At 33.5% G+C, this 105,713-nt stretch overlaps 6 protein-coding genes and 1 pseudogene across 13 annotated transcripts; 4 read left to right on the forward strand and 3 right to left on the reverse strand.

Moving 5' to 3' along the window:
* The first annotated feature begins 5,485 nt into the window (after nt 1-5,485).
* LOC125053329 (NAD-dependent protein deacylase-like) lies at nt 5,486-7,623 on the forward strand. Its single transcript, XM_047654648.1, has 4 exons — nt 5,486-5,886; nt 6,198-6,392; nt 6,830-6,989; nt 7,298-7,623. Exons 1-4 carry the CDS (start codon nt 5,575-5,577, stop codon nt 7,501-7,503), a joined length of 873 nt encoding a protein of 290 aa, XP_047510604.1. The 5' UTR covers nt 5,486-5,574; the 3' UTR covers nt 7,504-7,623.
* A 4,017-nt stretch (nt 7,624-11,640) lies between these two features.
* LOC125052902 (V-type proton ATPase 116 kDa subunit a 1-like) lies at nt 11,641-56,499 on the forward strand. Its single transcript, XM_047653973.1, has 14 exons — nt 11,641-11,765; nt 19,185-19,306; nt 33,681-33,848; nt 34,205-34,531; nt 38,728-38,904; nt 41,736-41,948; nt 42,724-42,874; nt 44,111-44,484; nt 45,056-45,165; nt 45,981-46,108; nt 53,192-53,403; nt 53,981-54,146; nt 54,615-54,786; nt 55,592-56,499. Exons 2-14 carry the CDS (start codon nt 19,199-19,201, stop codon nt 55,710-55,712), a joined length of 2,427 nt encoding a protein of 808 aa, XP_047509929.1. The 5' UTR covers nt 11,641-11,765; nt 19,185-19,198; the 3' UTR covers nt 55,713-56,499.
* LOC125052900 lies at nt 46,210-51,799 on the reverse strand. The gene is made up of 2 exons (XM_047653972.1): nt 46,889-51,799; nt 46,210-46,443 (listed from the first exon to the last, which is right to left on the reverse strand). Exons 1-2 carry the CDS (start codon nt 51,524-51,526, stop codon nt 46,435-46,437), a joined length of 4,647 nt encoding a protein of 1,548 aa, XP_047509928.1. The 5' UTR covers nt 51,527-51,799; the 3' UTR covers nt 46,210-46,434.
* A 1,645-nt stretch (nt 56,500-58,144) lies between the features above and the next one.
* LOC125052903 (katanin p60 ATPase-containing subunit A1) lies at nt 58,145-72,395 on the reverse strand. Of its 3 annotated transcripts, none has more exons than XM_047653975.1 (9): nt 72,308-72,395; nt 71,892-72,089; nt 65,867-66,090; nt 64,908-65,377; nt 63,197-63,376; nt 62,308-62,450; nt 60,892-61,001; nt 59,877-60,003; nt 58,145-59,229 (listed from the first exon to the last, which is right to left on the reverse strand). In XM_047653975.1, the coding sequence occupies exons 2-9, from the start codon at nt 72,044-72,046 to the stop codon at nt 59,031-59,033; spliced, it is 1,608 nt and encodes a 535-aa protein (XP_047509931.1). In that variant the 5' UTR covers nt 72,047-72,089; nt 72,308-72,395; the 3' UTR covers nt 58,145-59,030. The 3 variants fall into 3 exon arrangements, with proteins under 3 accessions (XP_047509931.1, XP_047509930.1, XP_047509932.1); XM_047653974.1 differs by having other exon boundaries at nt 72,303-72,395; XM_047653976.1 differs by lacking the exons at nt 71,892-72,089; nt 72,308-72,395 and adding an exon at nt 66,532-66,819.
* A 350-nt stretch (nt 72,396-72,745) lies between these two features.
* On the reverse strand, nt 72,746-97,327 carry LOC125052958 (sphingosine-1-phosphate lyase). 5 transcript variants are annotated; one of them, XM_047654070.1, is made up of 20 exons: nt 96,846-97,327; nt 96,670-96,729; nt 96,465-96,602; nt 93,380-93,590; nt 91,190-91,403; nt 89,797-90,030; nt 88,299-88,508; nt 87,032-87,152; nt 85,488-85,605; nt 84,549-84,695; nt 83,169-83,289; nt 75,763-75,859; nt 75,260-75,389; nt 74,877-74,967; nt 74,554-74,716; nt 74,048-74,437; nt 73,874-73,981; nt 73,629-73,799; nt 73,368-73,447; nt 72,746-73,117 (listed from the first exon to the last, which is right to left on the reverse strand). In XM_047654070.1, the coding sequence occupies exons 3-20, from the start codon at nt 96,598-96,600 to the stop codon at nt 72,863-72,865; spliced, it is 2,997 nt and encodes a 998-aa protein (XP_047510026.1). In that variant the 5' UTR covers nt 96,601-96,602; nt 96,670-96,729; nt 96,846-97,327; the 3' UTR covers nt 72,746-72,862. The 5 variants fall into 5 exon arrangements, with proteins under 5 accessions (XP_047510026.1, XP_047510025.1, XP_047510024.1 ...); XM_047654069.1 differs by lacking the exon at nt 96,670-96,729 and having other exon boundaries at nt 91,190-91,398; nt 93,375-93,590; XM_047654068.1 differs by lacking the exon at nt 96,670-96,729 and having other exon boundaries at nt 96,846-97,326.
* Nucleotides 87,632-87,750, forward strand: LOC125053441 (annotated as a pseudogene).
* A 255-nt stretch (nt 97,328-97,582) lies between the features above and the next one.
* LOC125052962 (ras suppressor protein 1-like) lies at nt 97,583-103,504 on the forward strand. 2 transcript variants are annotated; one of them, XM_047654076.1, is made up of 6 exons: nt 97,583-98,070; nt 98,346-98,636; nt 99,737-99,819; nt 101,375-101,489; nt 101,857-101,989; nt 102,375-103,504. In XM_047654076.1, the coding sequence occupies exons 1-6, from the start codon at nt 97,941-97,943 to the stop codon at nt 102,475-102,477; spliced, it is 855 nt and encodes a 284-aa protein (XP_047510032.1). In that variant the 5' UTR covers nt 97,583-97,940; the 3' UTR covers nt 102,478-103,504. The 2 variants fall into 2 exon arrangements, with proteins under 2 accessions (XP_047510032.1, XP_047510034.1); XM_047654078.1 differs by having other exon boundaries at nt 97,970-98,070; nt 98,549-98,636.
* Nucleotides 103,505-105,713: the final 2,209 nt, after the last annotated feature.

Here is a 105,713-nt window from a genome sequence, read left to right on the forward strand (position 1 = left end):
TATTAAAATGAATGAACCGGAGGATCCAGGTGGAACCCCGAAACGATCCAAAATGGTTCGTAAAAGAGGTGCGAAGGAATGTGGACCTGAAGTAGGCGGTGGTGAGGATGACTTTATTCCGTTTTTTAAGCCAGGTTATCTGAGACTTTATCCTGAACATTGTACAAATACGGACTTCAAAGTTTTTGTTGAAAGCCAGGACCAACAAGTTAAACTTGGAAATAAAAGCCCAGTTTACTTAAATCATATTTTTACTTCGGAGGTGAAAGGTGTGGTAGCTCTACATAGAGTTAATGCCAATAAAATTGCGGTTGTATTTAAACAATTCAACACTGCAAATAATTTCATTACTAATACCGAATTTTTAATAAAGCACAACTTGAAGGCACATATTCCTGCAGCGCAGATAGAAAAAACTGGAATCATCCGATATGTGCCTACCAACATTTCAAACAAGGAATTATATACCAAACTGTCTTCAATATATGAAATTATTTCAGTGAGAAGGTTCATGAAGAAAGTCGGTCAAAGTACTGTAGGTCTTGAGACTGTCAGTATAACTTTTTTGTCAAATGTTCTGCCTGACAACATACAATATGACCTATTTTCGTTCAGGGTATTTGAATATGTCCCCCCGTTGCAGCAATGCTTCCGGTGCTTCAAGTTCAACCACCCTGCAAAAATTTGTAACAGTAAACAACGTTGTTCGATATGTGCTGGTGAACATAATTACAGAGACTGTGACAAAAAAGAGATATTGTGTTGTGTAAATTGCAATGGCCCTCACCTGGCCATTTCCAAATCTTGCCCTATAAAATTAAAAAAAATTCTTGAAAAAAAGGGTAACATTACTTATGCCTCTGTGGCCAATACAATTAAAACATCTGATTTTCCGTCTTTACCTGCACAGTCGAGCAGCTTTGTTAAGACCCAACCAATAAGCCAAAATGTAAATAAATTAAATAAACATGTAAATAATGTAAATAAAACTGTGCCTGAACCCAATTTGAGCCAAACTCAGATTAAGGCTCAAATTGCAAACAATAAGAATATTCTGATGGCAATGGTCCAAACTTTAGTTGAATTAGGTAATAAAACAGATAATGAACCTGTGACTACACTGTTCATTAAAGACTTACTATTAAAAAATCTGTCACAATAATGGATAGTACCGTACAGAACATACAGCAATTATGTATAGCTCAGTACAATATTCAAAGTATACATAGGAAAAAACCCTTATTGTCTAAATTTTTAGCTGAGCAAAATGTTGATATCTGTCTACTCAATGAAACTTGGCTGAAAGATACTCAGCAATTCAAAATTTCGGGATATAACTTCCACTATCATAATGCCCAAAACGAGCATGGTGGTGTAGCAATTTTGATCAAACCCTATTTTAAATACAATATTATTCAAACCAGATTTTACCAAGACATCCAGACTGTGGCATTATTGTTATATGTAAGAGGTAACAACTTAACGATTTTATGTGTATACTGCCCTCCCTCGAATAGTAACTTCAGAATAAGTAAACTGCGTGATATAATTAGAGATTTGCCTAAGCCAATATATGTAGCTGGAGATTTCAACGCTCATCATGTGGCATTTGGGTGTATGACCACGAAAAGTCGGGGTCATCAGTTATACGATTTAATTTATGAATTTGATCTATGTGTCCTTAATAATGGTAACTTCACCACTATTAATTATCCTAACCGAAATCCATCGGCTATTGATGTCAGCTTTTGTAGTGCTCCAATCACTCCACTATGCGAATGGTGGGTGCATGATGATTGTATGGGGAGCTATCATTTTCCTACACTTACTCGTGTTTTATTGTCCGTTGATAGATACCAAATTAATCCTCCCATTGAAAAATTCTTATACAACAAGACAGACTGGACGAAATACAATGAGCTATCTATATCTGCTTTTTCAAATTTTGAAGTTAATAATGAGAATCCATTACAGTCATATGACGAATTTATCGAAAGGCTTGTTACACTTAAGAGGGATACTGTGCCAAAGTTTGTCAAATCAAATAACTATCGTTGCAAACCTCCAGCACCTTGGTGGAATGACACTTGTGAACAGAGTGTTATTAAAACTTATAAAGCTTTAAAACTGTACAGAAGGGATCCAACCATTGATAATTACATTAATTACAAAAGACTTGATGCTGTTAAGAAAAAGACTATTTCAGAACATAAACGCAATGGTTGGGCTAACATCTGTAATACTTTTAACAGAACTACACCTGTTAGTATTATTTGGAAATACATCAAGTTATTTAAACGAATAAAATGTAATAATAGAACATATAAAGACGAATTTATTGTCCCTCTCTTAGAAAAATTATCTCAAAATGAATGTAGGGTTATTGATAATCTAGAAAGTTATTTTCAAATTAATAATAGTATTCAGAAGTCCAGTTTCCTCATAGAACCCTTTACTTGGAGTGAGTTTTGTACGAGTTTACAATCCAGACGGAACACAACCCCTGGTTTAGATGATTGTCCATACATTTTGATCAAAAACCTAAATCAGTCCGTTCAAAAGAAACTATTAGCTAATCTTAATGCTCTTTGGCACTTAAAAAAAATTCCTGAATCTTGGAAAACACAGTGTGTAATCCCTATACTTAAGCTTGACAAGCCACCTGAAGATCCTAACTCATATCGTCCGATATCATTGTCATCTTGTGTTGGAAAGCTGAATGAAAACATGATAAAGATGCGTCTTGAGTGTTACGTAGAGGCGAACAACATCATTCCACATGTTCAATATGGCTTCCGGAGAGGGCGAAGTTGTGCTGACAGCTTCATCTCTCTCTTGTCAGATCTGAAATATGCCAATAATAATAATAAGTCCAGTGTTTGTGTTTTTCTGGATGTTCAAGGTGCATTTGATAATGTAGACCCTGGCATATTGGTTCAAGTTCTTTCTGACACTGGTATACCAGGTATACTTTGCCATTGGTTATTTAATTTTTTAACAGATAGAACTTTGTATATTAGGCATAATAATATTCTCCATGGTCCCAGAAGGGTCTCCAAGGGTACAATGCAGGGGGCTACATTATCTCCATTGTTGTATAATGTATATACTAGTCAAATTCTTAATTTTGTAAATATAGAAGGTGTACATATTTTACAATTTGCGGATGATCTTGTAATATATTGTACAGACCATATAGTAGATAGAGCTGTTAATAGTATAAATAAGGCTTTAGATCAATTGTACATATATTATAATGACAGGCTGGCTCTACAGATTAACCCCAACAAAAGCAAGGCCATGATTTTTAGTAAAGATTTTCCCTCTAATGGCATACTCTACAATAATCATCCAATATCAGTTGTACCTAACCATAAATTCCTGGGAGTTGTCATTGATAACAAACTTTGTTTTGATTTACATATTAATCACATTATAACTAACTCTCTTAAGGGCTTAAATATAATAAGATGTTTAGCTGGTGTGACTTGGGGTGCAGATCCCAAAGTTTTAAGTATGTTATATAGATCTATAGTCAGAAGCCACTTTGACTACAGTTGTTTAGCCTATTCAAATAGTAGATGTGTAAAAAAACTAGACATAATTCAAAACAAAGCCCTACGAATTATTTCTGGGGCTATGTGTTCAACTCCCATACGAGCTATGGAAGTTGAAACCAAAATAATGCCACTGTGTATTAGAAGACTTCTGCTAATAGAGAGATATTTACTAAAGCTGTTATCTGGTAATGATAATGTTCTCAAAAAAATAGTACATTTTCCTATACAATGTTCGGCCCAGCAGACTTTGGGAGGTGAGCTTTTACGAGGTTATTTCCCAGTTCTGCCTCTCATTGTAATGCAAATAAATGAAGATTTTAAAAATGTAATTAAACAATCAAAGTGGACATGCTACTCATACCCATATTCCTGTATTATATTTGAGACCACTATTGTTACTAAAACAATTTTTAATAATTGTGAATTATTAAGTTTTCTTTCTGACAATAACTACTATACTTTGTATACAGATGGTAGCAAAAGTGAGCTCTTTGTGCGCAGTGCTGTTTATGATCCCCAATCCAAGTTTGGTCAAAGTTTTCTTCTGGACCCTAAATGCAGTATTTTCACTGCAGAGGTATATGCGGCCCTTGAGGCCTTGAAAATAATCGCACATATAAATAGTTGTAATAATTTTTTAATTTTAACAGACAGTTTAAGTATGGTCCAAAGTTTAACCAATCTCAGATTTGACTATAAAAAAAACTATATTTTGTATGATATTAAAAAAAATTTATTTAGTTATGCACAAAAGGGTATACAGGTCTCTTTCATGTGGATTCCATCACATAGGGGCATAACAGGAAATGAGATAGTAGATAAAATTGCACGTGATGGAATCAACATGTTGGATGTTAGCTCCATAGTAAAAGTACCTTTGACCGACTGTTATCAATCTATTGACAACCAGGTCAATAGTTTATGGGTCGAATTTTGGAAACAAGACCAAGAACAAAAGGGTAAATGGTATGGAAATGTTCAAGCAAACCTACCTGTAACACCATGGTATAACAATCTGAAAATGGCCAGTCGGGACTTTATTACGACTATAAACAGACTGCGTTTTGGACACTCCACCGTCCCGTCCCACTTGGCTCGGTTGGGCATAGTGGAGAGCAGCTACTGCACCTTCTGCAATAATTCTGTTGGTGATATCGAACATTTCATATTTATATGCAAGTGTTTTTCATTTGACAGATTGATTCTTGTTAGTGAAATTAGTGACACAGTGCAAAATCAAGTGACAGTGCAAGATCCCTCCCGCCGCCTGAGTGATATGTTAAAAAATAGATCCTATTACGTGCCTCTATATAAATTCATCAAAAATACAGTCGGGAAATTATAATAAACCGAATAAAAATACTTAAGACTTGGCCTAAAGGTCTAGATACCAGGCCATAAACTCCAAAAAAAAAAAAAAAAAAAAGTTGGAGGTAAATCTTGACAATTGATATTTTTTATTATGAGTATTGTCATTTCCAATTTCAGGGCTCATTTAGGGTGAGATCTATAGAGCGCACTTAGACTTTGCTCAGACTTAACTATAACCATTCTTTACTTTTTTAAAGGATAATAAAGAAGGTATTGCATGAAATGAAACATCAATTTCTGTCTTAGCTTGAGCTTAGCTTAATCTCACCGTTAAAATGTCTATAAATATACTAAATCATAGTTTAACCTTAGTGTTTTTCGTAAGTAAAGTCTGAGCAAAGTCCAAGTGCGCACTATAGATCTCACTTAGAGTGAACTATGATTTAGTATATTTATAGACATTTTAACGGTGAGATTAAGCTAAGCTCAAGCTAAGACAGAAATTGATGTTTCATTTCATGCAATACCTTCTTTATTATCCTTTAAAAAAGTAAGGAATGGTTATAGTTAAGTCTGAGCAAAGTCTAAGTGCGCTCTATAGATCTCACGGCTCACCCTTAGACGTCAGTAAAATAAAAATATTACTTCGTAATGTTTTCAAACTCTTTAGAATTTAAGTTATGTTAAAATATTTATTGTAATTATGCAAATTAGTATAATAAGATTAACAAATAGTTTATTAGTTTCCAAACCAAAAGTCATGGCTGTGCGACAGTCAAGTGATTTGGTAAAATTCAAAGAATGTTTAAAGCAAGCAAAAGATGTTGTGATACTTTCTGGTGCCGGTATAAGTGCCGAATCTGGTATACCAACATTTCGTGGAGCTGGTGGTTTCTGGAGAAAATACCAGGCATCCTCATTGGCGACTCCAGAAGCCTTTCAAACTAGTCCAAGTTTGGTTTGGGAATTTTACCACTACAGGCGAGAAGTCGCTGCGAAAGCTCAACCTAACAATGTGTGTGTTGTACTCGTTGGTAATTTAATATTAAATTAATAATTGATGATTGTATAGTCTTGAATTACCTGAAATCAAAGTTTTACGTTTTTAAGGTGATCTAAACAAATCGGTAGCATTGTTTGAATTTTCTAGATTTACACCTTGTTATTGCAGACATTACTATATATCTATACTATCCAGAGACGTTTACACCACTTTGAATATTTTATATTCATGGAGAAAACATGTGTAAACTTAATATATATACACATGTTTTTCCCAAATAGAATATTGTCTACTGCATTAGTATAATGGAAAATTCTTTGCAGGGTCATATGGCAATTGCTAAGTATGAATCAAACCATAGTTCAGATAAAAATGTTACCATTATTACACAAAATGTTGATGGTTTGCATGCAAGAGCTGGCACAAAAAATCTTATAGAGTTACATGGTAACCTATATAAAACACGCTGTACAAAATGTAAAGAAGTTCTTGTGAACTTTGATAGCCCTATATGTGAGGTAAGTTCTAAACAACCGTTACTTTTAATATCACTAAGAATCAATATAAAAATAAAACTATGATAATAAAATAATATGTTTCTTCTATGTTATAGGAGGGAAATGGGCAGGAGGCTCACCTAATGCTAAGTGATACCGCTGCCCATGTACACTCATATTCCCAGAAAGCTTGCAAGTGTGTTTGCCGGCCTCTTAAGTATTGGCACCCTAAGTTGATTTGGTTCCAAAATACTTCAGTGGGCAGCTCAAAACTCAAACTCAAACCCCAGGACCCTCCTACCTCTTGTTGTTCTCAATAGGTTAATATTATTTCTTGAAAGTCAAAATCATTCATCACAAATTTTCTCAATACAACCACCCATTGTAATAAAAAAAATGCATTTTTGTGAATCTTATAGAGTATTAATTAAAAACATATAATTTTATATTTTTGACAGGTATTAGCTGGTCGTGGAGCTCCAGATTCAAATGTAGTGGGTTCTGATATACCTGTTAAATCATTACCGCATTGCAAGAAAAGTAACTGTGGAGGTCTACTTAGACCTCACATTGTGTGGTTTGGTGAAGGCCTGGAATCTGCTGTGCTAAAGAAAGCTGGTAATTTTACTTTCTAAGACTTTCTGATCTTAATTCTACATACACTAAAATTTATTGAATTTGCTTTAGGTGCTCTATGCCTTAGAAATTATTTACATGTGTAAATAATTATAGCTCATGCCCATTTATAAGAGTTGATTTTAAAAGTTGCCATATTTCTAAAATTATCAAATAATTCAATAAAAATATAAAACCTTTTTGGGGTTGATTCCAGTTCAATCAATACTATAAACAGGTTAAGCGGAACGCTTGTGTAATTACTTAAAATAATAAATGTGTTTTTTAAGTATTGCTTATATGCTTTTCAGAACAAGCTATGGAAAGATGTGATGTCTGTCTTGTTGTTGGCACATCATCGGTTGTATACCCAGCGGCTATGTTTGCCCCTCAAGCAGCAGCTAGAGGTGCCGTAATAGCTGAATTTAATATAGAAACAACTCCAGCCACACCCGATTTTCATTATTATTTTGAGGGACCCTGTGGAACAACTCTGCCTAAAGCTTTAGAGGATTGATTGTTGCTATGTTTTTATTTATTTCTAACAGAAAAAAATTGGTGATTGTTAATTAAGTCTGTTTATATTGTATATATGTATAGATAAGTATAAGTAATTTAATAAATGTTTTGTTGAATATGTTTTTATTGAAGTAACAAATTACTAGGTATCTAAGCAAAGGAGAATTTGAATATAGGGTTGAGCATAGAACATAATAAATTGGTAAGAAACGATAATTTCGTTAAAATCTTTATTAAAAGGCAGATAATATTTTAAACGCCATTTTTGATCATCTAAGTTTGTAAGCTGTTTGTAATCCTAGTGGCGATGTATGTAGGTAAAAACTAAATAGTAACTATCTACTATAATAATAATATATGTTGATCGTAAAGGGGTGAAAATTAGGGGTTGTATTATTTATTGCTGTATCATAAAAAAAAATGTGTGGTGGACGGACACCCCTTATCACTGAGGGGTTTGAAAGATAGTAGCCGATTCTCAGACTTCTGAATATGCATAAAAAAATTCATAAGAATCAGTCGAGCTGTTTCGGAGGAGTGTGGGAACGAACATTGTGACACGAGAATTTTATATATACATACCTATATATCGCCTCGTTTGATCCTGAGGAAATTATATTTCTGATATAAAAATTATAGCTATTGTGCCTCCTTCCTTAAATCTTTATAGATACCTACCGTATATAAAATAAAGTCGTGTTAGTTACACTGTTATAACTCAAAAACGGCTGAACCGATTTGTTAAAAATTGGTGGGGAGGTAGCTTAGAACCCAGAGACGGACATAGGATACTTTTATCCTGTGGGGCATGATATAAAACGAAAAATGGTTAAGTGTGATTGCAAATTTGACAATTTGTAGTTGATCGGTTGATGTGTTTATTTTCGTTTGTAACAATGTCGCTACCAAGACGATCGAATGTTCCACGGCAAAGCCGTAATGAAACTAGGTTTCGAAACATTGCGAACGAATAGACTAAAGAAAAACAAGGAATTTCACGTGAAGGGCGCCGCGTTAGTATGGCTCTACTTCGTGTTTCTCAATCACAAGAGCAAAGAGAGACAGCTCGCAAAACGGCTTGGTTGGCCATGCGAAATCGTCGAGTAATGCTCAGAGATTGTTTTGGACGCACAAGAAGAAATTTTACACGTACTGATTTGAATCGAGTAGAGTTTCGAAACGATTGCAGGACTGGTTACTGCTTACTAGAGTTCGCATTGGGCCAATAGACGTTTGCGAATATTGTGGCGCATTGAAGTTTCCCGGATTTTATCGTGCTGTATGTGAATAACTCAATTTACTAGAAAACGATACCCATTGTTCTACGACTATCGTCAATTATTTCTGCATCTCCAAGTCAGATACGCGCATTATTTGCTATTATCATTTCGACATGCTTTCCATCGAGCCAATCTAACCTGTGGCACAAATACAAGGATAATATCTCAGAAGATGTTTCACATCAAATTCATGTCAGTTCAAGAAATCCCGATCTTGAGATGAATGAGACATTATCGGGCTTTTGCTCTTGATCGTAGACATGTGTTAGCAATGTGTTGTTGTTTTATTTAATAGGAGGCAAACGGGCAGGTAGCTCACCTTATGTTACGTGATACCGCCGCCCATGAACACTCACATTGGCTCGCAAGTGCGTTGCCGGCCTTTTAAGAATTGGCACGCTCTTTGCGGTAGTTTATTAGTCAGGTTAGGAATGCCTGCGCCAAATTGTATAATGAATGACGCATTTCGCGAGCGTTGGAACGGGAACGTGAATAGGTACGATCACCAGGAATTAGTAGATCAAAGTAAACCCCTGTCAAATCCCCATTCAACGGAAGTTTTTGATACATTAATAAAGGCAATTGATCATGGAAATGGTCGATTATATTTCCTAGATGACTCTGGTAGAACTGGTAAGACATTCCTGATATCAGTAGTTTAAGCCACTGTTCGAGTGAGATCCAACAGTGTGTTGTAGTCGCTTCTTCTGGAATAGCAGCAGTTAGAAGGATGCTGTGCGGCTCATTCAGCATTAAAGTTGCCATTCAATCTTCAAACAATTAAACCAATATGTAATATTGTAAAACACTCCGCAATGGCCAAGTTTTTATCAGCGTCGATTATCATCATCTGTGACGAACGCACAATGGCGCATAAACGTGCATTGAAAGCACTTAACAGGACATTGAAAGATCTACACAATGGCTCAAGATGTTTTGGAGGCGCATTGACTCTACTGTCTGGTGATTTCCGCCAAACACTGCCAGTAATTCCAAGATCAACTGCTGCCGACGAAATAAACACTTGCCTCAAATCATCGAATTTATGGCGCTATGTAAAGAAACTTCAGCTGACAATCAATAAACATGAGAGTTTCAATGCTGAACAATTGCTAATTTCTCTGAGCAATTGCTGACTATCGGTAAAGGTCGGCGAATCGAACGGATTGCTTTCATTTCAAGGAATCAAAAATACTCTTACATCTGATTTTTGAATTGAAAAGAAACTTGAAACATCCCATAGGATCAGAGCAGAACCTGAACAACGATTGCAAGAGAAATATCACTTTAAACCTATAAATAGATACTACTTATACGACTTAATGAAAATATACTTAACGTAATAAAAAGTTATTATCAACAAAAACTGGTATTGTATACGAAACGTTTATACAATTTATACAATTTATTCATCTTAGAAACCTACACAGTATTGGAGGAAGGATTAACACGACACAACACATAAGTATTAGAAGCAAAAGTGGAACATCTACTTTTACTCTCACGTCTGAATAAGTGCCTGAAATGTGTGCGGAAGTAATAATGTTTATAAAAAGTGTTTAATGTGACTGCTTAATTTTATTGGTACATTCCAAGCAGTAAACGCGTCTGTTGTGTTTCAGACGCACATCGTAAACACTTCATTAGAAGTTACAATCATTTACAAGATAAATCAATGACACATAATATGTTTGTCTATTATTATTTGAATCAAGTAATTTTTAATATAATATGGAAAGGGTAAAACACGCTGAAAATTCTGAGCCATAACCAATATTGTGACATCTTGATGCGGCTTACATACAGCCTACACCGAGCGGCCCTTTCCTACCGTTCGAGCAAATATTATATTAATTTATTTAATACACTCATGAAAATATATAAATCTATTGCACTTGTGCTGCCTTACTTACCTTCCTATCTTTGTGCTCTTAATTACCAAATGTCAGATATATCCTGCCTTTACCAACATCGGGATCAATTTACGGTTAACGCAAATTATAACTTGGGACAACACAGTTGGTAATTGCCCTTCAGCCTGTGTAAGGTAGCAAGACTCTTCGTTTACAAAGGACATGACAACTATTTTGTGTTATACTTATACTCTATTTAGATAGTTTACTGTACTTACGATAGTACAATGGATGATTTTCTCAACGAGTGGAAATTTTCGATAGGCTCGTCTTGGCCCTCATATACGAGTATTTGTTACATTGATAGTTTAGTGTCATAAAAAAGTATGTTTTGGCAGGAACATTTTCCTGCCAAAAGTCGCAGATTTTTGGGTATTTATTGTTTTATTTTTGATATGACCTTTCCATTTTTACCTTTTATGATGACAGCGAACAAAGTTGTGGCTGAAATGGAGATTGAGAAAGATTTTATATTCAGATTTTTCGTAAAAAAAAATCTCCTAATTAGGCCAATAATAACAACATCAGTCAGATTAAAATTGACTCTCTTTATATAAGATTGAACATTTTTTTTTTTAATTCATATTAACACAACTAATACTAATATTAAGGAATGCAAACTAACCAGTTATTGTATGGATTAATAAAGCTTTAATAATAATATAAGATTACAGCAACAGTACAGGCAATATCGCAGTTGTAGTAGTAGGCCTTTACAAGATCCTCTAAAGACCCTGAAAGGAGCTGTAGAATATCGTCATTAAACATTTAAATGCAAGGCATATACCAATATCCAGCAAGTCAAAAAATACGAAGCGCTCTCTTTAACTTTCTTGATACATTGCGCTTTATATGTTGTTCAAATGGATTAAATAGGTAAAAGGAGCATTGTATAATACATCATTTTATCATCTCGTTGTGACGAAAGCAAAACATTTTACTGTTTAATGCAGAAGTCAGTCGTATTTTGTCGCAGACAGTCGTTAGTTCGCGTTTGGTTTATTTTAAAATGTATTCCCTTCGCGTAATAAACTAAAATAGTGTTTGTGATTTGTATGCTATATTCTGTGAGTATTTTTTGTTACTAATATTGGGTGTTTGTTACTTATTGTTAAAAGTTGACATTTGAACTTTGATGACCTGATAACAAAAATTTTAAACATTCTGGAAGTGAAAACAGTAGATAAGCATTTATAATGAGAGACAGTTAAATTGGTAGTTTTTGAGGAATTCATAAAGTTTATTATAGATTATGTCATAATTGAAAATAAATATATGCCAAAATTCTTATTATATTTTTATCCATATGCTAGCTGCCTTAATATGATGTTTGTACCTTACTATGTTGTTTTGACCTTTTAGGTAGGAACATTTTGCTAAGAGACTTTTGCTTTTCCGGAATAAAAACCTAAGTACTAAATAAAACTAAATTTTTCATTTTTTTAATATTTTTCTTTCGAGAAAATTCTTCCTTATCGTTTAAGGAATAATAAAACAAATAGTCGAATCGCCCGTCTTACAAACACAATTTTGTGTCTGTTTCTCTAATTCTTCATTAAATACAGGTGATTGACCTTTCAACACCAATACAGTGTGATCCATGATAACATAATAAATGAATAAAGAGGCCATGACGATAAACCCCTATTCACGCGAGTTTCGGGATCATTATTCTACGAAATTAACGCGTTTTTTTTAACTCTTTTTAAAGCAAAAAACAGAGAAAAATAAACTAGTAGGTACTATTTTGATATGTAACTTGTTAAATATAATATATTGATTTAGACAAAAATATTTATTTTAAATTTAAAAAAAAACAAAATACGTTTTTAATGGTACCAGATCCTTACATATTATAAATGGCAGTCTCTCTGCCGTGTTTGTCTTTATGTATGAACGCGATAAACTCATAAACTACTAAACATTTTTGTACATATTTGAGTGATTCTAAATATTTTCAAATTTTGTTGAAGAGATCGAAATTTTTATTGCCGAAATACATTAATTCAACACGAGCGTTGCTGCGGATTGTTGTTGTTGAATTGAGTATCTAATAGAATATTCCTGCCTTGATTACAAAGAAGAAAAAATAAAAAACCTTGAACCTTCAGGTACAGACTTGACGTAAACAGAAACAAGGACATAAGACACTTAAAACGCATTTACAAAAACAGCATGTCACCGCTTGTTCGCATCATAATAGATTAAAAGTTAGCAGTTTGTTACAAAAATAGACATAATTTAGTTTGTAATAGTCGTTTCCTATACAGTCCGTATAGGAACTGACTATGACTGAGGGAGCGTTCAAGTATTACGTCACGCAATTTTTGGAGATTATTGACCCCCCCCCCGTGTAACGCGCCGTAACGTTTTTCTGTACCCAAGTACAGTACTACCACCTAGTGACTCTTTATACCTATAAGTTACCATTATGTGGTGTAACGTACTGGATAGTCAATATTAACAATAACGCGTACTTCAAACCCCGCCCCGCATCGTAACGTTTTACAAAAGGACCCCCCCTCCAAAATTCGTTACGTAACACTTGAACGCTCCCTGACTACACACTGCAGAATAATATCAAAAAAGTCAAAATCATTTATTAATTTAGGTAACACAATGTACACTTGTAAACGTCAATAAAGAAATACATAATAAATGCTAAATGCTTCTAATTTTACAAATTGTAGTCATCGAAAAGTATGGAGTTCGCAAAAATTTCGCCATATTTTGTTCTCATTTATTATATTAAAAAAAAGAAATCCAAATTAATATGCCTCCGTGCTAGGACACCGAATAATCCAACAGTCTAAAGGAACCTTCTCAGCCCGTGATACTTCAGTCTATCTACATCCATCACCAAACCAGGCTACACATTTGAGTTGCAGTGCCGGAGTATCAAAGGATAATTCCTTCGATGGATTTCGTCGATTGTGTATTAAATGCGCTTTAAGTACTGTATTATGTTATATTATATTTGTTCTTATCGTCAACGCGTAGGTTTACGCTATTGCGGTATACCAACTTACCTAGTATCTAAGAGTAACGGGAAAATTGGAAGCCTGACTCTAAACGCGCGAAGTCGCAATCCATGTTTTACAATGTATTCGTTGTTATGTATAGTATAAACACTGTTATTTATTCAGAAATACATCAGCGATGTAGGTAATATCATCTCATTGAAGTACTTTACTAATATGTATTTGAATTTAATTTTACTTAGGGTCCTTCAAGAAAAGAGCGTACCAATTCTTAAAAGGCCGGAAACGCACTTACGAGCCTTCTGGCAATGTGAGTGTCTATGGGCAGCGGTATCACTTAACATCAGATGAGCCTCCTGCCTCTATGCCTCCTGTTACATAAAAAAAACCTTGTATGCTTCAGAAAAAGTAGAAATCGATAAATATGGGATTTATTATGTGAACAAGAACTAACACTTAAATTATTTTAATTCTCTAGTGTGAGCCTCAGTCAAATAACGCCGAAATCTGTAAGTCCCATGCTATGTACCTAGCTTTATTCATGACGTACACTTCTCACAATAAATAAATTGATTCCTATAATGGCGTTTTTTAAGTTTAAAGTGGTAAATTGTATTTTTAGCTATTTTTACTAGTGTACCTACTGTTATAGATATATTTCTTAATATTCTTATAGATGGCAAAAGAAAAATATGTCACTATATGCAAATATAGTCGACTCCCTATAATTTGAAACTCAAGGGACCACATATAAATTTCAAATAACTAAAAGTTAAAAATAACATGGGTTTAAATAATCAAATATATGAGGTGTATTTAATCAAAATTCGTGACTTATTATTCCTATATTATTATGTATTCACAAATTTTTATATCGAAAAGAAATTTATTTATAAAAGCTTGCCAACGCTCGGCACACAGATAAATTGAAAAATTTAAATTTTTAATGTGACAAACACTTATAGGCAAACATAACATATAAGAAATAATAAAAAGAAATTAAGCAAAACAATATCTAATATAATTTATATAAAAATTAAACAAAAATCGATCTTAAAGTGTGAGGGGAGCAACTATTGATATCCAAACCCAGCTCGTTTAACAGAAAGCTCATTCTGGACATCGGTGAATTTAAAAAGAAATCCGTAATCTTTTTTTGACTTAGCGCCTTTAGTCTATCATTGTCCAAAGAATAAAAAAAAACACAATTTAAAGGTCGGTGCATGATAAACACTTATTATAGAGAGTAGGGAAGCCCCGATTACAAATTATCACATTTTTGCGAGCAAGATACTATTCCGTCACCTTAAAATTACGGAGAAGACCAATTTACATTGATTTAATTCAATTTATCGTGTATTTTGTAGTGACCGGAAAAAAATATAAATTATTGAGAGATTCAAATTGACGAGTGTCAAATTATCGAGAGTCGACTGTATATACATAATCGTATCGACCGCATTCTCAAATGTAAAAGTTTGTTTTGTTGTCTGACGCCTAATGACCTTACTTGTTCAGGTTTCCACTCAAATTACAATATCATATTAAATTGTCGATTATTATCTATAATATAAAAATGAATCCCAAAATGTGTTGGTAAGCGCATAACTCAACAACGCCTGGCCCAATGTGGCCAATTCTTTTTTTATAATATTCCTTGAAGTACGAGGATGGTTCTTACGGAGAGAAAAATTAAAAAAAAATAGTCTAAAAACAACACTTTTCTATATTTCCATACAAAATATTCGTAATAATATGAAATCAAAGTCAATTTGAACTTTAAAACTATATCATAAAGTTCAAGTGTTAGTGGAGGGGTTCCGGGAAGGTAAATTTTATATTTTTTGACATAATGTATTTGTTATCTTATCAACTTTCTTTTTTTTATCTTACTAGCTAGACCGGTGTCCCGAATAGCAGAATCAGTATTTAAAAAAAATAAAGAATCGACTGGTAGGCGGTACGATGTTCGCCAGGCCAGCTAGTTGTAAATAAAAACAGATCAAGTCTTGTTATTTATATATCGCTACTAGTTATACCCAGAGAAATATAAATCAAAACCATTCATATGAGTGCAGCTAGTAAATGCAAAGCATATACTTTATCCATATTATTACAAGCTTCTTGTTCTTTAAGTAGACTTATATAATATTTATTTATTTACACTTCGTTACATTTATAGAAAAACAAATAACATAATACATAAAAATTATAAGGGATGCAACGGCCTTATCGCTAACAAGCGATCTCTTCCAGGCAACCCTATTAAGGAATAAAACTATAACAAGAAATATGATAGGTAAAGTGCAAGAACCAAAGAAAAAGAATAACCGAATCTTATAAAAACCAACCTTAATCTAAGCAGCTAATCTCACGGATTCATGAAATGCGATATTTCTTATATATATTTTAGATATAATATATTAGTTATTAGGTTGCGGGTTGTAGTACCGTTCTTCTTGAACTAAGCATATTCTTCAAATTCATGCGATTGCAATACTTATCAGGAAGAACTGCTTTTGTTTTAACCGGTTTGAACCGGTTTTTGTTTTACTTGATGTAATAAAAATAAATTTAATATTTTTCCGCCAGTTCATCAAAAAATCATACCACATTTCGTTTTGAGTTTTATCTACTAAAATATATTAATTTTTATTAAAAAGATTTATAGTAAGTAACCATGAAAGCCGGAACAAGCTGGCTCGCACTCACTTCATAAGAGTTATAGGTTTTCCTACTACACTTGTGGCCCCGAAACCTTCTAAACTTTTATTTAACTTGATCTTAAGTTTATGAACAAATTGCCCGCTACTTCACATTTAATAACGTACAAGTACAAACATTAGTAATTATCTTCCATATGAGTGTCTAATCGTTACATATGTCCTAAACGATAACGTATTTAATTAACAGATACATACTAAATATATATAATTATAGCAGCCTGACAGCCTGAAGCTTTGTTCTAAATTTTAAAATCGGCCCAGTAGTTTTTAATTTTATAATATTAGTATAAATGATTATGTTTATTAGTAAGCTTTGTTCTAAATTTTAAAATCGGCCCAGTAGTTTTTAATTTTATAATATTAGTATAAATGATTATATTTATTAGTAAGCTTAGTTCTAAATTTTAAAATCGGCCCAGTAGTTTTTAATTTTATAATATTAGTATAAATGATTATGTTTATTAGTAATCATAACAATCAAATATACAGAATTTACAATTTTCTTAACCTACATAGTAGAAATAAAATAATTTTTTTTTTTTTTTAAATTAAAACAAATTTAAAAAGTTTGGTCCCTGTGGCAGTGTACAGATACTTATTCGTTGAGCGAGGAATGCACCAGCTCTGGAGTCACCAGCACTTTCTACCAGGCGCGAACTTAAGTCTTAAATTAGCGCCTGTAGACTTGATCCCCACGGCCCAAGAGTCTCTACTCCAAAGGGAACAAAGTTGGAGGAAAGACTTATATTTGAGCCGTTTATTTATTTCCGCCTGCTCTGCGGCCGCCCCAGCCTTTCCGCTTGTCTGGGGCAAACGTGTCCACACAAGTAGCATCCCATACCAAAGCCCGTCCCATCTTGCAAGGGATCAACGGCATCCCATCGGGCCGCTTGCCATCGTCTTTTGCGATGTCTGTTGCCTCCAAAATGTCTGGATCGTTGACAGAGGCAAGAGAGCGGCGTGAAAAACGACCTGCACTCTTTTGGCAATGGAGGTCATGGTGTCCAAGGCTACTTACTTATTTGTTAGTATAGATTATATTTGAAGATTAGATTAACTGATATAAAAATCTTTGCCTTACTCTAAAATCTCTTTTAAACGCAATGCAAACTCTAGAACGAAAAATAATTCAGTAAAACACGGTAATAAATGGTTGAGTTTATATGTAAATGGGGTAAGATCTATACTTGAAATAAATACCATAATACTGAACTAACCATCCACTAATAAGAAGTACGGGGTTATTTCTAACCAAAATTGGTATCAAAATTAACCAGTTTCAGTTTAGTTCAGAATTATATTTATCATTGAAATAGCCAAGCATTGCTCGCACATTAAGAGCTATTGTGATTCAATTGCAATTGATAAAACTGAACCACGATAAGACGTGATAAAGTTCGTACTATTTGGCGAATGGCCAGGTACAAAAATACAAAAGCTGTCTCGTCCCGCCGGGACATTGCGAATGCTACTATTGATATTAGGTCACGCATTTAGCTAAATGCCATACGTAAGGTGAACAGTCTGGAATTTGATTTAGCTGCAACCTTGACAAGTTTTGTTGTATTTTGTATTGTATGGTTTGTTCTGAGCTATCTGCTTAGTGTATGTGGAATATAGCTACACCGTTCGTGTGACCGAAGTCCCATTTTATAACTTTGCAGTCAATTCTATTTTTTTAAAGCATGTATTAATAAAAACTAGTTTAAAACAATAGTACCATAGCGCTACAACCCACAAAGGTTTTGCAGATTGGATCCATTTATTTGATCATTTTTATAGAAAAGTAGGTGATCAGCCTTCTATGTCTGATATCGTATTTTTTTGGATTTGAGACACCCCGGATTCCTCGCAATGTTTGCCTTTACAGAAGCAAATGTTTATTGCGCAGATATAAATAAAATCCAAGTGATTCGAATGCAGGACCTTAGGATTGTATCGCACACTTAAGCTAGTACTAACACTACTCGCTGTTAGAAACAACAGTAAAACATTTTCTTATTTTTTTTTGTATTTTTTTTTTAATGAAGATAATAAGATAATAAATCAAAAGATATTTTAAGACAACTTATAAACATGAAGTATAAGGGCCTTAAGTATGTTGGTGTGTTAAGAATTAAATCAAAGAGTATTGTGCATTTTCATTAGTGCAAACTGGTATATGAAAGGAAGGTTGTAGCTATGTTTGAGTACAAAAGCACAATGACCTTAACCTTTAGTTTTGCGATCGATAATCAGGGCCTAATACAATTAATTCAGTAAAGGTGAGGGATTCCATATATTTTGATTTTTATGAAAGCCTATATCGAAACTGAGCCTATATTGAGTAGTTGGCCAAGTGAATTGAGCGTGCGACTCTGAGGTAGTAGATTCGATCCCCGGCTGTGCACTAATGGACTTTCTCTCTATCTGCGCATTTAACATTCGTTCGAACGAAAAAGTTGACGGCATGTGTCAGGCACAAAAGGCTGATCACTTGTTTATTAGATTGACAAATTATCATGGAACAGATACAGAAATCTGAGGCCCAGACCTAAAAATTTTGTAGCGCCACTGATTTATTTTCATTTTATATCGAAACATTTTATGCAAATAAGCAATACAATTTTTGTTTTGTTTGGTTTAAGCCATCGTTGTTACTATAAATACGTATACATTTTTTCCAACATTGTCTTACATGAATGAAGGCATTTCATACCATTAATACTAGAAAGTCTTGAACGACTGTCCCATGCCCTAAGCAAGGCTACAAAAACTGTATGTATATCTTTATTTTCAGGTACAGCATTAACAATGTTTCGAAGTGAGGAGATGGTGCTGTGTCAGCTCTTCGTGCAGCCGGAAGCTGCTTACGTGTCTATGTATGAGCTGGGGGAAGCTGGCATCGCTCAGTTCAGAGATGTAAGTTTATAATTGCGTTGAAATATAAATTTATTATATGTTTTACGTAAAAAAAATACCATAGTAGTTTTGAAGCTTGTTAACAATTTATCAAATTTATAACAATTTAATAGTAAAAATTAAAATCTGCACGGCATAAAACCAGTGTATCACGAGTTCCTCGTTTTGAATTCAAGAAAATTTGAAGAAAAACTCATCTCTTACCTACTCACATTTTATTAATATTAAAACTTTCTAAAAATTATATTTATTTATTTTATTTTGTTTATTAACACTTCGTTGCATAAAAATGTAACACAATTAAGTGAAAAGGAGGGTAACTGGCGACCTTATCGCTTTCGAGCGATCTCTTCCACGCAACCACTGTAAGAAAAGAAAAATGTAAGGTAGCCTAGAAAGGTGCAAAAATACATATTACATTTGTTATTAATAAAAACACTACTATACTATATATGTATGTTATATATAATATTTATGTATTCCTTTGTGTTGAAAATTATATTAGCACCTGTCACTAAGAATTGCATATTGTTCTTGGAAAGAAAATATTATGAAATACATCTTTACGTAAGCAGTTAAGCTAAAAAAAACTAGTGTACCTAGATATCATTATCAATGACCTAAAATACCTACTCAAGATTTCCGTTTTTATATTTTATATTAATACTACGCAATTCTTAAACTATTTTAATTTTTAAATTGCTTATCGAAATGGTCCCAAAGAGTAGTTATAATCACTTCGTTTCGCCTAATAATGCATGACTGTCATTATATTATGAGCGATGTTTTTTAAGGTTTTATACATGTCAAACTCAAGGGAGACATTGACATTGACGTTGACATTAACTTAAGCTTTGTCACGTGACATAAAATAATTTTCAACAGTTATTAGTTAGGGGCCTCATAGCCTAGCGGTCTTATTAAGTGGCAGCTAGGTGAGGGGTACCGGGTTCGATTCCCGGTTCGAGGGCAAGTTTTAATTTAATTTAAATTTGTTCACGGCCTTTGGGACGGTTGTACGGTACCGGGCGAGTGCCTAAACCGTACATGGATGACACGGTCGAATTTCTAAAGACAAGCACGAATTATAAAAAAAATCCTATACTTGACTCTGGCTAATGCACAAATCGTGCCAGAGCTGCCATAAAAAACAACAAAAAAAACAGTTATTAGGTTACAGCCGTCGCTAAACTCTTTGCTTGTGACACCTGGACATGAAAAACATAAAAAAAATGCAGGCGATTCTTATTATTAGGCGTTTGATATGTTAACTAAGAGAATACATCAAATCCGAAATCGTACATCAAAAGTATTCAGGGAACATTATCATGCTAGTTATTTTTAAACTCAACTGCTCACCTAAAAGATGTATCTTGATAATATTGTAACAGCGCTGTTTTTTTATTATAAATTACTTAATATCCCCGATTCTTGTGGTGTGGTTTCCTAATATATATACATTTCTATTCGTATTACTCTATATTTATATGCGAGTGGGCGCCATCTTGAATTTTTAACGCAAAATTATAAATTAATATACTTCTATTAGCTTACAGAAGTATTTTCATTTTAAATTCCCTAGAATAAATTTTAATACATAAAACAATAAACATTTATTTAAGTGTTAAAAAAGTTAAACGAGGTGTTTTTCCAAAGATAATATTTATTGTCTTCCTAGGTACTCGCTACGCCATTAATCAAAGTGCCTATATATTGACACTGCAATCGACAATCGATAATACTTACATATTATGATGTACTACATACTCTAGCCATAGGCTTAGTGGTCAACAATTATGGTATAATCTGTATCTGAGTTCGAAAGTTTAAAATCAAAATCAAAGTCAAAATAATTTATTCATATAGGTAACAAGTACACTTATGAACGTCAAAAAACAAATACATATTAAATGCTTCTAATTTGACATTTACTAGTTCTCAAATCAAGGGCGTAGAACGGAAGAGAAGTACTGGCAATAAACTGTCCGCCACTCTTCTTAATCGCCAAGTTTTTTGCTTTACACAATGTTTGTAAGGAGCTGCAACCATTACACAATGTTCCACATGACTTCTTGAGTAATTAATAATAATATAGTTAATAATAATAATAAATGAAAATAAAGATTTGTCCTCTATCAGCAATAGGCATGGTGAAATAGGAGCACGCACTTACATTCTCGTGGGAAAAGAAATTGAATTAAATTGGCAGGCGGTATGGCTTACCCTAAAATATATATGAAATAAAGTAGTCGGTCTGTAGTCGGTCTTATATCAAGGTTCCGGGACTTTACACAGATTACAATTATTTTCATTTATAACCTATAACAAAAGTCAAATGAGGTATTTGCATTTGTTTTTCATTTTAAGATATTAATTTATTGAACCTATTTAGCATACAGTTTAAATTACGTTGATGCCTTTGAAATGAATATTTTATTTATATCGACTAAATAAACCTATTCATCATTAAGACCAGGATTTGTATTAGTCGAACCCGTCACACAGTCTTTACGAAACTGCTTGGCTACAATTAGTCGTATGCTGTCCGACTTTTTTAGATTTTGATGTCTTCTATAAAACTGTAGTACATCACTTTTCTCTATTCTCTATAGTTTCTGCAGTGTATTTATTGGTATTTTTTCACATCTTGGGTTGCATTATCTAAGTTTTTGCGAATCTCTTTTGAAAATATTCTCTAGATGTTCAAATGATGTATATGTAGGATGGTTTAGAAGTTATCCGTCTGTCCAGTAATTAATTAAACTTGGCGATAAAAAAGAGTGGCGGAGAGTTTATTGACAGTTCTTCTCTTCCGTTCTATGCCGTTCTAAGAACTGGCAGTAAATGTAAAATTAGAAGCATTTAATGTATTTTGTTTGACATTCATAAGTGGACATTGTGTTACCTATATGAATAAATGGTTTTGATTTTTTTTATATTCAAATGTTACCTATTCATAATATGATATAGATAAAACATTTAGTAGATTAACGACGAATACACAATTATATATTCTAATTCTTCAAAAACATTATGATCTCGTGAAATTGACCAATAAATTGTTGATCGGGCGCATCAGTTGATTGATGCTAATACTCTTGGAAAATAGCCAAATTACTTCAAAGGGTTTGTGTTCCGGTATTTCAATTATTTTGATTTCCATACTTCAACTTCCTTATATAAGCTTCATAGATGTAACAAACAATCCCGCCCTTTATTTTAAATGTATCACATATTACAGGCCATCCTAATGTGGTCGTTGGCTTGTAAGATGTGTATGGAATAGTAAGAGTCGAGAAAAATTGGTCCCAATTTCTTGATCTTTCTGTCATAATCATCGCGCATTACAAACGTGTAGTTTTTAATTTAGATGTAGCAGCCAACGCCCCCGCGAATTTCTTTTTGCCTTATTATGAATGATTTCCTTAGCCTTCCTTTATAGTACATACCAACAACAAGTCAGATAATATTTTTTTCTAATTTTTCCCTTTTTTATAATTCAAGGAAAAATAATAAAAACTTACTAAATTTGGTCCAGCCGTCTTCGAGTTTTGAGCTTAGCAACATATTTTGCAAATACCTTTTATTTATATAGATAGATCTAGGTTATTCTAGATTTTTATACATGAAGAAGATTCTAAATTTTATTTTAGATATACATTTTCTCTCAATAAAAAAACAGGTGCGCTACAACTCTTAGTTTTGATAACAGATTTTATTATAACTTTTGCCATGGACACTTTTCTTTATAGACCAGGAAGTGATTTATTTTTTTTGTTCTTGACTCACGCCGTCTATGTAAGCTCTCAGATATATAGGATTCCTCTCGTCACTTCACCGTATGATTTATGGCCCAGGACAAATATGCCCTAGGATTAGGTCATATTAATTTAAAGAGATTATAACAAATAGAGATAGATAGATAGCGCCTGGTAGATCGTACCGGTGAGCCCAGAGCTGGTGCTTTCCCCGCTCAACGAATAAGTATCGCAATACAGCGAGGAAATGCTGCCAGCGTTTACACAGTACGCAGTGTACCTACCTTTAACACCAAACTTTTATAATTTGTTTTAATTTTCTATTCATTAATTTTTAATTATTATTATGATTACTATGTAGGTTAAGAAAATTGTAAATACTGGTATACAAAGGAACATAAAAGTATTTTTTTTTAAATCCAGCGGAATGTTGCAAATATCAACTTCCAGGCAATTTAATTATTACGGCAATATTTCAATTAAAATCGTAAAATCAATCAGTCATTCGTTGACTATGGCGGTAAATAATGTAATAACGTTATATCCATGAAAAAGTTTTTACTAAAATAGTTTAATCTGATTTTGATAATAACACTCACGTACACACAGCCACACCAATATTTATAATATATTTCGCTGCGATAGGCCGTTAGTGGTATATCTTCCTTATTTTTAGATTAATAATATTGATATATAAGTCAAATTAAAATTTATTTAAGTAACACAATTTGAACGTCAACAAAGAAATACATATTAAATGCTAAATGCTTCTAATTTTACATTTACTGCCAGTTCTGGCAATAAACTCTCTGTCGCTCTTTTAAGCTAAGTTGTTGTCTACCTACATAAATAAAAAAGTCTCCTTTCAACCTCCTAGTTCTCCTAGTATCTCTCAGTTAAACGAATCTAGATTTAGTCCTTATGACGAAACATAATAAATCGTTTTCGTGTGACTTTCGTATCCGCTTACAAATATGATAAGCTGACCTCAGTATATATAATATTACTTAACCTAAATAACCTGTCAGATGGGTCGTTGCGAACCCGATTTTGCGTGCCATTCTAGGAGTGGCGTTCGTGACCACACTATCGATTTAACATCTTGGCTTTTCGTTAAAATATGTCAAAAACGTAATAAAATACCGTTGCCGTACCATTAAACGGTAATAAATAAGGTAATAAAAGTTACAATAACTAATTATTTTGCAGTCTAATGGAATGAAAGTTGCCTATTTTCTAGTGGAAAGGAATAATTACGCTTATTACCGATATTGGTTTATAATGTATGTTTTCAATTAACGTATATTCTATTCTGGAAGAAAAAAAGGCTAATTAAATAAAAGTTCAGTACTATTAAGAAGTGTACAGCTCAAATTGATAATATCCATTTTTGTAGTCGATTTAAAAGATTTCGGAAGAGCATTATTGGTGTTATATAGCGCATTTCAAAAATGTGACACACAAATTCACAAAAACACATAAATCTTTTAATAGGAATAAAAGCGTAGCGACTAAACTCTCCTTCATATATGCTTCATATTGCCGTCAGATAAGGTAGAATTTTAATATTGTCAGAGACCCTAATAGCACGAAATAACACGACATTGTTAATAGGTTATTGTTAATAACACAGGTGACTGAACAGACGATAAATTGGAATAAAAGCGAGCATGCAACAGATAACTAATGCAAAACTGACTATGTGGGATTAGCGCGCAAGAAGCAAATAAAACAATTGAAAATCTGTGACCTTCTTAATAAAGACTTTGGACAAATGCATGAGCTAGGTCGTAAATAAAATTTACTGCTACCTGGCCTAACTGACAACATAATGGCATGATTGCGAGACTATAATATACCACAGATAAAAGGTATGGAGAGGACTGTCTGAGTTTCAAAAGGTAGATAAAACAATTGAAAATCTGTGATTTTTATGGGTTTCTAAATAATTTGAAGCGGGTAGTATTGGCCCCAGCGTGCGACTCTCATCCCTGACGTAGTAGGTTTGATCCCTGGCTGTGCACCAATGGACTATCTTTCTATGTGCGCATTTAACATTCGCTCGAACGGTGAAGGAAAACATCGTGAGGAAACCAGCTTGCCTTGCAAAAGTCGACGGCGTGTGCCGACAGGAGGCTGATCACCTATTTTCCTATTCAAAAATGATCATGATACAGAAATCTGAGGCCCAGACCTAAAAAGGTTGTAGCGCCACTGATTTTAAATAATTTGAATACTGCACTAAGTTTCATTATTTTAGTAGATATTTTTTTGATTTTCATAAAAGTCTTATAATAAAGACAATACCATAATTTAGATTAAAACTCAGTACGTTTTATAAATAATCCCTTTGCATAGTATTACACGCTTAATCTGTTGTATACGTCATTGTTAGAAACAAGTTACAACTTCCTCGATATTGAGACGCCATAATAAGAACAGGCTATAATTCTCAAAGGTGTTTATTTTATCGTTATCACATTATTAATGATCTTGTAAGAACAGTAATCCATTAGCGGTACCTCGGTTTTGACCTGACTACATCTCGTTAAAATAAATAAAAATAAAATATGATTATTATGGATAATACAGGTATCACTTATTCCACGTCATTAAATTTGATCCGGTTGACATCCCTACTCATTAGTTCATTATTCTTTTAGGCAAGTATCTGTCTGGCACATGTAATCGATGTCCTACGATATCTTCCTTCTGGTAGGGGAGCCCACGATGCTAAATGGGGATTTACTCGAGCGTCGTAGAGACTTATTGGGATGCAAAGCTTAGATAATAAGAAGAAAAAAATGTTATATGATAAATACCTTTTCATCGGTGGGGGAAGCGGCTATAGATTGTTAAATATGTAAAAAAAAAACTGTTACATGGACATCCTCGAGCACGTCAGATATTGATAGCATCAATGCCCTACGTATTTTTAATAATTTACGTATGTTAATCTGATCGTTTGCATGATGCAATGATGTATTTAAGGGTTGAAAATGAAAAAAAAATAAAAATTATCGAGCGCGTCAGATTTTCTAAGGGAGTGTTTAGTGCACCAAAAAAAAGCTCTCATTCACTAATCTGACGATTTCGATGGGACGCAAACCCACGGCCATTTTCCTAATTTGCAAAAAAAAAATCGCAATTTTGAAATACTCAAGCGCGTCAGATTAAGATATATGTGGTTCATCTTTATGTTCTAAACGTACTGTCTCATAATCTGACGATTATCTAAAAATGGTTCACCTAAAGGGCCATCCCTGCAACTTCCCGCTAATTCCATTCCTGGGCGCTTAAATTTGATATTTTGAGCTCGCTGAGTTCAAAGAAATAACATTTCTATGCATTTGAGCTCTCCCAGCTCGAAAGTATGATAGAAGTTTCATAGAACACTATTTTTGGAATTTTCAAACCGCAATAACTTTTGAATGGATCAAGCAATTTTCACGCGGTTGGCGGCTGTCGACGCAGTTTTATCATCCTCATATTTTTGCAATTTTAATTGATCGAACCACAAATTTCGGAGTAATGCCGAAAAAACACTTTTTCGGGTTTCTTTCGTTCACGATATCTCTCGAACGAATCAACCGCTTTTGACCAGCTTAGTGGCGATCGACGTGGTTTTTTAAGCTCAAAGGCGGATTAGTTTTTGAAGTTGATCGATAAAGAAACCACTTTAAAAAAAAATATTTCTTATTTTTTTAAGATTTTTCAAAATTTCTCAAAATCTATCGGTCCGAATCGGTTCAAATTCACAGGAAATGTAATTTTGAGGGAAATATTTAGAACGCCGTTTAGTAGATTCCGATCGGTTTAAGGAAATGTAGGCATCACGCAGCTGCACGCATTTAACTTTATAGACGAATTTTTGTTATTTCGGCTTGGGGAAATCGTCAGATTATATATTTTTCATTATTCTTGAATTATTTCCTTCAAAATAAAAAAAAAATTAGCTACGGTCGAGAATGTCGAGATGACGTTTTTTTTACAACTTTGTTGCCCTCCCCTTTTTTTCCGTCACTCTCAAATTGTCAGATTACTACTATACTATACTTAATATACACTTTTTAGGATGTAATTAACTCACCCTACCTTAATCTGACGCGCTCGGGAATGTCTGATGGTCAATTTTTTTTTACTAATCTGATCCTTTCTCCTTCACGGGCGGCCTTATTTATGGGCCTCATATTTTGTGGAGGTACTTAACCGGGTACAAGGTATCCCCCTATATATTAATCTGCCGCGCTTTAGTAAATCCCGAAATCCCCTCTTGGGCTCCCATACCATTCACCGTAGATAAATGTTATTTACAAATGAACATGACAAATATCCACAGTGCACAGTCGAGGTGCAGATACAACCTCATCACTGTTCTTAATAGAAAAGTAATACTTCTATGATTGTCAGTTTGTATTCAACAAAGAGCGATTCGAATCGTCAACGATCAGTTACTTACCGTGCGGCTTGATCTTCGCGTTGCGTAGAGATGTGGGGTCTCGCTGCATCTTCTACTGCATTTACCATTTACCAGCAGCAGTTTTATCACTGGACGTCAAGGCAGATTACAAAATACCATCCGTATCACCTCGACGTCCGTCGTTCCACAACTGAGAGTTTCTTAAGTTTCTGCCGCACACCACCACTATGAACCAGCTGCCCACTGAATTATTTCCGAACCAATTCGACTTAGGGTCCTTCAAGAAAAGAGCGCCAAGTCTTAAAAGGCCGGTAATCCATAGCCTTCTGGAAATCTGAGTGTCAAAGGGCGGCGGGTATCACTTAACATCAGATGACACTAAAAAAATATAATACATAAGTGTTTAACCATTTAAATATCGTAGTGCTATAGTGTATCTATATGCTCATGTGTTCCCATGCTACACCTACTCAATAATAGCCCGCGACAAGTAGACTAATTGAGTTTAATTGAAACGGCAATGAATATAAGTAGATATTGTATCACGTAATACGAGAAAAAATTGTAATCGTCCCTCGGTTTAGGTTTTTCCATGACTATTATTTCGATAAGTCCTCATAAACATGTACAATAGATCGTAGACTAACATAGAACAATAGTTTTTTGATAGAATTTGATTTGATTATTTTAAGCGATACAACATAAACATAGTTCGATACCATTTGTATAGTACGAATTGTCTTTAACCTCAAAATAGGCTTCAGTTCGGCGATTAAGCCTGTTCATCAGCGCAAAATCTGTCCAGCGAGCATTTTCTTGAGGTCTGAGATCAAGCCAAGTCGCTGGGGCTCAAATCTAGAAAGTACGGTGGATGCGGAAGCAATTTGAAGCGCAATTCATGGAATTTTTCTATTGTTTTCATTGATTTGTGACAAGGTTATAGTTGTAGTACTACGCGTTTTGTTACTGTAGCAGAGTTCATAAACACTTTATTACCATTACCAGTTTGCGGTTCCAAGTTGTAGAAGTTTTACTTTACTCCACTGTTATGACACGTTCTCAGCATTTGAAAATACATTGTTATATTTTCTGTTTAATATTCGCCTATTTCAGTTGCCTTTGTTATGCAAGTTGAATTAGTGATAGTAAATATGATTCTCAGGATACAAAATAATTTTTTTTGTTAAATCTTCATCATTAATATTGAATTTTTAACACCATTTACTTACAGACTTATTGCCGTTTTTACTATTCCAGATCCCTTCTTCATACAATACAGGGCACACCCAACTTTTTCAAATTCCTCGGTCTAATACAAACTATTTACGTAACTCAGTCATGTATCGTCCTTCATATTTTAACAGAAATTACCAGCAAATATATCTATTTATTATAACTAAAAACAGCTTAAAAAATATAAAAAACTCTGGTATTCTTTATTAGACATCATTGTTTTTGTTATTCCTCTTTTATATTTAATAAATTATAATGATAATATTACAATTTGTTATATATATTTTGTATAAGTAGGTAACAATTTTTTAACTGTATTTTATGTTTACGTTTGAATGTGTATGTGAATGTTTTTGGATATATTTGTTTAGATATTGTATAATAAGCAGCTGTAGTGATTCTGATAAACAAATAAATAAATAAATTACCTTTAATTAAACAATTAACAGCTGATAGTACGTGGTAAATTTCAATTAGTACATTTTTTATTAACAAAAGCTGACAACGTTCGGCACTATGGTACATTGGTACAAAAAGGAAAAATGAAATAAAAGATTTAATGTGACAAGAAAATTTATTTCAAGCTGTGAATGTAATAAAGCTCATTTTATTTTATACCTAGCTGTAATTAAAACAATAAATGAGAATGTTAACCTGAGCTGTACAATAAAAATTGAAATTAAACAAAGAAATTTAAATAGTTTGGTCCCTGCGTGTAACCTGCACCGTGTAATGCTGCATTTCCTTGCTGTATGGCGATATTTATTTAAGCGACGAACCATAAGAGTAATATTAAATACAATACAAAGTTATTGGAATTTATATACATATAGTAGTTTACGGTGCGTTATAACAGTAGTAATGTGTGACAATCATAAAATAGGTTAGCCACAGAAGCGTAAATTAAGCAATAAAATCTTCGGATGAGCTCGGATGTTGCGAATGACCAATTGGGGAGCTATTTCTGGCGTAAGGTGCGGTCTCGTGACGCTAGGATTGTCACTAGCCATTTAAAATAAGATTTAGCTACTAGCTAATCCGGCAAATATTAATTTTACGAAATGTCAAGTACAGATGGCTGTCACGCGCTTATAAATTATGAAAACTAATGCAGAAGACAGTAGATCCACTCAGCTCACTCACTTAAAGAACATATACAATACGAAGCCTTTAAATGCTGTTTAAATTATATTTTAGACATATATTAGACATTTAACTAAATTTTGGAATAATATTCCATTAAGGGCATATTATACAAATTTTGGAATATTATACAAATCGCTTAATCAATCTTAATTTTATACTTGGAAAATTGGAATGATAATGGGAAATAATAAAAGTACACTAAGTATCCAACTAATATTTTTATTGAACTCTGTGTCTTAGAGAGTACGACATACATAATACTTAACAATGATTTAGATTATATACACATATTAAATAATAGTCTACACACTACACGGTCAGCTGTAATATATATGAATATAAAGTGAATATGCCTTATATAAAGTAATATAATATTTAGTCCCTATGTATACTTGTCTATTTACAGCTTGTCCTTCGATAAAGGCTCCTTTGAATTTTTCCAATCTTAACGTTCTCTAGCGGTTCGAATCCAAATTGGACTCCGCTACCTTTTGATATCGTTTGATACCATATTTCAATGTTGTCAAAACAGCATTAGGCTTCTAGCCTTAGTATTACTAGGGCTCAGCTGGCACCTTTAACGAAATATCGAAATTTTATATACAAGGATACTACAAAGTCAGGCGCAGCGATTTCTGTACCAGAAATAGCGGTTGATTTAGTGATTAATATTATTTTTAAAGAAATTTTGTTGCCTATTTGCTTTTGCATACTCGCATGACATGTGAGATATAGCTTTCTTATGTATCACTTTCGGGAAAGACTATAACTTTTATAACATATTAAAACATGCTTGTTGACTGATTAAAACAATCAGTTGCAATATATCTTAATATGTATACGGTTGTGACAACCCTAACAAATAGTGAATATTCCATTCAATATGTTGTTCAGTAACTTCTCGTAATATTTATTAGGGAATATTGGTACTACTCTCTATGATAGTATTTATGTTTTTTTTTTAAATTTACGGATGATGCAAGCGATATATTATGTTTTACCCATGTGTATATATTTTTTTATGTTTTTATATAGAACAAACGGACAGGAGGCTCACCTAATGCGTAGTTATACCGCCGCCCATGGCCACTCAATGTCTCCAGAGGGCTCGCGAGTGCGTTGCCAGCCTTTTAATAGTACGCTCGTGAATGACCCTAATTGGTTGGGAAATGATTCAGTGGGCAGCCGGTTCCACATAGTGGTGGTGCGCGGCTAAAACTGACTTAAAAAACGCTCAGTTGTGGAACGACGGACGTCGAGGTGATATGGATGGTATTGTGTATTCTGCCTCGACGTCCGATGATGAATATATTTAATATTATTTCTTATGCCGTTAAGCCTATAACTTCCATACATAGGTACAGTAATAATTGAAAGATTGAACTCATGTTTTTCCATTAATTTGTATAGTTTATACTAAACGAATTCTATTCGAACTATACACGTTCGTGACGTTTAGTTCATAATACGACCACGGAGCGCGTTTCATACATAATTCATTTGTTATTTCTATGTAATATTGCATGTTATTTATGTTAAATGAACTACGCTTTGAAAAGGCGTATCCAGGAAATACATTTACTGGTATACCCACGCTTAAACTAGATTATGTCCGCACTTAGAAGGATTGGGTTGTTAGAATTCCTGTGACCTGTCCTATATTTTATATTAACACTAGTGGAACAAGGTATTAAATAACGACGGCTTTCTGTAAAAAAAATATAACAGGCTAAATGCTGGTGGTCCTTGCTCTATGCATATATAGTACCACCAGGCGCTTGCTAATTCCTCAATAGCATCTTAACATTCCTGTACGATGAGACAACTCCAGACAATATCCAATAATCTATACTACATATATTGTCATGGACTAATGTGTCTAAATGATATATTACTAATAATAACTGTAATATGCCGTATTACCCAGATCTGTTAGTTTGAACTAATAATTGTTTTGGGTTAAGTACAGAATAGAGCAGAGTAGGCTAGCCTACTGGCTCCGTGCGACTCACATCCCTGAGGTGGTAGGTTCGATTCCCGGCTGTGCACCAACGGAATTGTTTTCTATGCGCATTTAACATTTGATCGAACGGTGAAGGAAAACATTGTGTGGAAACCGGCATGTCTTAGACCCAAAAAGTCGACGGCGTGTGCCAGGCACAGGAGGCTGATCACCTATCTGAGGCCCAGACCTAAAAAGGTTGTAGTGCCACTGATTAAATTTTTATAAAGTACAGAATACCTGATTAGAGGTTATTATTATTATTAAAGCTTTATTTAATCCATACATACAACAATTGTTAGTTTATATTCCTTAATATTTTATTAGTATTAGTTAAGTTAGTAAGTTTTAACAAAATTTAAGTTAGATTTTTTTTTTTTTTTTTTTTATCTGGTTTTTGTATGGCCCCTTTTAGGGTAAAAGCCTCCTCCATAATTTTCTATTTTTCTTTGTTTTGCGCAACATCCATCCAGTTTTCCCCCGCTAGTTCTACAATGTCATCTGTCCATCTTTCCCTTGGTCGTCCTATACGTCTCTTTCCAGTAGGTCCAGTCCATTTTGTTATTTCTAGTGTCCATCTTTTATCCCGCGCTCTAGCAATATGACCTGCCCATTTCCATTTTAGCCTTAGAGCTTGTTCAAGTGCATCTGTAAGTTTGGTTTTTTTACGGATTTCAACATTTTTTATTTTGTTTATTCTCCTTAACTTTAGGATGCTTCTTTCCATTGCATGCTGGCAAGACAGGATTTTTCTAGTTGTTTTCTTGCTGAAAACCCACGTTTGACTTGCGTATGTAAGACAAGGTAAAATATTTGAATCCATCATTATCTTCTTGTGTTGTAGACTGTAGTTTCCTTTCAGAATTTCCTTGTGGGTCCAGTATTTCTTCCAAGTCACGTTTATTCTTCTATCTACTTCGTTTTCACTGCTGTTCTTATCGAAAGATACTTGTTTTCCTAAATATACATAGTTGTTAACATATTCTATAGGTTTACTGTCGACTCTGATTGGCTGGCACACACTGTTGGATAAGATTCTTGTTTTTGTGGTACTCATGTAAAGCCCGACTTTTTGACTTTCCCTGTCTAATGTTTGGAGCATTTTTTCTAATTTTGTAGCGGTGTCACTGAAGACGGCTATGTCGTCTGCGAATCTAAGGTGAGTAAGATGTTTGTTTCGTATCCAGAGGCCGTTATTATTCCATTCTATACCTTTGAATACATCTTCGAGGACTGCTATAAATAATTTTGGGGAAAGTGGGTCACCCTGTCTTACACCTCTTTCAATTCGAATTTCTCGGCCTTTGTTTTCTAGCTTTATTCTACCAACACTATTGCTGTATATGTTCTGTAATATATTTATATATTTTTCATTTACTTTATTATTTTTAAGCGCTTTCCATATGGATGTATGCGTTATACTGTCGAACGCTTTCGAATAGTCTACAAATGCTATGTAGAGTGGTTTGTTAAATTCATTGTATTTTTCGATGATTTGTTCGATAGTGTGAATGTGGTCGATAGTAGAATATCCTGGGCGGAAGCCTGCTTGCTCTACTGGTTGGTTATTGTCAATTTTTGTTGATATTCTGCTTAGTATTATTGATGAAAACAATTTATATATTACGGATACCAAACTGATTGGCCTGTAGTTCACAATGTCTAATGGGTTGCCTTTTTTGTACAGCAATACTATATTTGATTGGCGCCATTGTTTTGGAACTTCCTCTCGTTCTATTACCATGTTAAAAAGTATTGTCAGATATGTAACGTTGATTAGAGGTTACAATTTATTAATATCGAAATGTTTCACAGCTAAACCCCCACATGAATGATTTCCATCGTCGCTATGTAACGGAAGTGCGTCGTTGTAGCGAGATGGAACGGAAACTGCGATGGGTCAGCGGCGAGTTAGCAGAGCCGCCGCCCCCGCCCAAACCCGCGCCCAGGATTATGAGCCCTCGAGAGATTAACATATTGGAGGTAATATTAGGGTAAATAACGTCCAATAGACATAGCCCAAATTACAATTATTTGTATCGTTCGAAATTCAAAAATCGAACGCCAAAGCGGAACGAAAGAATGACGACCTTTGTATTAATGCCCATTAATATTATTATTAGAATTACATATTTTAATTACTTGTATTTACATAGTGGTAAAGGATTATATAACTCGTAAGCTATCGTATCATCTTCGTTTTTTTCTTTTTCGTAATAGACCTCCTGAATAGAAGTTTAAAATTGTTTGACTCATTCTAGTCTATCTTAACAAACATTTTGTCTAACGTGTCATATAGGTTAGATATTGTATTTATTCTATAAAATCTTTTTCTCCAGGAAAGAATTGACTTCATAGAATCAGAGATACAAGAAATAACAAGAAACGCACAGAACCTAAAAACTGACTATCTATCCTTGATCGAACTGAAAATCCTTATCGAGAAAACTCAAACATTTTTCCAAGACCACAGTGCTCATAGAAAAATTTCTGCCTCAGTACAAGTTTACAATAACGAGGGAGTGGGGGGACATTTGGGGTTCATAGCTGGTGTCGTGGCGACACCGAGAGTTGCATCCTTTGAGAGAATGCTCTGGAGGATTTCACATGGCAACATTTTCTTTAAGCAAGCGCAAATTGACGAGCCGTTAAAGGACCCTGTGACGGTGAGTTCTATAGTATACTAAGTAGCAACAGAATTCTCAGCAGGTAGGACCGACTGTGTCGTATGAGGAAACTCGTAGATAATATTTATAAGTTTTTTATAATAGGAGGCAAACAGGCAGGCGGCTCATCTGATTTTAAGTGATACCGCCCGCCACCCATGGACACTCACACTGCCAGAAGGCTCGCAAGTGCGTTGCTGGCCTTTTAAGAATTGCTTCGCTCTTATCTTGAATGATCCTAAGTCGAATTGGTTCGGAAATACTTTAGTGGGTCATTCAAAACTGCCATAAGAAACTTCCAAATGACCGCGAAATTGAGAAAAATTGTTGTTACATTTACCGCCGTATTCATATAATATAAACTAAAAGATTGCATTTTTGAAGTTATACTTATTTTGGCGCGTTAGGGAAAAGTGATGAGAGTAAATTTTTACGATGCGCGCACATCGTCACAAAAAACCGACACCCTAAATAATTTTAAAAATATATAGTCAACATTTTAAAATAAAAAATGCCCATTTCTTTAATTATATAGAAATAATATTTTGTGATATTTAAATAAACTTTATTTAACTAGATAATGCGTCATAATAAAACTTTCAATGTATTAAATACCTTTTTCATATTGTTAGTGTCGTTTTTTCTACAAACGTAGAAAAAGAAGAGACCAAGGAACCAAAGAAGTATAACTTCTAACGCGTGTACTTAAGTACACACATGTTTTTTGAACTAAAGTACTCTTAATGTCAAATTGTGTCTATGTTGTAGTGAAAAGAGACTGTAAAAACGGCGTATTTACATATTTATTTTTTATGGTTGAGGGAATTAATTTCTATCATAGCGTTCAAGTCATTTACCTAGGACCTGCGATTATTTACAATTTGAATAAAAACTTAATACAGTACTGAGATCATAATAATAAATCGTAACGATCACCCCTTCTGCATAATATCTGCGCAGGTTGCAGCGTCGAATAGTACATCAAACTGAAGATTAATGTACTAATTAACCAACTAGTAAGCACATAAGCTTAGTCATGTGAAAATTAATTGGAGAGTCATTAAATTATTCCATTGCAGTGCAGTCAGAGACGTTTTAAATCGAATGATTCTTTTCTTCCTGCTATCTTTTTATTGTTGTTATTAAAGGAAAAGTTTTTGAAATGAAACTTCTTTAGGCGCATGAGAGTAAAATTTTTACGGATGAATAATAATAATATAAGCGTCACGAAGATGTGCAGCGTTTTTATCGAAGAAAAGGGAGAGACCGATTGAGAGAGAATGAGAAGGGTGAATAACCTTATAGAAATTTCTAAAATTAAAATTTCGTAAAGAGTATTTATGAATATTAGTATTTTATATTTTACGCAAAATAATTATGAATTCTCAAATGACGAATTGTAAATTAAAATGTCACGTGTTTTTATTATCGAAGAAATAAATTTAAAAAATATAAAATTTGTATTAATTTTCGACACTTTTAATATTTTAATGACAATTAAATTAAATAAATCTCTTTTCATAACAGCGTAAAAAAAATTGATAGAAAAAAGAGGTAAGAGAGTTAGTAAACTAAACTGTTTAGCGCAAATGGACTGGTTTTTTAAAAGGTTTAATCGTTATATGTTGTGTCTTGACACCACGGGCCTAGTGAGAAGAAGACTGAGAAGGTCAAAACCATTTGAACTAGTGAATTAGTGTTAGTGCACGTTAGTCTTAAGTGCTAAACTTTCATTGGTCTAGTGGTTAGTACCCCTGACTGCGAATCCATGGGTCCCGGGTTCGATCCCCGGCTGAGACGAACATGGATGTGATGAGCATTTGGTGTTGTGCTTAGGTCTTGGGTGTTTAAATATGTATTTATATGTCTATCTATCTATAATATGTATGTATATCCATTGCCTAGTACCCATAACACAAGCTTCACCAGCTTAGCAATTGTCTTTAAAAAAAAAAACAGTACCTAAGTAAAAAAATAGAACACAAGAACAGAGTGTGTTCCGTTTAACAGAGACTGTAAGTAGTGTTTAGTACACTTTCTTATGTTAAATATCCTTTTCAGCAAATTGGAAAAATTCATTACTTATTACCCTTAAGTTAGGCTAGATAGTAATGTTTCACGATGTCTTCGTAGAGAAACATGTATTTACAAAAAATTTTGAATGCATATTGAAAATGTTTGTTCGATGTAAGATAATTCGTTAAGACAACATGACATGCATAAAACTATGTTGATAGGTAATATGTTTTGACACCAATTTTGCATGAGCATTTTGATTAGGGCTTCTATCGCGTATATATATATTTTGCTTATTTTGTGAGCGCATATGTCTATCGTACCAGTTCGAAAAGTATAATTTAATTTTGAATTTAAAGGTCAGTTGTAACTATTAATTTCCCTTACTTTGTGGTAATAATAAAACAATATTTAATTATGTAGCAGTGTCTAGTACCAAGGTCTACCTACCCTAAGGTCTTTAGGTCCCATATGGATACTTTGACCGATGGGGCAGCGACCGTTATAAAGAAATGCATTAAAATGTTGAAGTATAATATACAGTTACACCGTAAAGTAATATATGTAGAATGATGTTAGAATTGTAAAACTATACAGCTGTTTAAATATAAAAATATCTGCAATACAGTACACGCGTGCTTCGGTGAGGTCATTGTCCTTTATTGATTTTCCAGTTAACATAAGAGCTTTTATAAAAACTATTAGGGTGAAAAATTTGAGTCACGTCACTTGTCATGTGAACAAAGACTAATTAAAATATGATTTTCCTGTTAACATTTGAATACAAAATGCTGTATATATTGTTTATTATTAATTCGATGATTCAGAAATTTAATAAAGGTGACTATAATAAACTTAGATTATTATTATTTTTTTTTTATTAGATCAGATGAGCTTAGATTAGATAGATTTGATTACCTACGCATAACAGAGTCGTTTAGTGGTTGCCGTTGGGACTAGGGCGGCTTCTGCTAAAGCTTGAGGTTTAAAAATATGGACCTCAACAGACGCAAATAAAGTAATTCAGTCTTCTGAAAGTTTTCCAATATTATGTTCCTTCGTTTTAGTTTTCTCTTTATTAACCATCGCATAAATATAATATAAGCGAAATAATTAAATGTTAATTGCTTTGTAACAAATGAATGCAATCTAACAGTTGAAGAGAGTGTCTACGGCTATACTCTCGGGTCGTAACTCCCATGAATTAGTTAATTGCTGTGAAGCGAATGAATGCAATGTTGGAGAGAGTGCCTGCGTTTGGCTATACACTCGGGTGGTAACTCCGATGATTTAGGAAACCAAGCAAACCTGAGTGAGCAAAATGTACATTGTACAGCCTTGGCTCGTACAATGGAATACAAATTATTAGTTAGAAGTTACAGGACTCATGTTATTTTAGTAAAAGTTATTTATTATTTATTTAGTTATTAAGCTTACGACATCACACACAGTACTAAATCTACTTATTATTTTGCAAAATCTTACATCTAAAATGTGTGACAATTAAAGTAAAAATAAGTTTCACAAAAGTTTAAAATTAAAACATGTACAAGATAATACAAGCACACAATAAAATAAAATAAAACTATAGAAATTTGTTGGCACTTAAGGCAGAAAAAAATGAAAAATTATCAGCAGAACAGCGAATTAGGTTCGAGAAAGGCACCCCACAATGCTTTCTCTAAAACCGATCAGCCCACTACCGAATATATCCAGCTCCGGATAAGTTGTGTTCAATGTGTTATAAACTTTGTTATATGTCTAAATAATAACTACGCTAGCCGTGGGTTAGCAGATGACACATGATTATTTATTGCTTGGTTCCTTGTTCAATCAGTGTTGGTCTAGTGGCTCCAGCGTGCGACTCTCATCCCTGAGAGTCGTAGGTTCGATCCCGGCTGTGCACCAACGGACTTTCTATCTATGTGCACATTTAACATTCACTCTTGCTTTGACCCAAAAAGTCGACAGCAACAGGCATAGGAGGCTGATCACCTACTTGCCTATTAGATTGACAAATTATCATTAAACAGGTATAACAATCTGAGGCCCAGATCTAAGAAGGTTGTAGCGCCACTGATTTTTTTTTCGGTCGTTGTTGCTCATGAGCAAGTGCTTCTTGCGTAACAATAATTATTAATCTAACACGTAAAAATTATTTAATAGCTAGTTTCTTCCAGGGTCACGAACTACAAAAGACAGTTTTTGTAGTATTTTTCCATGGAGAGCAAATAAAGTTCCGAGTTAAGAAAGTGTGCACTGGGTTTCAAGCTACTCTCTACCCGTGTCCGGCTACTTATAAGGACCAACAGGACATGTTAGGTGGAGTCGAAAGCAGAATTAAGGATTTGGAAATGGTATGGAATTTAAATAGTAAAATAGACGCTTAAAAATTTAACACGTATTTATGTACGTAATACATTTTTATAACATTTGACATTTCCGATTTGGAAACTTTTTGAATTGTTTATTAATTTAACAAAGAAGAGAAGAAAAAGAGCAGTGTTAGTCGTAGGTTCTATCCCTGGCTGTGCACCAATGGACTTTCTTTCTATGTGGGCATTTAACATTCGCTCGACCGGTGAAGGAAAACATCGTGACAGGAGGCTGATCACCTACTTGCCTATTAGATTTACAAATGATCTTGAAATAGATTCAGAAATTTGAGGCCTAGACCCAATTAGGGTTGTAGCGCCACTGATTTATTTTTCATTTACTTTATTAATTTAACAAAACATCTCAAATTTATTGTGTTTTATAAATAATATATATAATGAGGTTCTATCGAGGTATTAATTTGACGTGTTTATCTTTAACGCCAAATCACCAATACAATTTCAGTACCTAGACTAACTTGCGTGTTTTTATTTGTCTGAGCTGTTAATCAGTAGAAATATCGTTAAATCATATTGCAGTCAAGAAATGGGTGATGTGATAATTTAGTTAATTGACGAAAGATACAAATGAAAGCGTACTGCAGGTACCGCATAAAGCATACGAAATTAATGTTGCATAAGTGCGAAATTATTATTTTTTTTATTTTTAAATATGTATTTATTTATTAGTAATCTTATAGCTAACATAATATTATAAAACAAAACACTTAGACAACGTAAAAAGCCAAAAAAGATTACATAGATAAACAATATACGTATATATGAAACAGAAAACAAGTAAGTACATTAATAGACAAAAATATATAACAAAAAACTAAAGAAAACTGAAATTTAACATTTAAAACATCAAATAGTACTAAATAATTCAAAGAAAAAACCAGAGCGTTAAAATCAAAGTCTTCCCGCCTCTTCAAATATTTCCTCACATACTCTTTGGTAAGGTGGAAAATATCAATATACCTACTCATAATTAGTGTTATAGTTAGATAAAACCCCTGAACATTGGTGAATTATGCAGGTAATTATTAGAATATACAATAAATATAATTATTACCGAGACAATCCCTACTTTGAGTATATTGAGTCCATATATTGAGTGTACCACCCGACCTCGAGGCTTCAGTGCCTGTGATATTGATATTACAAATCGGCACTACGTATTACCATACATAAAAAGGTAAAGATTTATTGGAAAATCCAGCTTAGCTAATACATAATCGTATTAAATACTGCTTCGTATTGATAGCAACAGGGCTGTGTTATTCAATTATACGTGTAATTGTACATTGTATTAGATTATGTAAGTGATAATCTTACAGTTCACGGTACTGGCCGCAATATCAAGAAATTGTGTCAAGATGCCAAGAAATACACGTTAAAATTAAATTAACTCAGAGATTGTTTTCTCATAGGATAAATTATACTGTATCAACATGTTTAATTTAAAATTCAATCTTAATATTAATTAAGGTGGTGTAAAAAGTTTTATTACATTTTATGGTTTATATCTGACCTGTCAGAAAAAGGTTGTTACTTTGACAAATGTCAATTCTTGGTTTGGTAGCATCGTTCAGCATTCACATCTATATATATAAAAATGAAACCCGTTTTCCGTTGTCACGACATAACATGAAAACTTATTATAGATTTGGCCAATTCTTTTTTTATTATATTCTTTGAAGTACGAGGATGGTTCTTACGGAGAGAAAAATTAAAAAAAAATGAGTGAAAAAGTCTAAAAACAACACTTTTCTATATTCTCATACATAATATTCGTAATAATACTTAAAAGTCAATTTGAACTTTAATACCATATCATAAAGTTCAAGTGTTAGTGGAAGGGTTCCGGGAAGGTAAATTTTTATTTTTTGACATAATGTATTTGTTGTCTTATCAACTTTCTTTTTTTTAGCTTAGCTAGACCGGTGTCCCGATTAGCAAAGGTGTCGCGAGGAAAGCACCAGCTCTGGGGTCACCGGTACTATCTACCAGGCGCCAACTTAAATCTTTAATCAGCGCCCATTTGAACCCCACGGCCCAAGAGTCTTGACTCCAAAGGGAAATAATTCATATTATTCTATGTTTTTCAAGCGAAATTTTCCTTAAAATATTAGAAAGTGACAGACAATAGCGATATACATACATATATGATTGCCTATGTGGCGTGCTTGTACCAGAGTTCTTTGCCATAGGCAAACATTTTCCATAGGCATTTCCGTCATGACAATTCAAAATTTAGTTTTGTCTGCTAAGTGGTGTTAAAAATAACAATGGTTTTAACAACTGTTATTAATTCGAGTTAAATGCGTTTTATTGTCGTTAAATGACAAGAGTCTGAAAACCTGATGATAAACGAGCGGCCCTAACAAATATTGCGTTTAGTTAACGTTTTATAAGACTGTTGATATATATCCTTGATTAATAGTAAGATGTTTAGTTATTTCTTATAAATATCCGTCTTAAAAATGCGAGCAAAGCAAAGAAATTTTTTTTTTATTAAATTAGATAAGATTTCATATTTAGTTACTACAGTCTGCTTACGTATTTTTAGTACTGACGTAAAAAGTGATTGTAAGACGAAATAACTGGCCTATTGTTTTTTTATTACTGTCGCACAAATTTACCAACCAGCAATAAAAAAAACTGTCGATAATTTTTTCAACTGATCATAATAATTTCTCGTATATTTAAATAATAGTTCCCGATTATTAGCGATCAACAAATCAAACAAAAAATATTTAATTTTGTAAGGTGTTTTCATCGCGTTCTAAAAAGGCTTAAAATAATTTCAGATCCTCGAACAGACTGAACAGCATAGAAAACTGGTGCTAGCCAACATAGCCAGAGACCTCAGTACCTGGATGGTAGCGGTGAGGAAAGAGAAGGCAATATACCACACCTTAAATATGTTTAGTATGGATATTATCAAGAAGTGCCTAATAGCTGAATGCTGGGTCCCGAAGCAGGATCTACCACTCTTGCAGAAGGCTTTGGATGATGGCGCGGTGAGCAGATTGTTTTTTTTTTAAAGCACAGGGGGCAAACGGGCAGGAGGCTCACCTGATGTTAAGTGATATTAATAAAAATAAATATATATTATATATATATATAATAATAATAGATAATAATAATAATAATAATTATATATATTATAATTATTATAATATATTTTATATTATATTATTTTGCCCATGGATATTCTCAATGCCAGAGGGCTCGCCAGTGCCTTGCCGGCCTTTTAAGAATTGGTACGCTTGTGTGTGCTGTGTTTACCTATGTATGTAAACTCTCTCGTACTGTGAAGGAAAACATCGTGAGGAAACCGGCATGTATCAAATACAAAAATCGACGACATGACTGACCTGATGTAGGCTGATGACCTACGCTATGAAATAAATGTTATCAAACATAAATGCATTCTGAGAATTTATGAATATATATACATATATTTATAGAATTTGGCATTCTAGCCAAATATATAGGTGGTGGATTGACACCAATGGATTAATAGATTATTAAATTTAAATTGATCAATTTTAGGACAACATGTTTATTGGTGTTAATAAATTGTACTTCTTGCAATTCTAATTAATTATTAGATTAATAAGAATAAGAATCGAATCCAGGATCAAAAGTAAAATTGATAGTGAATCTTGATAGTTTAATTCATTGAAACGATTTTTTTGCCTACTTTAGAGCATTAATAACAATGGGAGCCTGAAATAAATAAAAAAAACAAAAAAAACAATCTGTAAACTAAGACTTTGACTTGGATTTCAGAAAGTAAGCGGTAGTCCAATTCCGTCGATTTTGAACCGGGTACGCAGTCTCGAAACCCCGCCCACTTTTAACAGGACCAACAAATTCACGCGCGGATTTCAGAACCTCATTGATTCCTATGGAATTGCTAGCTATAGAGAAGTTAATCCAGGTAAAAAATCCTTAATAAAACTAATATACTTATATAGAATCCCGAAACAACTTAGCATGGGTGTTCATTCGCACACGCCTCCTTACGATTTGTTCTTTCAACTCTCCTAGCAAGTTTTAATCGTTCTCATTAGAATTCCAATGCTACAGGGTTGGGTATTGTATTTCTTATTTATTAATTTCATACTTAAATTATACATACATATATAATAATAATAATAGCCTTTTATTCCTAAACCTAGGGTTACAAGAGATCCCTAAGTTCGGTGTGTCTTTTGGCATAAGCCTCCTCCAATTCCTTCCAGTGGATCCTGTCCCTTGCTACTCTCAACCAGAATGTTCCCGCTGCCAGTTTCAAGTCATCTTCCCATCTCCTGACTTGACGACCCCTACCTCTTTTGCCGTCTCTTGGTTGCCAGAGAGTGACTTGTTTGCTCCATTTGTTAATGGGGTGGTGTAGCAAATATCCAGCCCATCTCCATTTTTGGACGTCTAGCCGCGTAAGAATGTCTATGAGTTTTGTTCTTGTTCTCATGTCTACGATCCTGACTCTGTCTTTGATTTTTAAACCCAGCATGCTTCTTTCCATGGCTGGCTGTTTATACAATATACATACATAATATATATATAGCCAAATATATGTATAGCCAAAAATGGTATTTATAAGAAACTTAAAAAGGAAATAATCAGTCAAATTCTTAAAGACTTTTAGGTATTACTTAAGTAATACCCAATTCGGCTGTGTTGTGTGGTGTGAAAGTGAGGGTGTGTATGTGGGGTGTGCTCTTGACGCATTATTTAACGCTATGGATAATACCCCTTTTAAACATTGGATATTGAAGCTTAAACAAATCGAAGTGCGCGGTAGAAAACTGAGTATTTTGCATAGTTAGTGTTGATGTGAAGAACGTTAAACAAAGCACGAGTCAGAGAGAGCAATACATGGAATACAGAGGAACATGAAAGTCTAATTAGACAATTGATTTTATATGAGTTGATGTCATGTAGCATTATATCGTACAAAGAAAATATGTGACCAATATTGTTTATATTTAAAACGTCTATGGTATGTTGGGATTTTTTTTACAATATTTAGATAGGCGATTCGTTATCAGCGAAAGATTCCCAAATTCCCTGGCGTAGATGAAGGGTCATCGTTATTTTTATTTCAGACAAAGAGTCTTAAATCGTTTAAATTTAATATTTTCTGAAGACTACAAAATGTTTATTTTTTCAGCTTTATACACAATTATAACATTCCCATTTCTCTTCGCTGTGATGTTCGGCGATATGGGACACGGCCTTATCATGACAATTTTTGCCGCAATTATCATAATCTTCGAAAAATCCTTATCAAAAAAGAAGTCAGATAACGAAATATGGAACATTTTCTTTGGCGGGAGATACATTATATTGTTAATGGGAATATTCTCAATGTATACGGGGTTGATATATAACGATATTTTCTCGAAATCCCTTAATATATTTGGGAGTAGTTGGATGAACGTGTACGATAATCAGACTTTGGCTAAACATAAGATGTTGGATCTGGACCCAGCTGTTGCATATACGCAGACACCATATCCTTTGGGGATCGATCCAGCTTGGCAGGTACAATTTCTGTTAAAAAATTATATAAAACGTCCTTATTATAATAATAATCACGATTATTTATTTTGAATTAATAATTATCTTTATATTATATAATTCTACTGTACGTGTGTATGTCACTGAACTCCTCTGGACGGCTGGACCGATTTGAATAATTTTTTTGTATGCGTTTGGGTGGCGCCCTGGATGGTTAGATTCACAAATCAGCCAGATGGCGCTGCAGTCGGTACTTTCATACCATATAACAATACTACATTATTTATAGATAAATATAGTGTTGTTATTCGATAATCGAAAATAATTTTGTTCCACAATTGTTTTCCACTCTTTTGTAAACCATTGATGCACATGGTAAGTACGGTAGTCACATAGTATACAAAGTGTCATAAAGTTATTACGTTTATTACGAAAAAATTCTCAAATAACAAGTGTAAAGCTCTATACGAGTAATATATTTACTATACGAGTAATATATTTACTATTAATTGTAATTATGGAATTATTTCTACAAAAATCGGACTTAGAGTAAAGAATTTTTTTCCGACATGCAAGAAACATTTTTTTTTTTCAGTTCGCATCAAACAACATAATATTCTTGAATTCGTTCAAAATGAAGCTCTCAATAATATTCGGTGTGATCCACATGGCATTTGGTGTGACATTGAGTGTGGTAAACTTCAAGTAATTATTGTTACATAGAAATTATAACCTAATTACTATTTTTAACCTTATCTATACTAATTTTATAAAGAGAAAACATTTGTGTTTTTGTATGTATGCTTTTAATGTTTTCACACAAAAACTACTGGACTGATTTCAAAAATTCTTTAACCATTAGAAAGCTGCATCTCTGACTGACATAGACTATATTACATTTTCAAGAAAAATAGGGATCTCTAATAAAAATGCAATAATATAACCCAAGGTGTCAAAAAATTATCCATAAAAAGTCTGTCATCGCGTGCGCTGTGAAAACTATTGAGTATTGACGATAGAATTAAAAAAATGTTGTACAGTGTAGAACGTATCAATATCTACAAAAATAATGTTTTATCCATGGCCAATCGTATGTTCGCTTATCTCGAGTCGGAACTCCATATTATATAACTTTGAATTTAATTTCTTATATTGGATGAAATGAACACAGGAAAAGAGAAATAGCGATATTAATTGTGTAAATTTATGATTCAAACAAAACAGTTTTCCCAATATATGAAGTTATATGTTAACGTAAATGTAGTCTAATCTTAACATATTCAAACCTTAAAGCATTATTTGAATAATAATTTAAATTAATTTTTTAATTAATTTTTATGTTAAATAATTGTAAATTTATAATAATACATAACTTTAATCCGGTTAAGTTTTTTCTTTAAATTTTAATGAAGACAGTTAATTAGTTTGTAATATACTCTTTGTATGTCCTGCACTCTATGCTAGGAAACCCAAACCCATACTAATTTCACGTCTAACTAAAAATATTTATTAAATTACAGATACTTCTCGAGGCCGTACATGATATTCCTCCAGTACATTCCCCAAATTCTATTCTTGCTTCTTCTCTTCTGGTACCTATGCATCATGATGTTCATGAAATGGATCATGTACTCCACTGTGGCTGAAGGTAAATAATTTTATTTTTTTTGTTAAATAATGTTGGGGCGCTAAGGTTGCTTTTTGACTGGTTAACTATTAAGTATAATTTTAGTGCAATGAAACGTCTGCTTCGCGTTGAATCTACTTTATTACTACATATTAAAATTACAAACATAATATGGTTGAACATATCCGCCCACCAAAGGACCTTTAATGTCCTTTCAAAAAATTACATGCAAACCCTTAATATACTTTAACAATTTGGCACTTAAGCTTCATTAATTGGGAGATAGCAAAGATTAGATACAGATCGTTTTACAATATTATTTCAATTTTTAACACTATAAACTCTAGTTACACCATCTGATCCTGGATGTTTTTCAGTAATTCGTCCAAGGATCCATTTTCCAGGTGGCAAATTTTGTTGTTTTATCAGTACGATATCACCAATTTTAAATTCTTCTATTCTTTTTAACCATTTTGGCCGTTGCTGTAGATTGGTCAAGTATTCACTTTGCCAACGACACCAAAAATCGTTTAATAGCTTTTGTGTATATTGCCAACGGGCTAACTGCGAAATTTTGATATCGTTCAACTTTGGATGCGGTACAACTATTGGGGCTTCACCAATTAGAAAGTGTCCAGGTGTTAGTGGATCGAGAGTATCATCTGCTTGGCTTATATGGCAGAGTGGCCGTGAGTTAAGACAGGCTTCGATTTCACATAATACAGTGGACAACTCTTCGAAGGTAAGGTTGTTATTAAGAATTCGTTTTAAATGATACTTCATTGACTTAACTCCAGCCTCCCAGAGTCCTCCGAAGTTTGGTGAGTATGCAGGAATGAAGTGCCACTGAGTGCCATCATTTGCTAAGCTGTCTATGATTTCTTGGTCAAATTGCAATTTTGCTTCTTCCCATGCTTTACATAACTCTTTGTTTGCTCCTACGAAGTTTTTTCCTTGATCATTCCAAAGATGTGCGCATTTGCCTCTTCTTGATGTAAATCGTCTGTATGCAGCTATGAATGAATTTGACGTCATGTCACCGACTAGTTCTAAGTGAATTGCTTTAGTAGACATACAGACAAAAATCGCAGTGTAGGCTTTGTTTGTTTTGATACCTCTTCCTTTGTTCAACAAAATTTGAAATGGACCAGCGAAATCTACACCTGCATTGATAAATGGTCGAGAAGGTGTAGTACGAACGGAAGGTAAATCACCCATTAATTGAGTTTTTACCTTTGCACTTTCCTTAGCGCAAATTAGACATCGATGGATATGCTTCTTTGTCATGTCTTTTGCACGCAATACCCAATATTTAGAGCGTAAATAACAAAGCATTAGCTGAATACCTCCATGTAATGTTCTTTTATGAACGTCGGCGATAATAAGTGAGACAAGAGTGTTGTTGTTTCCAATGATTATAGGATGTTTAGTATTTGTTTCTAAACTTGATTTTGCTAATCTTCCGCCCACCCTGAGCACTCCATTATTATCTAAAAATGGATTAAGCGTCTTCAATTTACTGTTCTTTTTAATATTGTTCTTTTTCTTTAACGAATCTATTTCAGTTTCGAATTCTTCATTTTGCACTATTTTGATACATATTAGTAACGCTTCTTCTATATCTTCTGTTGTGATTGTTATATTTTTATTATCCTTTTTAAACTTGATAAACTTTTTACAAAAAGCTATGGTTCTTAATAGTTCATTTAAGGTAGTAAATCTTTCAAATTTTTCCGAAAATCTTTTTTCTTCTTTAATGTTTGTCAATATGAGAGTTTTAATTCTTTCCTTTTTCTTTTCTAGATCTGTTGTAAATATGTTCTCGTCTGTTAAGATGATTTCTCCTTTTTGTAACCAAGTAGGTCCTTTCCACCAAAGGTTGCAGTGTTTCAAATCGGAGATAAACATACCTCTAGATGCAATATCTGCTGGATTTTCTTGTGACTGGACGTGATGCCATTGTTCTTTTTTATGATTTGCTAAAATTTCTACTACACGATTGGCCACAAATGGCTTCCATTTCGTGGGATCACCAGACAACCAAGCTATGACTATAGATGAATCTGTCCATGCGAAAACTCTTTCCATCGGTATTCTCATGGCCTGTGTTACTTGGTTCAATAATCGGGATAAAAGCAAAGCTCCAGAAAGTTCTAATTTTGGCAACGAAATTGTCTTGAGGGGAGCCACTCTAGTTCTGGCTGCAATTAATGCTGTTCTATATGAACCGTCCGTTTTCTTGACTAGGCAATACACCACGGCGGCGTAAGCTAAAATAGAAGCATCACAATAACCATGAATTTGAATTGTATCCATGTTGGAGCAAGAAGTACTTAAGCATCGATCGATAGAAATGTTATTCAGATTCATAAGATCTCGGCGAATCTTCAACCATTCTTCTTTAAAAAAAATGTTAAGATCCTCATCCCAATCAACCTTCTCAAGCCATAGTTTTTGAATTAATATTTTAGCTTGAACAATACTAGGTGCGATCCAACCTAAAGGGTCGAACAACTTTTGTATATCTGAGAGGATATTCCGCTTCGTGATAATGTTTTCTTCATCGACTTCAGGTAAGTCTAAGTTGTATTCAAATCGATCATTCCCTAAATTCCATTGAACCCCTAGTGCTTTAATTATTCCATCTAGTTTTAAATCGAAATGAGCTTTAGTAGTTCTTTCGTCTGGTTTTAAACTTTGCATAAATTCAGTATTATTAGAGGACCATTTCTTCAACTCGAATCCTCCTCTACGTAACAATTCTTTTAAATCTTTGCTAATCTGAATTGCTTTTTGAACGTCATCACTTCCAGACATGCAATCATCAACATAGAAATCTTCATTTAATATTCTAGCTGCTTCAGGAAACTTATCCCCTTCATCAATCGCTAGTTGCTTCAAAGTTTTTACTGCAAGATACGGTGCTGAGGCTGTCCCGAACGTTACAGTAAGAAGGCGATAGTCACGTATCTCATCGGATGGATTTTCTCTCCATACTACACGCTGGTAGTCAACATCATCTCTATGAATTTTTATCATTCTATACATCATTTGAATATCTGAGACAAAACATATTGCATGAATACGCCATCTCATGATTAAATTTCTTAAATCTTCTTGCAAAACTGGACCTGACAGAAGCTCCTCGTTAAGTGAAATATTGTTGGAGCCTTTACAGGAAGCATCGAAAACAACTCGTGTCTTCGTAGTTTCCTTGTCCTGACGGACCACAGCGTGGTGAGGTAAGTAAACTGATTTTTTATGTAATTCTTTTTCAGGTACTTCTTCAATATGATTTAATGTTTTATATTCATTTATTACTTTCAGATATTCGTCTTTTAGTTCTGGATTTCTACTAAATCTTCTTTCAAGCTGCATTAATCTCTTAATTGCTGTTTCCTTTGTATTTCCTTCAGATGACAATGGTGCTTCAGTGTTAAAGGGTAATCTAACTATATATCTTCCTTCGTTATTCCTAGCATGAGTTTCTTTATAAAATTCTTCACATCTCAATTCTTCTTTAGTTAAATTACGTTTTGTGTCTGTATCTATCTCCCAAATAGTTTTAATTAAATCATTAAAACTTGCATCAGTTGTGATATTCATTGCCATTATGGCTTTATGCTTTGGTTTCATGTTGATGTTTATTCCACCCATCACAATCCATCCCAGGCTGGTTTTCTGTGCGCATATTGTGCCTGATGGACCCTTGATTAATCCTTGTTTAAGAATTGCTGTATACTCTTGCACCCCTAATAGCAAATCCAATGCTCCGGAATCCATATAATTTGGATCTGCTAGATTCAATTTCTCAAAGTGACGCAGTTCCTGTTGCAAATGTTCTGATGAAGGTATGTAAAACTTTAATGGCTGTGACATCACGTAGGCGTGTATTGGTAGCTCAAAGCTAGGTTCCCAGCGTGACAATAAATCAAAATTGACTTCTTGTTTGATGTTTACCTTCATATTATCCATACCTGTGACGACCAAATTTACAGGTTTGCGTTGCAATTTTAGTGCTTGAGTTGCCTTTTGAGTGATAAAGCATGACTGCGACCCCGAATCTATTAGCGCCCTAAGTACAGTTGTGTGCCCATAGTTTCCCTTTATAACCACAATTGCGGTTGCCAATAGATTGATATGTTCTGTAACATTATGTAAAGCTGTCATTGTAGCAAGAGTCTTCTCCTCTTCCTGAGGTAATGTCATCGGTTGCTGGAGTTCTAAAGATGCCGACGCATTTGCTTTAGTTGACTGATGAAGAAGAGAATGATGACGAGCCTTGCATATTCGACATGAAAGAGGTAAATTACATCTAAATGCCGAATGCCCTGGAGCCAAGCAGTTGAAGCTGAGTTTGTTGTGTTGTGCATAGTGACTTCTTTCTGCAGGTGACATTTTTGAGAATGTTTTACAACGACATAAGCTATGATTTTCCTTACACATAATACATGTCTTCTCTATAGACATGTGGAAAACACGTTCTCTTAACGGCTTGAGAGTTGGTTTAAAAGGTGGATTTAACAATTCTAACGTTCTAAATTTTCCTTCTAAAAACTTCTGTAATTCAAACCAGGTAGATAATTCTTCTTGACTCATATCATACGAAAATTGTTCCCATTCTTTGTGAGTATCTGGATCCAACCTTTGAACTACTAAAAATACAATTATAGGGTCCCATGACTCTGTGGATACCTTAAGATTTTGTAAGCTGTTTAAAACTTCATTTGTTGTATCTAATATTGCTTTTAATTGTAAAGCCGATTGTGACATAATTTTCTTTTGTGAAAATAATCGTTTAAATAATGAATTAATTATCACTCGTTTATTCCCATATCTAAGTTTTAAAGTCTCCCAAGCAGATAAGTAATTCGACTCGGTGATTTGGATGTGTTTTAACAAGGATGCTGCTTCACCTGTTATGCTGCATTTCAAATAATGTAGTCGTTGAACATTAGACAGTGACGTGTTATCATGTACCAGTGCCACAAAAATATCTTTGTAAGAAGGCCATTCTTCGTAATTACCCGAAAAAGTAGGTAATTCAATGCGCGGGAGTCGAACCTGTGATTGTACGTTGTGTTCGACTGCAGTGGAGCCGTTCCCCTGATTACAGGATTGTTGTCCTCTTTGAATTTCAAGACCTTCTAACATATCCCTGATGTCAGACACCATACATAAATATAAATCCTCGATCAAATAATAATCCTCATTGACAAAATATGGTAAAATTGACTTTTGTTCACGTGGCGTAATTTTTATTAAATCTAAATGTGCACTTTTATAAGTCTTCCAGTAACTTTCTATACACTCCATCCGTGTTTTTAGATAACCTTTCGTAAGTCTAGCCTTTGCACATTTTTTAATATTTATCTGAGTCTTTTTTAATAGTTCATTATTATTTTCAAGTACACTTAATAATTGTTCCACATTTGCCATTATTTGATCACTTTAAAGTCACTTGCACGTTCTATTTCAATATTATTCAAAAGTTATAAGTCTAAAAATTGCACAAAATAGTTGCTAAACGAGTTCCTTATCGCAATGGAATGCGTAGTCTATTGTTCCTTCGATGCAGCTCAGTAGACACAAGATCCGGCGAGATTGCGACCATATGTTGGGGCGCTAAGGTTGCTTTTTGACTGGTTAACTATTAAGTATAATTTTAGTGCAATGAAACGTCTGCTTCGCGTTGAATCTACTTTATTACTACATATTAAAATTACAAACATAATATGGTTGAACAAATAACATTTTAATTAAAAGTTGATTATGAATTAGTAAAATGTTTATAATTTATGATAACTGCTACATAGTATTTAATTGTAATCTCGCGATTTCTTGCTTTATAGGTAAGTAAATATTTGTAAACTTAGAGACTGGTTGACTATGACTGCTGAAGAACACTCTAATGTAATATGTTTTTTTTGTTTAATAATTTTTTTTGTAACCGTTTCATTAAATAATATAAATGTTCGTACATAATTTATAAAACTCGATATTTTGAGTTCGTTTCAGCAGTCAACTGGGACCGTCAGCACTTTTGAGTGTTCGAATTATGTAAATAAGTAAAAATCTGTTATATCGACATCTAAGGGACTACTCATCATAATAACTGATAGTCGTATCAGCCGATGACGTTGTTATTAAGTACCTTATACAATAGAATTCGGACGGGACCTTTGATCAATATAACCGGTATGTTAATCTAAATGACGTCATCGTAAACGGTTTTGACTGTAATGTAAGAAATTTTATTTCAGTAAAATACATTGAAGCAAACCTACTCATGCATTTTATTGAAGCCATTTTAGCTGAAATTTTATTAATATCGGAGGAAAAACATAGTCATAAAATTAAGTCTGAAATTATTTCAAACAAAAAACGTAATCAAAAAGCAATTAAACGCAAGGCGAACATGGCATTGTATTTTCGCTTCCAATTTGGGAAATTCATTAAAATTTTTATTAGAAAAATATTGATGGTAGTCCCTAAGTTTAGTATTAGCGATTATCGTCCCTATGGCTACTCCCCATCGTCGAGAGCGTTACGGAAAATATATATTATCAGAACACATGTCACACAAATCTTATTAGATACTAGCTGGCCTGGCGAACATCGTACCGCCTAACAGTCGATTCTTTATTTTTTTAAATACTTATTCTGCTATTCGGGACACCGGTCTAGCTAGTAAGATAAAAAAAAGAAAGTTGATAAGACAACAAATACATTATGTCAAAAAATTAAAATTCCTTCCCGGAACCCCTCCACAAACACTTGAACTTTATGTTATGGTATTAAAGTTCAAATTGACTTTTAAGTATTATTACGAATATTTTGTATGGGAATATAGAAAAGTGTTGTTTTTAGACTTTTTCACTCATTTTTTTTAAATTTTTCTCTGCGTAAGAACCATCCTCGTACTTCAAGGAATATTATAAAAAAAGAATCAGACAAATCGGTCAAGCCGTTTTCATGTTATGTCGTGACAACGGAAAACGGGTTTCATTTTTATATAATATATAGATAAGCTGCTATGGGCGAATCACCATGGCAACATTAATAAGATACGATTAAAAGATAATATAACAATATTTTCTTTAGATCCCGCGTTTGGTTCTGCGTGTGCTCCATCAGTGTTGATAATGTTTATAAACATGATGCTGCTAAAGAACACAGAAGTGCGTTCACCATGTCAGCCTTTTATGTATGAGGGACAAAATGCTTTGCAAAGGACATTTTTAGCTGTGGGGTTCCTGTGTATTCCTGTTATGCTGTTTGGAAAACCGGTCTATCAAATTCTAAAGAAACGAAAAGTAAGTGTAAGGTATTTTAAGTCTTCGAAACAAATGAAGATCTGTTCGACAAAAGATATTTTTTATTTACACACATTACCTGTTTGTATCTATTATTTAAAAATATACTACAACCTCTTTAGGTCTGGGCCTCAGATTTTTGAATTTGTTTCATGGTCATTTTTTTATCTAATAGGTGATCAGCCTCCTGTGCCTTACACACGCCGTCGACTTTTTGGGTCTAAGACATGTCGGTTTCATCACGATGTTTTCCTTCACCGTTCGAGCGAATATTAAATGCGCACATAGAAAGAAAGTCCATTGGTGCACAGCCGGGGATCGAACCTACGACCTCAGGGATGAGAGTCGCACGCTGAAGCCACTACGCCAACACTGCTCTAAATTAACATTGTAATCCAATTATTATAATATTATTGTAATGAATATTGTCGATTCGGTGGACGGAGAAATTGTGATCAACTTGTGTTCCAGCGTCACATAAATTTGTATTTTACATGAATTGTTTGTTGTGCATTCTCATATGGAGACAAAATATTCACCTTACATTTACCTTCTATATTATTGATGCTAATTTCAGCATATTTCGGGAGTGGAAGAAGGGGAAAGTGAGAAAGTAGAAGAGCAAGAAGAGATGGGTGAGATGATGATAACACAGGCCATTCACACTATAGAATACGTGTTGGGCGCTGTCTCCCACACGGCGTCCTATCTACGCCTTTGGGCTTTATCCTTGGCTCATGCACGTAAGAATTAACTTTTTCTGATTGCTCTTAATTTTAGATCAGTGTTTCCTGTTGCCCAGGGAACAGGGGAAATTAAATTGTTAAGGGCAATTCGAAAATTTCCTAAAATTATTTGGAATTTGAAGTTCCGTTTTTTTGTTTTCAAAACTTACTTACTGTGTTTCTTAACAATTTCCTAGTAATTTCGTCCTAAAACCTATCATTTAGATTTCTTAAGTGACCAATTTTTTTTTTAAATAATAAAATTTATGCATGATACATAGGGGGTAGCATAAGAATTTTAGAACTTGTCTGTGTCTCTTTCATTGACGGTTTTTAATACAAGTACGTGTCCACTGTCCATGTTTCGCCGGAAATAGGATTCAATTAAACAAAATAAAGCACCACAAATGTAGGTCATTTTATATAATCATTAAATATCGGCAAATATTCTCCGTGTACTGGCGATACAGATATCTTTTTTCTCAGAACTCTCAGCGGTGTTATGGCAGAGACTCCTGCGCATGGGGTTAGGCGGTGGTTCACCAGTTATGGCAATACCGTTATATATGATATTCGGAGTTTGGGCCTTTTTCACTATCGCTATCCTTGTGCTTATGGAGGGACTCTCTGCGTTCCTACATACACTTAGATTACACTGGTGAGTGACAATAAGCTTTATATTAAACTTACTTTTTGTTAAAAGTATGACAAAGATTTAGTGACGTAATCAAAGCTTTCTGAGAAAATGGGAAAAACCTTCAACTTCAAAATTCCCTTAAATTACACATTAATTTGACATCAGAATCAATTATGGCAGAACCTCTTATCATAGAGGCGTTAGAAGTAATTTAGGTAAATATTCTGGTACTGCACACATGCCTAAAGAAATATCAACTTACTTTGAGACTAAAATAGCGCCGTTTCTACGATTATTAAAGGAAATAAATATCTTAACGATGCCTTGCCAATTTCCTAATCTTTTCTTTAATTGCCTCTATAATAAACTACCAAGTGATGTGGTAAACATGTCAAATAATATTAATAGAGAGAAAAAAAATTATAAAACAGAAGCTCTCTAGGAAAGCTTATTATAAAATATCGGATTACCTAGAAGATAAGAAGAAAGCTTGGAATAAAAAATTTGCTCCAGCTATTTAATTTAATTGTAACTAATAAGCATTGTAAATAACTAAAGACGATCAAAAAAAAACTAGCCCGAGGTTCTTTCCTTTCTCCTTGTGTGCTGGTCGCGATTCCGAGCAGGCGGTAGAGTTGACAATTCAAAGTGATCATGTGATTCAACTGAATAAATGAATTTTGATTTTGATTTTAATTTTAATGTTAATGTTGATTTTGATTATGATTGTGATTTTGATTTTGATTTTGATTTTGATTTTGATTATGATTGTGATTTTGATTATGATTGTGATTTTGATTTTGATTTTTGAATAACTTTTTTGCAGGGTGGAGTTCATGAGCAAATTCTACGAGGGCCAGGGTTACGCTTTCTTGCCATTCTCTTTCGCGGTGATCCTGGAACATGATGAGGAGGACGTTAAGGTTAAGCCTACTGCTTCTCAATGACACATATATAATACAGAACATAGCTCACAAGATACATTACACTCAGATATAGAACATAGAACTTGGTCTAGACATTTTATTGACGAGTGATGGGCGGTGATTGATATGATGATCGTTGATGTTGATTTAAGAATAAGATTTAATAAAAATTTAACTTATGTTTTATTAAGATTGTTGCGTTGTATGAATTCCTATTTTGTAAGAGTTAAAAATAGCAAACTTGTAAACCTATATATAATATAGCCTTGTATAACTTTGATAAGTCACAAAAACTTTGTTGAGAACATAGATTTGGTTTTAGATATTCCTTATAGATATATAGATATTCAGTATAGACAAAAATGTGCTTGTACTTTTCTATCGATTAAAAAAATAGGTAAATTGTAATTCGTAGATATGTTGTACGATCATCACTGCCGTACAAATCGAATGTTTGTTATACCAATAGTTAAGTATACTATAAGGACAATTTTTGGATTGTATATTTAAGATTATATTTAGTAAATTAATATATTAATTGCAATGCACTCAAAGCCGGTAAGTTAATACAGATTTAATAATAATAATTGTACCAAAATTTTGATAATGCTTAAAAAACATATGGTCTTGTAAATACACTCAAATTCACTTAACATTTTTCAAATTATATTGAGCGTAATTTAGAATTAAAATTTTACCAAAGACTAGTTATGTAACGTAGTGCCTTGGCTATATTTCGGAATTTCAATAAAATTGGCCTAAATGTATTTCTAGCATGACATTTGATATTAAATTTTTATGTTAGCTCCTTTGTCTTTGGATTATCATCAACACTTAAATATCCATACAAGATATGATTAATGTGTACGGTTCCTGGGTCATCGGGGTGCTTAAAATAATAGAGGATATTAGTTTTACTCTATATTAACCAATCGCGTACAACAATAGAATATAAGCGAAATAATGAAATGTTAATTGCTATACGAATGATTGCAATGTAACCGTCGCGTTGAAGAGAGTGCCTACGTCTGGCTTTACTCTAGGGACGTAACTCCGACGATTTAGGAAATCGCCACGCTTATAAAACGAAAAAAACCTGTGTGAGCAAAATGTACAGCCTTGGCTCGTACAAGTGTGATAAGAGGCATAGATTTATACTTACTAATATGCAGTAGTTGATTTGGTAGATTCACTTAAAAAAATTAGAATGATAATTAATGTAAAAATAACTTATCTATTGTGAGCAGAGTTAGCCTATTGGCTTCAGCGTGCGTCTCTCATCCATGAGGGCGTAGGTTCGAGCCCCAGCTATGCACCAATGTACACACTTAACACTTGCTCGTATAAGGAAAACATTGTGAGAAAACCAGCATGCCTTATATAAAAAAGTTGACGGCGTGTATCAGGCATAGAAGACTGAAAACCTGCTAGCCTATTATAAAAAACAAATAATCAAAAAATAGATACAAATATCTGAAAATATTAAAACTTATTTAAAAGAAACTAGTAAAAAAACCAAAGACGAAGATTCCATCCAGTTAATAGTTTCAAAAAAATAATAAGAATAATCTATACTATAAATTATTTATGGGAAAACTAAACAGAATTTTTTTCAATTATAATTGGAAAATAATTTGGGCCTCCCTCCCTCCCTCCTTGGTTACCCCGACCAACAAACTTCTAAATCCAATAAGTGTATATTCAATTATTTTCGTACAGTGAATATTATCCAAGTATGATATGTCTTAAGCTACAATTTCTACAGGCTTTGCTAAGGCAAACTTAGTGCCTGGCTATATGTTTTCAAGATTATAAAGATACCAGATATTCGCTGCATGCTAAGCGCGCAAAATAATAAGGCTTCTAATCCCATTACTCCATAAGGGTAAGCTAAGTGTTATTGCGATTTATGAATTAGGCACAGTAGGCCGACTTGTCTATAAAAAATAGTATTTAGTCCCCATTTAGGGCGGTTAGACTAGCGTTTTTTACGCGCGTCATAGTGCATGTAGGCACGTATAGGCGCGCCTTTGGCACACGCGTAACTCGTAAGAGCGTTGACGCGCTGCTAAGCTCGTATAAGTTCGCAGTTATGGTGTATTAAAGTGATCGGTTCTCTGGCGTAATGCAACCTGCGATGACGCCCAGCATCTGTTTCGTCTTCTCAGTGGATAAGTAACGCAAATAGCAATGTGTATCCATGTTGATACTGACACGACGCCACTACCTATTCGAGCGAACACGCCGAAATATTCCAATTTACGTGCGTCTGGTTTTAAGCGCGTATGGTGAAACCACCGTATACGCGGAGAAAAACACGCTAGTCTGTAACTGCCCTTAGGGTTGTAGCGTCACTGGATTTTATTGTGTTACTCACAGCTATTTAACAATCGACACGTTTCAGGACCAAAATTGGGGCCTTATTGTTATAACATATCGTTAATAAAAAAGTATTTTATAGAAGTGACTTTTATTTCCATTAAATGTAGTTGTAATCGCATTACTTCTGTGAGTGGAAATTCAAACTGAATCTTACTTTAAAGGCTTTACGAGTAGCTTTAATACATCTTCAGTTCGCACTAGAAGTTTTGCAATTACTAATATAATATATAGTTTTATATTAATTTAATCCATATAATCTTAATGAATTGAGAAACCCATTTTATTAGATGAAGAATAAACATATAAATTACAATTTTTATGTTAATATAAAGTACATAGTTAAACTACTATAAAAGTATTCACAACAGTCACAACATTCACACAATTTGTTTATTATCTGTTAACACATTTATCAAAAGCTTTACCATATAAACTCCCTAAATACCCGACATTTTGTCGTCAACCAAATTGCGTCCTTTTTCACTGTTTACACTTTCGAAGACCTCAACGTCATAACTATTTCAAACGATTTTGAGCGAGATGCTATCGAAATTGTTTTATATGATGTTAAAATATCTGGAATGTTAACGGTTACCATAGCAACACTTTAAGGTTTTTATAAACATTTGTGATTCACAATATTTGTAATTAAATTATGTATGGAGTCAATTACATTAAGTGGAAAACAAAAAGCTTGTCCGTAGTTATGGAATGTTGCCATGTTGCTTTAATTACAAGAGAAATTTCAAAGAATTATGATTTTTGTCTTTGTCTCAAATATATTTTCCGATTCAATTATATTAATTCTTTTAAAGCCAATCACGATGTGACAATCTTTAGTAAAAGTAACTGTTACGAGGGCGATTCTATCGTTGCTATGGTAACCGAAGCAAACATAGACACAGTTTATGAGGTCTTCATAAGTCGAAGAAGCGCTTTAAGCGCTTTAGCGCGTCGCTAGGAGCAACCATGCTTCTGCATCCAAGATGAGTATCGCGCTACATCAGCCTGAGTGACTGTGCGTCTGGTTTTTTCTACAGCGGTTTCTAAATCCGTCTTGGAGACTGGAGCTTCCAGCTCAGAGCGCTTAAAGCGACGAATTTCTTCAGGAGTTTTACCGGCGATCTTTCGCCGCATTGTCATCATCGAGGCATCTCTGAAACACATTTAATAATTTGGTTTTATTTCATAGATTAGTGATAAGTTTTTATTTGCAGACGCATGTATATTAGTACAAATTTCCTACAAAAAAGTACGCAAAAGTACTATGAATAATTTATCTTTATACCATAGAGCACACTAGTTGTTAAACAAAGGATTAAAGGAATAAAATGCGGCCTAAAATGGTAGACAACAAACACGGGTCTGTTGCAAAAGTTACGTTTATTGATGTGACGTTATTGTAGTAAAATGGTAGCCATGGAAACACGGTGCAATTTAAGACCTATCTTGTTATAAACAAGGGGATTTAGGTTCAAATTAGGTTGTAGGTCCGATCCCTGGCTGTGCACTAATGGTCTTTCTGTCTATGTGTGCATTTAACATTCGCTTAAACGGCGAAGGAATACATCGTGAGCAAACCGGCTTGCCTTAGACCCAAAGAGTCGAACGCGTGTATCAGGCATATCCTATGACGTCATGACTATTAGATTAACAAATGATCCTGAAACAGTTACAGAAATCTGAAGTCCAGACGTAAAAAGTTTGCAGCGCCATTGGATTATTTTTATAAGGGAGGGAGGATATACGATTTAATAACACATATTACAAAAGAAATTAGATGTTTCAATGATAATATCTTACCTGCATAAATTGCAAATGTCAGATCCACTGTAGCCTTCCAAATTAACAGCGAGATCAGGAAGATTTACATCATCAGATAGCGCCACCTCTCGGAGACATAGTTTCAGCAATTTTACTCTTGTCGATTCTAAAACATATAAATTAAGATTCATTCATCACAATTTTACTCTTCTTGTCTCTTTCAATCACATCGTAAATATAATTTGTCAGAAAAAGACAAATAAACACTCTTGTAACAGAATAACTGTAGAATGATGTAATCACTGTTTCTATAATGATGGGAATTCCGAGTGAAAATAAGTAATTATTTCACTATCATTCAGCTATACCTTTGGCTAGTACCTTGTGATATAACATAATATCATGATAGTTTTAATATGGAATATACACATAATATACACTAAGGGACTGTTCAAGTATTATGTCACGCAATTATTGGGGATTATTGAAAACATAGTAATAATAAATAATAGTTTAAAAAAAATAAAAAACACGCTTTTAAAGCACATCAAACTAAAAAGTGAAAAAGCGTGGGTTGCTCTATGGCACAGAGCGCCCCACGCTTTTTCACAATAATACCAGTATTTTTTGTTCATTACCATTTACAGCTTAAATTAGGAATAATTTTAGACTTTTTAGTTTGATGTGCTTTAAAAGCGTGTTTTTTAGTTTTTTTTAACTATTATAAATTTTTTATTGTTTTATTAAATTTTTTTTCATTTTTTTTTTCGGATCATTGCACTGTCATCGATCTTTGACAGGTGCGCAAAATTTGAATAAAATCTGTCCGTTTAAAGTGGGTCAATATCGAGTCCGAAGGAGTCGGTTACATACTGTATACATACATACAGGTGAAGCTAATATAAAGCGTGTAAAAAATAATAATACTACACTTTTTAGACGAATTTAACCCAATACAATTATGAAATACTTACAAAAAAGTAAAATCCAATAATCAATAAAGAGATGTCGATTCCATCCTCTCAGAGACAATAATACTTTAAAAAAAACCTACCATCAGGAAGGCCTACATATATCCTCTTCTCAAATCGTCGCCTGAAGGCTTCGTCGATGTCCCACGGGTGGTTGGTTGCGGCCAGGACCATCACCACTTTGTCTTGATTACTGAAATATTAACACACACCTCGACCTTGTTAGCCTATTGGTTAAGCTTGCTTTCCTCCAACGCATGTTTTTTTTCTATGTGCACAAATATTTGATGTAATATTCGGTGACCATGGTAAGAAAATCAGCACGCTTATATGTAATCATCAACACTCTCATCCCAACAGGAGGACCCTTAGATAATCCAACTCCGTATGGGATATAAACAATAATAATTAAGTTAATATTGAGCAGTGTCGGCCTAGTGGTTTCAGCGTACGACTCTCATCCCTGAGGTCGTAGGTTCGAGCCCCAACTGTGACCAATGGACTTTCTTTCTATATGCGCATTTAACATTCACTCGAACGGTGAAAACATCGTGAGGAATCCGACATGTAGACCTAAAAATTCGTCGGCTGGTGTTAGGCACTGCAGGCTGATCACCTACTTGCCAATTAGATTTAAAAATGATTATGAAACAGATTCAGAAATCTGAGGCCCAGCCCTTAAAAGGTTGTAGCGCCCCTGATTTTTTATTTTTTATTAAGTAAATATATTTTTATTTTGTCAAAAATATATTAACATTTAAATTAGGAGTTGTCGTCATACATAAAAATAGAAGAACTTGTTAAATGTAGCCCAAGTAATACAAAGTACCATTGGAATTCCACGGTGTCACAATTTGACACCGTAATGAAGATTTTGGCAAAAGTTACTTAGAATTGTTAGATATAAGGTAGACATGAAAGAAACGAAACGTGCGCAGTATCGAGCTGCCACACCTTGTAATTAAATTAAAAGTTTTATTTTAATTAATATAGTATATATACATAAGACCTCCATAAATAAAATAAATACATGTCAACGAAGCATGGAAAGGAGCCTGCTAAATATTAAAAAGGTACATAAAATAAGACAAGAGACGAGAGCAATTGATGCTCTAAGCCACGCAAAAAAATTGAAGTGGAAGTGGGCGGGTCATGTAGCGCGCCTCACAGAACATAGGTGGACGAAATCAGTAACTACATGGAGTGGCCCACCAGGCAAACGATACAGAGGCAGACCCTACGCTCGATGGGATGATGACATTAAAAAAATCGCGGGTCCTCACTGGGTCCAAATAGCTCGGGATAGAGAAAGATGGCAAGCCTTGGAGGAGGCCTTTACCGGAGAGGGTTCCTGATACTAACTGTAAAAGATATTCACTAACACATGAGATAATTAGATATTTTTGTATTAGGAAATAAGGTAAGGCTTAAAATAAAATAATAAACATAAGACCTCCAGCGGCAACCAACAGAAAAAAAGAAGAAATCTATGTACGCACAATGGAGCAGCGAGTCCATCCATTTGTATGAGCAGTTCAGCTTTGAAACGTCTAGAGGCTTCGTGTTCAGAATCAGCACCGCGGACCGCACACAGCGAATCCACTTCATCTAGAAATATCGTGCTTGGAGCATAGAAGGCGGCCTGAAGGAAATTTCACAAAATATTCAAATTAATAAATCTAAAATGTATTTATATACAGCTTATGTATTAACTAAAAATAATAAACATTTAAGTAATTTTTATAAAATTACCAATTACCAAATTTCCAGAAAATCCATTAATCTTTTCTAAGTATATTTTTAAATCACAGTATACTAAGTAATACTTGAGAAATGGGTCGCTTTCCGGCGAAGAGTCGAGAAAACTTTTAAGCTGGGAGACTAAGGAGGGGATGGGAGCTTATAGAAGCTGGACTGTGCGAGTCAATTACACAGCAAAAAAGGTTATTTCCGGTAGCGGTGATAATTGTCTAGAACGTACAATCTCATAGCCATTGTAGTATGTTAATACCCTTTTGGGTAATCATGTCATCAATCATCAGCATTTCCGCACAGTGTATGGGACTGGCTATAATATCCCTACCCACTCAACCTCTCCCACCCAACGTCACTATTGGGGAAAGATGAGGGGGTCGCGTCAGCATTCGACCAAGAAACCTAGCTTAGCTAGACCAGCTGCTACAGCAACCATCTTAAATGACATTGACAACGCCATACAAATGTTAAAATACCCTAATTTCTACACCTAACGCGTGATTCGCGGGATGTCCTCGCTCGCACATACAAAGCACTGTGTGAACAATATTTAACCTAAATTAAATACGTAATATATAAAATTCAACCACCATCTAAAAGTGATTGATTGCATATTAATAAAAGGAGTCGCACCATATCAAAAAGCAATCGAACAAGTTTCTCTGAATCACCACGGTATTTAGATGTAAGGGTAGCAGAGGACACGTTGAAGAATGTTGTTCTGCACTCGGTAGCGACAGCACGAGCTAACAATGTCTTTCCAGTCCCAGGTGGTCCTGTGAGTAGCACGCCTTTCCACGGACGACGGATACCCTAAAATCAATCATTTATTGTCAAATATCTAATATTATATCATAAAGCAGGCAAGTAATAGATGGAAGAACCAGGAGATAGAGGTGGCCAGAACACAAAATTTACTTATAGAGTTAAAATTGAAGTTAACAATCTTACGATCAATTTTTTTGTAGATTTGTTTTTCATAAGACTAAATATACAAATAATAATTATACAGACAAAGAGTCAGGTAATTAGACCGGTTGAAAAACGTTAAACATAATATTACACAACTTAGAAATAAGTGTCGATTCTAAAAATTAGTATTATTTACGGCCGCTTTCTACACTCAATCCTGATCCCGAAACGATGGTTGATATTCGTAAAATATCTTCGAATTTGAGAGATCGAATTTTGACATTAATAAATCTAAATATATGAAAATCTGGATTGGAAATAATTTTAGATTATAGATTCAGTATCGTAAACGGTCCTCAATTACTGCATGATATTTCGTGCAAAACAAACTTCCCTTGTTTGATATATAAAACTTCGTCAAACACATATAATTTTAACTTCTTTAAAGATATAAATGTGTGATATTTGTTTAAATTGTATTGAATATGAACACCAATTGAGAAATACATGTTTTGTTTTGACGTTGTTCATTGAATTAATATAATTTTAATTTTACATTGCTATTTGCTTCCTATCGCGTCAGATATAAGTAAGGAATATATTCAAGATTATAATGTTAAAACTTGAATATCAGCTAACAAGGCTAGACAAGTGTAGAACGTCTGGGAGACATAAATATATTTACAGACTTATTCGCAGCCATTTGACCCACTTCCTAAAATGTTCACGAAAGTTATAATTAAGCATGCAGCGTGAATGGACAGCCTTATGTAATCGCTCACGCGAATCAGCTTTCACATTCGACTTAAGTGGCTATAATTGCCATTCTCAATATCTTTAACAATTAAAATTAAAACACGGTTGTTTCATGGCTGTTCTGCTAATACACATGTGAATTTGGTGACAATCACAAACATGTACGTGAAATAAATATTTCTTAAATTATATTATTAGACTAGCTGACCCGGCAATCGTTGTTTTGCCATGTATATTATTTCAAGGAAACATTTTTTAGTTCAATAAAAATAACTATTAGTATAATGAAAAATAGGGGTTAATCGAAGACGGGTAAAAATTAAGGGTTGTATGTATTTTTCAATGCCACAATATTTTTTTTTTGTCTGGACACCCACTTATATATCACTTAGAGGTTTGATAGATAGGTTATTCGCAGACTTACTGAATATGCAATTTCATAAGAATCGATCAAGCCGTTTCAGAGGAGTATGAGAACGAACGTTGTGACACAAGAATTTTAGAAGAACAAAGATTCTGCATACACTACGCCAATCTGATCTAACTTAACATCTACGCCAAAGAAATTCTAAATGTACTACAGTTTCTAATGTACATACAATATTAGTGTTGGGATTTACCTTGTCGAGTAGGGACCAATTAAATAAATAATATAGTAACAACATTTTCCTTCTACCTTGAAATAATCAGGCATAACAAGCGGAAGAACCATTGCCTCTTGAAGAACAGACTTCGCATCATCCAACCCGATCACATCTTTCCAGCGAACATCCGGATTCCTCTGCAGTATATCTCTTTCAAGGGTTTCCACTAAATGAATTTCGTATCCTGTCGCATCAAAGACCTTCTCATCACGCTCCAGTAATGCATCACCATCAGCAGACACATCTGACTTCCGTTGAACCGGCTTAATTGGAACTAAGTGACGTCTTCGTGGTGCCCTGTCAACTGACCGGGTCTTTCTTCCACTGCCCATTGAGCTGGAGGAGGCTTTTCGGGTGACAATCGAAGGTAACGATGGCTGTATGTCAGGGTCTCTCTTACGAAGCGTAGTCGCCCATTTTTCTGTGGTAGGATCAGTCGGTTTGGTTTGTGTTTGGTCGAATGATGTCTCTTGGAACTTATTGACTGGCGTCGGGCGAACAACTGGGAAAAAAAAACTTTAATATTTTTATCTAACTAAATAAAAAAATAAATAAGTGGCGCTACAACCTGTTTAGGTCTTGGCCTCAGATTTCTGAATCTTTTGAATTTTTTAAAATCTAATAGGCAAGTAGGTGATCAGCCTCCAGCGCCTGACACACGCCGTCGACATTTTGGGTCTAAGACATGTCGGTTTCCTCACGATGGTTTCCTTCACCGTTCGAGCAAATGTTAAATGCGCACGTAGAAAGAAAGTCCATTGGTGCACAGCCAGGGATCGAACCTACGACCTCAGGTAAGAGAGTCGCACGCTGAAGCCACTAGGCCAACACTGCTCAATAACTAAATACTAGTATACTTAATACAAAATAAGTGCATGTTCCTACATTTTTATGCTGTGTTTTAAGTACTTATTAATTTAAGCGAATGTAGATGCAACTACTTCGTATATTGTTTTCAAAAATAAAGTTGGTCATTTGCCATCATATTAACCTTGCGTGGGTGGATGTTTGGTACCATTTCCTACGTGTGTATGAGGATTTTTAGCTCTCTCCCTTCTTGCTTCGCTCCTGTCTGACCTCAGGCCATCTCTTGGTGGCTGATCACCCTTTCTATCACCGCGTGTGCTCATCACCCGAGCAAAACCGAAGGGCTGCATGCTTTCCACCATCATGCGGTCCATCATTCTGGCCATGTGATGAAATCCGGAGCTTGGGCTGGGAAAAGAAAATGATTCTTACTTATTTAATTAGTAGGCTATAGGAGCATAAAAAAAAGAAAATGTTACAAAATATAAACATATTATTGTATGTGGTGTAACAGATTTAAGATCTTTGATCAAGTGTAATTTATCGAAAATGTGTATTGAAAATTTTATGTGCAGAACGAAACAAGACGAAGGTCTTGTTGTTTACTTTGAAGGGAAAGATAAAATATTATAATAGAAATTATTAAATTCACCACATATACCATCTATATATAACAATATACCTATATAAAAATCAGTATCAGAATGTCATGCTATCACTATTACTAAAATATTGTGTATTATTTTCCAAACTTGTTTATCTAACTTAACACTTAAATCTTATCTTTTTCATGTTCTTTCTACCCTTTCTAATTGAGAAAGCTTGATGAAAGTACTACAAAGTACATACCCAAAAAACGGATCATTGAAAAATTGGCGTACACCATTTATATTCGGAATCAAAGAGTCTCCAAAAGAAAAATCCATTTTCCGTCGTATTGCTCTTATTACTTTCAGGTACATAAGTGAGAATTTGTGTGATTATTATTTTACGAGGGCATAATTTCGTATGTAACTATTTTTTTGTGACATTTGGAGGTTGAAAATGGTGTGCCATTTGACAAGTCTGTTTTGATCCTGTCGCCATGGTAACGGGCAAGCGGAAACTTGGCGGAAACCGACCTTTGTGCTTATTTGACGTAAGTAGTCCTTGAAGCCAATTTATGAGTATAATCTTTGTTACAATGGTATAAGGGTTAAATTCAGAAATCAAGGATTCCAAAAAGTCTAATGATATAGTGACCTACATGCACGAAGGTTTTATTGTAAGACTAATGCAAGGGGTGGGTCGATAATAATAATAATTATTTATTTATTGCAGGAATATGGTACAAAAATGTGTAAGGTGGTACAATCGTAAGTTTGCATATTCTGCCACACACAATTGCGCGCAAATTTGTCTTAAGGAATTTTACATTTTACATTATTAGTCAAAGTCAATTCTTATATTGTTTGTATCGTACATATTATCTTTATTAAATTTATATCAACTACAGTGTCTCCGCAAATAATAAAAGTAATACACCGAGTCGCTTTTTAAAGACTCTAGTCGGAAGATCTTTTAATTATTTTGGTAATTTATTGTAAACCAATAATACCTAATAATACCTTTTGTATGGATATTTATTGTAAACCAATTAATATCCATACAAAAGGTTTTTTTCCTAAACAGTTCCATATTGATTTTTGGCACAGCCAATTTCTCCCCATGTCTACTTCTTACTTCGACTTCTAAACTCGACTTAAAAATATGTATGTTTCTATGCACGAATAAAATCTAAAATATAAATACATGCAAGATGCGTCCAATAAAGGTACGCAACTATCAAGACAGTTTTCATGATTACTCTCGTGCTCAAACTAACTACTACTAATAATAATAAATATAAAATTATTATTATTATACGAAAAGTAATAATAATTATTTAAAAAAAAGTTATCCGAGGGCAAACTCATGTTATCACCTACAAGCATCCATAGACACTTACATTCCTTCAAGAAAAGAGCGTACCAATTCTGGCAACGCCCTTCGAGCCCTTTGGCATTGAGTGTCCATGGGCGGCGGTATCACTTAACATCAGGTGAACCCGTTTGCCGTTTTCTAGAAAAAATATTAAAAACATTGCCACTCACCAGTGCGTTGCCCTCCTTTTAAGTTTAAGTACGCAAATTAATAACAATGGAGAGTTACACAGTTGGTATCTACGAAAAAAATATTTTAAACAGTTCATGACCCGGCGCAAGTTTAAGAGAATTTATTACCTTCAACAGTGAGGTTATTGAACTTATTGTTTACATTTTTCAGGAACTGAAATGTGTGCCAAGGGTTAATGACCTGACGGTAATACTTGTCCGTTAGGACATGAGGTCGTGGACTTTAGGAAATAATTGGAAGTAAAGGTTGTAGAAGTGATATGGCCTTAATGGTTTTGTAATTTGTCAATGTATAGAGTAAAAATATATATCATTATATAAATATCTATGTGTATCAATCTCTGTATTATAAAATAAATCAGTGGCGCTACAACCTCTCTAGGTCTTGGCCTCAGATTTCTCAATCTGTTTCATGGTCATTTTTAAATCTAAAAGGCAAGTAGGTGATCAGCCTCCAGTGCCTGACACACGTCCTCGACTTTTTGGGTCTAAGACATCTCGGTTTTTCTCACGATGTTTTCTTTCACCGTTCGAGCAAATGTTAAATGCGCACATAGAAAGAAAGTCCATTGGTGCACAGCCGGGGATACCGATATGAGTTTATTACTAACTAACGGCTATTGTGCTTTTGCAAGTCTGGAATTTTTGTACAAATATTGTAGAAAGAAAATATAGCCGAATTTTTAAAATCGGTGTAGTTGTTGAGTTTATTTCTTACAAAGACTTACAAACTCTATCGTCTTTAATATTAGTATAAATAAATATCATTATTGTTGATTGACACCTACGGGCAGTTAGCCCTGGACCACTTATAGCAAGGTCAAAAAGTAAAATCAGTTATCTCCGCTTAAAGCCCACTCACAATTGAGCTCGTTAAATTTTCATGTTATCATGACTTTTATTCTTATTATTATGACCTTATCACAACCAAACGAACAGTGTTGGCCTAGTGGTTTCAACGTGCGATTTTCGTAGGTTCGATCCCCAGCTGTGCACCAATGGACTTTATCTATGTGCGCATTGAACATTCGCTCGAACGGTGAAGGAAAACATCTTGAGGAAACCGGCTTGTCTTAGACCCAAGTCGACGTGTGTCAGGCACAAAAGGCTGATCACCTATTTGCCTATTACATTGCCAAATGATCATGAAACAGATACAGAAAACTGAGGCCCAACCTAAAAAGGTTGCAGCGCCATTGTTGTCCGAGCGATTGTTATATGCACACATGCATAAAAGTCCATCGGCACACATTCGGGGTTTGAATCTACAATCTCTGGGTTTTCGCATGGTGAAGGCCTAGGTGCCTCAACCCGTTCAACATCTGTGATTATATATTATTGAAATTGATATTGATGATTATATATATATTATTAAGAGGCATTGTTTGTGAGAGGACAGTGGTGATGTAGCGGCAATTTCCGATGAAACTTTCGATGCCATAAAATTGATATTAAAGATATATTTTGAACAAACTATAAAGACAATGCAACGAATCGATTATGTCCATTCAGTATAATTGCATTAGGGACAGCGAGCACGTTCACAGACACGTCTAGACATATTATGGGTTTTCTAATTATTGTGAAATATGTATTGTTTTGAATTATGATTCCTTTGGGTGTGTAGCTTTCCAAGATATTCTTAATCGTATTAAGTGATTAGATTTTCAGTATGTGCAATTTTTATTAAAAATTAATTCTTTAAAACTTGCGAACTTTCTGGCATGTCTACCGTTAATCCGTTTTTAAATTATGGAATTTCTTGAGCGATATGTTTTGATTGGAGCATATTATAAGTCATTTTAATTTGGAATCCCTAAGTGACAGACCCTTCTATAGAGTGTTTTCTGTCATTTAAGAACTATTATGTTAAAACAATATTTGCTCTAGCGTTGAAAAACACATGGCAAAGCAACCGGCATGTCTTAGAAACAAATGCCATCCGCCAGTCCGCACTAATACCTAGGTAACACTTAAAACTTGTTTTTGGGTTCGTAGCAATACATCCAGCTTTCATCACCTGTGACGATGTCAAATACAGCATTTGAGTCGCCGCCGTTGAACTTATCTAACATTTGGCGACATCAGTCCATGCGAAGGTGTTTCTGGTCGTCGGTTAAACTGTGGGAAATCCATCTGGTTCAAAACTTCCTGACGCCTAAATGTTCGTGTAATATTTTTTGAACTTGACTCATACCAAATCCTAGGCTTGCCCGTATCTGGTGATAGGTCACTCTCTTATCTTCCTCTATCATGCGTCGCACGGCACTGATGTTATCTTCAGTAGTCGCTGTTAAAGGACGTCCCTCACGCGGATCATCATTGAGATTGCTACGTCCACACTTAAACTCGTTAAACCAATTGTAAATAGTGGCACGAGTTGGGGCTTCATTTAGAAATGCTTATCATAGCTTTTTTGGTGAGTAAGCTCACAACGAAAGTCATAATAAATCATTGACCGAAAATTTTCTCGGGTTAGGTTCGTTTTCACTGAAATTTGCTAGGCAACCCATATGGATTATATTTATTGACATATTAAATTATATATAAAATAAGTTTCATTAAATAAGCATCTCGGTGAAGGTCGTTGTATAGCGGGATCTTAGACCATAACATGAGTTTTAGATTTGCCGCCAATTTACAAAAACAAATGACAAATGAATACAATATACTATATTAGGTTACCAAAGAGTTCTAAAATTGAAATTAAAAAAAAGTTTTCATTAGCAATGTTTCTAACTGGCACTAAACATTTTCAGTGTTACCCACGTAACATGTATGCCTTCAGAAATATCAAAATTAAAAGCCTACCACCCTTCAATTTTAAGTCATTATGCGACAAACGTACCTATATTTGATACAACGATTTCAGTTACATTTTTAACGATTCATTGCGTGTTGAACGTACGTGATTGAAATCGCTATAATAATCCTTGTACATAATCATTGTCCTTGGTCATAAGTAAAATTTATACAACAGCGAAAAAGTAGGAAGCATTATTCTTAGAGTTGGTAAGCCAAGGACTCGAGACTCAAGGTAAAAAATAATTATATTATATACTATATTGTAGTTATAGTAGTTTCTTGTAGACATGTAGATTTTCCGTTTATTTTTGCCTAATGACGTCATGGGGAAATACATGGGTTCGTTTCCCCTTGAATTTCAGCGTTTCAAGTTGATAACTATATTATTTTAGAGTGGTATTATTAGAAGACGATTTTTTATTATATTATTTTGAAAAAAAAAATATAATATAGATATAGATATAGCTGTTTTGATTGATTATGAAATTGTACTAATAGTCTGGACCACACTCACTAATGGTAGAAACAAAGTTTGCTCTTGGACATATTATTATGGTAAGCAAGATGTTTTTTGACTAATGTGTCAAAACTATTTTCCAAATTTGATCACTAAAATTGGTAAAAAAATGACCAAACGTTGATTGAAATATCTGGCTAATTTAATATGGGCATGAACTATGTATTGGGCCATGACAGATAGTAACACTGTATAATGTTCACAACAAATCTAATATATAAAATTCTCGTGTCACAGTTTTCGTTGCCATACTCCTCCGAAACGGCTCGACTGATTCTCATGAAATTTTGTGTGTTTATTGAGTATGTCTGAGAATCGGACAACATCTATTCATCCCCCTAAATGTTAAGGGTAGTCCACCCCTAAATATATATATATTTTTTTTAGATATTTTTTTCTGTTTTTTTTGTTTTTTATGATACAGCATTAAAAAATACATACAACCCCTAATTTTCACCCCTCTACGATCAACATATATGTTATATACATATATGTTGATATACATGGCAAAACGACTTTGCCCGGTCAGCTAGTAACTTATAAAGGTTGCCTAAAATACTTCATTTTATGTGGGTAACAGGACGATAAATTAATGACATTTTATAAAATCCGCTATATCTAATAATACATACAAATATTTAATTAATAAATACATAATTTACGAATCATTACGTCATGACAAAAACGGTTATACCTACTTATTAAAATACGATTTAATACATAAAGAAACTTACCAACCAACATCCCAGGCTGAATGAAATGCCGGATGCGCAGACATAGCTCCGAGGGGAACACCGAACCCAAACTCAATTTTGACATCGTCAGCACTACGAAACCACGAGCGCGACGAGCCCGCGTCCATTTTTGTTGACTGTGCGTCGTTTGACATTATTTTAAACTTAATAATATTAAAGTTTAAATACGAAAACGAACTGAAAATATATTTAACACGCCTTAATAAAAGTCTTTCTGTGCTTGTAATAGCGTTAAATCAATTTAAATTAGATGTATATAGCTAGTAAAATGTGTAACTAAATGGCATTAAAATTAGGCATTTTTATATGAAACAAAATTATCAGCACTTAATATACCTATTTGTTAATTTATATAAAATATATCGAACGTATTAATAGAAAACCCCTTACAATACCCGCCATGAATGCACCCAACAATATATCGTAGCAGCGTAGCACGTCTACGGCAAGTCTACGAGTGTACGTCCGCGTCCAACACTGAATTTTAACTACTGGCGATTAGGACAATGACCGCAGCAACGCCGGCCTCAATACGCACTTTTACATTGAGTATTACTCACTTTTAAATGTATTTTATATCTTTCGTGATAAAATTAATTCCTCAGTACCTACTTTATAGTTTTTAGACGCTAATTACATTTTAGAATGTAAATAGCGTCTAAAAACGTCCAACAACCAGAAATTAATTTCACATTTCTTGAGGATTTTTTAGTTTTGAATCAATTTAAACTGAACATTTGTAAAGAGGATTATATTGTCATTATGAAAATTTTAATAATCGCATTTTTTTCCTCTGCGAGGATGTAGTGTATGTGAGAATTTAAGAAATAACAAAAAATTCAAATTTATTTATTGAACATTACAATTCGACAGTAAAAGGTAATACATTAATATTGTTAAATATCTATGAAATATTTAAAATAAATAATCTAAAATATCAAATGCTTAAATCACAAACACAAAAGTAAAGCCAATACATTCGGCAATATTCTTGCAACACTGTTACTTGTAACTTCACCCATAATCGTTTTTTCGTAGGGTTTTAGATATGGCAAGTATTTTAGCACCATGTTTAACATAGGCCCTCTATCTAAGGTTCTATTCCGTTCTATTTCCGCTTGAAGCTCTTCTGGAGTCATGATATTTTGTTTGCTTCTATTTATTGAAGTTTTGTTTGGTGGCAGTGTTCTTAGTTCGCGTCGGACCTGAGGTGAAATAAATAGTTTAATAATGTGCCCATGGAGCTGCAAGCATTATTTTTTTAGATTTTATTTGGTTACCCGAGTATACACATCTAATACTTTGTAACACATTTAAACAAATTCATTAGGAACATAATTTATGAATTTGGACATCCGCAACGTTTTGCATTGGATTTCAAAAGAGAATTCGTCTTAGTATTACTAAGTACTAAGCCGAATTGTTATGCCAATAATTAACAAAACAAAATACAACCTTTCCAACTGTTGAAACTGGACCAGCTAGACTGTTCTCCATCCTATCTAGCGCTTCTTGTAGTTGTCTAAAGGTTTCAGCTGCGCACAAAAAAGTAAAGTTATTTAAAACGGTTAATTATGTTATTTATTTAGAATCTTTAAAACAATATATTTGCTTAAATTTAGGCTTAAAAATAAAACATTACAAATAAAAAGAAATTAAGTTGAATTTAATTTTATGACGTAATTTTTTTTTATCACTGCACAACACCGCACTTACGATCCGCAAGATAGTCGTCTAAATCATCATGTTTCGTTGTTTGGTTTGAAAATACCGTTGTATTTGGAAGTATTATCTGATTCAATCTTGTCATATTTAATGGATTAGATGTATTTGTTTCAAGTTTAAAGGATCCATCTTTATCATTGCTTCTTAAATCTTCGGTGTCATCTGTAAAATGAGTATCAGCTTAAATCGAGCTCTTTGTTTAACGTTCTTTATAACTTTAATATCAGTTTTTATACTTTTAAGTGTTATATCATTTGTTACAGTGTCATAAATTTTCTCCACATCCAAATACTCCAGATCAGCATAAAGTTCGTTGAACTTTGTCGTTTCTTCAACTTGGACATCTGTAACACGGTTTCAACCTTAGAAAGAACATCCATTGTTATTACGTCACTATTTTAACAACTTACTTTTTAAGTTCTTAGATGTATTTTGATCTTCCAAGTCTTCTAAATCAAACGATTTGTATCGTCCTAACATTCGAACTTTTTTCTTCTCCTCTATTTTTTTAGTTACCCCATTTTCTAATTCCACATTAAAGGAATGTGTTGATTTTTCATTAACTTGCTCTTCTAGTTCGAAATCTTCGATTATATCTTTTGTGTGTACGAAATCTTTATACATATCAGTTGGATTTAAACTCAAATTAGATATAGCTACTTTCTTTAAGTAATACTCGTCGAACAGTCCAATATGATCATGTGTATCATTGGTTTCTACTTCAAGTACTGTGTTTAGCAATAAATGCTCTTCAGCGCTGTGTTTATTATATTTATCATCTGAATCATTCAAATTGTTCTCTGAAATAAAACTCATTTACTGAAACTATAGTATTTTCTGAAGAATTCTAAAACGAGTTACGTTGACCAGTATGGTCATAACATATTGAATAATTAAGAATATAGTAGCAACGTACGAAAACTGCAAAGCCCTGGTACATGAGTATCAGGTCTTGATCGTGGCGGACAGATGGAGGCAGGTCGTCCAAGAGTCCACAAGGCACGAAAGGATACCGGACCACGCGGCGCAAAGTTACATACAAGCCGTTCCACACTGCGTAAACGGCCACGCCAAGGTGCCTAAAACAATTGTAAAAAAGGTTGTGACAAATTGTTAACATGCTCACACATAGGTGCCCCTGTGTGTGGATGACGACAGCTCTTCCGTGGTACATTTTTAATAAAATATAGCTAATACTACAAGAAGCAAGTAAAATTTATTTAATCAAATACTAATTACCATGAATCGACTTCTCCCACATCCAACCATATATGTTCGAGACCAAACTAATTGTGCAAAATCTCCGTAATATTGGCTCGATCTTACAGGTCTGAAAGTAAATAAAATATAATTCAGAGTACACAAGCCCCAGCATGATTATCGTAGAATTTATATAAATTTGTTTAAAACTGTATTATTGCACTGAAATGTTTTAATAATAAATTTCTAATGGTCGCTTATGCTACTGTACGGTATGTAAATATTTTTTGGATCTATATTTTATTTTCATGTATTGGGTACGATTTTCTCAAGGATTTATTAAATCTGATACGCCTTAAACAAGTGGTAATATATCTAATACGATATGCAATTGTAATGTACAAGCTGATGAAAATACTAACGGTACATAAGAAGTAAAGTTGCCTTCATATGATATTCTTTGCATATACCAAATGTCGACCATTGTTTCAGGGCGGAGTCCTGGCGCTTCGCCTACTATTGAGGCAACGCATTGTCCTACGGTTGTTGAGTCTGTAAGTTTTATGCTTTAGACAATATAAGCGATAGACAAATATCTAAATACCTTAGTAAAATATCAGTATAAGACTAGACTTAGATAACGAAATCCAAAAATGCCTTAAATTTTTGTCCTGCTTTTTCAAAACCTAAATCAGTCCCATTAGAGCATTTTAAATATGTATATTCAAATATTTTTTAAGTTTTGTTTACTTCTGTTAAAATATTGGAAGACTAACTTGGTACATCTTGAATACGTTTAATAAAAAGTAAACAATCTCTAAATGCGACAGGCCAAAAAAATATATACATTCTGGTAATGGGTACTTTGGGAAGTGAAGTTTCACAAATCATTGTAGCGTACTTCAACATGGTAAAATGTACATACACAGATCGCGGCAAAGGTCGTGCTCCTCTAGTTGTTCCGGAGGTCTACACTGATCTGCCCAGAGTTGCGCTTCGCGGGCTAGTTCTTCAACCCATCGCTATAATAATATAGAAAAAACAGTTGCTTCTGTAATTCTAATATTGAATGAGATTGTGGTTTTTCGCACACTGAACATTCAGCGCCTTTAAAATGTTCCATTCCCAGCAATATTAATACTATTAGATTTTTATTTTATTAAAATATTGTTACGCTTAGTGCTTTACAAAGCCAGCCTTCTACATGAAAATGCAAGCATTATTTGCAATAAACATAACACTTTAATGCCTTGTTAAAAATGCAAGCAATACAGTCCTCTAACAATATACTAATATTGTAAATCTAAAATCTTTGTTTAATTAATGATTGCGTTTATCTTTGACTTAAAAAGTCTTTCCTTTGGATATTTTATCCATTCATTGAGGATCGCAACATCACGCTAAAACCAAACAAAATTGACTGAAACTGCGGGGCTAGTTTTAATGTTATTACCAATTTTAACATATCGGCGGCGGGTGGCCAGTCGTTATATCCCAAAGCAACATCGCTTCTACGTCTATTTAATCTCGCAAGAATTCGGGATTTGTCCTCGTGTGACAGTGGTGCGTGTATATAACCCATACATGACAATCCAGGACTCTGATAAATGTTTTTTTTAATTTTATATCACTGACGTTAGTAAGTATAAAATTATAATGGCGGAAACACATTATTAAAACGCCACGCGACCCGATGCAGCGCGACGCGTGTTGAGTCGAATCAAATTGTAGGTACTATTTTCTTGTATATGTCCTTTTTAATAAAAACGTGTATTTCCTCAAATTGTGTTTTAGTAACCCGAAAGTACATATGAAATCTTCCATCACCTTGAAGTAAGTCTGCATGTAGAGTATGATATTCACTCTTTTGATTTATTTCATGTACCCAGTAACGCCTAGTCATTATTTTTTTCTTAAGTCGTTTAAGTTTGCAAACCCCAAATTTGCATCAAATATTCTTCAAAATCTTCATCTGACTCGTTATTTATTAAACCCATAGCACAATCAGCACACGACAATACACCTTCACTATTGTCATCTAAATGACTTCTGAATTTGCAAGCGTGTCGTGGTGTCGCGTGTTGGTAATGTGCACGATGGACATCGGGTGTCGACACGTTGCGTCGCGTGGCGTTTTAATGTGTTTCCGCCTTTAAAAGTATAAAATATTGGTCTTACTGAGAATCTACAGAATGTATGTTGGTCCGTATGCCCACACATCCGTGCACCACAGTAATTAACGGACCCAGGTAACGTCAAAATTTGTAAACTAAACATTAGCACTGCCAGCCATCTCATTTTAGAATTTTGATTTACATTTTAAAAAATCTTGCAATACCTTGATAGTGTCATCAAGTGTCATCAAGCATGACAATCGCAAGAATTGCGGCCACAGAAGATGAATGACTGTCTATTGAATACAAATCATTTTAGATATACAAATACTTATTTGTGAGTGTGGAGAAGATATTGGTGACCTCGACCATATTTTCTTTTCTTGTTGACCGCACCTCAATTGAACCACCTGAATTCCTTACAATTACTACATGTTCCGTTTCCAAATCTCCTGCCTTTTGCTTTTAGTCTAGTCGACAAGTTGAAAATGGAACAAAATAGAGATACTGCTCTTAAAATTATGTGCGATAGCTCAATCGAACCGGAATGACGCCTAGAAAAATGTGCTAAAAGCGTGTATTAGCACATAAAAAATTGCAAAAGTTATAGACAATTAAAGATGAAAAAAAAATGGCATTTAGTTTTTTGCCAATATTTAATAAACTATTAATATTTAAGAAATTTCAAATAAAGATTCTGAAAGAAGAGGAAATTTCCAATAAAAAACTCCTAACTCTCGGAACTCTATCTCCATTATTTATAACTTTAATTTAACGCTGAAAATAGGTCTGCGGGTGACATTTTTAGGATTCGCACGTGGCGTCAAAAGCGACTACGGCACATTAATTAATTTATTTAAGGTATTGAATATTTTTTTTTAAATTTGAAAAAATTATGGTGTGTTCTGAACACTATAATCAATTTATTCCCGTTGAAAATTTTACTTAAAGTTAATTTTTCAACAAGTTAAATAATTGTTAACAAACGAAATTTTCTCGAACGACCGTCTTAATTGTAAGTGAAAAAAAATGTTTAAATAATGGTCGTAAAAATATTTCGCTTCGTAGAGCCTTTCTTACATACATACTTAACAAGATCGTGCCATAAAAGTTAAAAAAATATTTATACTTTGTTTATAACATTTTTTTTACTTAAACAAAAACTTAAAAATCCATGTAATGTTGTTAAAAAAAATTTTTTTTTTCTAAATCATCATATAATCGTTTTTTTATTAATACAAGATATTTATTGATTTGCAAAAAAAAAATTCCCGCCATTTGTTGATAAATTTTTTTTTAACAAATTGAATAAATAAATATTTTTTAAAAAAAATTTAACACAACTTTATTACATTAAAAATTTTATGATTTTTAAAAAAATTTTTTTTCCTAAATAACAATTTTTTATTCTTTATAATCGTTTTTTTTAATTTTCTATTGTTTAAATAATTAGTTAAAAAATTTTTTTTTTCTAAAAGTCATAATTGACAGTCCTCTATAAAGTAACAGAAAAAAATTTTTTTTTAATCAACAATTCTATTGTTTATTAACTTACCAAGTTGTTATAAACAAATATTCAACTTTTTTTTATTTTTTTTCTAAAACTTCTAAAATTAACAAAAACAACCATATATAACAAAGTATAGAAAAAAAAAAATTTTAATTTTAAATAAAAGTAATATTCATGATAATCAAAAAATTTACAAAAAAATTTTTTCTAAACTTTGTTATATATGGTTGTTTTTGTTAATTTTAGAAGTTTTAGAAAAAAAATAAAAAAAAGTTGAATATTTGTTTATAACAACTTGGTAAGTTAATAAACAATAGAATTGTTGATTAAAAAAAAATTTTTTTCTGTTACTTTATAGAGGACTGTCAATTATGACTTTTAGAAAAAAAAATTTTTTTAACTAATTATTTAAACAATAGAAAATTAAAAAAAACGATTATAAACAATTAAAAATTGTTATTTAGGAAAAAAAATTTTTTTAAAAATCATAAAATTTTTAATGTAATAAAGTTGTGTTAAATTTTTTTTTAAAAATATTTATTTATTCAATTTGTTAAAAAAAAATTTATCAACAAATGGCGGGAATTTTTTTTTTTGCAAATCAATAAATATCTTGTATTAATAAAAAAACGATTATATGATGATTTAGAAAAAAAAAAATTTTTTTAACAACATTACATGGATTTTTAAGTTTTTGTTTAAGTAAAAAAAATGTTATAAACAAAGTATAAATATTTTTTTAACTTTTATGGCACGATCTTGTTAAGTATGTATGTAAGAAAGGCTCTACGAAGCGAAATATTTTTACGACCATTATTTAAACATTTTTTTTCACTTACAATTAAGACGGTCGTTCGAGAAAATTTCGTTTGTTAACAATTATTTAACTTGTTGAAAAATTAACTTTAAGTAAAATTTTCAACGGGAATAAATTGATTATAGTGTTCAGAACACACCATAATTTTTTCAAATTTAAAAAAAAATATTCAATACCTTAAATAAATTAATTAATGTGCCGTAGTCGCTTTTGACGCCACGCGCGAATCCTAAAAATGTCACCCGCAGACCTATTTTCAGCGTTAAATTAAAGTTATAAATAATGGAGATAGAGTTCCGAGAGTTAGGAGTTTTTTATTGGAAATTTCCTCTTCTTTCAGAATCTTTATTTGAAATTTCTTAAATATTAATAGTTTATTAAATATTGGCAAAAAACTAAATGCCATTTTTTTTTCATCTTTAATTGTCTATAACTTTTGCAATTTTTTATGTGCTAATACACGCTTTTAGCACATTTTTCTAGGCGTCATTCCGGTTCCAATGAGCTATCGCACATAATTTTAAGAGCAGTATCTCTATTTTGTTCCATTTTCAACTTGTCGACTAGACTATTTATCCTTTATTGTATTATAATATATCATCTTTCATAATCAATAAAAAAGGGTGCGTGTACCTACTTATGTACGCGCGTAAGTTATACTTCTTTGGCTTTCTTTATTTTTTTAAATATTAAATAATTAATAATAAATATTTAACGTTAATAATTTAATAATATTTAATATTTAGTGTATTATTCAATTATTAATTAATATTGATAATTATTATTATTTTATTTATTTAATAACTAGGTATGTTTTATAACCTTTTAACTAAGTAACAATAGGTCTTTGTTAAAAAGCATTGCTAAATTTCTTTGAAAAATAATTAAAACTCCTTTATTTGTTTAAAAGGTACTACAAAGGTCATTATAGTCATTCAAAATTCTTGGCATAGCTGCTAACTTCACGCATATTCTATTTGTTTTTAACTAGATTATCCCTTTGATTCCTTTTGATGTCTTTGTTTATTTTTTCTCGCGTGTAGTTTCCCAACATTTTACTTGAAAGTGGCATAAAGTTAAAACTATTGCCATAAAAAAAATCCTTTTAAATTTCTCACATATTCAGTAGGATTTTACTTGTTTAATTCCCTGCAAAGCTTCGAATAGCTGTATTTTTTCATTCTTATGACCAATGTAGGCAACATTTAAGTTCAGATTATATTATATTAAATATTTATTATCCTTTTTTTGTATTATCTATCGTACTTCACATTCACCGTTTTCTTTACTGGCGTTTAGAATAGTAGTGATAAGGATAAGCCTATGTAAATGTTTTTAATAATTAATATCAAGTGTATGATTGTAAATAAAAATGAATTGCAAAATATGTTGGTAAGCACAAAACTCGAACTTCCTTTATAAATAAAAATTGTACATGCTCCTAAATTGATGAAATTTTGTTTGTATTCAAGTGGATACAGGAATGAATTCTTAGCTTCAATTTTTATTTTAAGACGTGTACCGGGTCTATCGGGTCCACTAGTAATAACAAATAATTCTGAACAAATAAGAATAATTTTTACATAAAGATAGGAAATCTATTTTGATAAATAAAATCCATTTATTGATTAAAATTTATTAAAGAATAACAGTTGTTTTACAAAGTGCTGTTAGTAAAAACACAGATTATAAAATTTATACACGATCTTGGACTTTGCTAGTTTATTTATACAATAATAATATACCTTAAATTAAAAAATATATATTTCACCCTAAAACAATTATTATACTTATTTTGTTTATTACAATAGTGTCGAATGGCCCCAAAACAATTATAAATAAAATTTAAGAAAAAAAAACAAATATATTCATTAATGCACTTTTGACAACATTTATAAGTTGCCATATTTCAAAAGAATATTTTAATAATTACTATTAAAATAAATTGCTTTTACGTATTTTTAAATAAACATCGTATACTTAAATTTATTAAATAAAAACTTAAATTTAGAAAATATTTTCTTCCCGTGTATCACAATTGTCATAAAAATATAATCGTTTAAAATAATGTATTGAAAATATAGTTAGTACATAAACAATTTAATACACAAGAAATTATTTTTTATCGTAGTCCTGCTCCGTGGGCAAATAGTACATGGAGTCAATGAAATGTTTTGTAATATCTGAAACCAGACTGCGATCCGAGATGCCCTGGGCGACGCCGTAAATGGCCATCTGCGAATTGAAATTTATTAGTTTGTTAAATAAGTATGTATGTGAGAATCAAGATACTGTATAGGTCTGTTATCTAAAGCTGGCGGCTTCAACACATTTACACTTTGTGATTGTGTAGTGTCTGTGAATAAGCGCGAGGCGTGACGTCACACTGAATATGCATCATGAAAAGACTGTCCGTCTCTCTCGCGCTCGGTCAAGCTTATGAGTATAAAAGAGACAGTTATTGTTTTGCTTTTGCTACTGTTTATAAATACATGTTGATCTTTTTTCTCGTTATTATTTTGTCTGTGATTGTTTACTTATTTGGTTGGAAGTTAGAATACTTAGAAAAAAATGTCTTATGAAATAATTGGTTCCGGCAGAACATTAACAGGACAATCTCTTGAAATAGTGTACAATGTTTTTAATTATTTTAAGCATCGTAATAAAAACAGTTTAATGAAAGAATTCTTAGTGAAGTACGCAATCCAAATAATATATCATATCCAGAAAAAAACACAAAACCCAACCCACCCAACCTTACTAAAACCAGAGTAGACTAAATATAGCTTGGCAAAAAAAGGCATATTTTTAAACATACTGTATAGTGAAATTGCATTAGTGTGAGTACTGTGAACGCGCCAGCTTTCGATAACCGACTTATATCTAATATTATAGAGGTAAACTTTGTGAGGTTAGGGGCCGTTCAAGTATTACGTAAGCACTATATTCTCTGATTTTAATTATTTACTTTTTTACCCATACCCACATCTATGCTTGAAAACGAAATGCATTATCGAGGATTCCTAGAAAAAATTAATACGTTTATGCACTATATTTTTTGCTTACTTTTGCTGGGCTGAAGAGCGGGGGGGATAAATTGCAGTAAATCTGCTTACGTAATACTTGAACGGCTTATATGGGATCATCTCCGTAAGCCACGATACTTCTGACTGTCATTTTTATTTTATTTATTGAGAAAGATTTATAGCTAACTTATTAACTAAATAAAAAGTTCTTTTTACGCCATTAAACAAATCTTTAATGGATTAATAACAATAAAATCATTGTAATCCAATTAGATATCTACCAAAGAAGCAATAAACTAACTAAACATTAGTTTAGGAACACTTAGTATCATACACTTATAAAAATTTAACACTACACAAAAATCAACAGTAAAATTCCGTCAAGTCTCCATAATCGTCGAGCACGCATGGGGAATATCATAAATGTGGATGAATCGAGAAAGGTATGTAGACCGTATTAAATGGAGACTTTTTGCTGTTGTCACACATTATGCTGTACATACATTAAAGTATATAATTTTTGTAAATAAAATTACACGTAAACATTAGTTCGAACAACTACGTCGGTTTTTCCCTACATACTTTATATGTGTAAAGTGTTTTGTGTGAATATTATAGTTAATACGTTGTGGTTTATGACATTTTCCTTTGAATAATTGTAATGTAAAGGGAGGGCAAAACTTGCTGAGTTTCTTGCCCGTTCTTCTCAGAACAAGGCCTCCTGGTAGTTTTGCGAACGGAGGGCGTAGTCCTGCTCTTTCGTGAATTTTGTAAACGTTGCTGACATTCATAAGCATGCTCTAAGAAGCATCTAAATTGAATAAACGTATTTTGATTTTGATTTTGAATAATGGTAAATATTACCTTTCCTTCGACAGGAGCATCGCCAGCCTTCAAGCACTCCGCTGCAACTACGCGAGTATCATTGACAAAGCGTTCCGCCACGCCTTCTGCTGTGTGGGCGTGGGTCACACAGATGTGGATCCTAGGCGGAACAAATACATATTAACTTAATTTTATTTCTTACTAGCTCCCCCGCGCACTTCGTTTCGCCTTAACATGATTTTTTACTAAACCTTTTTAATACATACATAAAGACCGTTCGCTTTTCCAGTATAAAAACCTAAGTACTAAAGAAAAAAACTCGTACTTTTCCAATTTTTATCTCCATAAAATACCTTCCATAAATTTCAAGGAGTAAATTTAAAAAAAACTGTACTGAAGTTTGTCCTGCCGTCTACGTGTTTTGAGCTTAGCAACATATTTTGCGCACGGGTCTCGCGAGGAATTGCGTCCCGGCTCGCCCATGAATATTGTAAACAAAAATATTACACATGTAGCCGGGGCGTCTTTCGCGAGACGTGTGATGTGAAAAAGTCCCTGGACGCAATGGCAGGGGAGTAGAAAAGTGATATATTAAAAAAAAATATATATTTTGCGATTCATTTTTATTTAAGATTTTTAGTGCATATAAAACAGAAACAAGAAAAATATTGCTAATGTATCAATATGTTTTTTAATTAACTCTAAATTTGATATATGTAGTATTTAACCAAAATGGAAAACTTTGAAAAGGAAATGATTTTTCCAACTTAAGCCAAATTTTTCATTGATGCTCTGTTCATAGCGATCGTATGACGTTGTTATGTAGTCTAGTTTTATGTTGATAATGAATGTTTTACATTGAATTTAATTTAAAAAGTTTCAGTAAAAGTCAAGTTCCCTTTATTATTATAGAAAGCAACAATGTGCAGAAATTGCAACCATTTTAATAACATTTTTATAAGTTCTTGAAACTAATAATATGTAATAAAATTCACCTTTCGCCCAAATTAAAAGCGAGTTCAAAGTGTCTCATAACTAAGACATCATAATAATCCAATTCAAATAAATTATTAATGAAATATCTCTCTGAATACATATATTATATCTATATATTGACGTTCATATAACATTAGATATTCAATAATTAATAGTTATTTATCGAGAATAATACTAGAGTAGTGGTGGCCTAGTGGATGTCATCCCTGTCGTAGGTTTGAGCCCCGGCTGTGCACCAATGGACGTTCTATGTGCGTGTTCAACATTCGCTCAAATGGTGAAAACATACACCGGCTTGCCTTAGACCCAAATTGCCTATATTGGCAAATTATCACGAAACAGATACAGAAATTTGAGGCCCAGACCTAAAAAGTTATGTAAATTTTGATTTAAAAATGAATATTAATTGAAACACCAACTTACCCAGACGGAAATTGTAGTGCATTCAAACTCCACCCCTTTTTGTGTAACAAATCGGCCATTTTGAATATATCGAATTGCTTCGAGCCGAATGCGATGACGGTAGTCGCAGGTTTTCCGAATATGAAGATACCCTTTATCTTTCGGAGTCTGTGGCAATAAAAATGTATACGTTTTACAGGAGACAACGAACAGGCCTATGTGTATGTGGCCTATAGGCCTATAAAGTGTTAACCTTTAATGGACATCGGCAACGGGTAAGGAAAACTTGGTGAAGAACAAAAAGCCGATCATCATGCTATCAAAGAAATATCAAAAGCAATTCAGAATTCTGAGCGCTATCGGTTTTTGAGTGACCATTAACGCTTAATGAACGACTCTGAACTTAGGATTAAGTTATTTATCCCAACAAACATGCAATGTTATAAGTTTGTTGATATTTGTATTAGTCGGTTGATGCAATAAATTGACTAAGTTGATTTTTAGTTTTTTACTTTACTATGGTTGCCTGGAAGTGATCACTCATTAGCGATAAGGCCGCCCGTTGCATCCCTTATATCTGGTTTTGTATAAATGTAACAAAGTGTAAATAAATAAATAAACACTGATTTTCCCTAAAGGAGCGTTCAAGTATTACGTCACTCAATTTTTGAAGAATATTGTTTCCCCCCCCCCCCATATAACGCGCCGTAACGTTTATCTGTACCCAATAGTAAAACGTTTCGTGACCCAGTGACTCTTTATACCTAAAAGTTACCATCGTGTGGTGTAAAGTACTGGAAAGTCGAAAATAATATTAACAATAACACGTAATTCAATCCCCGGACCGCATTGTAACGTTTTACAAAAGGAACCCCCCCCCCCCCCCTCCAAAATTCGTTACGTAATACTTTAACGCTCCATAATATTGGAAGACTTAAAAACATATTAATAAACACTTACTCCTCAAGTATATAGTTCGTCGTCTGCAATATCTCCCTCGTCATTTCAACGTACCGATTCTTCCCGATATACATCATACTAGCCCAACAGGCCGCGATCGAACCACCGGCACGGCTGCCTAAAATAGGGCAGAAAAAAAAACAATCATACCACGAGTAATATTACTAGCACAGAACATCACTAGAGTAACAAGAAAACCAGCAGCTGTTCTCTGATAAAATTCTTATTTACTACGTGTCTTATTTACAAAATATATACTGTGTAAACTCCATTTACCGAAACACTCCGTAAAGCGTCGATTTCACTCGGCTTTGGCTGGTTTAGCTTGTCTTCCATACAATGTTACAATCTACATAGCATTACACCCATCCTCAATAACGACAATTAAATAATAAAAAGTACTTTTAAGTTGCCGAAATTAGTTAAAACTCCGGTACTGTGTACGTTCTTTTGCCGCTGTATTGTCTTAGCCCGTAAAACTCGACTGTCGGTATCATACGTATCGAATATTTTAAGAAATCCGTTCTTTTGTTTACAAATTGGGATTGCTTGACACGTGCTTTATTACAAAGATGCCTCAATATCGCAAGATATGAATAAAACAAGTAAAAAATACAATACGCAATAGCGTTTAAATAAGACTTGGTTTAATGTAATTACTAACACTAGTCTAAATAAACTTTTTCTTTATCTAATACAGATTTTTCTTCTATTTAACGACAACTTTTTGTAACGTCAAAATTTGCACAGTCCCTTGAGTGTCGTTATATAGAGTTTGTTACACTGTAGTTTTATTTATCACAATGTGTACTGTCGAAGCAGGTATATACAGATTACAAAGGTAATTTAGCAGCGATCTCGATCATCTTTCGGCAAAGACTACAGTATCTTTATCTGTTATAATTATTAAATTAGCTATAATAACGAAATAAATATAGTAACGTTTTTCCATATACTTTCCCGCTTATCTGTCTGTCACAGCGTAAGTATAAAAAATGACGATTTGAGAGCAATAAATATTTTTTAATGTTGGCAACACTCAACATCTTTGGACTCCATCGCTCCTATATCGTCGACTAGTGTGCATTATTATAACTTATTTAAAAGTCAAATGGGGCAAAATATTAATTAAGAAAAAATATTAAAAAGAAGCCGTGTTTTAGTTAGTTGTATGGGTTAGATTCAAAGTCTTAGCTCTAATTAGTACGTGTTCAGTTCTCAAAATCGTATTGGTTTTTGACATACGAGAGACATAGTGTGAATGCGCGATTCCTCATCAGATTCTTGCGTAATATGTTATAATTTATTATTAATAATTAAAAAAAAATTAAACAACATAATTGAATGAAACTGTCTCACTGTTTTCTAAATTGGAATATAGTCCAACATTCATATCTACATGTTTAATTTCCGATAACTTGGCGGACAAACACACATTTAGCACACGTTCTTGGAAACAAAGATACTAAAAAAACATAGATACAATATAAATATAGGTTAGGTTAGGTTAAAATTAAGTTTTAACTGGTTAAAAGAATCTTTACCATTAACAGTGGGCGAGCCATAGACGCCTCCGGGCCAATCAGTAGTGACCGTGTACTGACCATGCCTGTACTCTTCATGACGATAGAGTACCACTGACGTTCCTTTAGGCGCGAACCCGTACTGGAATCAAAGTACACCAACGTTTATGTTTATATATTTTCTTTAAATTTGAATAATATCAACTAAAACCGCCATTGTCTGACGCATCTATCTCTTTCTCGGTTCCCTGGACCAGCTCCGGGCGCGCAAAGCCAAATTTTATAGAAATTTTAATGAGAATGGCCGGTGTGTACTCCCCCAACAAATGGCCATAGAACTTGTTATTTATTCAATAGTTAAACCAAACTATAAATTAATCTAAAAAGGAATATGAAATACTAGGTTTTTAGTATTAAAATTTACAACAATCAACAATCATAGAATAGTCTGTGATTGCACTAAATAAAGACTATGTAAATAAGAAACGGCGTGACATTTACATAATTCTTATTAGCTATGCGTCATTATTCACAGAGTATATAGTTTTATTGGAACGAAGTTCCTTATCGCGCGTTGTGAAAGGGGGCTAGACGAAAAAAATTCTTACGAAAAGTTGTCACGACACTTTTTTTGTCTATTGTAATACACCGGTTCTCGTCCGATCACCGAAGTTAAGCAACGTCGGGCGAGGTCAGTACTTGGATGGGTGACCGCCTGAGAACACCTCGTGATGTTGGTTTTTTTTTTTTTTTTTTCGTCGTAAGATTGGTGTCGAGAAAATCTATCATACTGTTATGATACCAATTAACATATAAATTAATCGAAAGGAATTTCGTTCCATCCGGGTGTCCCTTGACACCTCTAAAGTTTTTTTATTTCTTATTTATAATACTGATTACTGTCAAACTATAACGTAACATACAAAGGTAATTGAGAACTGCAGAGACCTCAAAGTCTGCGACGGTCCGCACAGACTACAGTGTTTATCTTCTATATAAACTTGTCAGTTGTCAAAACAAATCTGTGAGTAGGCAGTTATAGTTTGAAATATTAGTTTCCCATAGAGCAATAAAAAATTCACAGAAAAAGAATCCAACCAATATCCTAGATGAATCCTACCTTGAGTCATGATAAATATATAATGAATCACGGTCGCTCATTATCCTTTAATATTTAAATTTAATTTATATATCAACGAAACATATCTATAGAGTTCTATGTTTTTTAAAGTTTATTTATATGCTATTTTTAATATTCGCATGAGTTAAGAATTCTTAAATAACATACCTTATGTGTATCAGCAGACATACTAGCGACACCTGGTAGCCGGAAATCAAAATCGGGAACCGGATATCCGGCATCCGGCATGAAACACGCCACGAAACCGCCAAGACACGCGTCTACGTGTAAGGGAATCTCGTACTCTAAGGCTATGTTGGATAGAGCTCGGATGTCATCCATTGTACCGTAGGGGAAGTTAGGTGCTGACCCTACAATCTGAAATAGATCAATACAGAGTAAGAATTCCAATATAACAATATATGGGAAATGAAACAGGAAATGTCCTGAAAAATAATACCCATATTGCCATAGTCTATGGTAACATCACGCCAATGAAGACGGCTGAATAATACGTGCAGATAAAATCTGTGCTGCCACAATGCGGTACCAAAAACAAATCTATACCAGCGCCCCTAACGGAAAATAATGTAACTATATTACCAACCACTAATAATTTGTCCATATAAAGTCGAGTTTGCTGTTTAAATCGCAATATTAATTATTAATATGAATCAAGAAATTCTATATCTAAAGCTGCGTCATGTAGACTGCTACATAAACGTTTCCAATAAAGTTGGTCCTTAGATCCGAACTAAGCAACATTCATTGCTATGCGGAATACAGCACAGGTAATACTCTTTATACTGGCCAGGCAGGTATTTCTCGGGCAGTTGTCGACGAGTACCAAAACAAATTTGTGCCTGAAGTCTAAACTATGTGGAGTCTCCGACTAGGGTAGACTCCAAATCGAGAATCACAAGTTTGCGCGTTATCCGCTAAAATCCCCCTTTGTCACTAGTCCTTTCTTCGAAGACACTCTCCTTAGAGCCTCAGCTAGCATTGGAATACTAAGCGTTGACATATCGAATGACGTTCAATTTCAGACGTCCGAACGGTTATATAAAGAAACGAAAATATACGGAAGCTTTGAAAGGCTCTCAAAAAGTTCGAGGAATATTCGTAAACGTCACGGTATTTTCGCTCAGATAAAAACAATGTTAAGACTTGAAAATTGTCCCCCTGACCAAAACACTGTGTAGCTACTTAAAGCAAAGCAGATTTTTAAGAGACTAAAAGAAGCTGGTGAGGAGTGTTGGCCTAGTCTCTTCAGCGTACGACTCTCATCCCTGAGGTCGTAGGTTCCATCCCCGGCTGTGCACCAATGGACTTTCTATGTGCGCATTTAACATTCGCTCGAACGGTAGGAAAACATCGTGAGGAAACCGGCTTGCCGTGGACCCAAAAAGTCAACGGCGTACATCAGGCACAGATCACCTACTTGCCTATTAGATTACTAGATGATCATGAACCAGATACAGAAATATGAGACCCAGACCTAAGGGTTGTAGCGCCATTGATTTATTTATTTTAAAAAGAAGCTGGTAGGCGGAAAAATAGTTACTTCATGACACGAGAAAATTTTACGTGAGAAGATTACTACTGCGTAATAATAATATTACTGTATACTATATTAAAAAAAATCTTAATATCTACGTCAACTTACCAAACAAGTCCTGCGTCCAATGGCCTTCTTGACAGCGTCGATGTCAACTGTCAAAGTGTCAGGATTGACAGGCACAGTGACAACCGAAATGCCTAAATATTGCGCGGCCTTGTCAAAGGCGGTGTGAGCCGTCGTGGCAAGTACCATTTGAGGATTGCTTATGCCCTTGTTGTATGCGCGATCCCTGAACGCCTTGCACGCCATCATTATTGACTCTGTACCACCGGTTGTAACCTAATACAATAGTTTAACATGAGTTAACTTTTTTTTTAATTAAAAAAAAGACCCGGGCAGAGTTCGCGAGTGCCGGTACGCTTTGAAGACCCGTAAATCGAAATGGTTCAGAAATACTTGCAAGTTGCACCCTGACAGTGCGTTCCGACCTCGTTTTTGTCAAACATAAAACTCTGGGTATAAAATGCATAACCCAAAAACGTGTGTCAACAGAAAAGACCGAAGTTATCAATGGAATGGACACAGGAATTTATGCAATAAAATAGTAGATGCATAATAAAATTAATAAAAAAAAATATATTCTAAAGAATAGCTTACAATCTAAAGACCACAGATGAATGATAGAAAATAGACTGAATGTTGGTGCAATCCATAGATAAAATTACTTTTACACAAAACTAACAAATTAAAAGAAAGTTAAAAGTGATTGTTTCTTCAAATGAAAAGTACTTATTGTTGTACTTAAAGTATGTAATATTGGCAATTCAGATTTACTTTAATGAGATATTTTTAAAGTTAATGTAAATTAACTTGGCTGTAAATAACTAATAAATTAAACATTTGAACTTCAATAATTAACCGTTAATTTAAATAATCTATATATATAAAAGAAAGTCGTGTTTGTTACAACACTTATAACTCGAGAACGGCTGGACCGATTGCCATGGTTTTTGATTTGTTGGATTTGTTTCCGTCCCGAATAGCAGAAAAGGCAATAAAATATCGGATAAGTTATCGAATAACAATAAATAAATTAATTAATTTTACGAATGCAAAAACCATATGATGCCATCTGTTGACAAAACTACGCATCATTTTACGTCGAATTCGTGTCAGTTCAAGAAATTCCGATCTTGAGGTGAATGAGGAGATGCATAACCATGCTTTGATCCTGATCAAAAGATGTTGGATATCAGAAAGTGCTTAACATGCAGTATCGCCATATTGACGCTAGAGAGAAGATGCCTAATGTGTAAAACTGCCATTCTTCTTTCGCAATGGCATGCAGTAAAACATTTCTGTATTTGCAAAAGAGTTGTATTAATGTAATACTTAACATTAATGAAATCCTAAAATAAGTTAAATTAAAGTAACAACGATATTATAAGGTTGTAGGGCGGAACGAAGTTAGCCAGGTCAGCTAGTAATAAATAATTACCGTGCCGCAGCACTTGTCATCTCCGTGGAATAAATTGATCGCCATTCTAACAATTTCAGCTTCCATCTTATTAATACCCGGGAACACATCAGCGTGTAGAGGATTAGTATAGGCCGTTAGCGCATACGCGTCACACGCTACACGATAAATGTCATCATTCGTGTGATATACGGCACCTGATACGTGGCCGCCCTTCCAGTCGTAGGAACCTAAAATATATCAAATGACATTTTTATTTTGTATCTACCCTCATATCAGTATACCACCACAGACCCATACATAGAGGTGATCCATATTTTTAGTCTGTTGTACAGATTTTTTTACGGGCGTATTTGTATAGTAAATATGTTTTTATTGTTTGTAATTCTTCCTAGAAAGATATTAGAGCGACTTATGGCCATGTAAAATATCTTTTCAGAATCCCTATTAAATGCGCTAAGGTCACTTTTCGGTAGAGAAATTTTTTTTCAGTGGGGTCCGAAGTAACCAAAAAGTTATGATTTATATCGTATAACTTAATATTATCTTCAATACACTCAGTAAACAACTATAAATAGTATGTCCAACGCAAGAACCCATCCGTACCAATCTAGTGGATATTATGAAAAAGATACAGGATGTAGATTTTTTCGAATTTTAATAAGAAATAGTGAAATAAGTCAATTTTCTTACAAAAACGCAAAATAAATTATAACTCTGCAGGGGTTGAGCTTAGGGACCTCCCGTAGAACAATTTTTTGCAGCGGATGACCTCATCTATCCCCTATTTGCGTTTGATCCACGACTTTTTGGCCACCCTGTATTATAAATTCTAGCATCGACTGCAGTTTCACCTGTATAGATTTCGTGTATTATTACAAGACTTTTGCGAACTCTCTTTAAACATCTGCTAAATTTAATTTATATCCAAATAATATGCTTACACCCTGAGGAATCACACATTCTATTGTATAAATCTAATGGTATAAATATTGTTTCACCAGAAAACTGACCAAGGACTCCAGGTCAATTAATTAATAAGACAAAAAATCAAGTCTATTGTGTAGCAATTTTCAATCAGCATCTCGCGGACCCAAAGATATTTGATTTTATATTTTAAGTTATACTTCTTTAGGCGCGGTATGAAAAATTGATGAGAGTGAAATTTTACGATGCGCGTGCACCGTGACACAAAATTAACAGAATGAAGTTAGTGGCGCATGTTGGCACGCACGCCGCCTCTGTTCACTGTGTATTTATATTTATAATATTTATCAACATGCTTTGAGTTTCTACATTTAAAACACGTGTTTTCATTATACAAGTGCGAATTTTATATGTGCGTCTGAATTATAATCAGAAGTGTTTTAAATTGAATATTTAAATCAATACTAATTAATATGAGAAAATAAATATAAATATAATATTAATAAATATTTATTTATTTAATTTTTCCAATGTAAACTTAACTTTATTGACTATTATGACTCCATTTCCAATCTTTGATTATTTAATTGTTATTAATTATTTGCATGCAATCAAGAACTATTTTTAATAATGCCAAAGAAGTATAACTTCTTACGCGCGTACATAATACACGCACCCTTTTTTTTTCGCCACCTCGACGCATGGCGTTCCATAACACAGCGCTTTTACTTTTTGTGGTGCCTGCTGCCAGAGGTATTTCCAAACCGACACGACTTAGGGGCTCTCAAGAAAAGAGCGTACCATTCCCTGAAATGTCGGCAACGGACCCGCTAGCCCCAGGTATTGCAGGTGTAGTGACCAGCCAGCTCGTTTTCCTAATCTAATATATAAAATTCTCGTGTCACAGTTTTCGTTGCCATACTCCTCCGAAACGGCTCGACCGATTCTCATGAAATTTTGTGTGCTTATTGGGTATGTCTGAGAATCGGACATCTATTTTTCATCCCCCTAAATGTTAAGGGTAGTCCACCCCTAAATATTTTTTTTTTATTTTTAGATATTTTTTCTGTTTTTATTTTTTTATGATACAGCATTAAAAGATACATACAACCCCTAACTTTCACCCTTCTACGATCAACCCCTATTTTTTATTACACATGATATACATGGCAAAACGACGTTTGTCGGGTCAGCTAGTGTTCCATAAAAAAAAGTCGTAGCTTGTGTCACTCTTCTCTTTCACTTCTCTACAATAATACTAAGAATCTTTTCAACTGACCTAGGCTCAAGTGATCCCTTATTTCTTCTACAACACGTTCTGAAGGCAGACCGTTCTCCGGGAGCTTCCTATTAACATTGACACCAGCAAGTCTCTTTGCCACATCTTTGCGAAAGTCCGCCTTGATTTCATTCATTTTCTCTTCAATTTTTCGACGTACAATTGGTACACGACGGAGCCATCGAAAGAACTCTTTCCTTAGCCTTGTGGTAGGACCTGATGGAAAAAAATCTGTTAGAAATTGGCCAAATATGATAGACAAATTATTGTATATATCGCTTGGTCTAGGGAACAAAGTCGAAAAGCTAAATCTATTTTTTTACTTCCGGTAATGCTATTATTACTAGGATACTAAGGTTGTACATCACATATGCAAATATGTATGTATAAAAAAAATGTGCGTGTACTAGTGTACACACGTTAGAAGTGAAAATTCTTTATGACCTTATTTTTCGAAAAATTATCTATATGCAACTTTACAGAAATTGGTTAAATAAAGTTAAATTAGATAAAGTTTAACAAAAGGCTTTTAATATCACAGACTTGAATACAAATAATACAATTACTTATTTAATTTTACCTTATTACCACTAAAGATTATTACAGAATTCCATAAATTGTAATAGAATTTTTAGTATCATTGTTATAGTTATTATAAATTTTTGTTATTAATGGTTTAGAATCTCTTTGAATCAACCGTGGTAGGGACAAGAAAAAGACGCGCGTAACGGTCAAATGTGACGCGTAACCGAAACATGTGACCCGTAACCGAAAAATGTGACGCGTAACGAAAAAATGTTAAGTACACTAAATTTTTTCCAACCCCGATAAAGAAGTTTCACTTGCAAAACTAAAGCTATTTTTTTCCTCTTTCCATTTCAACATTGTTGGTATGTATTTAGCGTAAATAGTTAAAACATAAATAAATGTACGTTAAAGTAATTTATCTAATTAGACTGAATAGGAATAGCGTCTTACGATTGTTTCACTGTTTAAACATAATTACTGACGACACAGTGACCGCACTTTACGACGGCAGATTTCGACGAATGTCTAGAACGTAATAATTTATTACCACTCTTCGCGGAAATATTATAACCTTGGTGAAACAGATATATTGTAACCATTCTTTATTTGTTTTTAAACTTATTAACTTTTATGATTATTTGGTAGAATTACAAACTAAACTCAAACCATCTTTATGGTTTTTGTGCTCTATTTTAGGAACATAAAATTATTCTCGTGTTATTTTATAATAACATGTTTTGCAAAAAACCCACGTCAAAAAAACATTAAAACAGTCGGAATAGTGGTTACGACATTGTTGACATTTCCTGTCATTCTGTTATTGAAAATTGTGTAGTGAACACATGTAAAATACACTGAAAATAAACATGGACCGTTTTACTCCCCAAGAACGTGGAATAATCGTGTCAATGTTCTCACGGAATGATTCATCAGTGATAACAACCAGCACCGATTGGTCGGACAATCCGACGCTTTGCCACACGCCTTGAAGCAACTGGCTCAACATTGGATAGAGTCTATCCGATAGACCTAAGTGCACCCTGCAGCGCACGGGAACATCTTTAAGTCTTTCACCAAAATACGCTGCAGGGTCCGTCTGGAAATGCCCAACTGCGTGGCACGAGGCGACCTCGCAAGTCAACAAACATCAACGAGGCGACCTCGTTGATGTTTCTGGACACTCTTCCACAACTTCGCGCACAACATCGATATTTTCAGCTAAACGGCCTGTTCTTGGTCTCCAAGACTTATATTAATTACTTAATATTTGATAGTAAAACAAAAATAACAACCAACACAAATTCGCCACTTATGTTGCCTAAATGTATATATCTTTTGTATTTGACTTTCAATTTGAGATTGACCAGGATTTTCGATCAAGAATTCAATCAAATTAAAACCCAAAACATATTCCGAAGTTCCCCATAAATAAAATTACCTAATGCTATTACTATCTAACATTATACCATGTTAATGTGTAATGTAAAGTATGTTAGCATTTGTTTGTAAATAAAACAGGAAATTTTCTACATACAAATTGAATGATATCACATATCATCTCGATACAAATTACAAGGAAAAATTCAATGTAATTCATCATGACTTTGCAATATTCATGCGAGTCACAGAATTGCTCAGCCTTAGTCAAACAATTGTGCAAATGATCTTAGAAGATAGATATTGAAACTGGTCATAACTGGTTTAGGACAAAAACAAAACAGCCTTGAGGAGAAACTAACATACAACATATTTTGCAGTGGCCTCTTTCATTTTCATTTAATATATGAAATAGAATTTTAGATTAAAGTTTGATTCTGATTATATCAACAATTTTTTTTGCTACTTTATCATGGGTTACTAAATCATGATTTATTTTCATCACAAGATAATTAGTTAGCACCTCGGAGCAATTCTTTAATTAATCTAAGTGTTCAAACTCCAGCTCCAGTCGATTTTACTTTCAGCAACATAAAATAAAGCACTGTAAGGAAATAGACATGTCTAAGACAATGATTACCTATTAGCATAAAAATGCATATAACGGATACATTCAAACAATTGAGGATTTGTTATATAATTTTAACTACAGGAGTAGATTTCCCTAAACCAAACTCTATCTTCTTAATAAATCTTTACTCATGTTTTGACTGATTTTATCTTTAATATACAGTAATAATTTCATTGCATATTTAGTTGTAAGTATACAAATTTATTATCTTATCCACTAATAATAATGTAACTAGATTGATATAAATTGTTATCAATAATTAGAACATAATTACATAGACAAAAATCATCATACATTTTGACATGAAATATTATTGGATACTGAAATCATTTTGTAAAACTCATTCTATTATACATCTTTTGTCTAAAAATGTTACCAAAGTTAGTTATTATTACCAAATGTGCTAAATACATATAAGTCTAGTTAAATGTCTAAAACATATTTAGTCTAAAATTAATATTGTTTTGCAGTAAAATTAGTGATATAGACAAAATATGTAGAATTTAAGCCTTTGTTAGAAAAATCTTAGGTGGCAAGAATAATAAAATACTTACTTTCTTTTGCATTGTAAAGACTGTGAGCCCAAACAAGGGCCAAAACAGAAGAGGCTGTCATTGTTACAATTTGCCATGCCTCTCTCCCATCAAAAAATTTATTAATGGCTTTCAATGGCTGTGGTCGCTCACTCATTTCTGAAATGCATATATAATAACTGCCTACACAAGCTGTTACATATTACTGTATTATAAATTATATTACATGTTAAGGATTTGTTCCTCAGATGGATGACTCAACTCATGTTATGTCAAATAAGATATCCTATGGAAAGAATGGTTTTAAAATTAATTTCATTTGGGGCCTATCAATCTAACTTTATTCTAAAACAACTGTTCAGAAATTGCAAGGCTAATATATTATAAAATATAGGTACTTACTAGTTTTTGTTTTGGATTATTTGAGGAAACTTGGGCTTATCACAAAATAATAGAATCTTTAACATTAATAAAACAGCGAACTGTTAATCATAGTAATAAGATAAGGTAAAAATTATTGCAACAGTAATTAGTGCTCAACCAGTAAGAACGATGTAATAATGAATAATTAGCAAACACTATTTGAAAAATATTTTTATGTCTGAAGGTCGGACTAATTGCAATAAAATTCTATAATATATATTATGTACGAAAATAAAACTTTTTCGGGGTATTTAACTAATAGATTAACAAAAAACTGAAAACATATAAGAGATATTAGAGTTATTTAATAAAATTTATCTTTGTTTTTATCTCCATTCTCCTCCAATAATAATACTTGATAGCAAATTGTAATAACAATAAAAAAAACGAACAACCGACAGCGATACCGATTGGCCGTTGGCGCTTGCCGAGGTCCCGAGGCGAAACTTCAGAAATTTTGTTTTACTATCAATTGTCATATCCAAGCAGGGTTCACAACCGTACGATAATTATCGTACATTTGCGATAATTTCATAACTACGTACGATGTACGATGGTACATGACTATCGTACGCAGATTGTACGATAATTTCCAGTCTGATAAAAAATTTGATGATTACACAGATAGCCCAATAACAATTACAGTTCTTAGTGTCAGTGCCATCTATTGGCTTATTTTTCTATTAGGAACTTATGCTGTCACAAGGCAACTACAGCAGATGAACAAAGCGTTAATGTACAAACACAAAAACGCATCAGAATGCTGATGGATCACATATACGATAATTTTACGGCCCTGGTACGATAACTGCCTGGCTTCAGGTTGTCAACACCCGCCCGCCAACTTAAGTCTTAAGGTTCCCCGTCATCGCTTGCATTCGCATTTCGCGCGTTCAGTAAACCTTGTTCAGTATTTTGCCCTTAACATTGTCAGTTTTGGTCGTAGAACAAACATTTTTGCACTTTATGTTTTAGTTTCTTAAGGACTATAAAACTGCATTTATAACATAAAACCATTACGGGTCCCCATTACGCAAAAGCGGTAGTGTATGTAGAATACTTTTCGACACCAATATGGCTATAGACCCATTTTACGAAATATTGGCGGCTAGAAAAGTTATTAAAGAAGCCAAAGAAATTAATAATCCAGAATTAGATCTGGCTCATAGAGGACTTTATTTCTTGGAAGATATACCAGGCTTATGTAAGTATGCATTCCTAACTGGTTTTCCTTATTTGTACGAAAACTAGTTTCAACAGAGTAGTTTCGCAACAGCATTACAAATCATTATTATTTTTTAAAATGTAATCCCGTCGAATAATTATCCTTTAAGTGAGGTAGCTGATTATTATATATTATAGGATTTATTTTTAATGATGACTTCACCTCCACCTTCGCTTATACTTTACAATTAATTTTTGTTTGTTTCCTCTCTTAACCATAGACATAAATTAATTGTAACTGTAATATTGTTTTAGTTAAGTTGAAAAATATTACAAGATTAACTTTAAGTCATAATAAGCTCAAAAATGTATGTGGGATTGATTATTATTTGATTAACTTGGAGATATTGGATGTCACCTACAATCGGATTGATGAAATACCTAACAAGTTGACTTCTCTACCCAAACTACGAGTTCTCAATATATCCCATAATAGCTTAAATGAATTGCCTCAACAGTTTGGAGCTTGTACTGTATTGGAAATTTTGGATTGTTCTTATAATAATCTGACACATACTAGATTGCCTGGAAATTTCTTTAAGATGGGTAAGTCTTGTAAATTTTATTGACATTAATTAGTTCCAAATATCACCCTTCTTAAATATTATACTATTTAATATAAAAATGAATTCCAAAATGTGTTGGTAAGCGCATAGCTCAACAACACCTGGACCAATTTGGCTAATTCTTTTTTTAATATTCCTTGAAGTACGAGGATGGTTCTTACAGAGAAAAAAATTGAGTGAAAACTTCTAAAAACAACACTATTCTATATTCCCATACAAAATATTTGTAATAATACTTAAAAGCCAATTTGAACTTTAATACCATAATATAAAGTTCGAGTGTTAGTGGCGGGGTTCCGGGGAGGTAAATTTTTATTTTTTGACATAATGTATTTGTTTTCTTATTATTTTTTTTATCTTACTAGCTAGACTGGTGTCCCGAATAGCAGAATAAGTATTTTAAAAAAATCAAGAATTGACAGTTAGGCGGTACAATGTTCACCAGGCCAGCTTGTTATTTAATAAAATTTAGGTGATACTCCTGTATGTCAACAACAAATGGGATTTTGACTTCCTGTAGTTCATGTCAATTGTCATTTCTGGAACTTACCACTATAAATCCTCACATAGGAAAATTTGGGAAGACATGTAGGTAATCAGCGTCCTACATGTTTTCTTGTCAAAATTTTGTTGTTTCCTTGTTTTGCTGAGATACATTGCCTATACGTGTAGTATAGATAGACTAAATGTCACTTAAGGTGCTCTTTACTCACAATTACTTGTAATTTGCAATACAATTGAAGAATATTTGTTGCAGTATGCAATAAAATAACCACATATTTTCAAGTTCAGTTATTCTTACAAAATTGTATATATAAGTAGATATGAGATAGATACTACTGGCAAATAAATGAAAAACTGTAAGGAAAATAACAAATTGACTGCCTTAATTATTAAGTTTGTAATCCCTTGTCTGGTAATTGTAAAGCTTTCTGGTATCAATTAATATTATTAATAGTGAGGTAACTATTATTTCTTTGTTTACTTTAATTATCTTTGGTAAAACATCTATTTAAGTAGTTACACATGTGAATTTTTTTGGGAAAGGATAATTATTTATTTTAAATGTTTATTTTTCAGAAAGCTTAAGAGAACTTTATTTGGGAGACAATGACTTTGAATATTTTCCAGCTGAGATTGGAAACTTGAAAAATCTGCAGATTGTATGTATAATTTTTATATTGCTTTGACAATTAGTGTACATATTGATTGAATTCTAGACTAGACATATTTATCAAAATTTAAAAAAATATTGAAATGTTGCATGCTTATCAGAGATTATTATTATTAGGGATGCATCAATACGCTTTTTTGCCGATACAATACTGATGCTGATACTCTTATAGAAATATCGTTGATTCAGATACCGATACCAACGATTATTGAATTAAAATTAAATTAAGAAAAAATATATCAAGTTTAATTAAAGTTTATAATTTTTACATATATATAGTCACAAACTTTGAATAATATTAAAGGTTTAGTTACTAAAATTAAGAATTAAGAGTAATAATTTAATTAAAATAAAATAAATAACTAAAATTAACAATCATAATATTTTTGTAATTGTGTATTTTATTTAATTTGGAATCGAAAAAATACTACTCGCGATAGCAGTTTTTTTTTAAATATACAGGGACCTCTACATCTTAGCCTATCAGATATATGTGACCGAGGGGCTAAGCAGCAGGGAGAGATCTCCCTTTTCTTAAAAAGGGACATTATTATCTTAAAGGGTTGGCGTCTCCCGCCGGGCCCGGGCGACAACTACTCCGGAAATGTCGTCATAATATTTATGGGCGAGTCGGAGCCAGCTGCCCGGCGCTACCCGCGTTACCTCTCGTGCTATTTTTGTGACAATCTTGCCGCAGAATTTTTCCTGCTGCGATCTGTGCTCAAGTAACATGTCGGATAACCCATCCCGGGATACCCTCATGCCAGTATCGAGCTCCAGATCGCACCTGGCCCTTTCAAAATTCGCACAGTCAACAAGTAAATGAACCACCGTTTGGTCGGTTCTGTCGTCACAGTCACACGCGGGGCTTGTCTTCAGTTTGAGTCTGTGTAAATAGTGTCCAAAAGCCCCGTGGCCAGTCAGGATCTGCGCCATGTGAGGTGCGAAACGCCTTGTCTTGATTTGTTTGTATGCCGCAATTGCATCTTTAAAAAAAAACATTTTTGTGACTGAGGAGGTTTCGCCCCCCACATAGCGCTCGTTTCAGGTGTCAGTGCGTGTCACCACCGTCGCATTGGTTTTGTGAGGCGCAAAGCTATGTTTGCTCCTCTCGCTCCACTTATGCACAAGATCCAATATACAATTGGCTATTTATGTTACCTCCTCTCCCTGCGTTACTTCCTTCTTCACCGAGCTCTTTGGCTAGCGCCCTGATAGCTCTGTGGTCGTCATTATCCCCCCAGAAGTGTAATCCGGAAAGTACGCCTGCGCTAATAGGTTGGTCGACTCCTACTCTGTAAGGTAATTGCCGACATGAATGAGGGGTATGTTTTTCCCTTTCCGTCCTTCTTATTATTCTGTAGAAACTATCCCACATACTCTCCCTGCGCTGCTTAGTAGAGCTCCCTCGGCGCCCCTTTTCGCCTCCTCCGATATTTTACAGAAAATGCAAAACAATATTGAAAGTTTAAAAAACATTTCAATGTTTTGAAAACAATATTTACAATACAATAAAATGCTATATTTACATTTCTTTATTGCAGTTATCCCTGGCACAGAATGATCTGATTGAAGTACCTGGAGAGTTAGGCCAGTTGACAAAATTGAGGGAGTTACATTTACAAGGAAATATACTTGTTGTGTTGCCACCAGAAATAGGTCATTTTAATTACAATGCTAAAACTGATTTTTGACAAAAAAGTAATTAGTAAAACTAAACTTCAAATATACTAAAAATTTACATGAATAACCAAAACCACAGCACCAATATTGATTTAACTTAATTTAATTTAGAATAACCTTTTTATGTGATCGTCACTCACGTTGATAACACTGTGATGTCATTATAGTTCAACAATAATCTTGAAGTCTTTTACTATGTTAAAGTAATCTATGGTGTAGAACAGTGTTTTCCAACCTTTTTGTGCAATGCCCCAGCTTAGCCTTTTGCCCCCCTGTAGGGCGTGCGCCGCACCTTGGGAAATACTGGAGTAGAAAAACTTCTCAATGAATATTATGTTATCAGGGTTCTTGGAGCTCGCAAGTAACGAGTCGGTGCTAAGGCTTGAAAGTAACTTTTGGGTTCCTCCCATTGAAGATCGGTTGAAACTGGGACCCTCTCATGTGCTGGACTATCTTCGTTCCGAGACGTACAGAGAGTGAGTCATTTTCTTAAGTTATAATAGTGCCAAATATATTATTCAATTTATATTTCTGAGCACACTGAGCTGAAAATTGCACTAAAATATGTTCAGGAGTTATTCATACTTATGCATACTATATACATATTACATATATAATAAAATTACAACAAAAAAATTACACAGAAACTAGAGAAAGTGAAAGTTAGAAAGTTTGAAGCCTTCTGTCCAATTATTGTTTCGCTGCTGATCAAACCTCTGGCAACAAAAATATTCCTAAATAAATTTTAACTTAAAGGGTTTAACCAAAAGTTTTTCCAAGTTAGGAAGACAACCCAAGATTGCACTCGGTCGGGTTATATAAGGCACATATATTAAGTTCAATTTTATTTGATAATTTCAGTCTGTACAGTCGACACATGTCTGCAAAGCCACCTCCGCCGCCTCACACGCTGCCTTCGTTGCCGCTTCCCAAGAGAGCAAAAAAATCTTCTAAACAAAATTAATAAGATCCACCGTTTTACACCAAAATATTTTCACAAGGTTTCTTGACAAACCTAATTCCTGGATTATTTTTACTAAATACATAATTTCATTAAATTCGCATTTAAGTAATAGACAATACCTTAACAAACTGTCAAAAACTGACAACTGAGTTAATGACTTTTAAAAATTGACAGAAACCAACATGGCTTTGATGGTTTGTGTTGTGTTCTAATTGTGTATGCTTTATACTAATTTATATTTAGGGTAAGATAAAAAATATATTTTTATTAATTAATTAACGATTTATGTTAGAAAACATCTCATAGATTGTTGTCTTAATTATAGTTTTGTACAAAATAAAATATATATTTGTTATTGTGATAGTAATCAAATTTTATAAAAACTATATCCGAATTATAAAACGTGGATTACATTTACTGTTTGTTACCATGGTAATATCTTTAATTAAGGTTAGATTCGAAGCAGATTATATAGTATTTAAATCAACAATGTGCCATAAAATTTGTGCAACAAAAACTGGAGCATGTTATCTGTGCAGTGTAAACAAACACTTATCGCATTGCCAAATAACGCATGATTGTCTATGTGGACTAATTGTTTTCTTTTTTAATGTAGTTGGGTAAAAATAAAACAAAATTTTAATTAGTTTTTTAATCAAACTAGGAAATCAGTCTTATAATAATATATTTCACACATTATTCAAAGTGCCTTATTTACATTTTATGGTGCTATTATATAAACATTACCAAAATTCACTTTTCTTTACTCGATGATTGTTTGTATTTTTTTAATATTGTTAAACTTTTGAAATTATTAAAAATATATAAAACGAGTTATCATCGAGAAAAGCAGATTCAAAATTACAGAAGAATTGAGGAATTTTGGCTCGTCTTAATTCAATTAAAAACAGCAGGAAATCCTATCAGAAATCTTACAAAATTGGTGTTTAATTATTCTTAAATTAAATATACATACTTACAAAATGTATACATACAAATTAACATTAAACAATATTACTAAGAATAAGGACTTTATTTTTGTTCGCCATCATTTAGATATATATACCTTTATCCTTCGATCTCTCAAGTTTTATAACATTTCATCTAATCCATTTAAATGTTGATAGAAGATCGTGACTTCTTTATGGAAGAAACGTTTTGGAATCTGATATTCTTTTGTCTAATTGACAAATATCAAGTAAGAGATTCCATACAATCACTAATTATATTTTTATGTTTTCCCGTGGCTCTACACAAGCCAAATAATTTGTTTGACTAAAATTAATATAAATCTAAATTACCGAATGCCTCACAATCTCGTCAATGTATTAACTACAAAAACAGAATACGAGTCTGTGACTAAACGCAGAGATAATGAAATAAAGGCCGCTGAGATCGTTAAGTTGAAATGTCATAGTATTGTCTTTTATTGACTTAACCTTTATACATTTAATGGTAGGGGATTTCGGGATTTACTAAAGCGCGGCAGATTAATATATAGGGGGATACCTTGTACCCGGTTAAGTACATCCACAAAACATGAGGCCCATATATAAGGCCGCTCGTGAAGGAGACAGGATCAGATTAGTAAAAAAAAAATTGCCCATCAGAAATTCCCGAGCGCGTCAGATTAAGGTAGGGTGAGTTAATTACATCCTAATAAGTGTATATTCCACTAATCTGACAATTTGAGAGTGACGTAAAAAAAGGGGAGGGCAACAAAGTTGTAAAAAAAAAACGTCATCTCGACATTCTCGAGCGTAGCTAATTTTTTTTTTATTTTGAAGGAAATAATTCAAGAATAATGAAAAATATATAATCTGACGATTTCCGCAAGCCGAAATAACAAAAATTCGTCGATAAAGTTAAATGCGTGCAGCTGCGTGATGCCTACATTTCCTTAAACCGATCGGAATCTACTAAACGGCGTTCTAAATATTTCCCTCAAAATTACATTTCCTGTGAATTTCAACCGATTCGGACCGATAGGTTTTGAGAAATTTTGAAAAATCTTAAAAAAATAAGAATTATTTTTTTAAAGTGGTTTCTTTATCGATCAACTTCAAAAACTAATCCGCCTTTGAGCTTGAAAAACCACGTCGATCGCCACCAAGCTGGTCAAAAGCGGTTGATTCGTTCGAAATATATCGTGAACGAAAGAAACCCGAAAAAGTTTTTTCGGGATTACTCCGAAATTTGTGGTTCGATCAATTAAAATTGCAAAATTACTTATGAGGATGATAAAACTGCGTCGAAAGCCGCCAACCGCGTGAAAATTGCTTGATCCATTCAAAAGTTATTGCGGTTTGAAAATTCCAAAAATAGTGTTCTATGAAACTTCTATCAGACTTTCGAGCTGGTAGAGCTCAAATGCATAGAAATGTTATTTCTTTGAACTCAGCGAGCTCAAAATATCAATTTTAAGCGCCCAGGAATGGAATTAGCGGGAAGTTGCAGGGCACCCTTTAGGTGAACCGTTTTTCTAATTTTTTTTTGTCAGATCAGGCGAATCCCTCTAGATAATCGTCAAATTATGAGACAGTACGTTTAGAACATAACGACATAACATAACGATGAACCACATATATCTTAATCTGACACGCTTGAGTATTTCAAAATTGCGATTTTTTTTTTGCAAATTATGAAAATGGCCGTGGGTTTGCGTCCCATCGAAATCGTCAGATTAGTGAATGAGAGCTTTTTTTTGGTGCACTTAACACTCCCTTAGAAAATCTGACGCGCTCGTAAATTTTTTTTTTTTCATTTTCAACCCTCAAATACAACCACCCGCATCATGCAAACGATCAGATTAACATACGTACATTATTAAAAATACGTAGGGCATTGATGCTATCAATATCTGACGCGCTCGAGGATGTCCATGCAACAGTTTTTTTGACATCCAAATTCCAACACCTTTTGTCTTCACTCTTCAGTCACCGTGACCACGCACGTTGTAAAGCACGCGAAACGTCGGTTAAATTTAAAATTATGTTAAATAATTGTAAATTTATACATAACTTTAATCCGGTTAAAAAGTTTTTTCTTGAAATGTCATATTAAAAACATTTTAAATTAATAACGCAAAATAGTTCTCGGCTTTAATAAGAAATCAGAGATCTCTTAAAATTAAGAATCTTAAATATATTGTACATTGGTAGCCATAATAGTCACTATAGTTTCGTTATAATATTTATATAATCTCATTCGGTAATATTCTAATGATGAAATGAAAA

The sequence above is a fragment of the Pieris napi genome, chromosome 10 (genome assembly GCF_905475465.1).
Source record: "Pieris napi chromosome 10, ilPieNapi1.2, whole genome shotgun sequence".
Classification (NCBI taxonomy): Eukaryota; Metazoa; Arthropoda; class Insecta; order Lepidoptera; family Pieridae; genus Pieris; species Pieris napi.

Coding starts and splice junctions, on each gene's coding strand:
- LOC125052902 (XM_047653973.1), top strand. CDS start 19,199: ATGTTTCGAAGTGAGGAGATGGTGCTGTGTCAGCTCTTCGTGCAGCCG. Junction 19,307..33,680: donor GCATCGCTCAGTTCAGAGAT/GTAAGTTTATAA, acceptor AATGTTTCACAG/CTAAACCCCCACATGAATGA. Junction 42,875..44,110: donor CTATAGAGAAGTTAATCCAG/GTAAAAAATCCT, acceptor TTATTTTTTCAG/CTTTATACACAATTATAACA.
- LOC125052900 (XM_047653972.1), bottom strand. CDS start 51,526: ATGGCAAATGTGGAACAATTATTAAGTGTACTTGAAAATAATAATGAA.
- LOC125053329 (XM_047654648.1), top strand. CDS start 5,575: ATGCAAATTAGTATAATAAGATTAACAAATAGTTTATTAGTTTCCAAA. Junction 6,393..6,829: donor TTGATAGCCCTATATGTGAG/GTAAGTTCTAAA, acceptor TATTTTTGACAG/GTATTAGCTGGTCGTGGAGC. Junction 6,990..7,297: donor TGCTGTGCTAAAGAAAGCTG/GTAATTTTACTT, acceptor TATGCTTTTCAG/AACAAGCTATGGAAAGATGT.
- LOC125052903 (XM_047653975.1), bottom strand. CDS start 72,046: ATGTCAAACGACGCACAGTCAACAAAAATGGACGCGGGCTCGTCGCGC. Junction 65,378..65,866: donor CAAACATCCACCCACGCAAG/GTTAATATGATG, acceptor TTTTTTTCCCAG/TTGTTCGCCCGACGCCAGTC. Junction 60,004..60,891: donor ATATGTAGGCCTTCCTGATG/GTAGGTTTTTTT, acceptor TATATGTTTTAG/AATCGACAAGAGTAAAATTG.
- LOC125052962 (XM_047654076.1), top strand. CDS start 97,941: ATGGCTATAGACCCATTTTACGAAATATTGGCGGCTAGAAAAGTTATT. Junction 98,637..99,736: donor TGGAAATTTCTTTAAGATGG/GTAAGTCTTGTA, acceptor TTTATTTTTCAG/AAAGCTTAAGAGAACTTTAT. Junction 99,820..101,374: donor ACTTGAAAAATCTGCAGATT/GTATGTATAATT, acceptor TCTTTATTGCAG/TTATCCCTGGCACAGAATGA.
- LOC125052958 (XM_047654069.1), bottom strand. CDS start 96,600: ATGAGTGAGCGACCACAGCCATTGAAAGCCATTAATAAATTTTTTGAT. Junction 93,591..96,464: donor TCTTTACAATGCAAAAGAAA/GTAAGTATTTTA, acceptor TTTTTCCATCAG/GTCCTACCACAAGGCTAAGG. Junction 73,448..73,628: donor AGACGACTATCTTGCGGATC/GTAAGTGCGGTG, acceptor TTTTGTGCGCAG/CTGAAACCTTTAGACAACTA.